Genomic DNA, 144,179 nt, shown 5'->3' with positions numbered 1-144,179 from the left:
GTGCTTCTGAAATGGCTCCCTCTGGGCCCTGGTCAAAAACATGCCTCTGGTCAAGGGTAGTGCACTATATAGGGAACAAGGTGCCATTTTGGATGCAAACAAGGTCTCCGTCCTCACCCTCTGCACCAAACCCTCTATCTGAATCATACACACATTACATTTATATGCAGACCACAACCTGCTGTTTTCATGATATTCATCTGACAATGTTAACAAAATACTTTCTCTTAAATGTAATCTAAAATGTAATCTATGTAATAAACTTTTTAAAAAGTAATAATTTATCATGAGAGGGCCATAAACAAACATTAGTAATGCTGCATGCTCCAAGAAAGGTTAAAATATCACCTTCCTGGTGAAAATAGCTATAAATTGCTTAGTCACTTATGAGGACAAAAGCTCAAGAAACAGTACAAATATGACAAAAATGTGAAAATATGAAATATTGCATGACATATTTTCTATTCAACAAAACTGTATGAGAAAGGCTTGAAAATACTTTCTTAATATAGTATAATTAAATTATAAAACCACTAACTATAGATTTAAACTTCCTTATAACTGTAAAATACATATTTGCATGTTTAATGAATTCCATCTCATACAAATCTTGTCCATCTATGACAAACTGAAAGTGTTTTTTGTTTAAAATCTATTCATTATTTTAGATGAATGGCTATAAATCGATCTCTTAATGTGCTATAGTGATGAAACCACTCTCTCCTGCTGCGCTGTGATGTAGGGTTCAGCCACGAGTTGATTGACAGTCGGATGAGCGAATTAAATGGTGGGAGGGACATCCCAGGTTTAAGTGGTTTCAGAATTCAGATCCTAAGTCACACAAAAATATACTACTGTGTCCGTGGGAACCAGGGCTATTGCTCAATGCAAGACATTTTGATCTACGATGTCTACAGGTCAATTTATAAGTGAAAATGTTGGTCGGTCAGAACCGGGACCAGAACCAAGCAAGTCCCCTAAACATGGACTTTTATCACATGATGTCTGACAAATATTAGAATGCTTTCAATAAAGTATTGAGAGGATACAATAATTAAGGAGATGTCTATATACAGTGCCTTCGGAAAGTATTCAAAACCCTTGACTTTACCCACATTTTGGGAAGGAGAAGCTGGGGAGGCTTGGGCAAGTTGCTGCAGGGCAAGTAGCTGCAGGGGATGCGGAGCTGTTGGCCGGGGTCGGGATAGCCAGGGGGAAAGCATGGCCAGCTGTCGAGAATTGCTTATTGAAATTCTCGATTTTCGTGGATTTATCTGTGGTGACAGTTTTTCATAGCCTCAGTGCAGTGGGCAGCTGGGAGGAGGTGCTCTTATTCTCAATGGACTTTACAGTGTCCCAAAAGTTTTGGGAGTTAAAGCTACGGGATGCAAATTTCTGTTTGATAAAGCTAGCCTTTGCTTTCCTAACTGACTGTGTGTATTGGTTTCTGACTTCCCCGAGCAGTTGCATATCGTGGGGACTATTCGATGCTAGTGCAGTCAGGATGTTTTTGTGCTGGTCGAGGGCATTCAGGTCTGGAGTGAACCAAGGGCTATCTCTGTTCTTAGTTCTACATTTTTTGAAAGGGGCATGCTTATTTAAGATAGTGAGGAAATTACTTTTAAAGAACGACCAGGCATCCTCTACTGACAGGATGAGTTCAATATCCTTCCAGGACACCCGAGCGAGGTCGATTAGAAAGGCCTGCTCGCAGAAGTGTTTTAGGTAGTGTTTGACAGTGGTGAGGGGTGGTCGTTTGACCGCGGATCCATGGCGGATGCAGGTATTGAGGCAGTGATCGCTTAGATCCTGATTGAAAACAGCAGAGGTGTATTTGGAGGGCAAGTTGGTCAGGATGATATCTATGAGGGTGCCCGTGTTTATGGATTTAGATTGGAGGACTTCCGTGGTGTTAAGCATATCCCAGTTTTGGTCACCTAACACAACGAACTCTGAAGATAGATGGGGGGCAATCAATTCACATATGGTGTCCAGGGCACCGCTGGGAGCTGAGGGGGGTCTATAACAGGCGGCGACAGTGAGCGACTTATTTCTGGAGAGATTCATATCTTTCTGGGTTAAATATATGTCCAAAAAACCTAAAGCTTTCTCATATCTCATAGATATAGGACAGACACCTCAAAACCTTATTCCTTGTGATTTTTTACTGTCTTTTTTTCTCCAATGAAAAATGTGTAATTCAATGCGCTTCAATGGACTATAGCAGTAAAGGCCACATTCAATATTTTATCAAATACTTTATTCGTTTTTGATACCTAAAGGGTTCTAAATTTCAAAACCAAATAGGTAACTGATCCATGGTTTGACCATCTTAAAACAATTCCATATGTTATCTTAGTAGAACCCCCCCCTCCACCACAACGACATAGTCTGAGATGTCAACTGCTTGGGAAGACATTCACAGGCATTTGTCATACTCATGAATAATGTTAATGATATGTTTTATTAAATTACACTTCTATGAGTGTGTAGATAGGAGCCTGCCAATCATAATCAAGCCATATTATCATAAACACTTACATTCAGGAACTGAAATGTGGGCAAGAATATACTGTATAAGCATTTGGTGTCCATATCTCTCAATCACCACTAAGGCGATAGCTATCTGAAGAAAACGGAAAGTGTACTCATGTATCATGAGGATAGAAAAAGATCAGAGGGGAGGGTTCAACTTTCCTGTTCCGTGTCTTTACTAATGTCACAGCAGCCAATCAGGCCTGTGGACCATCTCTCCAGTCATGTATAAAAAGACACCCATAACCTCTTGATTCTCACTCTTATCTGACACACAGGACGACAAAAGGATATGCAATCCACAGACACAAAACTGTGTCTCGTAATCTCTCTTTTATTTAGAGCAGGTAAGACATTGTGTTGACAAGATTTTTAAAAATTCTGGTGGAATAAGAGTACTTAATGTTACGGGACCTTGTAAACGCATGCATCTGATGTGTAGACTTTGACATAACACATGTATTTGTTTCAGTGTTGTCCATTGGTATCATTACTCAGTCTGATCTTTTGAAGACCTTCATCCCTGGAGACACTGTTGATTTGAAATGCTTCATCTCTGGGACTGGCGGAGACTACTACAACTGGTTCAAACTAACAGTAGGACAAGCTCCAGTGATGATAGTATCTCTTTACCTTGACTCAAAAGATCCAACGCTCTATGGGGAGTTTGACAACAACCCTCGGTTTTCTGCAGAGAAGAACGGAGACAGTTTTGTGCTGACCATTTCAAATGCCAAGCCATCGGATGTGGGGATGTATTACTGTGCTGCACGTGATTATGATGGCATGATCTTTGGAAATGGTATATTTCTGATGCATAAAGGTGAGTAACACAGACATTAATAAGGAATGTTACTGTTTCAGTGGCTTTGCATATGGAAATTGTGAATTTCATTTGTAATTAGAAGTTCATTAGGACCTTGGTTTTATTGTGTAAAAGGTGCAGGGTCCAGGAACCAGCATCTTACTCAGCAGTCTGTGTCTGAGTCAGTCCAGCCAGGAGACTCTGTGACTCTGAACTGTACAATACACACTGAGACCTGTGCAGGAGAACACAGCGTCTATTGGTTTAGACATGGCTCAGGAGAATCCCGTCCAGGAATCATTTACACCCATGGAGACAGGAGTGATCAGTGTGAGAAGAGTCCTGAGGCTGGGTCTCCTACACAGAGCTGTGTCTACAACCTCCCCAAGAGGAACCTCAGCGTCTCTGATGCTGGGACTTACTACTGTGCTGTGGCCTCATGTGGGGAGATACTGTTTGGGAACGGGACCAAGCTGGAAATGGACTGTTAGTGATATTTCTGACATTTCTAAAATATTTCTAACATTTTATGCCTGGTTGAACAAAATGTCCTGAATTTCCTCTATCACTGTCTGTATTTCTACAGGTGGTTGTAAGGAGTACCCTGTTCTTTTGGTGTACTGCCTGGGTGTAGCGTTGGCTCTTTGTGGCATCATCATCATTGTCCTTGGTTGTGTTACTTACAAAATGACCAAGAAAATCTCTTTGCTGTCCAGAGGTAAACGTTATCATTGCCCACAATATATGATTAAACTGTTGGTGCAGTGTATTTGGAAAGTATTCACACCCCTTGACTGTTTCGACATGTTTTATTAAAACAATCCCATAATGACAACGTGAAAAAAGGTTTTTAGAAATGTTTGCAAATTTATTTAATACAGAAATACATTATTTACATAAGTATTCAGACCCTTGGCTATTTGACTCGAAATTGAGCTCAGGTGCATCATGTTTCCATTGATCATCCTTGAGATGTTTGTACAACTTGATTGGAGTCCACCTCTGTTAAAGTAATTGTCCGTAGAGTTCCGAGATAGGATTGTTTGAAGGCACAGATCTGGAGAAGGGTACCAAAGCATTTCTGCAGCATTGAAGGTCCCAAAGAACACAGTGGCCTCCATAATTCTTAAATGGAAGAAGTTTGGAACCACCAATACCCTTCCTATAGTTTACCGCGCGGTCAAACTGAGCAATCGGGGGACAAGGGCCTTGGTCAGGGAGGTGAACAAGAACCTGATGGTCACTCTGACAGAGCTCCACAATTCCTCTGTGCAGATGGAAGAACCTTCCCGAACGACAACCATCTCTGCAGCACTCCACCAATCAGGCCTTTATGGTAGAGTGTGCAGATGGAAGCCACTCCTTAGTACAAGGCACATGAATGCCCGCTTGGAGTTTGCCAAAAGCCGCCAAAATACATTCAGACCACGAGAAACCAGATTCTCTGGTCTGATGAAACCAAGATTGAACTCTTTGGCCTGAATGTCAAATGTCACGTCTGGAGGAAACCTGGCACCATCCCTACTGTGAAGCATGGGGGTAGCAGCATCCTGCTGAGTGGATGTTTTTCGGCGGCAGGGACTGGGAGACTAGTCAGGATCGAGGGAAAGATCAACGGTCCAAAGTACAGAGAGTTCCTTTATGAAAACTTGCTCCAGAGCCCTCAGGACCTCATACTTGGGCAAAGGTTCACCTTCCAACAGGGCAACGACCCTAAGCACACAGCCGAGACAACGCAGGACTGGCTTCAGGAGAAGTCTCGGAATGTCCTTGAGTGGTCCAGCCAGAGCCCGGACATGAATCCGATCGAAAATCTCTGGAGAGACATGAAAATAGCTGTGCAGGAACGCTCCCCATCCGACCTGACATATTTTGAGAGGACCTGCAGAAATGAGTGGGAGAAACTCCCCAAATACAGGTTTGCCAAGCTTGAAGTGTCATACCCAAGAAGACTCGAGCCTCTAATCTTTGCCAAAGATACTTGAAAGTACTAAGTAAAGGGTCTGAATACTTATGTAAATGTTTTATTTCAGATTTTTATTTTTAATAACAATGCAAAAATAAAAAAATGAACTGTTTTTGCTTTGTCATTACAGCATGTGCTATTGTGTAGATTGATCAGGGAAAGAACAATGTAATCTGTTTTAGAATAAGGCTGTAACGTAACAAATTGTGTAAAATGTCAAGTGGTCTGAAGATATTCCAAGTGCACTGCACATTACGTTGTAGCCATGAAATTGGGTTAATTTATTGTGTGATGATGATGATGATGATGATTCCTTCATGTGTTTGTCTAAAAGGAACGCATCCTCAGCCAAGTGGTCCGGCAGTCCACAGTTCTTATAACCAGGTATTCAGACCTTATGACGTTGATGAACTGTAAACAAATGATCAGGTCATTTCCTGATGTCTTTGGAATTTGTTTTGCTATTCTTCTTAGGATCAAAAAGACAACGACACACCCACGTCAGTCCATTACGCTGCTCTGAATGTCATCCACAAGAAGCCAAAGACCCAGAGACAGAGGAGCACCATGGAGAGAGACACTGTGTACTCTGGGGTGAGGTGCCAAAACACGGACTGAAAAGACTTGCATTGCTTTTTTCTGTTACACATTGTGTTTTTATCATTATAATTGTGTTACAATTTCTTGTATTCTGTCAAACTCCTTTTTACATTACTGTTGTGCATTTTGTATCAAATAAAACTAATTCACTGCAATGTGGATGTTTTGTTTGATTTTCTCTTATATTCTTCGAGTTAAACTGGTAGGTTTGCAGGTACACTGCATTCTGATTACATGATGTTTATAATAGCATGCGTAGAGTACATTCTACTGACTAACACTTTCAGTTGTCTCAAACTCTCTTTTTAAACTGTGTCCTGCCTCACATCTCTGTGGTGTTCTGACGTCCCTAAATAGATTTTCCACTCAGTTTAACTAATCTCTGTCCCCCAGTAATGACCGTCAATCCTCACCACACACTGTCTTCACACACCTCAGTGCATCAAAACCACAAACATCCATGTCACTAAGAGCACAACTCACTCTCACTCTCAACTCAATACAAATAGACTTGTTGATAATTCAATCAAAATATGACAATGTATGCATTGGAACTGAGACGTTTTCACAAACAACACAGAATGTGAATATGCATATGTGAAGGTTGAAGTAAAGCAACTCAATAGGGTGCAGCAGTGTATGTGGAAGTCCCCATAACTGCCTGAGCAGTAGAGTGTGCAGCAACTTTATTAAGAGTTGTGAAAATGTTCAAATGGTTCACTAAGAATCGTTGAAAAAGTACTTTCCTGTGAGAGTTAATGTGTCTAGTCATAATATCTGTCAACAAATGCCCAACAAAGACACTGTGTGGCTGTTAAGAATCTATAACAAGGTACTATATACATGTAGGTAGTCGTCTAGGACTACCTATACGTCTAGGTAGTCATCATCACTGGATCATTACTACTAACATCAACTAAGTTATTATAAAGTGTAGATTAGTTACCAGGAGGAGCCACACAGACACTCAAAATAAAACTGGTTGTAGAGTGATCTGTATAACAAAGACACAGGTGTTTACGTGTAGTTTTGTATTTAGTTCCAGGGAGTAATTGAATAAGTATGTGAGACAAACTATTTATCAATTCATCTCTCCTCTGTAATGTTTTGTCCTGTTTTATTTGTGTTGATAGCATGCCACTCACACCCACCCCCACACAACAAGTTCACATGTACTTTGCAGTCCTCCGTAAACCCAAGAGGAGGCCATATCTAAGCATTGGTCATGGTGGGTCTGCTGGCTTTGCGCAGACAGGACCTTCCTACCTGCTCTCTGTGTCTCAAAGTGGTTTTCAGCAGGATATCTATGTGGTGTCGCTGTTGTTCTCACAATCTTTACATTTTGTTCATGTTGCCCTTTACATTTTGCAGCGACAGCCAAAAAAGTTATTTATTACAATGACTATTTAGTTATCTAAAATCAGTTACAAACCACAAAGAACTGCTGATTAACCTTATTTGAACTCTCTGAGTTAACTGTCTCATGTGTGATACCATCTATTCTAGATCTATGGACAAAGGGGAGGGGACAGTTTATGATGATGTCATCTGAGAACTTTTCAGTGCATTCTGAATTAGACAGGTCTTGTAAGACTACTGCAGGATTCTCTTTCAGAAGGAGACCAATAGAGGATGATTACTTCCTATGAGAACAACACTAACCAGAGAGTGAAACAGAATAGAAATAGCATGTCACATGTATTAGTTTGGCTGGTGTGTCCAATCAGTCATGGAACTCTCAGGTTTACACTTCAGTTAGTGGATGTTTCTGTGTATGATATACAGGGAACGAGACTGACATAAAATGCACTTGTTTCACTTTGTAGGATTTTCCCCTATATACACTGACGTTGCCCTACCCCTACACTTATGTAAATGTTTTATTTCAGATTTTTATTTTTAATAACAATGCAAAAATAAAAAAATGAACTGTTTTTGCTTTGTCATTACAGCATGTGCTATTGTGTAGATTGATCAGGGAAAGAACAATGTAATCTGTTTTAGAATAAGGCTGTAACGTAACAATGTTAACAATGTTAAATGCACAACATGCACAACATACCTCCTATATGCCATCAGGAGTATTGTGTTAGGTTCTAATTTCTGTTACAATAATCCAGATGGATACAAGCTAAATGTATTCACCAAACTAGGTGTGGCAGCTGCAAAAGCACACCTACATGTCACAGACGCATATATATTTATACCTTACGACTAGGCTCTGTTGCTGGGCAGGGACTGAGTCTGTTCCTCCCATTGATGTTATTGTGTCCCAGCCTGTCGAGTCCAGAACCTTCATACACCTCTGTGCCTTTCACATGTCTCCTTATCAGTCAGAAGAGACATTGAGTAATTGGGAGTACCGGTGGCGATTTTAGCATGTCTTGGTGGGGACCCCCCAAAAAATGTGGGATGCATATCAACAAAGCCTCTACACAACACAAAATTAAACAATACATGAATTGCACAATAGCGGTGACAAACGGTGCCCACAAACTGTTAGGGCCTACATAAAGCTGTCCCAACACCTTACCAATGCTACACCTGGCTATCAGTGTAGCCTTGTCTGGCAGTAAAACAGTTAATTCAGCCTCATTTACTGCCTTTAAAAAAAATAGCTGATATGGCTGACTTGCTTAAACAAATGTGGTTTCTACTGACAATTGATATGCACAAACTATGGCATAAGGGGACGACAAGCGGATAAGAGGCAATCCGTAATTTCGATTAAGAGATTAATGAGCGAGCTAGGACGGACGTAGTTAATATAACTATTTGTTCAGAACTTTTTAAATGTTCAGCAACAGAATTCAGAACATGGGCCACTCTTACAGTGTTCTCCCTGTTCACCAAGTCAAAACCGTAGGATAAATAAAAGAGGCATATAAAGAAACAATGAAAGCTCTTACAATATTCAATGATTACATTTCTCAAAAACAGATTATAGGCTACATGTGCACCACCAAGTCAGAACAGTAGGCAAAATTAAGAGGTAAAAATAGACCAAATTATTAGGCTGAGGCACATGGGCTACTAACAGTTTACTACACAACATACACTTTGTATTACTTTCTTAGCTACAGTATACATATCTCCCTGACATGTTACATAATTTATCCAGCAGCATACATGCCATTTTTGCATTCACCTGTTGTGCTGTGCTCACTTGAACAGGAAGGTTGCGAGACGGTCCTTCGTGGGCAAATTTTGTCGTTAAACTTTGTCATCAAAGTCAGGAATTCTCTGGATTTATGGTGCTTTCAAGACAACCAGGATCTCGGGGGAAAAAATGTTGAATCATGATGACATCAGTGAACTTCAGGTCGTATCTCAAGAAAAAGGCTCAAGTTGGATGAAAATTCAAAACATATTTTCCCAGTTGTAGCTAATTATACACAAGTTCCCAGTTGTCTTGAACTCACTAAAGTCAGACTTTGCAGTTTCGAGTTAACAGTTGTTTTGAGCGTGGCAGAAATCATGCTTCATTGACAGCATGGCCAATGTTGAATGTTTATCATTTTAAACTAGGAAAGGAGACACTTAAACTTAGACTTGGGACCACACAGCCACAACACTGAATAGAAGGCTAAAGACTGCTTTGCGATGCTTGCAGTTAGCCACTGATTCCTTCCAAACCACTCATTGTTGAATTTGCAATTTCCAACTTCTTTTGTAATGTTTATGTCCAATGGCCGATGATCACAAATATATTGTATCTATAATTTCTCTTCATTATTTATCTTCATAAGACAAGGATTAAAAACGATTTGCACCGATAAATGTATCTATAATTTCTCTTCATTATTTCTCTTCATATGACAAGGATTAACATTTTTTTTGTAGATTGTCGACTTGATTCATGATAATCACAGCTAGCTAAGATTTTGAAAGTCCAATCAAAGCCACTGTAGATATGAGATTTGACATCATTGTATCTGTGGCCGATAACCTTGAGCCTTCTTTGATAGGCACTTCTAATGTAACTCTATGGCAGCACCCAAGGGGCTTGAATTTTTCTAGCTCTACCCTTAGACTTGGCGGTGACGTAGTGCCCCGTGAGTGACAGAACACTGAGCCAATCATGGCGCAACGCTTCATATTTTCTGCTGGCTTTCCCCACCACTACAGAAAGCACTGAGCTAGGGTGAAACACCTGCATATTGGAGCTGCCTTACTCAAAACAAAAACAAAAGTATATATATATATATATATATATATATTGTTTGCAAATGGATTTGTGACACATGTGAATGCAAAATGAACATGAAAATCAGGAAAGGCCAAAAAAATACAAAATAAATATGGGGCTCAAATGTGGGGCTCAGCCACACCTGCCCTGAATGATGGGTCACCACTGGGGAGTACATATTCCTATAGTCTACTGCAGTCCACTAGATATTTACAGCTTAAACCTAACACTACTTTCAATCTCTAAGAATAAAAAACTGTATATTCACGAAAAGAGAGTATAATGATATCAAACAGTAACTATATAAGACAATGTTATAGAACAGAAATTACGATCCATCAGACACATGGCTCCTGCTCAACCCCTATGGAATCATTCTTGCAATCAGCCTTTATTATTTCCCTCTGCCCAAATACAATGCACAAAGATCATTCCAATTGACCCATCATACAATAATTACTACTACTATGCGAATTATACAATTATTAACAGATTTAAACTGGCTCAAATCAAATAGTCTCTAACAACTTTGTTTGTGTTAACTAGCTCTAACTTCATTAGCTTTGTATGAATGCTTCAGTAAAATGTGTTGAAATTAGTGGTCATGGTTGTAACAAGGTACAAAAAAATGTAATGCATTGCTTCTCAGTCAAACATTTGATTTGCAAGTAAAAGAAAGAATTTCCAACTCCAAAATGTATTTGAATAAGTTGAGCTCAATGCATTCTGTTCACACACCTCTGTGGTCATAGTGGAGGGTGTTACAGTGACATTCCACTATTGGAAACTAACCTTTCATAGACCTTTAACACAGGAATACTAACCTGCATCAATACACTGTACTCGACTTTGCCTCTCAGGGCCACCATACTGTTCAATGTCCAATCACATTACAGTATATTGGTCACATAAACTAAATGCTTGTGCTTCTAGCTCCTATAGTGCATTAATATCTAACAAATTACACAACATATACCCAATACACACAGATTTAAGTAGGAGTGAACTAAGACTATATACATATGGACGAGCGACGTGAGAGGGGAAAGGACTAAGATACAGTAGAATAGTATAGAATACAGCATATACATATTAAAGTGGCCAGTGATGTCTAGTCTATGCCTATAGAGAGCAGCCTCTAATGTGCTAGTGATGGCTGTTTAACAGTCTCTCTGTCACGGCTTTGATGCACCTGTACTGACCTCGCCTTCTGGATGATAGCGGGGTGAACAGGCAGTTGCTCGGGTGGTTGATGTCTTTGATGATCTTTTTGGCCTTCCTGTGACATTGGGTGCTGTAGGTGTCCTGGAGGGTGGGTAGATTGTCCCAGGTAATGCGTTGGGCAGAACACACCACCCTCTGGAGAGCCTTGCGGTTATGGGCGGTGCAGTTGCCGTAGCAGGCAGTGCTAGCTTAATGACAAGCCTCGAGGTTAATGACAAGCAACATTTAATTGGCCTCCTGAGGTTGTGCCTTCTTCACCACACTGCCATTTCAGTTTGTCAGTGATGTCTACGCCAAGGAACGTGAAGCTTTCCACCTTTTTCACTGCTGTCCCGTCGATGTGGATAGGCGGGTGCTCCCTCTGCTCTTTCCTGAAGTCCACCATCTGTGTTTTTTAAATATTTTTTTTAAGGGGTGGATCAGCTTAATATTGCGGAAAGAAGGTTGCTTCCTGTAACGGCAGATCTCCTCTTCATCTGAAGAGGAGTAAGGATCGGACCAAGATGCAGCGTGGTAAGTGTTCATGACGATTTTAATAAGAAAGGCACTGAACACTATGAAATACAAAAATAACGTGAAATAACCAAACCGAAACAGTACCGTGTGGCGACAAACACACACACGGAAACAGAGGACCAAGCGGCGTGATAATGGGCAGCAGCAACAGCGGTCGAAGACACTGGACTCATGGACTTGGGAGGAAATTCTAGACGGGAGAGGACCCTGGGCACAGCCAGGGGAATATCGCCGCCCCAGGGCAGAGCTGGAGACAGCGAAGGCAGAGAGGCGCTGGTATGAGGAGGCAGTGCGGTTGGAAGCCCGAGAGTCAGCCCCAAATATTTATTGGCGGAGGAACACAGGGAGTGTACACGGGGAGTGTGGCGAAGCCAGGTAGGAGACCTGCGCCAACTTGGAGTGCACGGTGTCCCATCTATCTCTCAACATCATCCATTTCGGATTTCTATTTGCCATATATTTTTCAACTGTGCTGTGATGCTTTACAAAAGTACTGAACCTTTCTATTCTCATAGCTTCTACAGATTGTAAATTAAAAATAAGCATTTTTGCTCAAATAATTATTATATTATTGATTGACTGACTATGGCTTTTCAAATCACCCAGTATTGCTATCTGTAGTGTTAGTTCTAGGCAAATGTTGCAATTCTTCAGCCATTCCTGGACCTGTGACCAAAAACAAGCTACATATGGACAATACCAAAATAAATGAAGATTATATCCCCCATATATATAACATTCTACTAGTTGCAAGAATTTTGTATAGTAATTTATATTTAAAAATTTGAAGTTTTGAATCCGGCGTTGTTTTGCATATCAATTCATAAACCATGTGCCATGGAATGGGTACATCGAAAATCTCTTCCCAACTATTTTGCAATTTATATGGCACAGTTGACAGTTTTTGTTCCTTAAATGAAATTGGTATATGTTTTTATTTATCACACTTTTCTTTAAACATTTATGTTCTTTAATACAGGGCCGACATACAAGTTCCTTACTTTTTCCCCTTCTACTGGCCTCTTCCATTTTTGTGGTAATGCTGCAATTAATTGGTTGTAATTTTGGGTGGAGCAGACATTTCCATCTCGTTTGTTTTGTTGATGTTGAATGGAGTTGTTTTCTAGGCACCACACTCCCAGAGCCCTCACCTCCTCCCTGTAGGCTGTCTTGTCATCATTAGTAATCAAGCCTACTAGTGTTGTGTTGTCTGCAAACTTGATTATTGAGTTGGAGGGGTGCTTGGCCACACAGTCATGAGTGAACAGGAAGTACAGGAGGGGGCTGAGCATGCACTCTTGTGGGGCCCCAGTGTTGAGGATCAGCGGAGTGAAGGTGATGTTTCCTACCTTCACCACCTGGGGGTGGCCTGTCGGGAAGTCCAGGTCCCAGTTGCACAGGGCGGGGTTCAGACCCAGGGCCTCGACCTTACTGATGAACTTGGAGGGTACCATGGTGTTGAATGCTGAGCTATAGTCAATAAACAACATTCTTACATAGGTATTCATCATGTCCAGATGGGATAGGACAGTGTGCAGTGTGATGGCGATTGCATCATCTGTGGATCTATTGAGGCGGTAAGCAAATTTAAGTGGGTCTAGGGTGGCAGGTAAGGTATAGGTGATATGAACCTTGACTAGTCTCTCAAAGCACTTCATAATGACAGAGGTGAGTGCTATGGGGTGATAGTCATTAAGTTCAGTTACCTTTGCCTTCTTGGGTACGGGAACAATGGTGGCCATCTTGAATCATGTGGGGACAGCAGACTGGGATAGGGAAAGATTGATTATGCCAGTTAACACACCAGCCAGCTGGTCTGCACATGCTCTGAGGACGAGGCTTGGGTTGCCGTTTGGGCTGGCAGTCTTGTGGGGGTTTGCATAAAGTCTAGTGAAGTTCTTTGAGGGCTGTCGAGGATTCGGCTTGAGGTGGGATGTAAACGGCCGTGGCGATGATAGAGGAGAATGCTCTTGGGAGATAATATGGTCGGCATTGAATTGTGAGTTATTCTAGGTCGGGTGAACAAAAGGACTTGAGTTCCTGTATGTTCCTAGAATTACACCATGAGTCGTTAATCATGATACACACCCTTCCGCCCGGAGAGATATTTATTCCTGTCTGCGCGATGTACTGAGAATCCTGCTGGCTTTACCGACTCCAACTGAGTATCCAGAGAGAGCCATGTTGCCACAAAAAAGTATGTTACAGGCCCCGATGTCTCTCTGGAAAGAAATCCTTGCTCTTAGCTCACCAACTTCTATGTCCAAAAACACAGAACATGACTCAAAACATTTCCTGAGCTAATAATGTAAAAGAATTGTTACATAAAAAAAAGAAATACTGCAAAGTTTCCAAAGAGCTAGTCGCAATACTGCCATCTCCGTCGGCGCCATTTTCACATGCATCATGTTACAGTAAATATCATGCAGCTGTAGTGTAGGAGTGTTTTTCATCTTTGTTTTCTCTTTAAGACATAGGCCTACTGATTGCATGCCACACACCCCCTCACATACACAGCAACCTATTTACATGTACTCTGATGTATGTTATGAACAATACACAAGGCTGTAGCTGTCTATACTTTGGTAAGGCCTGTTGGCCTTCTGCACAGGTCTTTCTCTCTCTCTGAGAGAGTTATTGGTCAGCCCACTTCTTCCCAGAAAGCAAAGCTGGGAGGCAATATAACTATTGAATGCCACATGACCAGTGAAGAACAGGTCTAGAAGACAGAGAAGCAACATGGAAGTTGTACTCTGAGATCAAATCAAATTTTATTTGTCACATGCGCCGAATACAATTGTAGACTTTACCGTGAAATGCTTACTTCCAAGCCCTTAACCAACAGTGCAGTTCAATAAGAAGAAAATACTTACCAATTAGACTTAAATGAAAAGTAATAATAAAAGTCTCATGATGTGGCCCTCTTCGGGTACAGCGAGCACCATCCTCCTCTCTCTCTCACCACCTCTCTCTCTTCCCCCTACACCCAGGCTCGTTCTCTCCTCATGGCCAGAGTATAGAGAGAGAGAGTGAGTTTTACAGGAGAACAAAGGAACCTCTTCCACATCTCAGAACTTGAGAACTGAACAATGTCCATGTTTTGGAGAATGTCTACACGGTCGGGGAAGAATCCAGCTACGACCGTTCCATTTCATTTAATGTTTGTGAAACTCATGAGAGACAATACAGCCACATTACAATAACTCTGTTTATACAGGAGTCTCAGTTGTGAGGCTTGCATCTACTTGTTGTATAAAATGAATGAGTAAAGATGAAAGTATTTGTGAAATTATGTAATGTGATTTAGACTGTTTAATGAAGGAAACTCCAATTCCCTTTGGAGTTTAACTAGGTCATAGGCCCTCCCCATGAGCACAGACATTGACCTGGCGTCATGGGACAGCCCTCTTCTGCCGTTATGAATATAATCCCCATCTGAAGGATTTCCCTTCAGACCAGCTTATCTCGATTACCACGAGAGGGCTAAGGTTTGAGTAGAGACCAGTACCTCATCACAGAGGGAGCTAAGGTTTGAGTAGATTGCTGAACCTTTTAACCATACCACGTGGTTAAACTCTGAGACTATCGATCTGACTGAATAAGAGCAAATCTGTGATACTATTTACTAGTCTGCAGCTAGGAATTCTATACCAATGAATGCGAAGGCCGACAACCGTCGAAACATCTATTCTATAACAACATTTCTGAATGTTACTCTGAACTAGCCTTTCTAACCAAAGACTCCAGGGGCGCAGAGAGAGGTGCGGATGAACTTCCAACCAAGATCACGACGACACACTGAGCTTAAATAAATATATTGATTGCAATTGTTACCGAATGAGGGAGCATTCATGTGCAAAGGATTACAATTTCAATGGTTATAATTATCAACTGTGTAGCTTCTTTTATCTTTCTCGCCCTTCTCAGTCCCTTTGTCTACCAAGCCGCCATGCCGGTTTAGCCCACTAGGGCACATCCCCTATCATTTTCTTGTAACCATATCTACTTGAAGGAAGGATAGCTCCTACCAGGTGGCGTGGCGAGAATCTGTCTCCTCACCATGCGCTCTCACCACTGGTGTCCCCCAGGGCTCTGTTCTAGACCCTCTCCTATTCTCGCTATACACCAAGTCACTTGGCTCTGTCATAACCTCACATGGTCTCTCCTATCATTGCTATGCAGACGACACACAATTAATCTTCTCCTTTCCCCCTTCTGATGACCAGGTGGCGAATCGCATCTCTGCATGTCTGGCAGACATATCAGTGTGGATGACGGATCACCACCTCAAGCTGAACCTCGGCAAGACGGAGCTGCTCTTCCTCCCAGGGAAGGACTGCCCGTTCCATGATCTCGCCATCACGGTTGACAACTCCATTGTGTCCTCCTCCCAGAGCGCTAAGAACCTTGGCATGATCCTGGACAACACCCTGTCGTTCTCAACTAACATCAAGGCGGTGGCCCGTTCCTGTAGGTTCATGCTCTACAACATCCGCAGAGTACGACCCTGCCTCACACAGGAAGCGGCGCAGGTCCTAATCCAGGCACTTGTCATCTCCTGTCTGGATTACTGCAACTCGCTGTTGGCTGGGCTCCCTGCCTGTGCCATTAAACCCCTACAACTCATCCAGAACGCCGCAGCCCGTCTGGTGTTCAACCTTCCCAAGTTCTCTCACGTCACCCCGCTCCTCCGCTCTCTCCACTGGCTTCCAGTTGAAGCTCGCATCCGCTACAAGACCATGGTGCTTGCCTACGGAGCTGTGAGGGAACGGCACCTCAGTACCTCCAGGCTCTGATCAGGCCCTACACCCAAACAAGGGCACTGCGTTCATCCACCTCTGGCCTGCTCGCCTCCCTACCACTGAGGAAGTACAGTTCCCGCTCAGCCCAGTCAAAACTGTTCGCTGCTCTGGCCCCCCAATGGTGGAACAAACTCCCACACGACGCCAGAACAGCGGAGTCAATCACCACCTTCCGGAGACACCTGAAACCCCACCTCTTTAAGGAATACCTAGGATAGGATAAAGTAATCCTACTCACCCCCCTTAAAAGATTTAGATGCACTATTGTAAAGTGGCTGTTCCACTGGATGTCATAAGGTGAATGCACCAATTTGTAAGTCGCTCTGGATAAGAGCGTCTGCTAAATGACTTAAATGTAATGTAATGTAAATGGTTATCAGACTGTAGAACTGGATGAATGACATAGCCATAGTTGTTCACTTTATTAGCTGTAACTGTAATGAATTAATGAATTTCTTCTCTGCCAAACTCATTTGACCATTACTTACTTGTGATAAGATAAATGAATCATTTAACAAGAATCAAGACAAAGGAAGTTGAATATATTTATTTAGGCAATACTCAGGCATCTTTATGTTGCAGTAATGAACATCTATTTATCTTCACATGCCATGAACACTCCCTCACACACACAGCAACCTATTTACAGATACTCTGTTTTAAATGTTTTAATGAAGAAGAGCACAATGCATACAGTACATGGTAGTACGCCTTTTTATGAGTAAACAAGAAGAGGTTTCACGTGTTTTAAATGTTTTTTTCTTTTTCTTTTAGCGGGGACCCTTTCTCAGCATAGCCAGTATGTGAAGCTTCATGTCAAGACATCAGACCAACAGGTTAGTAGAATGGGACTGGGAAAGAATATTACAGCAAAATATTACATCATTAGATTGGATCCAGAGTCTGAATTTAGTGAGTCTTTGTTTAATCCCCGAAGCTCCCCAGTGACAATTATGCCCTGAACTATTCTGCCCTGAAGTTCACTGACAAGAAGAGTACCAAGCCCAGGAGACAGAGGATAGAACAGAGAGAGGAAGAAACCATCTGCCCTGGTGTGAGTCAACAAGACAGGAAGTGACATGTGAGGGTCATCCAATAACCATCATTCTAGCTATACATTTCTCATTTGCTTTAGGGCACCATTACAGGGGCCAAGCTTCAGCTAATATTAATGTAAAATCACTCAGATGCAGAGCATAATTGTCCAGCAAGTGTGAAAGCTGATATTGGGATGGTTTCAGAAGTCTCAAAACCTCAGAAATAGTGCATGAGGTTGACTGGCTGCATACATTTGTTTTTGTAGAAGTGTACAACAAAATGTATACAATGCTTTAGCGAATGTCTTAATTCTTCCTTATGATGGTAATAGTTGTAACATGGAACTCTGTTACCTGCTTTTATGCTTGTGTGATATTTCAATAAACTTGTTGTTATTTCCTACGTTTAATGACTTGCCCAATTCTTACCAATTATTTGCACCAGGTATCAAACGATCACATATTTTTTTGTCAAAAAAGGTGCCAACCTCACCAGAGTTCACTTCCTCCTGAAAGCTTGAACTGCGTTCTACAGACATGAAGTGAGAAATACAATGTAAACCCCCTGTGTATGTCAAAGAGGACAAATGTACCAGTAGTCTCAGCCACCGACCCAAATGCTAGAAAATACAAACCAGTAACTCTGATTTTACATCATTTGAAGGGCTGCTCTAACTATGGTATGCCACAGGACAGATGTTAGATTGTAGTCTTAATCACATGTTTTATGCCTGTTCAGACAGCCAATAAAACCACTTAGTTCAGAGATACCACCTACTTCATAATGATTACCCGATGAGTGTCATCATATAAAAGGGGCCCACACACAAAACCCACACACTATACAGTTCAGAAAGGACAGTGAAATGATGATTATATATTGGACAATCATTTTGTTTTTCCGCAACTTTGGTAAGTAAGAAATATTGATACGGTTCCTTTTACTTTTTATGTCATGGTCTTTTTGAATCAATTTGAATGGCTATGTAGTCTGAATAATGATAATAATGTATAAATCTGTACTATGCCTTTCTCTGATTTATTTACTTTGTTTTCTTCACAGGTTGTGCGCTTAAAAATGATGTAATCCAACCAGACCCTTTGATAGTTACAAATCTGTGACAAAATGTCTCTCTCACTTGCTTTTGTCGATCTAATTTGATAGTCAGAGTCTCTTGGTTCAAGCAAACTGTTGGACAGAAGCCTCTTCTCATGGCATCATCATATTATCGCATTCAAAATACCTTTTATTTCAACAATTTTACCAAGGACTTCAAGGAGACTAAACGTTTGAGTGTGAAGATAGGAGTTGGCAGCTCGAACCTGACCATCTCCAAGACAGAGTCAGGTGACTCAGCGACATACTACTGTGGTGCTATGAAAGCGGGCCATGTCAAAATTGGAAAAGGAACTGTTTTAATTGTCAAAGGTAACTTAAATTCCTTCCCTAATTTTGGATTTTATATTTTGCACAATTAAAATAGAAATATACTTTAAAATTTGGCACTAAATGAACATACCAGGCTAATACAATATACACACTATGATCTTACTCCGTCACTCTCTTCAGGTTCAGAGTCCAACAGCATGTATGTACTCCAGCAACCTGTGTCTGAGTCAGTCCAGCCAGGAGACTCTGTGACTCTGAACTGTACAATACACACTGAGACCTGTGCAGGAGAACACAGTATCTATTGGTTCAGACATGGCTCAGGAGAATCCCGTCCAGGAATAATTTACACCCACGGAGACAGTAGTGAACAGTGTAAGGAGAGCCCTGAGGCTGGGTCTCCTACAAAGAGATTTGTCTATAATCTCCCCAAGAGGAACCTCAGCCTCTCTGATGCTGGGACTTACTATTGCGCTGTGGCATCATTTGGAGAGATACTGTTTGGGAATGGTACCAAGCTGGACGTTGACTGTTAGTGATATTTCTGACATTTTTGAAATGATCTAACATTTTATGCCTGCTTAAACAAAATGTCCTGAATCTCCTCTATCACTGTCTGTATTTCTACAGATGGTTGTAAGGAGGACCATGTTCTCTTGGTGTACTGCCTGGGTGCAGCGTTGGCTCTTTGTGTCATCCTCATCATTGTCCTTGGTTGTGTTTTGTATAAGATTACAAAGAAAACCTCTCTGTTGTGCAGCGGTAAGCATTATCATTGACCACAATATATGATTAATCTGTTGGTGCGGTATACATTACATGTTTTAGTAATGAAACTGGGTTGATTCAATGTATGATGATGATCATGATTAAGATGATTCCTTCATGTGTTTAAAAGGAAAGCATCCTCAGTCAGGTAGTCCGGCAGTCCCCAGTTGTCATAACCAGGTATGCAGAACGTATAGTGAATTATTCGGAGTATTACTCTGATGAACTGTAAACAGATCCCTCAATCAGTTTATTTCCTGATGTCTTTGAAATTTGTTTTGCTTTTCCTCTTAGGATCAAGAACACGATGACACACTCACATCGGTCCATTACGCTGCTCTGAATGTCATCCACAAGAAGCCAAAGACCCAGAGACAGAGGAGCACCATGGAGAGAGACACTGTGTACTCTGGGCTGAGGTGCCAAAACATGGTTTGAAATGTCAACTTTTATTCCGTAAAGACTTGCATCGCTTTTTCTCTTATACACTGGCTTTTTATCATTATAATTGTGTTACAATTGCTTATATTCTGTCAAACTCCTTTTTACATTACTGTTGTGCATTTTAGATGAAATAAAACATGAATTCACTGTAATTTAGATGTTTTGTTTGATTTTTTCTCATATTATTCAAGTTGACTCAAAACTCTATTTTTTAAGCTGTATACTGTATCACATATCTGTGGTTTTCTGACAGCCTTAAATATATGTTCCACTCATCTTAATTCATCTCTAACCCCCAGCAATAACAGGTAATCCTCACCACACACTGTCTTCTCACACCTCAGTGTATCAAAACCACAAAATAGTATGTCACTAAGATCACAACTCACTCTTTAATGATAAAAGCCTGAACTAGTAACGTACTTCTTAGCTGAGTATATTTTGAAGAGCGCTGATAATGTTGAAAATATAATTAAACACATTGTAACTGAGACGTTTTGACAAACAATACAAGTTGGCAGCAACTTTTGGAATTGTCAACATTTTCAAATTGTTCACTAAGAATTGTTGAAAACGTCCTTACCTGTGATATTTCACGTGTGTAACAGTGGTGGAAAAAGTACCCAATTGTCATACTTGAGTAAAAGTCAAGATACCTTAATAGATTATGACTTAAGTAAAAGTCACCCAGTAAAATACTACTTGAGTAAAAGTCTAAAAGTATTTGGTTTTAAATATATTTAAGTGTCAAAAGTAAATGTAATTGCTAAAATATGCTTAAGTATCAAAAGTGAATATATACAATTGTTCACATTCCTAATATTAAGCAAACCAGACAGCACCATTTTCTTGTATTTGTATTTATTTACAGATAGCCAGGGGCACACTTCAACACTCAGACATCATTTACGAATGAAGCATGTCTGTTTAGGGAGTCCACCAGATTAGAAGCAGTAGGGTTGACCAGGGATGTTCTCTTGATAAGTGCGTGAACTTTCCTGTCCTGCTAAGCATGCAAAATGCAAAGAGTACTTTTGGGTGTCAGGGAAAATGTATGGAGCAAAAAGTATATTATTTTATTTTTATGTAGTGAAGTAAAAGTAAAAGTTGTCAATAATATAAATAGTAAAGTAAAGTACAGATACACCCCCAAAAAACACAAGTAGTAATTTAAAGTAGTTTTACTTAAATCACCTTACACCACTGATGTGTAGTCATAATATCTGTTAACAAAGGCCCAACAAAGACACTGTGGTGCTGTTAAGAATCAATAACAAGGTACTATATAAATTTATTACTTACATATTACACATCTGTATCATGTTATAAATCCATTTCAGAATCATAGAGTCATATGCATCAAACAGGCTAGGTCGTCATCATCAATGGATGGATCATTACTACTAACATAAACTAAGATATTATAAAGTGTAGTTTAGTTACCAGGAGGAGCCACACAGGCACTCAAAATAAAATGGGTGGCAGAGAGATATTTAAATGAAGAAGACAATGACTCATGTGTTTGTGTCTAGTTTTGTATTGAGTTCCTGAGTAGTTGAATAAGTATGGGAGAAAACCTATTTATTCAAGTCATCCCTCCTCTGTAATGTGTTCTTAACACCTATTTTAGTAGTGTTGATAGCATGTCACTCACACTCACCCCCACACAACAAGTTCACAGGTACTCTGCGGTCTTCTGTAAGCACAAGATGAGGCCGTATATACATTTTGGTCAGGTGGGCCTGCTGGCTTTGTGCACATAGGACCCTCCTACCTGCTCTCTGTGTCTCTGCCTCTATGTGGTTTACAGCAGGATGTCTGTGTGGTGTCACTGTCACGTTCGTTGTAAGGATCGGACCAAGGCGCAACGTGAGTAGAGTTCCACATCATTTTAATAAATCGAAAATCACTGACCAAACAAACAAACAAAACAACAAACAACCAAACGAACCGTGAAGCTACTGATGTGCACTAAGGCAACTATACATAGACAAGATCCCACAACACAAATGAGGAAAATGGCTACCTAAATATGATCCCCAATCAGAGGCAACAATAAACAGCTGTCTCTGATTGGGAACCATATCAGGCCAACATAGACATACTGTCACGAACCTCGCTGAAGAGGGTGCCTCTTCCTGTTCGGGCGGGGCTCGGCGGTCATCGTCACCGGCCTATAAGCTGCCATCGATTCCTTTTCCGTTTGTGTTGGTTAGTGGTTAATTGGGTACACCTGTTTTGTATTAGGGTTTGTTTGTAGGGTATTTAAGGGCACTAGGCCCGCTGGGTATTTTGTGCGGGCTTGTTTTTTGTTACTCTGTGTTTGATGGTGTGATTTGTTTTCTTATCTTTATTCTCTGGTCTATTTTGTCCTGTTGTTTTGGACTGGCAACCTATATACGCCCTGTGTGTTGGCGTGATCATTTTCGGTTGCACCGGTGTAATAAATTTGATAAAAGACAGAACCCTGCTCTCTGCGCCTGATTCCATCCACCACTCATAGTTATTCGTAACAGAAGCCCGCACAGAAGAAATGGAGTCAGCAGGAGCAGCGACCACCCCTCTCCCCACTATGGAGCGCGTCCATCACCACACAGCTGTCCTCAATCGGATTGGTACGGCGATGGATCAGATGATGGAGAGGATGGAACGATGGGAGAGGAGTGGTCTACCGACGTCTATCTCAGCTCTCCCACTGCCGACACCACCTTCACCACCTACTCCACCTACGTCGTCCTCTGGGTCCAGCGCACTGCGTCTCTCCCCCCCGAGGGAGCTAGAGCTCTACCTGGCTACCGTGCGTCCGGCTCCCTCGGGTGAGGAGAGTGTGGGCCTCCTCGTCTCCTGTTTAACGGGGAAAGGCCCTGGACTGGGCTAACGCGGTCTGGAACAGTCCAGACTCGGCTCGGGACAACTACCTGGAGTTCACCCGCCGTTTCCGAGCTGTGTTCGATCATCCACCAGAGGGTAAAGCGGCGGGTGAGCGACTGTTCCACCTCAGACAGGAGATGAGGAGCGCGCAGGACTTCGCGTTGGAGTTTAGGACCCTAGCTGCTGGTGCTGGGTGGAATGACAGGGCCCTGATGGACCATTACCGGTCTAGTCTCCGGGAGGATGTCCGCCGGGAGCTAGCTTGCAGAGACACAACTCTCTCCCTGGATGAACTTATAGACATGTCTATTCGATTGGACAACCTGCTAGCTGCCCGCGGGCGTTCAGAAGGGGTCCTGTTAATTCCACCTTCCAGCTCTCCCACTCCCACTCAGATGGAGTTGGGAGGAGCTGCATCTAGGGGGACCAGAGGGGGCTCCTCCTGCTCCTATTGTGGACGGAGAGGACACACTTCGGACCGGTGTTGGAGGAGTCCCTCTGGGAGTCGAGATGGTTGGCGGAACACTCCTCGGCCACCCCAGGTGAGTAAGCACCAAACTCACTCAGAGCTCCCTGTTGGTCACATGTTTTTGTAAAAAAAATTCCCTGCGTTTTTCCCCTCTCTTCAGCATAAGGCGCTAGTCGATTCAGGCGCAGTTGGGAGTTTTATGGATTGTGGACTCGCCCGTAAATTGGGTATTCCGTTAGTGCAGATAGACCCACCTGTCCCCGTGCACTCCTTAGATAGCCGACCGTTAGGGTCAGGGCTGGTCAGGGAGGCCACGATTCCGCTGGACATGGTAACGCAGGGGAATCATAGGGAGAGGATCAGTTTCTACCTTATTGATTCACCTGGGTTCCCGGTGGTGTTGGGGGTTCCCTGGCTGGCTATTCACAATCCCGTTATTTCCTGGAAACAGGGGGCTCGTAAGGGGTGGTCAGACGAGTGTTCAGAGAGGTGTATAGGAGTTTCCATCGGTGCCACGACGGTGGAGAGTCCAGACCAGGTTTCCACCGTGTGCATTCCCCCAGAATATGCCGATTTGGCTATCGCTTTTAGTAAGAAGAAAGTGACCAAATTACCACCTCATCAACGGTGGGATTGCGTGATAAACCTCCAGGAGAATGCTGCACTTCCCTAGAGTCATGTGTACCCACTGTCACAGGAGGAGACGTTGGCTATGGAGACATATGTCACGGAAGCTCTGAGACAGGGGTAAATTCGGCCCTCCATGTCACCCGTCACCTCGAGTTTCTTTTTTGTGAGGAAAAAGGAGGGAGGTCTGCGTCCGTGCATTGATTATCGAGGTCTCAATTCGATCACCGTGGGTTTTAGTTATCTGCTACCTCTCATCGCTACGGCGGTGGAATCATTCCACGGAGCGCGTTTCTTCACAAAACTGGACCTCAGGAGCGCGTATAATCTGGTGCGTATTCGGGGAGGAGACGAGTGGAAAACAGCGTTTAGTACCACATCAGGCCACTATGAGTACCTCGTCATGCCATATGGGTTGAAGAATGCTCCAGCCGTCTTCCAATCCTTTGTAGATGAGACTCTTAGGGACTTGCACGGGCAGGGTGTGGTAGTCTATATTGATGACATCTTGATTTATTCTACCACACGCGCCGCGCATGTTTCCTTGGTGCGCAGGGTTCTTGGGCGACTGCTGGAGCATGACCTATACGTCAAGGCTGAGAAATGTGTGTGCTCCAAACCAGCCGTTTCCTTCCTGGGTTATCGCATTTCCAGCTCGGGGATGATGATGGAGTGTGACCGCGTTAACGCCGTGCGTAATTGGCCGACACCGACCACGGTAAAGGAGGTGCAGCGGTTTTTAGGGTTTGCCAATTACTACCGGAGGTTTATCCGGGGTTTTGGTCAAGTAGCGGCGCCCATTACGTCACTGCTGAAGGGGGGACCAGTGCGTCTGCGGTGGTCAGCAGAGGCTGATGGAGCCTTCAACCAGTTGAAGGTACTGTTCACCGGAGCTCCCGTGTTGGTGCATCCGGACCCTTCGATAGCATTCATAGTGGAGGTGGATGCGCCCGAGGCTGGAGTTGGAGCCGTGCTGTCTCAGCGCTCGGGCACTCCACCGAAGCTCCGTCCCTGCGCTTTCTTTTCGAAGAAGCTGGGTCCGGCGGAGCGGAACTATGATGTGGGGGATCGGGAGTTACTAGCTATGGTAAAGGCCCTGAAGGTGTGGAGACACTGGCTTGAGGGGGCTAAACACCCTTTTCTCATCTGGACTGACCACCGTAATCTGGAGTATATTCGAGAAGCGAGGAGACTGAATCCACGTCAGGCTAGGTGGGCCATGTTCTTTACACGTTTTAGATTTACGATCTCTTACAGACCAGGTTCCCTCAACACTAAGGCCGACGCGCTGTCCCGTCTCTATGACACCGAGGACCGGTCCATCGAACCCACTCCCATCCTTCCAGCCTCTCGGCTGGTGGCCCCAGTGGTATGGGAGGTGGACGTGGACATCGAGCGTTGAGGGTTGAACCTGCGCCTATACAGTGTCCAACTGGTCGAGGTTACGTACCGCTTGGTGTCCGTGATAAATTGATTCGGTGGGCTCACACACTACCGTCTGCGGGTCATCCGGGGATTGATAGGACAGTGCGGGGTCTTAGGGGGAAATACTGGTGGCCCACTTTAGCTAGGGATGTGAGGCTCTATGTCTCCTCCTGTTCGGTATGCGCCCAGAGTAAGGCTCCTAGGCGCCTTCCCAGAGGGAAGTTACAGCCCCTCCCGGTTCCACAACGGCCATGGTCCCATCTCTCGGTAGATTTCCTTACTGATCTTCCCCCATCTCAGGTGAACACTACCGTTCTGGTCGTTGTGGATCGGTTCTCTAAGTCCTGCCGTCTCCTCCCATTGCCTGGTCTTCCTACGGCCCTACAGACTGCAGAGGCTCTATTTACCCACGTCTTCCAGCACTATGGGGTTCCAGAGGATATAGTCTCCGATCGGGGTCCCCAGTTCACGTCCCGGGTTTGGAAGGCGTTTATGGAGCGTCTGGGGATCTCGGTCAGCCTTACCTCTGGTTATCACCCCGAAAGTAATGGGCAGGTGGAGAGAGTAAACCAGGAAGTGGGTAGGTTTCTGAGGTCGTATTGCCAGGACCGGCCAGGAGAATGGGCGAGGTACGTTCTGTGGGCAGAATTGGCCCAGAACTCTCTTCGGCATTCGTCTACGAATATGTCGCCATTCAAATGCGTACTGGGCTACCAGCCGGTCCTGGCTCCGTGGCATCAGAGTCAGACCGAGGCTCCTGCGGAGGAGGAGTGGGTACAGCGCTCTAGAGAGACCAGGTCACAGTTGTAAATGAGAACTTGTTCTCAACTGGCCTACCTGGTTAAAGAAAGGTGAACAAAAAAATAAAACAATTAAAATAAGAACACAAACTCTGTAACACCTGCAGTAGGCTACCCTCCCCCTCTGAAGCCTAGTAGACTAGGCTATGGGTCGTAAACTGGCCCCCACACCACTGGACATTGCCAAACCGATTGGTTGCTAGGGGTCATGGTTGCCAAGGGCCTTATTACACCGTGGGATCAAACAATCACAGGTAGTCATCTTGGATCCCAAATCCCAAATTCCTGCCTTCCCCTCTCAGATTCCTTCAAGCAGTCACAGAAAGAGCAGCAAGTGCATCTCTGTCCTTCACAACAACAGCTGGACTCATATTTCTTTGGACATGTGGGATTGTGTACGTGCACAAAGTGAGTTGTGGGACATGTTTATAATGTTCTTTAATAGTTAGCTATTGTTGCATTATGACTTCTGCCTCTGTACAGCTTGTTACCTGTAAACATGTTCAGGGATTATATGCCATTTATACATTCCTGTATTACTGTTATTACAGCTCTTGTGATATTGTATGTACAGTATATCCGTTACCTTTCATGTCCTTCTACAGAACCACAACCTTTCCCACTTTCCATCCCCATGTAGATCTCCGGTGTGTGTGAATAAAGTTTCTGTGTGTGTCAACTCTTGGGCTTCCTTATTCCCCTCTAACCGGGAGCAATGTCAGTTGGTCACAGACCAATAAACACATAAAGTTATGTTGCTCTTTTTCAGTAACTGTTGAATGTCCTGGTGAAAATTCTATTGGTTTTCTTTCAAAGATGTAGGGTACACTTGTATCAAAGAAGACACAGAGGGTTGTGTGTGGCTGTCCATGTGGGTGCTTGAGTGAGAAATACACATGGGAGAACCTATCAGTAAAAAAGCACAGCACCCTTCATTATCAACATATCGTTCTGACAACATGAAAACAGCCTCCAGACTCTGAAGTCAGGAGGTTTACTAGTTAGTTGTCAAAAGGAGGTAGCCGAACACGAGCCTTGGCTTTTACGAGCTGGAACAGTTCATTGGAGCAGCAGCCTATATCCTGTTTCTGTAGCGTGAAGCAGCTTGATGTACAAGTACGACCCCTGGACAGGACTCTAGTCTATCACAGGGCCTTATCCCCAATCTATCTTCATAATGCTGAGTGCATAATGCTGATGTTGATGTGGAATGTCATTGGAGGGAATAGCAGATATTATAAGGGCTCCTGACCAATTGTGCTATTTAGTGAATTTTTTTTAAGCTGACCTTTTTTTTGTACACAATGTTTCTGCCATCGTTTCCTACAGTTGAATGAAAAGAGCTTCTGGGCATTAGAACAGCTATCCCTAACCTCGATTTGGATGAGGACTTCTACTTCAATGAGTCGGAGGGGAAACCATATTGAATATCCAGGACCAGGCCCAAATCCCGACCCACTGACTCTGCCCAGTTAGAGGGGAATAAGGCAGTCTAAGAGTTAGCACACACAGTGGCTTTATGTACACACACTGCAGATTATGAATATGGAGATGCACATAGGAATGTGTGTGGGAATGAAAAGTGGGAAAGGTAGTGGTTCTGAAACAGGAGAAACAGAGGTAATGAATCCACTGTAGACAATACTATATGATAGCACAAATAGGGCAACACGGCTATTTACAAGGGAATGATTGCAGCAACATGTATATGCTACCTACAAATTACAATACAGCTATACACAAATGCAGTGTCATGACATTGCCCTGTTGGTGAGGTTTATGACGCCCATAAATACCTTTCCCCTTTCCTCTCTCTAATCTACAGATTTGACTCTTGGAAAGCCCGTTGTTAACATAGAGAGAGTCTGGTAACATCAAAAGGGTGGGGAACGGAACAATATTTTTGTATTCTGTATTTCTGTAATCCAACCAGCAGAAAATATCCGTTGGTACTTAAAGAATATGATGTCAGATCAGTTGTTGTCAGAGACATTATTACTGATGATAAGACGACATAAACTGTATCTTGAAAAGTCTACACATTCTATTTATCAGATTCACATGGAATTGTTGTGCAATTTAAATGTGTAAATATTAAACTATTTTTGAAAAGATTAAATGTATTTTTAGCTTCTAAATGAGATAATTGGTTTTCATAAGTGAACTATGGTCAACTCAGTGGCCCCACCCATGTGAACCGACATTTGTTGTGAACTATGAAACACGCCCTTCTCTCCACCACTACAAAAGCCCCTTTGACAAAATTCAACTTGTGTTCCCGAGGACGTGAGGACTGCTCTCCATACGTTAAAAGGGCTAATATCAACTACAGAACTAAGCCAACCTCAGCTTGAGCTCTGGTTGCGAATCGTTGTTGAGCGGCCTCTCAGGATATGTTGATAAAAGACTCGCTTTACTGTGGATATAGATACTTTTGTACCTGTTTCCTCCTGCATCTTCACAAGGTCCTTTGCTGTTGTTCTGGGATTGATTTGCACCAAAGTATGTTCATCTCTAGGAGACAGAATGCGTCTCCTTCCTGAGTGGTATGACCGCTGCTTGGTCCCATGGTGTTTATACTTGCATACTATTGTTTGTACAGATTAACATGGTTCCTTCAGGCATTTGAAAATTGCTCCCAAGGTTGAACCAGAGGTCTTGGCTGATTTCTTTTCATTTTCCCATGATGTCAAGCAAATAGGCACTGAGTTTGAAGTTAGGTCTTGAAATACATCCACAGGTACACCTCCAATTGACTCAAATGATGTCAATTAGCATATCAGAAGCTTCTAATGCCATGTCATAATTTTCCGGAATTTTCCAAGCTGTTTAGAGGCACAGTCATCTTAATGTATGTAAACTTCTGACCAACTGGAATTGTGATAGAGTGAAATAATCTGTCTGTAAACAATTGTTTGAGAAATTACTTGTGTCATGCACAAAGTAGATGTCCTAACTGACTTGCCAAAACTGTAGTTTGTTAACCTCTTGCTCCTACCTGGCACGCAGGCATCACATCTAGAGCTCTGGAAATGCAAATGCGCTACGCTAAATGCTAATAGTATTAGTTAAAACTCAAACGTTCATTAAAATACACATGCAGGGTATTGAATTAAAGCTACACTCGTTGTGAATCCAGGCAACAAGTCAGATTTTTAAAATGCTTTTCGGCGAAAGCATGAGAAGCTATTATCTGATATTATATAACACCCCAAAAGACCCGCAGGGCACGTAAACAAAATAATTAGCATAGTCGTCGCTACACAAACCGCACAAATAAAATATAATTACCTTTGACCATCTTCTTTGTTGGCACTCCTAGATGTCCCATAATCACTATTGGGTCTTTTTTTCGATTAAATCGGTCCATATATAGCCTAGATATCGATCTATGAAGACTGTGTGATAAACTGAAAAAAATTGCGTTTCATAACGTAACGTAATTTTTTTAAATTCAAAAAGTCGACGATAAACTTTCACAAAACACTTCGAAATACTTTTGTAATGCAACTTTACGTATTAGTACACGTTAATAAGCGATAAAATTCATCAGGAGGCGATGTCAATTCTATAGGTGTCCGTCTCAAAAAAATGTCTGGAGAGAGCTCGACCAAAACATCCGGTCGGAGACCGGAGGGAATCGGTTCCCTTGATTCGGTTAGAGCTAAATCAAATGACAAGACTCGAGACAACGTGTGGAAGCTGTAGGCACTGCAACCTCGGCCTCATTTAATTCGGTTCACTTTGAACAATTCCTGGAAGTAGCGCAAGGATATTTATTTCCATTTTCAGTGATCAGATTTTCCTGCACTTTTCGATGAAACGCACGTTCTGTTATAGTCACAGCCGTGATTTAACCAGTTTTATAAACGTCTGAGTGTTTTCTATCCACACATACTAATCATATGCATGGGGGGGTACTGTCACGCCCTGACTTTAGAGAGCTCTTTTATTTCTCTATTTGGTTAGGTCAGGTTTGGTGGGCATTCTCTATTTCTCTATTTGGTTAGGTGTGGTTAGGGTGGGCATTCTAGTTTGTCTATTTCTTTGTTGGCCGGGTATGGTTCCCAATCAGAGGCAGCTGTCTATCGTTGTCTCTAATTGGGGATCATTCTTAGGCAGCCTTTTCCCCACCTTAGTTTGCGGGATCTTGTTTTTGCTCAGTTACTGTGTAGCCTGCAGAACGTTCGTTTATCTTTTGTTGTTTTTTTGGTGTTCATCAAAATAAAGAAAGATGTACGCTTACCATGCTGCGCCTTGGTCTCATTCCAACAACGGACGTAACAACCATAAACAACCATGTCACTCTCTTCATGAGAAAAGCCTGAACTAAAAATAAAATCTTAGCTGAATATAATTTGAACAGTATATCGTTGAGAGACTGATTTCAAATATGACAATGTACACATTGGGATTTAGAAGTTTTCAGAAACTATTGACAAATGTGAACTTATAAGTACACCTTGCAGTACTGCAATTCATGTATATTTCAATAGGGAGCAGCAGTGTATATGGAAGTCCCTGTGAATGCTTCACCAGTAGAGTCGCATCAACTTTTAGAAGTTGTGAAAATGATCAAATTGTTCACTTTCCTGTGATAGTTGATGTGTGTACTCATAATGTCTGTCAGCAAAGGCCCAACAAAGACACTGTGTGGCTTTTAAGAATCTGTAACAAGGTAATATATAAATGTATTACATATGTATTGCACATCTGTACCATGTTATAAATCAATTTCAGAATCAGTCACTTGTATCAAACAGTCTAGGTAGTTATCATCACTTTATCATTACTACTAACATCAACTAAGTTATTATAAAGTGTATCTAAGTTACCAGGTGCCACACAATCACTAAAAATAAAACTGGTAGTAGAGTGATCTCTATATGATGAAGACAATGATGCGTGTGTTTTACGTGTAGTTTATTTAAATCGATTTCTAGGGAGTAGTTGAATAAGGATGGGAGAAAACGTATTTATTCAAGTTATCTCTCCTCTGTAATGTGTTGTTCTCTTTTAGTTGTGTTGATAGCATGTCACTGAAACCTACTCCCACATGTTGACAAGTTCCCAGGTACTCTGCAGTCTTCTGTAAGCTCAAGATGAGTCTGTGTCTATGCTTTGGTCAGGTGGGCCTGCTGAGTTTGTACCCACAGGACCCTCCTACCTGCTCTCTGTGTCTCTATGTGGTTTTCAGCAGGATGTCTATGTGGTGTCACTGTTGTTCTCACTATCTTTACTTGTTGTTCATGTTGCCTCTGGCAGTTTTACAGTCAGCAAAAAAGTTATTTATTAAACTGACTAATATATATTTAGTTATCTGAAATCTGTTACAAACCACAATTAACTGCTGATGAACCATATTTGAACCCTCTTAGTTAAGCATCTCATGTGTGGTACAGCACCATCTATTCTAACTTGTGGTCCAGGGCGGAGGGGACATTTCGTGATGATGTCATGGAAGAACTTTCAGTAAATTCCCAAAAAGACATGTCTTATGAAGCACACAAACTACTGCAGGTTCCTCTGTCAGAATGAGACCAATAGAGGAGGATCCTCCTTCTGATAGATTGCTTCCTTTTAGAACCACACTAACCACAGAGTTAAAAAGACTAGATAAAGTGTGTCACTAGCTGTTTGGCTGGGGTTGTCCAATCAGAATAGGCACTCTCAAATGTTACACTTAGTGAATGTTTCTTTGAATGATATACAAGCAATGGCGGACTGACATGAAATGTATTTGGTTCATTGTGTAGGTGTTTACCCCGCTCATGTTCACACTTGTACATACAAGGGCTCCCGTGCGGCGCAGCGTTCTAAGGCATTGCACCTCAGTGCAAGAGGCGTCACTGTAGTCCCTGGTTTGAATCCAGGCTTCATCACAACCGGCCGTGATTGGGAGTCCCGTAGGGCGGCGCACAATTGGCCCTGCATTGTAAAGATTTGGCCAGAGTAGGCCATCATTGTAAATCAGTATTTGTTTTTAACCTACTTGCCTCGTGAAATAAAGGTTAAATATAAAAAATTAAAAAATACACTATATTTTTCCAAAGTATGTGGACACCCCTTCAAATTTGTGGATTCGGCTATTTCAGCAACACCCATTGCTGACAGGTGTATAAAATCGAGCACACAACAATTCAATCTCCATAGACAAACATTGGCAGTGGAATGGCCTTACTGAAGAGCTCACTGACTTTCAATGTGGCACTCATAGTATGCCACCTTTACAACAAATCAGTTCGTCAAATTTATGCCCTCCAAGAGCTGTCCAGGTCAATTCTAAGTGCTGTTATTGTGTAGTGGAAATGTCTAGGAGCAACAAAGGCTCAGCCACGAAGTGGTAGGCCACACAAGCTCAGAAAACACGACCGCCGAGTGTTGAATCGCCAATCGCGTTAAAATTATCTGTCCTCGGTTGCAACACTCACTACCGAACAATAACTGGGAGCTTCATGAAATGGGTTTCCATGGCCGAGCAGTCGCACCCAAGCGCTGGTGTGGTGTAAAGCTCGCCGCCATTGGAATCTGGAGCAGTGGAAACACGTTCTCTGGAGTTATTAATTACTTTTCACTATCTGGCAGTCCGACGGACGAATCTTGTTTTGGTGGATGCCAGGAGAACGATGCCTGGAAACAGTTTGGGGAAGGCTGTTTCCTGTTGTTGCATGACAAGGCCCATGTGCACAAAGCAAGGTCCATACAGAAATGGTTAGTCGAGATCGGTGTGGAAGAACTTGACTGACTTGCACAGACCCCTGAACTCAACCCCATCGGTCACCTTTGGGATTCATTGGAACGCCAACTGTGAGCCAGGCCTAATCCCCCAACATCAGTGAACAACCTCATGAATGCTCTTGTGGCACGTTCCTCATATTGGCTGGATGTAAGAATCCTTCTTTAACCTGTCTCCTTCCCTTCATCTACTCTGATTGAAGTGGATTTAACAAGTGACATCAATAAGGAATCATAGCTTTCACCTGGTCAGTCTATGTTATGGAAAGAGCAATGTTATGGTTTCAGATGGTGATGTTGATCCACAGATGAGAATCCTGGTCCTTCTCTCCATCATAGGAACTGGAATTCTCCCCTTCTGTCCTACCATCTTCATCATCATCAGTAAACAGTAACATCACCAACAGTAAATAGATAAAGCTAAGACCAGTGTCAATAGACTAGAGATGGGTTTTAGTAAAGTAAAGTCAGAGATACTGTATCATCGCTATGCATTACAAATGATGATTTATTGAGATTGCTTTTTTGCTCGTATTGCATTTGAAAAATATTAGCCTGCGACTTTTAATTCAATTGAGAATCATCATCCTTGCTTATGCTGTATGTGTTAATTGATTGAACCGAAATCCCTGTGTACTGAATGTGCCTTCTTTTTGCATCAATAAATATATATTTAAACAACAGATACAGACTAAAATAGACTTCTTCCATCACTTAGTTTCTGTACATAAAGTATGTCTGTATGTTTGTTTGTGCAGAGGGCTGCTGCAGAGACAACCTACTGTTACCATGTTGAACCCACCCACACATCATGCACTCAGTGAGCTGTTCACAGGTACCTGCACACTTTGGTCTGCTGTGAGCTCTTTGCTTTCGTTAGGCCTGGTTGGCCTTTCACTCACTATGTGGTTTCAGCAGAATGTCTATGTGGTGTCTGTGCGTTTTCTCTCATGCTTGCATTGTTGATCATGACCATGCCAATTAGAAACACGGTCCCCTGATATACTGCATGCTATTATTTTAAACCCATTTCACTGATGGACATTTATATTTCTCTTTCCACAGTGAAACCTCAGGATTGGACATCTTTGTCCAGACAGTGCTTTCAAACAACACCATGTTTACAAAACAAATGACATCATCATCAAGACACCAATACATGTGATTCACCAAACATTATATAAAGTAAGCATTGGTCCACTTTAAACATTGATTACATGAGTGATTTTCAGATATGCAAACCATGGTGGGCTGAATAAGGCATTTACAAAAATGACGCACACGTCCAGTCCGACCAATCACCAATAAGCCCATTGTAGAAGTGTTCTGTACATACAGTATGTCTGTATGAATGTTTGTCCAGAGGGCTTCTGCAGAGACAACCTACTGTTCCCATGTTGAACCCACCCACACATCATGCACTCAGTGAGCTGTTCACAGGTACCTGAACACTTTGGTCTGCTGTGAGCTCAAGACGAGGCCATCTCTATACTTTGGACAGGCCTGCTGAACTGCTACACACCCTGTGGTTTTCAGCAGGATGTCTATGTGGTGTCAGTCAGTTACTTTCTTTAGTCATTGTTCACCCCCATCACTATTAGAAACACAGACCCACTGACATACTGCATGACATGTAGACTAACACAGTATCTTATCACTTACAAGATCATAGGTTTTATCAAATCTTGAACTGTAATCATTCGTTTACAGAGTGTAGAGTAGAAGGTGTATCCAGGCTACAGCCAAGAGCCCTTCCCACCCAGGTACACCTCTGACCCCTACTAAACTCTAAGGTGTTACACTTAATGTTACTGTGAAATAGTGTAATTAAGACTGACATAAAATAGACTTGCTTCATCCTGTAGGTGTTACCCCCTTATACACTCATGATGCTCCACCCCTATTCATCCTGAACATAGAGTATCAAGTCATGTTCTATGAATAACAGTCCTCCTGTAGGTCATCAGAAGAACTGTAACTGCTGCAAGTGATGGAACCAAAGATATCTAAAGCACACAACTGATATTGATACCGGGAGCATACAGGTACATGTAATGTATCCTTAAAAAGTACAAAAGTGCAAACTACTATTTAAAAAACAACAACCTGTGATGGTAAATCAGGTGTTAAATCAATTAATCAAATGTACATCAGCCGATGTCACAAAGTGCTGTACAGAAAACGATGATTGCCAAAAAAAGAAAAATGGTTTTTGGATCATATTTGAATTGTTCAGACTATCCAGATAAGAGTATTAGACAGCTTTCATCCAGCCAGTTGTTGCAAATGACTAGAATTGGTCCACTTTTAGCATTGATTATATACAGTCAGTGATTCTCAGTTAACCTGTGAAGACCATGGTGGGCTGGATAAGGCATCAACAAAAATGATGTGTACAGTTCAACCAATCACCAAAATGCCCACTGTTGAAATGTTGTTTACATGGGTAGACTGCTTCCACTCAAGACACAGTTATTAAAGAGGGTGACAACCTAATAGACGATCAATTCAATGTCAATTCAATTTTCATTTCAAATTCAATTCAATTTAAAAGGCTTTATTGGCGAAGCAAGTGCCAACGTAAGTGCCAAAGCAAGTGAAATAGATAATAAACAAAAGTGAAATAAACAATAAAAACATCCCTTTTTTTGTGGCAACAGGTCACAAATATTACTGCTGTGATGGCACACTGTGGTGTTTTGCCCAAAATATATGGGAGTTTATCAAAATTGGATTTGTTTTCAAAATCATCGTGGGTGTGTATTCTGAGGGAAATATGTTTATCTAATATGGTAATACATTTGTCAGGAGGATAGGAAGTGCAGCTCAGTGTCAACCTCATTTTGTGGGCAGTGTGAAGTCTGTCTTCATTTCTCAATAGCAAGGCTATGCTCACCGATTCTGTACATAGTCAAAGATTTACTTCATTTTGGGTCAGTCAAGGTGTTCAGGTATTCCACTGTGTAGAGCCAAATAGCATTCTAGTTTGCTCTGATTTTTTGTAAATTCTTTCCCATGTGTCAAGTAATTATCTTTTAGTTTTCTCATGATTTGTTTTGGTCTAATTGTTTTGCTGTCCTGGGGCTCTGTGGGATCTGTTTGTGTTAGAGACCAGGACCAGCTTGCTTAGAGGGCTCTTCTCTCTAGGGGATGGCTTTGTTATGGAAGGTTTGGGAATTCCTTCCTTTTTGGTGGTTGTAGAATTTAACGTCTCATGTCTGGATTTTGATAGTTAGCGGGTATCGGCCTAATTCTGCTCTGTATGCATTATTTGGTGTTTTACATTGTACACAGAGGATATTTTTGCAGAATTCTGTGTGCAGAGTCTCAATTTGGTGTTTTTCCCATTTTGTGTATTCTAGGTTGGTGAGCAGACCCCAGACCTCACAACCATAAAGGGAAATGGGTTCTATAACTGATTCAAGTGTTTTTAGCCAGATCCTAAATGGTATGTCAAATGTTATGCTCCTATTGATGGCATAGAAGGCCCTTCTTGCTGTGTGTCTCAGTTCGTTCACAGCTTTGTGGAAGTTACCTGTGGTGCTGATGTTTAGGCCGAGGTATGTATAGTTTTTTGTGTGCTCTAGGGGAACGGGGTCTAGATAGATCATCACACTCTGCCTGATATTTCCACTTCTCAGGGAGATGGGTAGGTCCAACTTGTATTTTTAAGTGCTTATAGGGGAGTGGGTACACCCTAAATTTGTAGACACCCAGGAACTTTATTGATGCAATTCATATTTGTCTTTGTGTGTATTCTAGCTGCGGTACAATCCTCAGCCATGCACCTTGTGTCAGCCAACATAAGAGACACAGTGACTTTGCACTGCTTCCATGAAGGCAACTTAGCACTGCACTTATGATTCAAGAAAACGTTGGGTGACAATCCTCAAGTATGACATTAATGCTAAATTCCACAATGAATTTAAAGGCAACCTTCACTTCTCAGTGCAAAGCGGCAAAGGAATATAACACCTAAGGATCTCAGACATGCAGCTCTCAGATTCAACATATTACTGTGGGAGTTCTTATTCCAACAAGGTGGATTTTGGAGAAGGATCCATTCTTACTGTTAAAGGTACAACATCTGAATTTAGAGAGAAAATAACTTGAAATTAATCTTCCGCATTTTTGCACTTTTTGTTGTTGTAGGTGTTAGTTTGTATGTATTTTCCTATTTGGAATCTTGCTTGACTTTTGTGAGTAAACTCTGTTGTGTTGCTCAAACCTGTGTCCTGTGCCTGACTCCGCTACATCCCTGCACCCAATCGCTGACACCTTCATAGAAGTTGCTCTTCTTTGATATCACCAGATGTATCAGTTATGGAAGATGGAGTTGTATCTTTTTTTATCTATGTTTCTTTTCAGGACCCTTCTCTCAGACAAGAGGTCCAGAGGTCTCTTCTTCAGATCCAGGGGTAAGCAGAATTCCTGGTGTTGTATTACCATAAAAAGAAGTGTGAAAGGGGTTACAATAAAATAATTTTATAATTGTTCTTCACAGGCCCAAGATGCAGACCGTTTCCCATGATGTATTCTGAAACTGAGCAACAAGAAGAACAGGTCTTATAGGACAGAGAAGCAACATGTAGGAAGAGACGGTGTACTCTGGGAATAGACAGTAGAACTGGATGAATGAAACAGCCTTAATTGTTAACTTTATTCACTGTAACTGGAATGAATAAGGAGCATTGTTTCTCCGCAAAACTCATTTGACAATGACTACCTTGTGATAAGATAAATGAAACATTTAACAATAATCAAGATGAAGGAAGTTGAAGGTATTTATTTGGGCCATACTCAGCCATACTCAGCCATACTCAGCCATACTCAGCCATACTCAGCCATACTCAGAAAATAAGACATGGTAGTACGGCTTTAAATTAGTAAACAAGAAGAGGTTTGAAATCTTTTGTATTTTGTCTTTTAGATTGGAATGCTTCTCAGCAAAGCCAGTATGGGAATCCTTATGCCAACACGTCAGACCAACAGGTTAGCAGAATTGCTGTATCAAGAGTGAGACTGGATAAGAGTATTAAAGCTAAATAGTACAGCATTAGATTTGACCCAGAGTCTGAATTGAGTGAGTCTGTGTTTCATCTCCATAGGTCCACAGTGATGATGATGCCCTGAACTATACTACCCTGATGTTCACTGAAATGAAGAGTACCAAGCCCAGGAGACAGAGGAGAGAACAGAGAGAGGAAGAAACCATCTACTCTGGTTGACTGATCAAGACAGGATGTGACATGTAAGGGTCATCCAATCAGCATCATTCAAAGTTATGTTCCACTATTCCTCTGAACTCAAATTTGATCTTGACTGTTCCAGTGTGAACTGGCTATTATATACATTTCTAATTTGCTGTAGGATGCCTTTGCATGGGCCTAGTTTTGCCTAATATAAATGTAAAATAACTCATTTCCAGAACATAATTGTCCTCCAAGTGTGAAAGCTGATACTTGGATGGTTTCATAAGTCTCAAATCCTCAGCAGTAGTGGCTGAGGTTGACTTGTTTTTGTAGAAGTGTGCAACAAAAATGTATAGATTTTTCAAATCTTTATTTTGTCAAAAAGGTGCCAAAAACACCAGAGTTCACTTCCTCCTGAAAGCTTTGAATTGCCTTCTGCAGACATGAAGTGAGAAATACAATGTATTTCAAAGAGTGTATGTCAAAGAGGACATATGTACCAGTAGTCTCAGCCACCGAACCAACTGATGAAAAAAATACAGACAAGTAACTCTGACTGTACATCATTTGAAGGGCTGCTCTAACTATGGTATGCCACAGGACACATGTTAGATTGTAGTTTTAATCACATGTTTTATTCCTGTTCAGACAGCCAATAATATCACTCAGTTCAGAGTTTCCTCCTACTTCATAATGATTACCCAATGAGTGTCATCATATAAATGGTGCCCAGTTGTCAGACCCACACACTGTATAGTGCAGAAAGGACATTCAAATTATGATTATATATTGGACAATCGTTTTGTTTTATGGCAATTTTGGTAAGCAAGAAATATAAATGTGGATCCTTTTACTTTTTTACATTAGTATTTTTGAATCCATTTGAATGACTATGTAGTCTGAATAATGATAATAATGTATAATTCTCTACTATAACTTTGTCTGATTTATTTTGTTTGTTTGCTTCACAGGTTGTGCACTTAACAAGGATGTAATCCAACCAGACCCGTTGATAGTTACACAACTGGGACAAAGTGTATCTCTCACTTGCTTTTGTCAAATTGATTTGATGATCAGAGTCTCTTGGTTCAAGCAATCTGTTGGACAGAAGCCTCTTCTCATGGCATCATCATATTATCGCTCTAAAAATAGTTTGCATTTTACCAAGGACTTTAATGAGACTAAACGTTTAAGTGTGAAGAGAGGAATTGACAGCTTTAACCTGACCATCTCAAAGACAGAGTCAGGGGACTCAGCTATATACTACTGTGGAGCTATGGAAGTGGGCCAAGTCACATTTGGAGAAGGAACATTTTTAATTGTCAAAGGTAACTTAAATTTCTTCCTAATGTGTGTTCATATAATGCTAAATTAATGAATCTAGCAAAAAAATGGAATGTACACACCATGATCTTACTCACTCTCTTCAGATTCAGGGTCCAACAGCATGTCTGTGCTTCAGCAGCCTTTGTCTGAGTCAGTTCAGCTAGGAGAATCTGTGACTCTGAACTGTACAATACACACTGAGACCTGTGCAGGAGAATACAGTGTCTATTGGTTTAGACATGGCTCAGGAGAATCCCACCCAGGAATCATTTACACCCTTAGAGACAAGAGTGATTGGTGTGAGAAAAGTCCAGAGATTTGTCCTCCTGAGGCTGGGTCTCCTACACAGAGCTGTGTCTACAACCTCCCCAAGAGGAACCTCAGCCTCTCTGATGCTGGGACTTACTACTGTGCTGTGGCCTCCTGTGGGGAGATACTGTTTGGGAACGGGACCAAGCTGGATGTTGAAGGTAAGTTGTGCATAACCAAAATACGGCACTACTACATCAATATCGATATGTAAATCTTTCACCTTTAGTTGATAGTAGATTTCAAATTATTTAACTTTAATAGCTAACGTTTATGCCAAATGCATTGAGAAAAAAAAGAATAGAAAATAATAAAGCCTTGCTTTTTAAGTTTCAGACCTGTTGGATGATAAGAGTAATCTTATTTTCTTCGTATTTATATCTGGCCTGACAACTGCTGTGATTCTGAGTGTGATTGTCAACATTATCCTCTGTGTGATAATGAAGAGGTCACGATGTGAACACTGTGCAGGTACAGTAAAAGTCTTCATAATAATAGTAACATTAATAATAGTCACAGATCAAAAGAATGGTGAAGGCTCGCCCTTCTTTTACCACATCCCTCTCTGGCCTACTTCATTTTGAAGCAGAAAATATGACATTCACAGTAGTATGTATTTTTATTGGTAAACAAGAAAAGGTTTAGAATATATTGAATGTTTTGACATTTGTCTTACAGCGGGGACCCCTTTTCAGCAAAGCCTCTATGGGAATCCTCATTCCAACACCTCAGACCAACAGGTTAGCAGGATCAGTTCCACTGTATCAAGAGTGCGTCTGGATAAGCATAAGAGTACAGCATTAGATTTGACCCAGAGTCTGAACTGAGTGAGTCTGTTTCATCCCCACAGCTCCACGGTGACGATGATGGCCTGAACTATGCTGGCCTAAAGTTCACTGACAAGAAGCCCAGGAGACAGAGGAGAGAACAGAGAGAGGAAGAAACCATCTATTCTGGTGTGAGTTATCAAGTCAGGATGTGACAGTCCTCCAATCAACATAATTTTAAGTTGAGCCCTACTGACCTCCACTTGAGCTTGACTGTGTCTGTGTGACTTGGCTGTTTTGAGCATTCCTCATTTGCTGTCAAATGTAATAGTCGGGTCTAGCTGAAGAGACAGTCACTGCATTGGAAAATTCTCCTAATAACGACATAGAATCCCTCAGATGAAGAGCATAAGTGTCCGGCAAGTGTGAAAGATGATTCTAGGATGGTTTCAGAAGTCTCAAATCCTCACCAATAGTGGCTGAGGTTGACTGACTGGATCCATTTGTTTTTGTAGAAGTGTACAACAAAATGTTTAGAATGATTTACAAATGTCTGAACTCTTCCCTTTGATGATATTAGTTGTAACATGGAACTCTGTAACCTGCCTATATGTGTGTGTGACAGTTCAATAAACACTTTCTTTTGTTTCCTATGTTTATTCACTTGCCCAATTCTTACCACTTATCTTGTCTTTGATTTCCTTCCAATTTGACATGAGTGTTTTGTGTAGATCGTTGACAAAAAATGATGAAAAAATACAAACCAGTAACTCTGACTTCATACCACTCCTCCCTTTGTGATAGCACTCCTTTGTGATAGCGTAAACATTTTAGAGAGAATCTATCTATGAATACATACTGTATCTGTATGTAAGGTGGGGCATTATTTTGACCTCACTTCCTCTTCAAACAACCAATGGAGCCAACCTAAAAGTTGTGCCTCCTGTGGTGCATGTAGATACATATTTCCGCTGATGCTGTCACCTCACTTTGTCTCTTGACCCTCATCTCAGTTGTTCTGCTACACCAGACCAGAGAGAAGAAGTTGAAAGATGTTCAGGTTGTGTCTAGTCCTGGTTATCATTCCAGTATAACAACTTAAAATACTATTTGTAAACCAAGGATTCTAATATTTCTTACTCCTGAATTAATGTTTAACAATGTTTCGTTCACACACTCAAGGAAACCAAACACTGTACATCACACCCAACCAGGATTTAGTGTTAATGTAATTAAAGTAAGTAAATGTTCGTGTTGTCTGAGTTATCTTCTCTGCATTTCATTTATTGTGGACACGGTGGACATTGGCAATCCAAGTCCTCTTCTGCACGTTCATCTTTGAGACAATGTGACTCTGCACTGCTTCTATCTGAACAGAACATCTTATCTGATGGTACAAGATAACTGTAGGAAAGAATCCTCAACTTGTATTTCCAATTCACAAGTATGATGGTGGTGCAACATTTTACGATGAGTTTAAGGATTCAGGTTCACAGTGCAAAGTGGAAATGGATTTGATCATCTACATACCATTTGATTCCACCACATTTTCTATAGGGGAATGGATGTTAATATGATGGAATTTAAAAAAAAATGTCATTCTGAAAGGTGGGGTATTGTTTTATTAAGAGTAATGTTGTAAAATATGACTAATTATGTTAATTGTTGTACAGCAGCCTGTGTCTGAGTCAGTCCAGCCAGGAGACACTGTCCCCAGTGGAAGTTGTGCCCCTGAAATTACATATTGCTTTCCTTACCCTATAAGCAGTCTATGGACAAGATATGACAGCAATCCTTGCTTTGGTTTAGTTTACATAGCACTGTTTCTAAATGCTAATATTTTAGCATTTGTGGCACATATCCCATTCAAGTCCTGGGTCCAATATTAGCGTTTTTCACACATAAAGTCCAAATCATTTGAAGGTATCTCAAATTAGTTCTGAAGCTCAACAGAGTCACGTATAGATGATAGAACATGATGCACAAAAAAAATGCTCAAATCAGTACCTTCTGCAACTTTTTGCACTTGTTTGGATACTATGTCTTGAACATGAGGTAATTATTCACATAATCAGATCACCATAGGAAACATATTTACTGACATGTAGACTTTCTTGTCAGGTTGGTAACGGGACCAAGCTTGACATCAAAGGTAAGTGATACATTTTGTTAATATACAGTGGGGCAAAAAAGTATTTAGTCAGCCACCAATTGTGCAAGTTCTCCCACTTAAAAAGATGAGAGAGGCCTGTAATTTTCAACATAGGTACACTTCAAATATGACAGACAAAATGATTAAAAAAAATCCAGAAAATCACATTGTAGGATTTTTAATGACCACCTACAAACAAGCAAGATTTCTGGCTCTCATAGACTTGTAACTTCTTCTTTAAGAGGCTCCTCTGTCCTCCACTCGTTACCTGTATTAATGGCACCTGTTTGAACTTGTTATCAGTATAAAAGACACCTGTCCACAACCTCAAATAGTCAAACTCCAAACTCCACTATGGCCAAGACCAAAGAGCTGTCAAAGGACACCAGAAACAAAATTGTAGACCAGCACCAACCAGGCTGGGAAGACTGAATCTGCAATAGGTAAGCAGCTTGGTTTGAAGAAATCAACTGTGGGAGCAATTATTAGAAAATGGAAGACATACAAGACCACTGATAATCTCCCTCGATCTGTGGCTCCACGCAAGATCTCACCCCGTGGGGTCAAAATTATCACAAGAACGGTGAGCAAAAATCCCAGAACCACACGGGTCGACCTAGTGAATGACCTGCAGAGAGCTGGGACCAAAGTAACAAAGCCTACCATCAGTAACACACTACGCCATGTCCAGGCCCGTCTGAAGTTTGCTAGAGAGCATTTGGATGATCCAGAAGAAGATTGGGAGAGAATGTCATATGGTCAGATGAAACCAAAATATAACTTTTTGGTAAAAACTCAACTCGTCGTGTTTGGAGGACGAAGAATGCTGAGTTGCATCCAAAGAACACCATACCTACTGTGAAGCATGCGGGTGGAAACATCATGCTTTGGGGCTGTTTTTCTGCAAAGGGACCAGGACGACTGATCCGTGTAAAGGAAAGAATGAATGGGGCCATGTATCGTGAGATTTTGAGTGAAAACCTCCTTCCATCAGCAAGGGCATTGAAGATGAAACGTGGCTGGGTCTTTCAGCATGACAATGATCCCAAACACAACGCCTGGGCAACGAAGGAGTGGCTTCGTAAGAAGCATTTCAAGGTCCTGGAGTGGCCTAGCCAGTCTCCAGATCTCAACCCCATAGAAAATCTTTGGAGGGAGTTGAAAGTCCGTGTTGCCCAGCAACAGCCCCAAAACATCACTGCTCTTGATGAGATCTGCATGGAGGAATTGGCCAAAATACCAGCAACAGTGTATGTAAACCTTGTGAAGACTTATAGAAAGTGTTTGACCTCTGTCATTGCCAACAAAGGGTATATAACAAAGTATTGAGATACATTTTTGTTATTGACCAAATACTTGTTTTCCACCATAATTTGCAAACAAATTCATTAAAATACAAATGTCTGAATGTGATTTTCTGGATTTTTTTTCTCATTTTGTCTGTCATAAGTGTACCTATGATGACAATTACAGGCCTCTCTCATCTTTTTAAGTGGGAGAACTTGCAAAATTGGTGACTGACTAAATACTTTCTGCCCCACTGTATATTCAAATCAAATCAGACCACATTTGTCTCTCTGATCTTGATCATTGTCCTCGATTGCATAATTTACAAGATGAACAAGAGAACATGTCTGCAGTACAGGCAAGTGACTTATTCTTAGAAGATGCTCTTCTTTGGTATCACCACCTACAGATGTATCAGTAGTGAGGTGTTGTATCTTTATCTCAAACAGGAGGTCCAGCCAGTCTCGTCTTTGGTTACAAAGGTAAGCAGAATTATTGTATTTTGTATTACTATAAAAACACGTGTACATTTAAAAAAATATATATTTAATAATAACGTGCAGTAATATTCTCCTTCCATTTAATAATTGTTCTTCACATGCCTAAGATGCTGACAGTCTCCATTTTGTAGCTTTGGATCTTGGATCGGAGCACCAAGAAGAACAGGTCTGGAAGACAGAGAAGCAACATGGAGGAAGAGACAGTGTACTCTGGGGTCAGACAGTTAAACAATGCAACAGAATACCATTAACATGAATTAGCTCTTTATTGACTCTAGCTTTATTACCTGTATTACTGTAACTGTAGCTACTAATGAATAAACTAAATTGCTTATGATTGACATGGACTGGCTTGTGATAAGATGAATAAAACATTTAACAATAATAAAGACAAAGGAAGTTGAATGTATTTATTTAGTTCATACTCAGGCCTCTTAAAAGAGGACCTGACAGATTTTTCACTGTCAAACTTATTAAAATACCCTACATATATACAAAAGTATGTGGACACCCCTTCAAATAGTGGTTTCAGCAATTTCAGCCACACTCACTGCTGACAGGTGTATACAATTGAGCACACAGGCATGCAATAAACATAGACAAACTTTGGCAGTAGAATGGCCTTACCGAAGAACTCAATGACTTTAAACATGCACCGTCATAGGATGCCACCTTTCCAACAAGTCAGTTTATAACATTTCTGCCCTACTAGAGATGCCCCGGTCAACTGGCAGTGCTGTTATTGTGAAGTGTGAACAATGGCTCACCCACAAAGTGGTAGGCCACACAAACTCACAGAACGGGACCTCAGAGTGATGACCGTGTAGAGCGTAAAAATCATCTGTCCTCGGTTGCAACACTCACTACCGAGTTCCAAACGGCCTCTGGAAGCAAATTCAGCAGAAGAACTGTTCGTTGGGAGATTCATGAAAAGGGTTTCCATGGCCGAGCAGCTGCACACAAGCCTAAGAACACCATGCTCAATGTAAAGCTTGTTTAGCACCATCAAATGTATTAACATATGTATTTATACACTGTAAGAATATAAGTTTTTTTTTTCATTTTGTGAAAAGCGACAGGGGCAGACTGGCCATCTAGCATTTTGGTCAAATGCGTAATGGGCTGGTTCGGAGGGCATGCTGTCCGGTCCTCTGGCAGTCTCTATGGGGGTGCCATAGGGTTCAATTCTCGGGCCGACTCTTCTCTGTATATATCAATGATGTTGCTCTTGCTGCGGGCGATTCCCTGATCCACCTCTACAGAGACGACACCATTCTGTATACTTCCGGCCCGTCCTTGGACACTGTGCTATCTAACCTCCAAACGAGCTTCAATGCCATACAACACTCCTTCCGTGGCCTCCAACTGCTCTTAAACGCTAGTAAAACCAAATGCATGCTTTTCAACCGTTCGCTGCCTGCACCCGCACGCCCGACTAGCATCACCACCCTGGATGGTTCCGACCTAGAATATGTGGACATCTATAAGTACCTAGGTGTCTGGCTAGACTGTAAACTCTCCTTCCAGACTCATATCAAACATCTCCAATCTAAAATCAAATCTAGAGTCGGCTTTCTATTCTGCAACAAAGCCTCCTTCACTCACGCCGCCAAACTTACCCTAGTAAAACTGACTATCCTACCGATTCTCGACTTCGGCGATGTCATCTACAAAATAGCTTCCAACACTCTACTCAGCAAACTGGATGCAGTTTATCACAGTGCCATCCGTTTTGTTACTAAAGCACCTTATACCACCCACCACTGCGACCTGTATGCTCTAGTCGGCTGGCCCTCGCTACATATTCGTCGCCAAATCCACTGGCTCCAGGTCATCTACAAATCCATGCTAGGTAAAGCTCCGCCTTATCTCTGTTCACTGGTCACAATGGCAACACCCACCCGTAGCACGTGCTCCAGCAGGTGTATCTCACTGATCATCCCTAAAGCCAACACCTCATTTGGCCGCCTTTCGTTCCAGTTCTCTGCTGCCTGTGACTGGAACGAATTGCAAAAATCGCAGAAGTTGGAGACTTATATCTCCCTAACCAACTTCAAACTTCAATCTGCTATCTGAGCAGCTAACCGATCGCTGCAGCTGTACATAGTCTGTCGGTAAATAGCCCACCCAAGTTTACCTACCTCTTCCCCATACTGTTTATATTTATTTACTTTTCTGCTCTTTTGCACACCAATATCTCTACCTGTACATGACCATCTGATCATTTATCACTCCAGTGTTAATCTGCAAAATTGTAATTATTCGCCTACCTCCTCATGCCTTTTGCACACAATGTATATAGACTCTCTTTTTTTGTCTTTTTTGCTACTGTGTTATTGACTTGTTAATTGTTTACTTCCATGTGTAACTCTGTGTTGTTGTCTGTTCACACTGCTATGCTTTATCTTGGCCAGGTCGCAGTTGCAAATGAGAACTTGTTCTCAACTAGCCTACCTGGTTAAATAAAGGTGAAATAAAAAATAAGTAAATTAAAAAAATTAAGCTCATTGAGCCAGTCAAAATTTATTCATTATTAAAATTCATTATTTTTTACTTTTTTTGCAGAACACAAGTAGTCATTTTTTGTATTGAGTTCCAGAGTAAGGCACACAACCTTTTAATTCAAGTTATTGCTCCTCTGTAATGAGTTGTTTTCATTTAGTTGTGTTGATAGCATGCCACTCACACCCACCCCTATACAGTGAACAAGTTCCCACGTACTCTGCAGTCTTCTGTAATCCCAAGATGAGTCTGTGTCTATGCTTTGGTCAGGTGGGCCTGCTGACTTTGTACCCACATGACCCTCCTACCTGCTCTCTGTGTCTCTGTGTCTCTATGTTGTTTTCAGCAGGATGTCTATGTGGTGTCACTGTTGTTCTCACTATCTTTACTTGTTGTTCATGTTGCCCCAGACAGCTTACAGCCACAGCAAAACAGTTATTTATTAAACTGACTGAAATATATATTTAGTTATCTGAAATCTATTACAAACCACAAAGAACTGCTGATGAACCCTATTTGAACTCTGAGTTAAGCATCTCATGTGTGATACAGCACCATCTATTCTTGATCTATGGGCTTAGGGGGAGGGGACAATGTATGATGATGTCATGGGAGAACTTTCAGTACATTCTCAATCAGACATGTACAGCACAAAAACTACTGCAGGTTCCTCTGTCAGAATTAAACCAATAGAAGAGGATTACTTCCTATGAGAACAACACTAATAAGAGAGTGAAAGATAAAGCATGTCACATGTATTAGTTAAGCCAGTGTGTACAATCAGTCATGGCACTCTCGGCTTTTACACTTCAGTTAGTGGATGATTCTGTAAATGACACACAGGGAATGAGACTGATATAAAATTGAGTTGTTTCACTCTATAGCCCCCATACACGCACATTGCTCTACCCCTACATGTCAATGCATATTAAATGCACAACAGACCTCCTATGGAACATCAGGAGTACTGTGTTAGGTTCTAATTTCTGGTACAATAATCCAGACAGATTCAAGCTAAATGTATTCACCAAACTATGTGTTGCAGATGCAAAAGCACACATACAGGTCACACAAGCATATCAATGTATACCTTCCGACTAGGTCCCCTTTCGATGACTAGCATGAATCAGTCTCTGTTGCTTGGCAGGAACTGAGTCTGTTCATCCTATTGATGTTACTGTGTTCCAGCCTGTCGATTCCAGAACCTTCGTACTCCCCAGTGCCTTTCACATGTCTTCTTATCAGTCAGGAGAGGCCTTGAGTTATTGGAAGTACACATTCCTATAGTCTAATGCAGTCCACTAGATAATTACACTTTTCATACACAAAGAGCTTAAACCTAACACTACTTTCAATCTGTAAGAATATAAAACTGTATATTCATACAAGGAGAATATAATGATATAAAACAGTAGATATAAGATCATGTTATAGAACAGAAATGAGGATCTATGAGTACCCACCCCAGACACATGGCTCTTGTTCAACTCCTATGGAATCATTCTTGCAATCAGCTTTCATTCTTTACCTCTGCTCAAATATAATGCACATAGATCATTCCAACTGACCCATAACATGATAATTAATACTGCTAAGCTTATTATACAATTATAATCAGATAAAACGGGCTCAAGTCAAATAGTTTTTAACAACTGTATCTGCTGAAAATATTATTTGTTTTCTTTCAAATAATTTAATACAATTGGCTTACCTCGACCGGCGTAATGGATGAAAGATAAATCAAGTGCACCTAAAGTAAGTGTGAGAAAACAAATAGTCTACTAACATTAAATGGCAAGGACATTTCAACATTATTCACAGTTAGAGACAATTTGAAAATATCAACACACAACACTTAAGGTCCAGAGTTGAATTTGAGGGTCTAGAATCAAAAGTGTTATTGACATGATGCCTCTTTTCAGGTTAAGAATCCAACAGCAAGACAGTTGTACAGCAGCCTGCGTCTGAGTCAGTCAAGCCAGGAGACTCTAACACTGAACTATACAATACACACGGAGACCTGTCCAGAAGAACACAGTGTCTATTGGAGAATTCCATCTAGGAATAATTTACACCCATGGAGACAGGAGTGACCAGTGTGAGAAGAGCCCTGAGGCTGGGTCTACAACCTCCCCAAGAGGAACCTCATTCTCTCTGATGCTGGGACTTACTACTGTGCTGTGGCCTCATGTGGGGAGATACTGTTCCGGAACATGACTAGGCTGGAGAGTAAGGGTACGTGATACATCTTACAGTTTTGTTCATAACTATTGCATAATAAAACTGTATACAGTTTTTTAGATCACATAAGAAAACGTGCAATCATCTATATAGTTACCATACTTCAATCATCATCTTTATTTTCCCAGACAATGGAGTAGACCCTCTTCTCTTGGTGTATTGCCTGGGCGCAGCATTGGATCTCTTGTTTATCCTGATAATTTTTTTATGATGATTACCTGCCTACGTACCATAGATCGCAAGCCCATTATAAGTCAATAGGGCAAACTGGCTAGCTACTACTGTTAGCTAACCAGATAGCCATGAGGAACTTTTAGAAAGCTACCCACATATAATTTAAATATATCTTGAATAATATTCATTTTAGGTCATTTTTGCCTGCTAAACTATCTGGTTAGCTACATTATTATCATGTACATATAGCTAACTGATAGTTTTTAAGTAAAATGTTTGCTTTGTGAATATCTTGTTTTTTCTGTATTGCCATTGTCCTGGCTGGAAGATGACTTAGTGAATGGGTAAGTCCCAAGTCCATACTAATTCAATAGGGCTAACTGGATAGCTAGCTAGCCACAAAGAATTGGTCGCTACCCACAAACAATTTACCTTGCATAACAGTAGTCTTAGGTCATTTTTGCCTGTTTAACTATCTGGCAAGATAGATTATTACGATTCACACGTAGCTGATAATCATGAAGTAAAACGTTTGCTTTGTGTATATGTTGTTTTATTCTATTGTTGTCATGGCTGGAAGAAGGTTCAATGAAGGGGGTGGGGGTGCAGCGTGTGGTAATACAGTAGGTGGAGTGCGAGTGCTTCTCAAATGTAATGTTTAATGCATTCTCCCCACTCTCTTCCTCAGAAGAACATACTCAAGAGAACGTCGTCGGAGAATGCACTCGGAGCATGAGAGCGTGGAGCACGGTTTTATGCATATTGAGAAACCCTATGCCTACCAGTTGAACCAATCACCTTACACCCTAACGTTGAAGTGTTGCACAAACGGGTAAACTTCTTCCACACATGATAATCTCTTCAAAGATGATGTCACTGTGTATGATATTTCTATTTCTCAAACAAACGGGTGTTAAACCTTCATATTTCTGTTTATTTGCTTCCTAAACAATATACAATAAGTGTTTTTGTATTATTCACAGACAATTTGAGGCATCTATATAAATGCTTTTTGAATCTATATCTCTGATCTATTTAAAAAATATTTATTTGACAGTTTGTTCATTTACTATGGACAACCAGATCTGATGATAGTAACTCATCTGTGATGTCGTGTGACTCACTTGCTATTGTCCATCTAGGTTGATGACCTATGTTGATTGGTTCAATCAGGCTGTTGGACAAATGCCTTTACTCATGGCATAATCACTTCACACCAATCAAGATAGTTTTTATACAACAACTTTATCTTCCCTGGAAACTAAACATCTGAGTGTGAAGAGAGGAGTTGACAGCTGTGACCTGACCATCTCCAAGACAGAGTCAGGGGACTCAGCTACATACTGTTGTGATGTGCTTTGTTCTTGAACGACATTGAATTTGGAGAAGGAACTATTTTAGCTGTCAAAGGAAACTTAAATTGCTTCTTTCATTTCAGATTGTTCATAAAATGTTAATCTAGCAGGGAAAGAGAATGTTCTCCATGATCTTACTCATTCTCTTGTCAGTGGCTATTGGGTCACACATGGCTCAGGAGAATTCCTTCCAGGAATCAATTAGACCAATCATTGTGATCAGTGTGAGAAGAGCCCTGAGGCTGGGTCGCCTACACAGAGCTGTGTCTACAACCTCCCCAAGAGGAGACTCAGCCTCTCTGATGCTGGGACATACTACTGTGCTGTGGCCTCATGTGGGAGATACTGTTTGAAAACGGGACCAAGCTAGACATTGACACATCTTACATTTTTTGTTTTTATCTATTGGATACTCTACTGTGTAAAACTGTACACAGTACTAGTTATTTAGATCATATAAGAAAATGTGAAATCCTTCATATAGTTACTATACTTCTATCCCCGTAATTATTTTCACAGACAATGGAGCAGACGCTCTTCTCTTCGTGTACTGCCTGGGAGTAGCAGTTGCTCTCTCTCTAATCCTGTTTCTTCTCCTGACTTGCATCCTTTACAAGATGAACAAGAGAGCATGTCTGCAGTACAGGTAAGTGACTTATTCTTAGAAGTTGCTCTTCTTTGATATCACCATTTACAGTTGTATCAGTAGTGAGGGGTTGTATCTCTCAAACAAGAGGTCCAGCCAGTCTTGTAGGTAGAATTTCTTTAAAATGGTTCCAGTTAATAAAACATATAGTTAGTAATATTCTCCTCCATTTTATCATTGTTCTTCACAGGCCCACGATGCAGACAGTCTCCATTATGTAGATCTGAGCAACAAGAAGAACAGGTCTAGAAGACAGAGAAGCAACATGGAGGAAGAGACGGTCTACTCTGGGATCAGACAGTAGAACAATAAAACAGACGTCCATTAAAGTTCACGAGCTCTTAGTTAACTGTATTAGCTTTGTTATTGTATTGTAGCTACTAATAAATGAAATTCATTGCTTCACTACCATTTCATATCGACTTGCTTGTGATAAGATGCATAAAGCTTTCAATAATAATGAAGACAATGGAAGTGTAATGTATTTATTTGGTACATATTTGGCTTCTTGAAGTTGTAGTGTTGAAAATAGTTTTCTCTTCTCATGCCACATATACCCCCTCACACACAAAGCAACTGATTTACAGTTACTCTGTGGTCTGTGATCAACACAAGATGAGGATATCTCTATGCTTTGTTAGGGCCTGCTGGCCTCAGGCACACAATACCTTTGTCTCTCTGCTCCTTTCACTCTCTCCCTCTCTCTTTCTCACTAAGTGTCTCTCTATGTCTCTCTCTCACTCTCTCTCTCCCTCTGTTTCTCTATTTCTGTGGCTTTCAGCCAGATTTCTCAGAACTCTTAGTTCTCTCATACTGTAGGTCATACTACTTCCAATTCAAATTGACAATTTTTGCAACAATAAACCATATATTTTGACGAGGCAGTTTATCTATACCAAGTCAACTGAAATCTGTGAGCTATGTATTATGTAATTTTATGTAGAGAGCCGTACAGTATTCTCAATCAAACACAATCCCTGATTTTAAGTGTGATGTTAGGCCACTAGAACCATTATCCTACTCAATAACAATATAATGGGAGTGCATTCTATCCATCTATTCTACTGAGTGTAAATCCTGAATGAGAGATCACTAAAAGAAGACTACTGTACTGTATTTGCTATGCTTGTTATGTGTTTTTCGTAGATGTTTTTGGTGAGGTGAAGTGACTGTGTGGTGATAGAAGCCCTAGTGGATGACAGTGTCATAGAGGCATGCGCCAAAAAGGTCACACATTTGAGTCTCTTAGACAACAGCAGCTGCAGTGATAAAGAATAAGGGAAACCATACTTTAATAAACATTTGTGCTCAATTTGTACAAATCTAAACTATGAGATTCTACCATTAAGACAATTATGTGACTCTGAACTGTACAAGATACATGTAAAGACAACAATTGTGCTTGAATGAGTCGTCAACAAATATGATGCGGTCCAGTTCGACCAATCACCTGTAACTTCATTGTTGAAGTGTTGTCTACATGGGTGGACTCTTTCCACACAAGAACCAAGTTGTGAAGAGCTGACAACTTTAAAGATGATCGCACTGTGTCTGATATTTCCACTTCTTGTAGAGATGGGTAAGTCAATATTTTACATTTCTCTACTTATGTGATGTCCACACTTGATTTGGAGACACAAGGTATACCATTATCGCTTTAAAGACATTTTGACAATCCAAAGTTGTATTTAAGGTATATAACAGCTAATATATTTTTATGTTCTCTAGTTCATGGAGTAGCTGGGACTGAATCCTCATCCATCAGTCAGGAGATTGGTCTCATGTCAGGCAACGTTGGAGACGCAGTGGTTTTGGTCTGCTTCAACAAAGGCGAGGTGGGAGTAATGTTCTCCTGGTACAAGCAAACTTTTGGAAATATTCCTCAGCTCATCTCAACCATCTATAAGTGGAACAAGAATGCAACATTTTACCATGAGTTTAAGAATAACCCTCGCTTCTCAGTGGAAGGTGGCCAAGGGAAAAATAATCTAATGATCGCAGACGTGGAACTCTCTGATTCAGGCACATACTACTGTGGAAGTGCTTATGGATACAAGGTGGAGTTTGGACAAGGATTCATTCTCATCGTAAAAGGTAAAGAGAAAGTCATTATCATTATTTTTTTTTTTGTAAATCTGAATTTACACATATGATGTATTATCTTAATCAAACCAAATCTTGATATTTTGATTTACAACATTTGCTACAGTGATAATCCAGAGATATTACATTCGTTTATTGGCTGTCTTGTCAGATTCAGGTTCCAAAAAAATGCCTGTTATACATCAGCCTGTGTCTGAGTCTGTCCAGCCAGGAGACTCTGTGACTCTGAACTGTACAATCCACATTGAGACCAGTGCAGGAGAACACAGTGTCTATTGGTTCAGACATGGCTCAGGAGAATCCCATCCAGGAATCATTTATACCCATGGAGAAAGGAGTGATCAGTGTGAAAAGAGCCTTGAAGGTGTGTCTCCTACACAGAGCTGTGTCTACAACCTCCCCAAGAGGAACCTCAGCCTCTCTGATGCTGGGACTTACTACTGTGCTGTGGCCTCATGTGGGGAGATACTGTTTGGGAATGGTACCAAGCTGGATATTGAGGGTAGGTTAAACAGCTTTCATTGTTGTTCATATCTCCTATACATATGGTTGCTATTCTGAGTTTCTTCTATTTTTTCTAAAATTTCAGCAGGCGGGAGTGTAGACCCTCTTCTCTTTGTATACTGCCTGGCCGTAGCATTGGCCTTTGCGTTTATCTTGATCATTCTCCTTGCCTGCATGATTTACAAGATGAAGAAGACAACATGTCTGCAGTGCAGTGGTAAGTGATTAAAAGTTGCTTTTCGTTGATGTCACCATCTCTATATGTAGAAAAACTGGAAGACGTGGCAGTATCTATAGTGTTTTGTGTATTTTTTCTCAGAACTGGTCTCTCAGACAAGAGGTCCTTCAGTTTCCCGGTCAGATGCAAGTGTAAGCAGAAAAACTTTTATGTTGCATGTCTTGTACAAATACAAACTTTCACACTTGGCTTGCAAAACTAAATTGTGCAAAAAGTAATACATTTAATGTCAAAAAAATATTTTGTTCTTCACAGAGCCAAGATGCAGACAGTCTCCATTACGTTTCTCTGCCTCTGAGCAACAAGAAGAACAGGTCTAGAAGACAGAGAGGAAACATGGAGGAAGAGACAGTGGTCATGTACTCTGGAATTAGACAGTAGACACTCTTTAACTAGCTCTAGCTTCGTTAGCTATTTCTTTGAATGGATATGCTGAAGAAATGTGATGAAAACAGTTGTTAAATATTTTTTTAATGTAATTAAAAGTATAAATCATTTCATGTTTAACTTCTCTGTCAAACTTTTGTTACGGTTGATTTGCATTTGTCAAGAAAAAGAAAGCATTTCCAGCAGTTAAACCTAATTAATTTGAACAAGTTGAACTCAATGAATTTTGTTCACACACCTCTGTGGTCATAGTGGAGGGTGTTACAGTGACCTTACACTTTTGGAAATGTACCTGTAACACAGGAAGACTGACCTGCAGCAACACACTGCACTCTACTTTTCCTCTCAGGGCCACCGTACTATTCCCTTTAGTGCAACAATGGTCTTAGTGCTTACAGTGTAAAGGTCAATGTCTTCACATTTATGTGTAGTCAGGTAGTCCCTTGCACCATGTTACAGTAAATAACGTAGGCCCCTTTAAACATAATTACTCATAGTGAAAGTGGCATAACAGCCACCACCACAGAAGGAGGACAGGCCAGTTAGTGTAGGTTTTCTTCCTTGTTTTCTCTTTAAGACATAGGCCTACAGATTGCATGTCACACACCCCCTTACATACACAGCATCATATGTACAGGTTTTCTGTGGTCTGCTATGAAGAATACACAAGGCTGTAGCTATCTACACTTTGTTAAGGCCTGTTGGCCTTCTGCACAGGACCCTCTATGTCTTTCTCTCTCTGTCTCTCTCTATGTGGTTTCAGCAGGATGTCTCCGCGGTGTCAGTCAGGTGTTGCTGTTGTGTTGTTGTGTCTCTGTTGCTGTTGTGTCCCTTACTTTGGGTGGACAAGCCCTCTGTTGGCCAGCTGCAGTACATAGTATTGTAGACAGTGTGAGCATAGTTTTGCCTAACAAAGGATAAATCCACAGTAGTGACATTTAAAAAATCAACAAAAAAACTGAACATCGACATATTCAAACTTGCTATGTGAATCAAGCTGTAGAACAACATGAAAGGATAGTGTTTGTTCTATTCATGGTCTACTAGGCGGCCTATCGAGTGTTCAGCTAATCAAATTTGACCATCAAAATCAGACGTTACCTGAAATCAACCAATGAACGCAAACACAAGTTTCCATTCTTTTCTGTAGAGAGACTGTATTTTACACAGGTCAGTCTCGTCCAGTGAAGGAGCAACCAAAATGATTAAACTCCTCACCTTTCTTTGATCTGGAAAGCATGTCAGTAACATCTAGCTCAATTGACTAATGTTATACATGTTCTTTATACATTTAAAGTGCTTACTACAGGCATTTGGTAAATGTAATAAAATGCAGAAAATATAGTGGTTTTTTCATGTGCATCTCAAACACCAGTTATTGGCGGAGGGGTGTCGTGGGGGGAGAGCATCAGACAAGGGACCAGGAAACACTGGCCTGAAAAAGGAAGACATGAAACGAAGGTGAGATACGGTAGTCACTGGGAAGCTGTAACCTATATGTCACCTTGTTGAACTTCCGGAGATCCTTGAACGGCCCCACAAACCAGGGGCTCTGCATCTTGCAGGGCATGTGGAGTGGGAAGGTCCTGGTGGAAACCCAGACGCAATCACCAGGATGGAACATGGGCACCTTACTGCGGTGGCGATCCGCCTGCTCCTTCTGGCGACGACGGCAAGCTGGACCATCACATGAGCATCACTCCAAACATCCTCCGCACCGGAACCAGATGTCCACCACTGGAGCATTGGTCTGCCTCGGAGTCCACGGAGCCAGGGCCGGTTGATAACACAGGACACATTGGAAGTGACTAAGCCCAGGGAAGGAATCTAGCCCACTCCCCCTTTTGGCATGATATTGAAAATCTGTCTACAACCACCAGAATGGTGGTGAAACCATCAGAGGAGGGGAGATAACAAAGTAACAACGTCAATGGACAGATGAGACCAGGGACGCTGAGGCACGTGAAGGGGAAGGAGCTTCCCTGCTGGAGTGTGCCGGGGGGACTTAGTTTGAGCACACACAGAACAGGAGTTGATGTAACAAATAACATCCTGTGCCAAGTTGGACCACCAATACTTATCGGAGATAGATTGAATAGTACGGGTGATCCCAGGATATCCAGCGATGACAGCTGTGTGTGCCCAAGTCAACAGCCACTCCCTTATCCCGTATCGTATATGCGCAAAGGAGGACAATTAGTGGGTGTGGGTTCCCGCTCCAGAGCCTGGCGAAAATCTACATCTATGTCCCAGACCACAGGGAATACGATGCGAGATGGAACGGGAAAGCAGGTCCTCTGGCATTCGGCTGACCAGTCCGTGATTTTCATCCTCGACCATGAGATGGTGGGGTTATGGCGTTGGATCCATGGGAGGCTGAGGATGATCTTGTGATCTGGTGCACTCTTGATGAGGAAGGGAGTATTCTGCTGATGAATGGACTCCAAGGTGAGGGTGGGTGGTGTGGCGATGTGATCCTAGTGGTCGAGTTTCAAGGGATTGGACCCGAAATGGAGAAGAGAATGTGTATGAGGTGATATTAGAGAGGTGGCAAAGGTCTGGTCAATAAAGCTCCCCGTGGCACCGGAATCCGCTAGCGCTGTAGAAACGATTCCTGAGGGACAGCCAGCTAGTGTGATCGACTCTAAAAAAGGGTCTAGCATAAAATTACGAGGTTGGGGTAATCACACCTCCATCTTGTGGAGGACGTACCAGACACTGCTGAAGCTGGATCCTTCCTTGACCACAATAGGGACAGAGCCCCAGCTGTTTCCGTCTACGTCGTTCAGCCACGGGGAAGTGTGTGACCACTACCTCCATGGGCTCAGACTCTGATACAGAATGGTCACCGAGCGAGGGAGAAAAGCGATGAGGGTACTGATGCTCTCGAAGTAGGTTATCCAGACGGATGGCCATCACGATGGGTGTGTCCAAGGAGAGGTTGTCATCGCGACATGCCAGTTCCGTCTGGACCTCCTCGCGCATTCCTCTTTTGAATAGCATACGAACCGCTGGCTCATTCCATCAGCTGGATGCTGCTACAGTCCGGAAGGTGAGCGGGTACTCAGCAGCGGTCTGGTCATCCTGCCCCAGTTGGATTAGGCGCTCACCCCCCTCTCTGCACTCCCTCCGGTGGATGAGCGAAGATACCTCTGAATAGAGCCATGAACCCCTCATATGAATCCATCTCCTCCTCTCCTCTCTCCCAGGCGGCCGTAGCCCACTCCAACACTCTCCCAGTCAGCAGAGACTGGGAGAGTGGACCTCTCAGTGGTGGGACAAAATAGAGGGAGCACTGGAGTAGGAAGCCACGGCACTGAGATGGGGTTCCATCATATTAATCCGGGAAGGACAGACGGTCATTATTGACCTGGGTGGACTGCTGATTGGACTGGTGTGCTGTCTCACTGGGTCAACTGGTGGCAGAGCATCGTCTGCTAGATGAAGGCAACGCTTCTCGGGAAGACTGCGAAGAACCTCTTCCATAGTCTTCCCCAGTTTCACCAGCTGGTTGTGGTGTTGAATAAGTAGGTATCCCTGTTCTTCAACCATTTGGGAGATGTCCTGATTACCTGATGCTTCCATTTGTTGAGGCCGTATTCTGTAATGTATACGCTGGGAGTCGGAAAACAAGTGCAGCTGGTGAGTTTAATAATAAATGGAACATAGAACAATATAACAAACACAAGTAGCGTATAGACATGAAACACAGTCAAAACCTTTATTTTATTTAACCTTTATTTAACTATGCAAGTCAGTTTAAGAACTGCCTGGGGACAGGAACTAGGGGACTGACAGATATAGGGGAGGTAATCAGTGAAGTGATGGAGTCCAGGTGTGCATAATGTTGAATGCCAGGACTGGTGGTTACTAAACCAGCGACGTCGAACAACGGAGGTGAGGAGCGGAAGTAGACATGAAAAAGCAAAGGTATTTATTTAGGCCATACTCAGGCATCTTTATGTTCCAGTGATGAACAGTATTTTTCTCTTCTCATGCCACTAACACCCGCTCAAACACACAGCAACCTATTTACAGGTACTCTGATGTTATTTCTTAATAAATAAGAACTTAAGACATGGTAGTATGCCTTTTAATTTGTAAAAAAAAAAAGAGGTTTCAAATGTTTAAAACATTTTGTCTTTTTTTTTAGCGGGGACCCCTTCTCAGCAAAGCCAGTATGGGAAGCTTCATGCCAACACGTCAGACCAACAGGTTAGCAGGATGAGACAGGGAAATAGTATTAAAGCAATATACTACAGCATTAGATTTCACCCATACTGAGACCTTGTTTTATCCACATAGCTAAACGGTGATTATGATGCCTTGAAGATCAGTGACAAGAAGAGGAACAAGCCCAGGAGACGGAGGAGAGAGCAGCGAGAGGAAGAAACCATCTACTCTGGTGTAAGTAATCAAGACAGGATGTGACATATGAGGGTCATTGAATCAGCATTATTCTATGTTAAGCCCCACCCCCCCTCTGAACTCCCTTTGATCCTGACAGAGCCAGTGTGAACTGACTATTACATACATTTTTCATTTATTGTAGGATGCTATTGCAGGGTCCTAGCTTCACCTAATATTAATGTAAAAACTCTCAGGTGCAGAGCATAAATGTCCAGCAAGTGTGAAAGCTGATACTAGGATGGTTTAAGAAGTCTCACATCTTTAGCAATAGCGGCTGAGGTTGACTGTCAGCATACATTTATTTTTGTAGAATTGTACAACAAAATGTATAAAATGATTTTGCAAATGTCTGAATTCTTCCTTTTGATGATACTAGTTGTAACATGGAACTCTGTAACATGCCTGTATGATTGTGTGATATTTCAGTAAATATGTTTTTTTTTCTTAGTTTAATGACTTCTTACTTCTTATCACTTATTTGCACCAGGTATCAAAGGATCACATCTTTATTTTGTCAAAAATGTGCCAACCTCACCAGAGTTCAATTCCTCCTGAAAGCTTTGAATTACCTTCTACAGACATGAAGTAAGAAATACAATGTAAACCCCCTGTGGACGTCAGAGGATATATGTACCAGTAGTCTCAGCCACCGACCCAAATGATGAAAAAATACAAACCAGTAACTCTGACTTTGCATCATTGAAGGGCTGCTCTAGATTGTAGTTTTTATCAGATGTTTTACGCCTGTTCAGACAGCCAATAACAAGGAGGTAATCCAACCAGACCTTGTGATAGTTACACAACTGGGACAAAGTGTATCTCTCACTTCCTTTTGTCGATCTCAATTGTTCAGAGTCTCTTGGTACAAGCAAACTGTTGGACAGAAGCCTCTTCTCATGGCATCATCATATTATGGTAATGAAAAAAGTTTTTATTTCAACAAGTTTACAGAGGACTTTACTGAGACTAAACATTTGAATGTGAACAGAGGATTTGGGTCTGCAACCTCCCTAAGAGGCACTTCAGCCTCTCTGATGCTGGGACTTACTACTGTGCTATGGCCTCATGTGGGGAAATACTATTTGGGAACGGGACCAAGCTGGAAATGGACTAGTGATATTTCTGACATTTCTAAAATGTTTCTAACATTGTACGCCTGGTGGAGCAAAATGTCCTGAATCTCCTCTATCACTACCTATATTTCCACAGATGTTTGTAAGGAGGATCCTGTTCTCATGGTGTACTGGCTGGGTGTAGCGTTGGCTCTTTGTGTCATCATCATCATTGTCCTGGCTTGTGTTATGTATAATATGACCAAGAAAACCTCTCTGCTGTCCAGAGGTGAGCGGTATCATTGCCCACAGTATAGGAATAAACTGTTGGTGCAGTATAAAGTGCATTTGGAAAGTTTTCACACCCCTTGACTTTTTCAACATTTTGTTATGTTACATCCTTATTCTAAAAATCCCATAATGACAACATATACAGTGGGGAGAACAAGTATTTGATACACTGCCGATTTAGCAGGTTTTCCTACTTCCTACTTAACAGTAGAGTTGGCAGTACACTAAATGCAAAGGTATAAATGATTTAAAACATAAATACCTTACTTACATAAGTATTCAGACCCTTTGCTATTTGACTCGAAATTGAGATCAGGTGCATCCTCTTTCCATTGATCATCCTTGAGATGTTTGTTCAATTTGATTGGAGTCCATCTGCGTTAAAGGTATTGTCCGCAGCGTTCCGGGACAGAATTGGAGAAGGGTACAAAAACATTTCTGCAGCATTGAAGGTCCCAAAGAACACCGTGGCCTCCATCATTCTTAAATGGAATAAGTTTGGAACCACCAAGAACCATCGTTCCTAGAGCTCGCCACCTGGCCAAACTGAGCAATCGGGGGAGAAGGGCGGTGACCAAGAACCCAATGGTAACTCTGACAGAGCTCCAGAGTTTCTCTGTGGAGATGGGAGAAGCCTCCAGAAGGACAAACATCTCTGCAGCACTCCACAAATCAGGCCTTTATGGTAGAGTGGCCAGATGGAAGTCACACTTTAGTAAAAGGCACATGAATGCCCGCCTGGAGTTTGCCAAAAACCACCTAAAGACTCTCAGACCATGAGATACAAGATTCTGTGCTCTTATGAAACCAAGATTGAACTCCTTTGCCTGAATGTCAAGTGTCACATCTGGAGGAAACCTGGCACCATCCCTATGGTGAATCATGGTGGTAGCACCATCATGGGTATGTTCCTTTTACTAAGGGATGGGGATGGTTTTCAGCGGCAGGGACAGGGAAACTTGTCAGGATCGAGGGAAAGATGAACGGAGCAAAGTACAGAGAGATCCTTGATGAGAACCTGCTCCAGAACGCTCAGGAACTCAGACTTGGGCGAAGATTCAACTTCCAACAGGGCAACGACCCTAAGCACATATCCGAGACAACGCAGGAGTGGCTTCAGGGCAAGTCTCGGAATGTCCTTGAGTGGCCCAGCCAGAACCCAGACTTAAATCTGATCGAAAACCTCTGGAGAGACATGAAAATATCTGGGCAGCAATGCACCCCATCTAACCTGACAGATTTTGAGAGGACTTGCAGAGAAGAGTGGGAGAAACTCCCCAAATACAGGTGTGGCAAGCTTGTAGTGTCATACCCAAGAAGACTCGAGGTTGTAATCATAGCCAAAGATGCTTCAAAGTACTGAGTAAAGGGTCTGAAAATGTATGTAAACGTGACATTCCAGATTTTGTACGTTGCTTTTTTGTTACACAACGTGTTTTTATCATTATAATTGTGTTACAATTTCTTGTATTCTGTCAAACTCCTTTCTACGTTACTGTTGTGCATTTTAGATCAAATAAAACTTTAAATCGGTGAAATGTAGATTTTCTCTTATATTCTTCGAGTTAAACTGGTAGGTTTGCAGGGACATTGCATCCTGATGACATGATGTTTATAATAGCATGCGTAGAGTACATTCTACTGAATAACACTTTCAGTTGTCTCAAAACTCTATTTTCAAGGCTGTATCCTACATCACATCTCTGTGGTGTTCTGACGGCCCTAAATAGATTGAACACTCAGTTTAACTAATCTCAAACTCCCAGCAATGACCATCAGTCCTCATCATCCAGTCTTCATACACCTCAGTGCATCAAAACCACAAACATCCATGTCACTAAGATCACAACTCACTCTCTTCATGAGAAAAGCCTGTACTAATAAAAAGTCTTCTTAGCTAAATAGATTTTGAAGAGAGCTGATATTGTTGAAAATATAATCAAAATATGACAATGTACATTGTAACTGAGACGTTTTCACAAACAATACAAAATGTGAAAATGCATACGTGCAGATCGAAGTACTGCACTTAATTTATTTTTCAATAGGATGCAGCAGTGTACATGGAAATCACTATTACCGCCTTAACAGTAGAGTTGGCAGTACACTAAATTCATTATTCTGCGCGCTGGTACACTCAGACAAGAGTGCTCTGAAATCGGTGTAGATAGCCGGAGCTTACGAAAGCACCCGAATGTCCATTGAGAACTCACAATGACTATACCATTTAGCTAAACTAAGAATGACGGGAATAATCAAGTCAATAAACGTTGCGTAGTTAGATTTTGTTAATATACTGGCAAGTTTGATGTATAACCACTAACGTTAGATAGCTAGCTAACATCCTGGTACATACTGCTGTAATGATATGCTATGTGGTCCGTAAGGACGGCGTAGCTAACAAATTGTCAGCCAACATAACGTGTAAGATAACTTATTTGAAAGGTAAGTACTTTATTACATTGAGCAGCAAGCTACCCCTTGGTCGTTAGGGAAAATCTGGTCTGTTATAGGAGGGGGTTAGTCTGTTGTTCAGCTATTAGCCCCACTCCCCAACTTGCAACAAATTATTACTCCCATCTCGTTCATCTCCCTCTTCCAAGTGTCATTTTTCTGCCCCTGAGTGGCTCGCTCGTGGAGGTGCTGTCAGGATATGGCAGCATCTTCGGTTGTGCGTCAAGAATTCTGCATGTTTGTATGAAGGTGTGGTTGTTCACAGGCAAATTGTTAAATGTAATGGAGGTACATTTATGTATTTTTGTCGAGAGCAAAACTTTTTTATTTTCTATCAAAAGTAATTGTTCTGAAAGCAACTTTTTTCTGACAAAAAGGAGGTCATAGCAGACACCTTCGAAGAAGGACTGTGTGATGATGCCATCTCAGGTAAGCAGCACTGGGCATTCTTCTGTTCAACTTTTACATAGCTAGTAGTTTGCTCCTATGATTCAGTGTCGGTTTATAACATTCTACTATATTACATACCATAGAATGATAAATCACTCAATTATTATTCTCAAGCTAACCAAAAGCATTTAGCTACGAACACCTGTTCTTGCCATTTTCAGTTTAATTAATCTAGCTTTCTTTCATGGCAACTCATAAGCAGGCCATGTCCTATTTGTTTCATAGTCGATATACAGTTGAAGTCGGAAGTTTACATACACTTAGGTTGGAGTTATTAAAACTTGTTTTTCAACCACTCCACTAATTTCTTGTTAGCAAGCTATAGTTTTGGCAAGTCGGTTATCTACTTTGTGGATGAAATGAACAAAGCAGTTCAGGAAATAGAAAGTATTTTTTTTTAATTAAAAAACACAAGAAAATGACATAACAGTAACGAGGCTATATTCATGGGGTACAGGTACCGAGTCAATGTGCAGGGGTACAGGTTAGTCAAGGTCATTTATAAAGTCACTATGCTCATTGAATTTTTTCTCTAGTGATTGCACGTTGGCCAATAGAATGTATGGTAGAGGCGGGTTGCCCACTCGCTGATAAATTCACACAAGGCACCCTGATCTGCTCCCCCTGTATTTCCTTATTTTCTTCATGTGAATGATGGGGATTTGGGCCTTGTCCGGGAGCAACACTATATCCTAAGTGTCAGACTCATTAAATAAAAAATCTATGTCCAGTTCGAGGTGAGTAATCGCTGTTCTGATATCCAGAAGCTCTTTTCGGGCATAAGAGAAGGTGGCAGCAACATTTTGTACAAAATAAGTTACAAACAATTTAAAATAACACAATTGGTTAGGAGCCCGTAAAACAGCAGCCATCCCCTCTGGCGCCATTCACTTGATTTGATTTGATTCACAGGGACCTTCATATACACTGCTCCTCCCTATTGAAAGATACACGAATTGCAATCCTGCAAGGTGCACTTATACGGTCACGTTTTGTCAATAGTTTGTGGAAACTGCTCAGTCACAATGTGTACATTGTCATATCTGAAATCAGTCTCAACAATATAAATTCTGCTCAAAGTATATTCACCTAACATGTTTATTTTTACTTCAAGACTATTCTCATGAAGAGAGTGAGTTGTGCTCTTAGTGACATGGTTGTTTGTGGTTTAGATGCACTGAGGTGTGTGTAGAGAGCACGTGGTGAGGACTGAAGGTCATTGCTGGGGCTTAGAGATGAATTTAGCAGAGTGGAAAATCTATTTAGGGCCGTCAGAACACCACAGAGATGTTTTCAGGATACAGTTAAAAAACACCATTCAATAGATGCATATTCACAGTGCGTTATGCAACCAAAAATAGCTTTGTTACATTGAGCATAAGCCCAATATGGTTCTTGCATTTTAAATTGGTGGGTGAAATTTAAAGACAGAGAAAAATATGAATGCAAACCAAACAATGCATCTGTATGATTTTTTTATTTGATCTAAATTGCACAACAGTATCAATGTTAAAAGGAGCTTGACAGAATACAAGTAATTGTAACACCCAATGAAAAGCCGTAGTAATACATATAGTGTAGAAAACACAATCCTAATGCAAGTTATTAAAGAGCAAAAGTTGACATTTCAGTCCATGTTTTGGTGTCTCACCCCAGAGTACACAGTGTCTCTCTCCATGGCGCTCCCCTGTCTTCCGGCGTTTACTTACTTGTGGACAACGTTCAGAGCGGCGTATAGGGCTGCTCATTCTTTAACATTCATTTCATAAAGCTTCCAATGAACAGTTCTTGTGCTGACAACTTCCAGAGGCAGTTTGGAACTCGGAGTGAGTATTGCAACCGAGGACAGACGATTTTTACACGCTTTATGCATCAGCACCTGGCGATCCCGTTCTGTGAGCTTCTGTGGCCTACCACTTCGCGGTGGAGCATTGTTGCTCCTAGACATTTCCACTTCACAACAGCACTTACAGTTGACCAGGGGCATCTCTAACAGGAGAGAAATTTGACTAACTGACTTGTTGGTTAGGTGGTATCCAATGACGGTGCCACGTTGGAAGTCACTTAGCTCTTCAATATGGCTCAGTGATTGAATTAGCCAAATCCATTAATTTGAAGGGCTGTCCACATACTTTTGTATATATGTACAAGAGTGAATATGAGTAGTGTAAACACCTACCCAATGAAACAAGTGCACGTCATTCCTCCATTCCTAGTATATCATTCACGGAAACATTCACTAAGTGTAGCACCTGAGTGTGCATGGATACCCCAGCCACTCAGCTAATGTGACACACTGTATCTAGTCTGTTTTACTCTGTGGTTAGTGTGGTTCTGAAAGGAAGCAATCTATCAGAAGGAGGATCCTCCTTTTTCAAGTTTCATTCTGGAAGAGGAACCTGCAGTTGACTTTGTGCTTCACAAGACATGCCTGTTTGAGAATGTACTGAAAGTTCTCCCATGACATCATCACAAAATGGCCCCTCCCCCCATGGACCACAAGTGAGAATAGATGGTGCTGTACCACACATGAGGTGCTTAACTCGGATGGTTAAAAAAGGGTTATTTAGTAGTTGTTTGTGGTTTATAACTGATTTTGGATAATTAAATATATATTACGATTAGTTTAATAAATAACTGTTTTATGTTGGATGTAAGCTGTCAGGGGAAACATGAACAACAAGTAAAGATGGTGAGAACAACAGTGACACCACATAGACATCCTGCTGAAAACCACATAGAGACATAGAGACACAGAGAGCAGGTAGGAGGGTCCTGTGTGCACAAAGCCAGCAGGCCCACCTGACCAAAGAGTAGATATGGCCTCATCTGGGGCTTACAGAAGACTGCAGAGTACCTGGGAACTTGTTCACTGTGTGGGGGTGGGGGTGATTGAAATGCTATCAACACAACTAAAAGAGGACAACACATTACAGAGGAGAGATGACTTGAATAAATTGGTTGACTCCCTGGCAGTCAATACACACTACACATCAACAAGAGTCATTGTCATCGTCATATAGAGATCACTTTGTTGCCCATTACATTTTGAGTGATTGTGTTGCTCCTTGTGGTAACTAAGCTACACTTTATAGTAACTTAGTTGATGTTAGTAGTAATGATTCAGTGATGATGACTACCTAGACTGTTTGATACAAGTGACTATGATTCTGAAATGGATTTATAACATGATACAGATGTGTAATATGTATGTAATAAATGTATATATTACCTTGTTATAGATCCTTAACAGCCACACAGTGTCTTTGTTGTGCCTTTGTTGACAGATATTATGACTACACACATCAACTATCACAGGATAGTATGTTTTCAACGATTCTTCATAAAATTTGTGAACAATTTGAACAATTTCTAAAAGTTGCTGCCAACTCTACTGGTTAAGCAGTCACAGGGACTTCTGTAAATACTGCTGCCCCCTATTGAAAGATAAATCAATTGCAATCCTGAAATTTGGAATTATACGTTAAGATTTTGTCAATCGTTTCTCAAAACGGCCAAATCACAATGTGTACATCATATTTAAAACCAGTCTCTCAACAATGCACTGTTCAAATTATAGTATTTGTATTTTCAGTTCAGGCTTTTCTCATGAAGAGAGTGAGTTGTACACTTGGTGACATTGTGTGTGGTTTAGAGCCGCAGATGTGTGTGTAGAGAGCACATGGTGTGGACTGAAAGTCATTGCTGGGGGTTAGAGATGAGTTTAGCTGAGTGTTAAATCTGTTTAGGGTATTCAGAACACCACAGAGATGTTTTTAGGATACAGCTAAAACAAGAGTTTGAGACAAACTAAAACACCAGTCAATAGATGCATATTCACAGTGCATTATGCAACCTAAGATAGCTTTGTTACATTGAGCATCAGCCTAATATGGTTCTTGCAAACTGAATCTGTGGATGAAATTTAAGGACAGCGAAAAATATCAAATCAAACAATATCTCTATATGAAAGCATTTGAATGCTTTATTTGAATTATAATGCACAACAGTATCAATTTTAAAAGGAGATTGACAGAAAGTAATTGTAACACACAATGAAAAAGCCATGGTTATACATATAGTGTAGAAAAGATAATCAATGAAAGTTATTGAAGAGCAAAGGTCTACATTTCTGTCCATATTTTGTCATCTCACCCGGAGTAAACAGTGTCTTTCTCCATGGTGCTCCTCTGTCTCCCGGCGTTTACTTTCTTGTGGATGACGTTCAGAGCAGCGTCATGGAGTTTTCAGCATCTTCATCCTGAGAGGAATAACAAACACTGAAATGCTTACTTACAAGGAATGTAACCAACAATGCAGTTTAAATAATAATTAAAAAAAGACCTATAAGAACAGTAACAACTTAATAAAGAGCAGCAGTAAAATAACTAACGAGGCAATATACAAGGGGTACCGACCAGCACAGAGTCAACGGTTAGTCGAGGTAATTGAGGTAATATGTACCTGTAGGTCGAGTTATTAAAGTGACTATGTATTGATAATAACAGAGAGTATCATTGTCTGGGTAGCCATTTGATTAGATGTTCAGGAGACTTATGGCTTGGGCGTAGAAACAGTTTAGAAACCTCATGGATCTTGACTTGGAGCTCCGGTACCAGTTGACATACGATAGCAGAGAGAGCAGTCTATGACTAGGGTGGCTGGAGTCTTTGACCATTTTTAGGGCCTTCCTCTGACACCGCCTGGTATAGAGGTCCTTGATTGCAGGAAGCTTGGCAGTTGCCATACCAGGCAGTGCCATACCAGGCAGTGATGCAACCAGTCAAGATGCTCTCGATGGTGCAGCTGTAGAACATTTTGAAGATCTGAGGACCAATGTCAAATCTTTTCAATCTCCTGAGGGGGACTGGTAATGTCGTACCCTCTCCAGGACTGTCTTGGTGTGCTTGGACAATGTTAGTTTGTTGGTGATGTGGACATCAAGGAACTTGAAGCTCTCAACCTACTCCACTACAGCCCCGTCGATGAGAATGGGGGCATGCTCGGTTCTCCTTTTCCTGTAGTCCACAATCATCTCCTTTGTCTTGATCACATTGATGGAAATGTTGTTTTCCTGGCACCACATGGCCAGGACTCTGACCTCCTACCTATAGGCTGTCTCGTCGTTGTCGGTAATCAAGCTTACCACTGTGTCATCGGCAAACTTAATGATGGTGTTGGAGTAGTGCCTGGCCGTGCGGTCATGAGTTAACAGGGAGTACAGGAGGGGACTGACAAGGCACTTATGTTGAGGATCAGCATGGCGGATGTGTTGTTACATAACCTTAACACCTGCGGGCGGTCCGTCAGGAAGTCCAGGATCCTGTTGTAGAGGGAGGTGTTTAGTCCCAGGGTCCTTAGCTTAGTGATGAGCTTTGACGGCACTATGGTGTTGAACGCTGAGCTGTAGTCAATGAATAGCATTCTCACATTGGGGTTCCTTTAGTCCAGGAGGGAAAGTGCAGTGTGGAGTTTAATAGAGATTGCATCATCTGCGGATCTGTTAGGGTGATATGCAAATTGGAGTGGGTCTAGAGCAGGGCTGCTCAGCCATCTTCCTGGAGATCTGCTGTCCTGTAGGTTTTCAGTACAACCCTAATTTAGCATATCTGATTCAGCTAGCTAAGGTCTTGTTGAGCAGCTAATAAGTAGAATCAGGTGTGTTAAAATAGGGTTGGACGGAAAACCCACAGGACTGTAGATCTCCAGGAAGAGGGTTGGGCAGCCCTGGTTTTTGGTTTCTGGGATACTGGTGTTGATGTTAGCCATGACGAGCCTTTCAAAGCACTTCATGGCAACAGACGTGGGCACTACGGGTCGGTAGTAATTTAGGCAGGTTACCTTAGTGTTCTTGGGCACAGGGACTTTGGTGGTCTGCTTGAAATATGTTGGTACTACAGACTCAGACAGGGAGAGGTTGAAAATGTCAATGAAGACACTTGCCAGTTGAACCGTGCATGCTTGGAGTACATTTCCTGGTAATCTGTCTGGCCCTGCTGCCTTGTCAATGTTGACCTGTTTAAAAGTCTTGCTCACTTAGTCTGCGGAGAACATAATCACACAGTCATCCGGATCATCTGATGCTCTCATGCATGGTTCAGTGTTACTTGACTCGAAGTGAGCATAGAAGTAATATGGTAGGCTCATGTCACTGGGCCACTCTCGGCTGTGCTTCCCTTTGTAGTCTGTAATAGTTTGCGAGCCTGTGTAGTATGATTCGATCTTAGTCCTGAGCTGACGCTTTGTTTGTTTGATGGTTCATCGGAGGGCATAGCAGGATTTCTTATGAGCTTCCTGTCAGGGATCAAGGTTAGACCCAGATGCAGACATGTCGAATGGACAATGGTTTGATATTCCAACAGGGGCAGGCAATAGACAGGTCAAGGCAGGCATGGATCAGTAAACCAGAGTTGGTGGCAAAGGTACAGGTCGGCAGGCAGACTCAGGGTCAGGGGCAGACAGAGTGGTCAGGCAGGTATGCTCAGAGTCAGGAGAAGCAAGGGTCAAAACCAGGAGGATGAGAAAAGAGAGATAGGAGCTGATACAAAAAACGCTGGCTGACTTGACAAAGAAGATGAACTGGCAACAGACAAACAGAGAACACAGGTATAAATACACAGGGGATAAGGGGGAAGATGGGCGACACCTGGAGGGGGTGGAGACAAGCACACAGACAGGTGAAACAGATCAGGGTGTGACAGTACCCTAGGGGCACCACCTGGCGCCCTACCTGTATGAATACCTGGTTGACCGTGGTGTCGGTGTTGAGAATCCACGATAAGGCCTGGGTTCAGGATGTCCCTGGCGGGGACCCATCACCTCTCGTCCAGGCCATAACGCTCCCAGTCAAGCAGGTACTGGAACCTCTGCCCCGAGGTCGAAACTTCAGGAGATGTCTCACCGTGCAGGCCGGTTGACTGTCGATGATACGAGGAAGAGGAGAGGAGTGGGTCTGGAAAAAGGAGGAAAAGGGCCTGAGACACAGGTTTGACTCTGGACACATGAAAAGTGGGATGTATACGAAGGGTACGTGGTAACAGAAGACGAACAGTGGTGTGTCTAATAATCTTGGAGATGGGAAATGGGCCGATGAACTAGGGGGAGAGTTTGCGGGATTCCACCCAGAGGGGCAGATCCCGGGTGGATAGCAATACCTTCTGCCCGAGACGATATCGCGCAGCCCGTGTCCGATGGCGATCCGCTTGTCGTCAATAACTGGAGGTGGTCTTGAGGAGAGCCGACCGTGCTCTCCAGGTGTGACAACAGTGGCGGACAAGCATCTGGGCAGAAGGTACCCCGACATCTTCCTCCTGCTCGGGGAAGAGCAAGGGCTAAGACCCCAGGGAACTCTCAAATGGAGAAAGGCCTGTGGCAGAGCACGGAAGGTTGTTGCAGGCGTACTGGACCCACACCATGTGCTGGCTCCAGGAGGAGGGGTTGGCAAAGACACGGAAGCGCAGAGTAGTCTCAAGATCCTGGTTGGCTCGCTCAAACTGGTCATTGAGATGGGGGTGGAACCCAGAAGACAGGCTGGCCGACGAACCAATGAGGGCGCATAACGCTTTCCAGGACTAGGGCTATAGGGTTATCTTTAGGGTTAGGACTAGGGTTAGCTTTATGGTTAGGACTAGGTTTAGCTTTAGGGTTAGGACTAGGGCTATAGGGTTAGCTTTATGGTTAGGACTAGGGCTATAGGGTTAGGGCTAGGGCTATAGGGCTATCTTTAGGGTTAGGACTAGGGTTAGCTTTAGGGTTAGGACTAGGGCTATAGGGTTAGCTTTAGGGTTAGGACTAGGGCTATAGGGTTAGGGCTAGGGCTATAGGGCTATCTTTAGGGTTAGGACTAGGGCTATAGGGTTATCTTTATCATTAGCACTAGGGCTATAGGGTTACCTTTAGGGTTAGGACTAGGGCTATAGGACTAGGGTTATGGCTTGGGCTAGATTTAGGCTAGGGGTAGGGCTAGGGTTATGGATCGGGCTGGGGTTAGCGCATAATTAGTTGAACATCTATAAACCACTTCTCCAAATAAAGCATCACCAGCAGCAGTAACCCTGAGAATGGCCTTGTGGTCACCTATGAAGTCAACCGAACCCAAACGCTTCCCCAAACATGTCAAATGCTATGGGCTTTTTTACTGTAAGACACCGATGTCTATTTTGATACACGCATTCCACATAAAACCTCTGTAGGTGTGTATATTCTGCTTTCTGTAAATTGACATTGTGGTCCAAAACCAACAACAGCTCCCCCTGCCAATGAAATGCCCTTTGACCCTGTCTGATCTCAGAGTGAATTAAGAGATATTCTCTGATTCACAGCTAGACGAGGGAGATCAGATCTACACACATAATGGTGAGAACCAGCTCTACTTTATACCAGCTCTACTGGTCTATGTATTGAGTAAGTAGGCTACTGTTAAACCTAACATAGAAAATAAGATTGACTGCATCATCCATCCTATAATCTAATGTGAGGACAGAGTATATGCCAACAGAATGGTAAGCACAGTATCTTAGCTAATTTGCTAAATATAAATTTAATTTAGCAAATTTATCAGCAGTAGAAACAAGACCAACAGAAAAAGCTGAGGGATTGGGCTGGATAATTGTAAACACTCTCAAATTAATCGACATAACTACGGCTAACTTCTAGGGACTGACGATCAAAATGATATCAAAATGATAGTTTTAACCATGTTTTGAGCCTGTAAAGTGTTTGTTTACACTTTCTTTGTTTACAAATGTTGGAGTAAAACAAACGTATATTTTCGGTGGAGTACGACAGTTGAAGAATCAATGGGTACATATCATGAATTTATAAGTCCGAAAATGGATGTAGCGACTGCTGATTCCCCCTTTAATGTATATTATCAGGTTTGGTCTCTCTCTCTCTTCACTCCACTCTCTCTTTCTCTCGCTCTCTCTTTCTCTCGCTCTCTCTTTCTCTCTCTCGCTCTCTCTCTTCACACCACTCTCTCTCACTCTCAATTCAATTAAATTCAAGGGCATTACTGACATGGGAAACATATGTTAACGTTGCCAAAGCAAGTGAAGAAGGTAATAAACAAAAGTGAAATAAACAATAAAAATGAACAGTAAATATTACACTCACAGAGGTTCTCTCTCTCTCTCTATCTCTCTCTCTCTCTCTCTCTCTCTCTCTTCACTCTCTCACTCAGTCTCTTCCTCTTGCTCTCTACTCAGTCTCTCTCTCTCACACTCAGTCTCTCTCTCTCTCACTCAGTCTCTCGCTCTCTCTCACTCACTCTCTCACTCAGTCTCTTGCTCTCTCTCTCTGCACATGTTAACCACACACTCTCTTCTCACCAATCAGGCCCTACATCTCTTTCCATCCATACTGCCAGACTATAAATACCTGACCAAAACCAAAACCGAACTACCCCAGGCTCTAGACTAGATGTGTGCACAACGTGGGTGGAGTACAAATAAAGACAAAGACTTATCTACTGTTGTTATCATCATACAGTTGAGTTTAATTGAATGCATGATATACAATGATACTGTATGTTGGACACCTGGGGTTTGGGACACCTGCACACCGCCATCTGCTTTTTAGTACAATAACCATACTTTAGTGGGCTATGTTCAAAAGAATGTGTTGTATGCAACATCTTGAACACTTTGAGCACTTGTAGGACTGCTTCAGTCATAGTGCATCCCTGATGTATTTGCATGCAGAGTGAATTCATCCATAAACAATAGACCTACTGCTCTAATGTTGAGTGTACAGAGGCAGGTGTCAACTCTCTCTGCAGACTCTCATCTGATGCATTCACTGCAGATGCAACATCCTCGGCCTGTAGTCAGTGTCACCTCGCTGGCGTGAACACGGATGGAAAAAACACACCTCATACAAAGATCTCTGTGGTCGAACGTTTCCACTCAACAACTAAACACACTGACATCATGCCGTCGCACATTTGGCTTGAACTTTTTTTTAGTTAGGTACTTTTGAGTTCTCACCTCCTCTGTTACTGTGACATTAAGGGTTTGTTATGGTTTGCTACCAATGCAGTTTGATTTGCATGCAGATACTTTCTCACTGTGTTTCTAAGGCCTGTGATAAGCCTTGTTTCTTTTTCAATGTCACTATTTCTGCTGGACAGAGTGATTCTGAGATGGTTGATGACCAACCCTCAGGTCCAACACTTTCAGACCATAGTTTTCACACTTTTCAGGGACGTAAGGCCATGCAGTCTGTTTCCTTATAGATAACAAAACAGTTATCAACCAAATGACATGTGTGCTTCTGAAATGGCACCCTATGGTCCCACTATATAGGGAACAAGGTGCCATTTTGGATGCAACCAAGGTCTCCGTCCTCACCCTCTGCACCAAACCCTCTGTCTGAATCATACACACATTACATTTATATGCAGACCACAACCTGTTGTTGTCATGATATTCATCTGACAATGTTAACAAAATACTTTAAACTCTTCAATGTAACTTAAAATGTAATCTAAAATATAAAATCCCCAAAAGTAATAATTTATCATGAGACGGACATAAAGAATAAGTAGTAATGCTGCATACTCAAATTGCACCTTTCTGGTAAATTTTTTTTACAAATTGCTTAGTCACTTCTGAGGACAAAGCTCAAGTACACAGTACAAATGTGAAAATGCATTTTCTATTCAACAAAACTGCATGAGTGAGGCTTGAAAACACTTTTTAAATATAGTAAAATTAAATGATAAAACCCCTAACTACAGATTTAAACCTCCTTATAACTGTAAAATGCATATTTGTATGTTTAGTGAACTTTTTAGGAACTTGTCTTTCATCTCGTACTAATCTTGTCCATCTATGACAAACAGAAAGTGTTTTTTGTTTAAAATCTATTAATTATTTTAGATGAACGACCATAAATCGATCTCTTAATGTGCTATAGTGATGAAACCACTCTCTCCTGCTGCGCTGTGATGTAGGGTTCAGCCACGAGTTGATTGACAGTCGGATGAGCGAATTAAATGGTGGGAGGGACATCCCATCTTTAAGTCGTTTCAGATTACACATCCTATGTCACACAAAAATATACTACTGTGTCCGTGGGAACCAGCGCTATTGTTCAATGCAAGAAATGTTGATCTACGGTGTCCACAGATCAATTTTTAAGCAAAAATGTTGGTCGGAACCGGGAACAGACTAAATATCACAATTACATAAGTATTCGAACCCTTTACTCAGTACTTTGTTCAATCACCTTTGGCAGTGATTACAGCAACAAGTCTTCTTGGGTGTGACACTACAAGCTTGACACACAAGGTTTTGGGGAGTTTCTCCCATTCTTCTTTGCAGATCCTCTCAAGCTCTATCAGGTTCAATAGGGAGTGTTGCTGCGAGGCTATTTTCAGGTCTCTCGAGAGGTGTTCGATCGGGTTCAAATCCGGGCTCCGGTTGGGACACTCAAGGAGATTCGGAGACTTGTGCCGAAGCCACTCCTTCGTTTTCTTGGCCGTGTACTTAAGGTCGTTGTTCTGTTAGAAGGTGAACCTTCAACCAAGTCTGCGGTCCTGAGCACCCTGGAGCAGGTTTTCATCAAGGATCTCCCTGTACTTTGCACTGTTTGTCTTTGCCTCGATCTTGACTAGTCTCCCAGTCCCTGAAGCTGAAAAACATCCTCAAAGCATGATGCTGCCACCACCATGCTTCACAGTAGGGATGGTGACATGTTTCCTCCAGATATAACGCTTGACATTCAGGCCAAATATTTAAATCTGGCTTTCATCAGACCAGAGAATCTTGTTTTTCATGGTCTGAGAGTCTTTTGGTGCCTTTTGGCAAACTCCAAGGGAGCTGTCATGTGCCTTTTACTGAGGAGTGGCTTCCGTCAGGAATGTATATCCCCCCCCAAGCAGACACTGAAAGAACTGGAAACCACATATCCTAAGGCTGCATTTATTGTAGCTGGGGATTTTAACAAGGCTAATTTGAAAACAAGGCTCCCTAAGTTTTATCAGCATATTGAATGCGCGCCCCAGGCTGGCAAAATTCTGGATCATTGTTACTCTAACTTCCACAATGAATACAAAGCCCTCCCTCGCCTTCCTTTTGGCAAATCTTACCACGACTCCATTTTGTTGGTCCCAGCCTTTTGACAGAAACTAAAACAGGAAACGCCCGTGCTCAGGTCTGTTCAACGCTGGTCCGACCAATCTGATTCCAAGCTTCAAGATTGCTTCAATCACGTGGACTGGGATATGTTCTGGACAGCGTCGAACAACAACATTGATGTATACGCTGATTCGGTGAGCGAGTTTATTAGTAAGTGCATCAGTGATTTTGTAGAAATGGCAACTATTAAAACCTTCCCCAACCAGAAACCATGGATTGATGGCAGCAATAGCACAAAACTGAAAGTGGGAACCATTGCTTTTAATCAGGGCAAGGTGACCGGCAACATGACCAAATACAAAAAGTGTAGCTATTCCGTCCGCAAGGCAATCAAACAAGCTAAGCATCAGTATAGAGACAAAGTAGAGTCACAATTCAACGGCTCAGACACGAGAGGTATGTGGCAGGGTCTACAGTCAATCACGGACTACAAAAAGAAAACCAGCCCCGTCGTGGACCCCGATGTCTTGCTCCCAGACAAACAAGATAAACAACTTCTTTGCTCGCTTTGAGGACAATACAGTGCCACCGGCACAGCCCACTACCAAAGTCTGCAGCCTCTCCTTCACCGCAGCCAAAGCGAGTAAATCATTTTAACGTGTTAACCCTTGCAAGGTTGCCGGCTCAGACGGCATCCCTAGCAGCATCGTCAGAGCATGCGCAGACCAGCTGTGTTTACAGACATATTCAATCAATCGCTATCCCAGTCTGCTGTTCCCACATGCTTGAAGAGGGCCACCATTGTTCCTGTTCCCAAGAAAGTTAAGGTAACTGAGCTAAACGACCATTGCCCTGTAGCACTCACTTCTGTCATCATGATGTGTTTTGAGAGACTTGTCAAGGATCATATCACCACCTCCCTACCTGACATCCTAGACCCACTCCAATTTGCTTACCGCCCCAATAGGTCAACAGACGACGCAATTGCAATCACACTGCCATAAACCATCTGGACAGGAGGAATACCTATGTAAGATAGCTTTTCATCGACTACAGCTCAGCATTTAACACCACAGTAGCCTCCAAACTCGTCATTAAGTTCGAGACCCTGGGTCTCGACCCCGCCCTGTGCAACTAGGTCCAGGACTTTCTGACGGGACTCCCCCAGGTGGTGAGGGTAGGAAACTACATCTCCACTCCGCTGATCCTCAACACTGGGGCCCCACAAGGGTGCGTTCTCAGCCCTCTCCTGTACTCCCTGTTCACCCATGACTACATGGCCATGCACGCCTCCAACTCAATCATCAAGTTTGCAGACGATACTACAGTGGTAGGCTTGATTACCAACAACAACAAGATGGCCTACAAGGAGGAGGTGAGGGCCCTCAGAGTGTGGTGTCAGGAAAATAACCTCACACTCAACATCAACAAAACAAAGGAGCATGTCGTGGACTTCAGGCTACAGCAGAGGGAGCAGCCCCCTATCCACATCGACGGGACAGTACTGGAGATGGTGGAAAGTTTAAGTTCCTCAGCATACACATGACGGACAAACTGAAATGGCCCACCCACACAGACAGCGTGGTGAATAAGGCTTAACAGCGCCTCTTCAACCTCAGGAGGCTGAAGAAAGTCGACTTGTAACCAAAAACACACAAACTTTTACAGGTGCACAATCAAGAGCATCCTATCGGGCTGTATCGCCGCCTGGTACGGCTACTGCTCCGCCCACAACCGTAAGGCTCTCCAGAGGGTAGTGAGGTCTGCACAACACATCACCGGGGGCAAACTACCTGCCCTCCAGGACACCTACACCACCCGATGTCACAGGAAGGCCATAAAGATCATCAAGGACAACATTAGCACCTTCGTTATATTGAGTAATAGGTGCAGAGTCCAGAAACCAGCATCTTACTTAGCAGTCTGTGTCTGAGTCAGTCCAGCCAGGAGATTCTGTGACTCTGAACTGTACAATACACAATGAGACCTGTGCAGGAGAACACAGCGTGTATTGGGTTAGACATGGCTCAGGAGAATCCCATCCAGGAATCATTTACACCCATGGAGACAGGAGTGATCAGTGTGAGAAGAGCCCTGAGGCTGGGTCTCCTACACAGAGCTGTGTCTACAACCTCCCCAAGAGGAACCTCAGCCTCTCTGATGCTGGGACTTACTACTGTGCTGTGGCCTCATGTGGGGAGATACTGTTTGGAAACGGGACCAAACTGGAGATCAAAGGTAAGTTATAAATCTTTACAGTTTTTGTTTATATCTATTGTTTAATCTACTGTGTCCAACCGTGCACAGTTGTAGTTATTTATATCATGTAAGAAAATGTCCAATTATTTTCCCAGACACTGGCGGAGACCCTCTTCTCTTATTGTACTGCCTGAGCTGAGCATTGGGTGTCTCGTTTATCCTGATCATTTTCCTTGGTTACATTATGTACAAGATGAACAAGAGAAAGTGTCTGCAGTGTTGAGGTAAGAAACATCCAAATTCAATAAATGAATGATGTATGTAGCCGGTAAAGTCCTTCATAGAAGTTGTTCTTCTTGGTTTCACCGGATGTATCTGTAATGGAAGAAGGAGTTTATCTTTATCTTTTCTGTCTTTCTTTTCAGGACCCGTCTCTCAGACAGGAAGTCCAACAGTCTCTTCTTTAGATACAGGGGTAAGTAAAATTCATTATATTTTCTATTACTATGTAAAAATATATATATATTTAACAATAACGTGTAGTCATATTCTCCCTCCATTTTATAATTGTTCTTCACAGGCCCAAGATGCAGACAGTCTTCATTATGTAGCTCTGAATCTGAGCAACAAGAAGAACAGGTTTAGAAGACAGAGAAGCAACATGGAGGAAGAGGCGGTGTACTCTGGAATCAGACAGTAGAACTGGATGAATTAAAAAGTTGTCCTTTTAGACCAGATACAGTAGCTCTTTAACTTGCCCTAACTTCATTAGCTTTATATGAATGCTTCAGTAGAATGTGTTGTAATAAGTGGTCATAGTTTTTCAAATGTAATATAAAGTGCAAATAGAAAAATAAAGCATTTCCATCTGTTAAACCAAATTAATTTGAATAAGTTGAACTCAATGCATTCTGTTCACACACCTCTGTGGTCATAGTGGAGGATGTTACAGTGACTTTCCACCATTGGAGACTAACCTTTCATAGCCATTTAACACAGGAAGACTGACCTGCAGCAACACACTGCACTCTACTTTCCCTCTCAGGGCCACCGTACTGTTCATACCCCTGAGTGCACAAATGGTCTCTAAACACAGTGCTTACAATGTAAAGGTCAATGTCTTCTTATTTATATAATATATAATATATATAATAATATATGTGTAGTCAGGTAGTCCCTTGCATCACGTTACAGTATATAACGTAGGCCCCTTTAAGCATAATTACTCACAGTGAAAGTGGCACAACAGCCCCCACCACAGAAGGAGGAAAGGCCAGTTGTAGTTGTTTTCTCTTTAAGACATACAGTATGCCTACTGATTGCATGCCACACACCCCCTCACAAACACAGCAACATATATACATGTACTCTGCGGTCTGCTATCAACAAAACATGAGGCTGTACCTATCTACACTTTGGTAAGGCCTGTTGGCCTTTTGCACAGGATCCTCTCTGTCTCTGTCTCTAAATGTCTCTCTTCATGTGGTTTCAGCAGGATCTCAGTGGTGTCAGTCAGTTAGATGTATGACATACTCTTTTACTCTTCATGTTGCCCTTTTTGTCAACAATAGAACACAATTTTTACGAGGCATCTAGTAAACTATACATAGTAGACTGAAATCTGTGTAAAAACCCAACTATTTATTAAGTCATTTGACCTTGATATCTGAAGTCCGTAGTTAAACAAAACCATGGTTTGAAGAGTGATGCAAAGTATCAAAATCATCTGGGCCAAGAAGAAAGAGCTTCCTTCAAACTAAATAACGGGAGGGCTTTATTCCATCAATACATGAAAGAATTATCACACCCTGATCTGTTTCACCTGTCCTTGTGATTGTTTCCACACCCTGCAGGTATTTTATTATCCCTGGTGTATTTATCACTGTGTTTCCTGTCTCTCTGTGCCAGTTCATCTTGTATGTTCAAGTCAACCAGCGTATATTCCCTGTGCTCCTACTTTCTATTCTCTTCTTCTAGTCCTCCCAGTTTTGACCTTTTCCAGTTTTCTGGACTCCATTCCCGCCTGCCTGACCATTCTGCCTGCCCTGACCTCGAGCCTGCCTGCCATTCTTAACTTCTGGATCTCTGAACTGGTTTTGACCTTTTGCCTGTCCACGACCACTCTCTTGCCTACCCCTTTTGGATTGTTAATAAACATCTTGGACTTTAACCATCTGCATCCTGTGTCTGCATCTGGGTCTCGCCTTGTGCCCTTATAAGAATAAATAGTATATGAGATATTGTTGGTTAAGCAAAGACTATGTTTTCTGTTTCTCCTTATTATAAAGTAACTGTATGGAAGTCATAGAGTATGACAGTGTTATAACATGTGGCCAACCAGGTCCCAACTACTGTATGACTCCCATGGACCACAATGGAAGAAAAACAAAGTAAAGGGATTAATTACTTTAAAATCATACAATGAGATTTTATGGATTTTTGTTTTAGATTCTGTCTCTCACAGTTCTGTATGGAGGAGTGGGCCAAAATTCCATCTCTCACAGTTGAAGTGTACCTGTGATAAAAATTACAGACCTCTAAAACCTTTTGGACCTTTTATGAAGTCCATAAAAAAACAAATGAATATTGCATGTAGCAAGTAAATGCCTTTTTAGAAGTTGCTCTTCCTTGATATCACCAGATGTATCTGTCATGGAATAAGCAGTTATCTTTTTTTCAGGACCCGTCTCTCAGACAAGAGGCCCAGCAGTCTCTTCTTCAGATGCAGGGGTAAGCAGAATACCTGAGATGCAGTTTCCATTATGTAGCTCTGAATCTAAGCAACAAGAAGAACAGGTCTAGAAGACAGAGAAGCAACATGGATGAAGAGACGGTGTACTCTGGGAACAGACAGTAGAACTGGAGGAATGACACAGCCTTAATTGTTAACTTTATTGGCTGTAACTGTAATGAATTAAGTGCATTGTTTCTCTGCCAAACTCATTTGAAAATGACTTTCTTGTAAGAAGATAAATGAAGCATTTAACAATAATCAAGACAAAGGTGTATGTACATGCTGGGAGTCGGAAAGCTAGTGCAGTCGGTGAGTTTAATAAAGAAATGGAACATAGAACAAACAGAAATAGCAAACAGACAGGAAACACACAGTCAATATTGCGTTAGGAATGGAACTGTTACATGTCTCCTTGAAGGAGGGAGGTGCAGGAATCAGGAGCAGAGGAGAGCAAGGGAGTCCCAGTGGCACAAAAGTTTATTCAGAAGTCCCAACTCAACAACAACATGGGGGGGGAATATGCCCAAACGAGGTCGCCACACACAGGGAAAGAAACGCAACACGGAGGAGAAACCTCTACTCCTAAACACATACCAAAACGGTACATTTGTGAAAAAAAACCCTGTGGTGCAGACACGCACCCCTAACAAAATAACCACAGCAAACAATCCCGCACAAAGACTAGCAGGCAGCGGAGGTAAATAAAGCCACCGAAATCAACTAATAGGACACAAGTGTAAATAACACAGACAGACACAAACGAAAAGGAAAAGTTGATCGATGGCAGCTAGTAGGCCGGCTACAACAACTGCCGAGCACCGCCCGAACAGGGAGAGGAGCCACCTTCGGTGGAAGTCGTGACAGGAACTAAGGAGGTGACAGATATAAGGGATGTAACCAGTGAAATTATGGACTCCAGGTTAGCCTAACGATGAATTGCAGGTGCATGTGATGATGAATGCCAGGCGAGAGTAATGATGAATGCCATGACCGGTGATTGGTAAACCGGCAATGTCGAACGCTGGAGGGGAGGAGCGGGAGTACCCCCCCATCCCCCAAAGCGTGGCTCCAACCGCAGGACGACGCCGGCCAGAGAGGTGGCCTGGAGGATGAGGAGCGGGCCGGTTGGCGAAGTTGGAAGTCACGGACAATGTTGGGGTCCAGAATGTCCTCCAACAGTGGACGGCACACTTGAGCCTCACATGACCATCACTCCACACATCCTCTGCTCGTCGGAACCGTTCATACACCACAGGGGCCTCGGTCTGGCTCGGAGTCCATGCAGCCAGGGCCGGCTGATAACTCAGGACACACTGGAAGGGACAAAGCCATTGGAGGAGTGACGTAATGAATTCTGGTTGTATTCTGCCCAGGGAAGGAATCGGGCCCACTCCCCCTGTCACTCCTGGCAGTGACTCCTCAGGAACCTCCCCAGCTCCTGGTTCATCCTCTCCACCTGACCATGACTCCTAGCTTCTCCATGAAAGCCCTCCATACCCGTGATGTGAATTGGGGGCCACGGTCGGAAAAGATGTCCTCCGGAAGGCTATAGTGCCAGAAGACCTGCTTTAACAGTGCCTCAGCGACCTGGATAGCTGTGGGGAGACGAGAGAGAGGAATAAACTGGCATAATTTTGAAAATGTGTCCACAACCACAAGAATGGTGGTGAAACTGTCAGAGGAGGGGAGATAACAAAGCAACAAAGTCAATGGAGAGATGATACCAAGGCTGCTGAGGCACAGGAAGCGGAAGGAGCTTCCCTGCTGGAGCGTGTCGGGGGGACTTAGTTTGAGCACACACCGAACAGGAGTTGATGTACCGAATAACATCCTGTGACAAGTTGGGCCACCAATACTTTTCGGAAAGATTGAATAGTACAGGAGATCCCAGGATGTCCAGCGACAACAGCTGTGTGTGCCCAAGTCAACAGCCGCTCCCTTACCTCTATGGGATCATAGATGCGCTCAGGAGGACAGTTAGTGGGTGTGGGGTCCCTCTCCAGAGCCTAGCGAATGTCCACATCTACGTCCCAGACCACAGGGGATACGATATGAGAATTGAACAGGAAAGCAGGTTTTATGGCATTCAGGCATTCAGGTTCTATGGCATTTTCATCCTTAACCGTAAGAAGGTGGTGTTGGAGCCATGGGAGGCTGAGGATGATCTTGTGAGCTGGTGCACTCGTGATGAGGAAAGGAATATTCTCCTGATGAATGGACTCCTCGGTGAGGGTGAGTGGTGTGGTGATGTGTTCCGGATCCTAGTGGTCAATTATCAAGGGCTTGGACCGGAAACGGAGAGGAGATAGGGTATGAGGTGATATTAAGAGAGAAGGCAAGGGTCTGGTCAATAATGTTCCCCGCGGCACCCGGAATCCACTAGCGCTGTAGAAACAGCACCTGAGGAACAGCCAGCTAGTGTGATAGACACTAAAAAGGGTCTGGCAGAAAAGGATGAGGTACTCACACCTGCCCCAGTGGGTGGAAGATCACATGACTGTCCCTCTGCTCCTTTGGATCCCGAGTGAGGCCGTACCGGACACTGCTGAAGCACTCCTTGACCACAATAGGGACAGAGCCCCAGCTGTTTCCGTCTACATTGTTCAGCCACGGGGAGGCATGTGACCCCTACCTCCATGGGCTCAGACTCTGATACAGAGCGGTCACAGAGGGAGGGAGAGAAGCGATGAGCGTACCGACGCTCCCGAAGTAGGTTATCCAGACGAATGGCCATCGCGATGAGTACATCCAAGGAGAGGTTGTCATCTCGACATGCCGGATCATTCCATCAGCTGGATGCTGCTACTGTCCGGGAAGGTGAGCGCCTATTCAGCAGTGGTTTGGTCATCCAGCCATAGTTGGAATAGGAGCTCACCCCCCTCCAGTGGATGATCGAAAATACCTCTGAATAGAGCCATATGAATTAAATGAATCATCTCCTCCTCTCCTCTCTCCCAGACGGCTGTAGCCCACACCAACACTCTCCCAGTTAGCAGAGAAATAACCGTGGCAACCTTGGACCTCTCCGTGGTGGGAGCTCCCATCTGGGGCGCAAAATAGAGGGAGCACTGGAGTAGGATTCCACAGAATTTAGATGGGGTTCCATCATATTTATCGGGGAGGGACAGATGGTCATCGTTAACTTGGGTTTACTGCTGAGTGGACTGGTGTGCTGGCTCACTTGGTGCTGGTTCACTCTCTTCAACCGTCTGGGAGATGTCTTAATTACCTGCTGCTTCCATTTCTTTAGGCAGTATTCTCTAAAGTATACGCTGGGAGTGGGAAAACAAGTGCAGCTGGTGAGTTTAATAATAAGCGGAACATAGAACAATATAACAAACACAAGCGTTTAGACATGAAACACAAGCGTACAGACATGAAATACATAGTCAACACTTTTATTTTATTTAACCTTTATTTAATTAGAAGCCAGAAAATAAAATTGTATGATTTTTAAGTACTTAATTAGCATTTTATTGCATGACATAAGTATTTGATACATCAGAAAAGCAGAACTTAATATTTGGTACAGAAACCTCTGTTTGCAATTACAGAGATCATACGTTTCCTGTAGTTCTTGACCAGGTTTGCACACACTGCAGCAGGGATTTTGGCCCCCACCTCCATACAGACCTTCTCCAGATCCTTCACTTTCAGCTCCCTCCAAAGATTTTCTATTGGGGCCACTCCAGGACCTTGAGATGCTTCTTACGGAGCCACTCCTTAGTTGCCCTGGCTGTGTGTTTCGGGTCGTTGTCATGCTGGAAGACCCAGCCACGACCCATCTTCAATGCTCTTACTGAGGGAAGGAGGTTGTTGGCCAAGATCTCACGATACATGGCCCCATCCATCCTCCCCTCAATACGGTGCAGTCGTCCTGTCCCCTTTGCAGAAAAGCATCCCCAAAGAATGATGTTTCCATCTCCATGCTTCACAGTTGGGATGTTGTTCTTGGGGTTGTACTCATCCTTCTTCTTCCTCCAAACACGGTGAGTGGGGTTTAGACCAAAAAGCTATATTTTTGTCTCATCAGACCACATGACCATCTCCCATTCCTCCTCTGGATCATCCAGATGGTCATTGGCAAACTTCAGACGGGCCTGGACATGCGCTGGCTTGAGCAGGGGGACCTTGCAGGATTATAATACATGACGGCCTAGAGTGTTACTAATGGTTTTCTTTGAGACTGTGGTCCCAGCTCTCTTCAGGTCATTGACCAGGTTCTGCCATGTAGTTTTGGGCTGATCCCTCACCTTCCTCGTGATCATTGATACCCCACAAGGTGAGATCTTGCATGGAGCCCCAGACCGAGGGTGATTGACCATCATCTTGAACTTCTTCCATTTTCTAATAATTGTTTTTGCCTTCTCACCAAGCTGCTTGCCTATTGTCCTGTAGCCCATCCCAGCCTTCTGCAGGTTTACAATTTTACCCCTGATGTCCTTACACAGCTCTCTGGTCTTGGCCATTGTGGAGAGGTTGGAGTCTGTTTGATTGAGTGTGTGGACAGGTGTCTTTTATACAGGTAACGAGTTAAAACAGGTGCAGTTAATACAGGCAATGAGTGGAGAACAGGAAGGATTCTCAAAGAAAAACTAACAGGTCTGTGAGAGCCAGAATTCTTACTGGTTGGTAGGTGATCAAATACTTATGTCATGTAATAAAAAGCAAATTAATTACTTAAAAATGATACAATGTGATGATTTTTTTTTTTTTAAAGATTCTGTCTCTCACAGTTAAGGTGTACCTATGATAAAAATTACAGACCTCTACATGCTTTGTAAGTAGGAAAACCTGCAAAATCAGCAGTGCTTCAAATACTTGTTCTCCCCACTGTATGTACCAGTAGTCTCAGCCACCGACTCAAATGATGAAAAAATACAGACCAGTAACTCTGACATTACATAATTTGAACAGCTGTTCTAACTATGGTATGACACAGGTCACATGTTACATTGTAGATTTTATTACATGTTTAATGCCTGTTCAGACAGCCAATAAAATCACTTAGTTCAGTGTTTCCTCCTACTTCATAATGATTACCCAATGAGTATCATCATATAAAAGGTGCCCTGTTGTCAGACCCCTCACACTATACAGTTCAGAAAGGAAATTATGATTATATATTGGACAATCTTTTTGTTTTACGCCAATTTGGGTAAGTAAGCCTTTTTAATACGGTTTCTTTAGATATTTTTGGATCCTTTTACTTATGTCAGTCTTTTTTCATCCATTTGAATGACTATGTAGTCTGAATAATGATAATAATGTATAATTCTGTACTATACCTTTGTCTGATTTATTTTGTTTGTTTGCTTCACAGGTTGTGTACTTAACAAGGATGTAATCCAACCAGACCCGTTGATAGTTACACAACTGGGACAAAGTGTATCACTCAATTGCTTTTGTCAATCTCATTTGATCAAAGTCTCTTGGTTCAAGCAAACTGTTGGACAGAAGCCTCTTCTCATGGCATCATCATTTTATCACACTCAAATTAGTTTTTATTCCAACAACTTTAACAAAGACTTTACTGAGACTAAACATTTGAGTGTGAAGAGAGGAGTCGACAGCTGTAACCTGACCATCTCCAAGACAGAGTCAGGGGACTCAGCTACATACTACTGTGTTAATTTGTTAGCGAGGGAAGCCACATTTGGAGAAGGAACTGTTTTAATTGTCAAAGGTAACTTGTGTTTTTTTAAATTTTGGTACTGAAGTGCATTCATATAATGCTAAAATAATTAATCTAGCAGGAAAGAATGTACAAACTATGATCTTACTCACTCTCTTTAGACACATGGTCCAACCACATGTCTGTGCTCCAGCAGCCTGTGTCTGAGTCAGTTCAGCCAGGAGACTCTGTGACTCTGAACTGTACAATACACACTGAGACCTGTGCAGGAGAGCACAGTGTATTTTGGTTCAGACATGGCTCAGGAAAATCCCATCCAGGAATCATTTACAACAATGGAGACAGGAGTGATCAGTGTGAGAGGAGCCCTGAGGCTGGGTCTCCTACACAGAGCTGTGTCTACAACCTCCCCAAGAGGAACCTCAGCCTCTCTGATGCTGGGACTTACTACTGTGCTGTGGCCTCATGTGGGGAGATACTGTTTGGGAATGGTACCAAGCTGGATGTTGAAGGTAAGTTGTGCATAACCAAAATACAGCACTACTTTTCTCTCAAATGATTTGAAATATAATAGATTTCAAATGATATAACTTTAATAACTAACTTTTATGTCAAATGCATTGAGGAATAAATGAATATAGAAAATAATCAAGCCTTGTTTTTTAAGTTTCAGACCTGTTGAGCGATCAGAGTAATCTTCTTTTCCTCAACATTATATCTTGCCTGACAACTACTGTGATTGTGAGTGTGATTGTCAACATTATCCTCTGTGTGAGAATGAAGAGGTCACAATGTGAACACTGTGCAGGTACAGTAAATGTCTTCATACTAACAGTAATAGTAATAATAGTTATAGATCATAAAGTAGGGGGAATGCTCGCCCTTCTTTTACCACTTACCTCTCTGGCCTACTTCATTTTGAAGCAGACAATATGACTTTCACAGTAGTATGTATTTTTATTAGTAAACAAGAAAAGGTTTAGAATATTTTGAATATTTTGACCTTTGCCTTTTAGCGGGGACCCCTTTTCAGCAAAGCCTCTATGGGAATCCTCATTCCAACACCACAGACCAACAGGTTAGCAGGATCAGTTCCACTGTATCAAGAGTGCGTCTGGATAAGCATAAGAGTACAGCATTAGATTTGACCCAGAGTCTGAACTGAGTGAGTCTGTTTCATCCCCACAGCTCCACGGTGACGATGATGGCCTGAACTACACTGCCGTGAAGTTCACTGACAAGAAGCCCAGGAGACAGAGGAGAGAACAGAAAGAGGAAGAAACCATCTATTCTGGTGTTAGTCATCAAGTCAGGATGTGACAGTCCTCCAATCAGCATCATTATTTAAGTTGAGCCCTACTGACCTCCACTTTGAGCTTGACTGTGTCTGTGTGACTTTGCTGTTTTGTACATTCCTCATTTGCTATAAAATGTAATAGCTGTAGAGACAGTCACTGCATTGGAATATTCTCATAATAATGACATAGAATCGCTCAGATGCAGAGCATAAGTGTCCAGCAAGTGTGAAAGCTGATACTAGGATGGTTTCAGAAGTCTCAAATCCTCACCAACAGAGGCTGAGGTTGACTGACTGGACACATTTGTTTTTGTAGAAGTGTACAACAAAATGTATATAATGATTTTGTAAATGTCTGAACTCCTCCCTTTGATGATAATAGTTGTAACATGGAACACTGTAACCTGCCTATATGTGTGTGATGGTTCAATAAACATGATTTTATTTCATATGTTTAATGACTTGCCCAATTCTTACCATTAATCTTATGTTTGAATTTCTTCCAATTTGACATGAGTGTTTTGTGTAAATCGTTGACAAAAAAATGGCAATTAAATCCATTTGAATCCCACTTTGTATCACAGTGAAATGTGAAGAAACCCAATGTTAGTGTGGACTTTCTATAGGCACTGTATGTGCTACTAGTCTCAGAAACCAACTCAAATGTTGAAAAAATACATACCAGTAACTCTGACTTCATACCATTTGAAGATACACCTTCTTGATAGAGTATGCATTTTTAGAGAGAGGCATCAGTGATTCATCGATGAATACACGGGTGATTATGCAACTTCGGGCACTTTGGCCGTGCAAACTTTGAGAAATTAAAACTTATTCAAACACCATTTTACCTGTATTGTACTTGTCTTTGTTTGTCTAGAAACTATATCTGATAATGGCTGCGATTGTACTATTCAGGAATTTATATATTTTTGTCAATTTTCCCAGACAGCCATACTGTCACGCCCTGACCATAGAGAGCCCTTGTTTCTCTATGGTGTAGTAAGTCAGGGCGTGACAAAGGGGTGTTCTAGTGCAAATTTTCTATGTTGGTGTTTTTTTATGGTACCCAATTAGAGGCAGCTGGTAATCGTTGCCTCTAATTGGGAATCATATATAGGTAGCCATTTTTCCCACCTGTGTTTGTGGGATATTGTTTTGTGTTTGAGGATGTGCACCACTTCTTCACGTTTCGTTGTTGGTTTATTGTTTATGTTTAAAGTTCCACCGAAATAAAGATGTGGAACTTCAATCACGCTGCGCCACGATTGCCACTCATTACGGCGATCGTGACACATACACAAATGTCATTTCCATCAAGTCATTAAACATACATTTTAGTTGAAAATGAAATATCATACAATTTATTTATAATGGATTTCAATTATATTTGTACGTGAACTTGTATTGAATATTATTTAAAGTGATTTAAGGTTTTCCTACTATTAATAATTCCACATGACGCCTGAATGTATAAACTTTCCTTGGTGAAAGCTGAAAACATTTATTTATCATGAAAAATAATATATTTCCATACAACCTTTTTATGAGATTAACAACCATATGATTTCCATATATAAAACATATAAATGTATGTAAATTATACATAATATACTCATTTACCTCAAAATATGGATTGTGATGGAAATGACAAGGTGTGGTGGAATTGACATCTATGCATAACATTTTTTGTATGAAAACGATATTTTATTGCAAACATTTTGAACAACAACCATTGCTAATTAAACATTTCAGACCTATACTGGGTTGTAGGCCCATCACTCACAAAGTGTACAGCAGTAGCTGATGGGCAGAGCTGAAGGAAGTAGGCCAGTGTTTTTGAGAGATGGTCCCAGATAACAGAGGGGTCAAGCCGCATAGAGCTCAGTGAGCAAAGAGAAACTGTTTCATTTGTGGTATATCCAACACAGGTGTGGAGGGTCACCTGCTTGTGAGAATCACCAAAGTGAACTGCCTGAATTTCACTGGTGTATTTACACAGGTAGTTCTCTGCAAAGTCAACATGCACAATGTTCTCCTTTTTCCCCAGATTCTCTTAATTCTCTCAGTTGAGTATTGGTGTCGAATATTGTACACGTGTTTCCCCAACTTCTCTTTCAAACCTTTGGGGAAGTCCTCCAACAGAATTTGCAATGTGCCACATACATTTTCTTTTACTGTCAAATGTACAGGGAACTTCTCCATGTTTCCCTCTTTGTTTTTCTTCTCTCTCTCTTCAGCTTTGTTTTTCCACTCAAACCACCATGTCTGCTCACCAGCATCAAAGTCAGATGTTTTAAGCTATTTTGCATGGCAATTGGAGCACTCTCTATACATGCACTCTTTCTTCAGGTTCTCACAGCACAAATACATAAGAAAGGTTCTCACAGCACAAAGACTCATTATTAAGGTTCTCAACGTTGCTGCAGTTGATCACTTTGATGCTGAAGTTTGTCTGACATGAACTGGAGGTTGGCGTGGGTTTTGCAGAGACATGTGTCCCTATCCTGGACTGTTGGCTTGACAACCCAAAAAGGACATATTTTGCAGAATTCACAGTAGGAAACTTAAACTTCTGATAAAGGTTCTGAATTGTGCCGTTCAAGAAGTACTTCTGCTTTTTCTTCTTGTTCCTCGTTAGTGTGTCCCTTTCCCCTGTTGTTGCTCTGCTTTTGTCATCACGTTCATAGAATCTAGTGATGTTCTTTTCTGTGGCTGTGCTAATTCTGTTATACTGATTCTTCCTGGAGTATTGAAGACTTGATGGCCTGTTTTCATTTGCCCTCATGCTTTTGCTGAAAATCCGAATTCTCTGTTTGCGCTTTGACCAGGCCATACTTTCTCAGGATGTTGCCTCTGAGAATTTTTGATGCCATTTGTTTATCTTTGGCACTGCACATTTTTTAATACTTTTGTTTCAACTCTGCAATGATGGCATTCCGAAACAAGAAAGTCCTTCTCAAGTTCTTTGGAGTTCCCTTCATTTGATTTTCTGTCTTTGTCTTTGGGGAATCTTGTCTCTTCATTTTGTTCATCAGTCGATCATACCTTTTTTTGTGTTTTTCACTTTCCTTAAAGCATTATCAAGTTTGACATTTGTCATACTAAGATCTCTGTATGCTTTTGAGCGGCCTCTACCAACCTTTTTCCTTCCAGTAAGTATTCAACATCTCATTCATGTTGCAGATGATGAGGAAGGGGTACCAGGGTGTGCATCAGGGGTAGTAGGTAAGTTAGGGGCAGGCATGTTAGCCTCATGTTCTGGCTGCAAGTCATCTGGTGACTGAGGTGGTGTGTTGGCTGATAGGTCTCCATTGCAACTGTTTTCTTTAAAGTCTATCTTCTATTCCGTTGGTTACATTACAATTTCTTGTTTCTTTGTTCTTTCACTTCTCCCTTCTATTTTTTTCTTCCAGTATCTCTCCCTGTCTTTTTGCAGATGTTCCTGGTATCATATATGATTTTTAAAAATGTTGTTTCTATGTGTTTGTGACCTCTGTGTTGTTTTATGTGGCATCTTCTAAAAATAAAGACATACTACTTAGTTTTTAATTTGTGCACACCTTGGAGCATTTTCTAGATTCAATTAATTTTAAACATGATTAAATAAGCCTAAAGTAAAAAGAATATTTAAAAAAGTTAAGTAAAAACGAATAAGATAATGGATTTGTGTCATTTCCACCACTTTGTAATTTCCTCCACACATTTGATTTGATTTGATTTGAAAGTTTGTGATGGAAATGACTGTGATGGAAATGACATTGCTACAGTTTCTGGAGAAAATTGACAGACAGCTTAGCATGCTTTGATTAGTATTACAGCTAGCAAATTGTTTACCTTAAATACATAAAATAAAAAAAAGTCAAAAGTTCTACCACAAATTAAAGAAATTATAGCCTGTTTGGAAATGTCTGACAATTAGAAAGTTCTCTACACAAGCAATATTTACCTTGACTTTTCTTAAACTTCAGGACATCACATCTGGAACAACTGTCCACTGCAGCCATGTGCTTCAGTGTCACAATATGTGGCCATGGTAACTAGATTAACATTCTCTTGAAAAAACTGTATTAATGAGGAATTTGTCCTCAGTGGTGGAAATGACACCAGGACAGGTATATTTTGTGTAAAAAACAATATAAAGGGCATACGCACAATAAATATTGAAATATATTTAATTTATTCTTTCTGTAGTACCTAACATTATATAATGCGTAATTATTAATATTTTCTCATAGAAAAACATAGAAGAAGCTTAAAAGTCTGGGTCAGGGACAAGGGCAAAATAGTGAAATTGAGGTATAAAATGCATTTAAAATAGCTAAAATACTTGATAGAGAGGTGTTTAAAAAAGTATCGGGTGATTCCAGTGTGAACTTAAAATACAAATATTTGTATTTGTTTTATTTGTATAAAATCCCCAAAATTGACCTGAGGACATGGAAGTGCCTTAGTGGCATAATCAGCCACATACTGTATCTGTATGTAAGGTGGGACATTTTTTCAAAATCACTTCCTCTTCAAACAACCAACCTAAATTTTGTAACTCCTGTGGTGCATGTAGAAACACATTTCTGCTGATGTTGTCACTTCACTTTGACCCTTGACCCTCATCTCTGTTACACCAGACCAGAGAGAAGAAGTTGAAGGATGTTCATGTTGTGTCTAGTCCTTGTTAACATTCCAGTTTAACAATTTAAAGTACTATTGGTAAACCAATGATTCTAATATTTCATACTCCTGAATCAATGCTTAACTATGTTTGATTCACACACTCAGGGAAACCAAACAATGTACACAACACCCAACCAGGACTTAGGGTTAATGTAATCAAAGTAAGTAAATGTTCATGTTGTCTGAGTTATCCTCTTCTGCACGTTCATCTTGGAGACAATGTGACTCTGCAACACATCTATCCGGACAGAAAGTCTTATCTGATGGTACAAGATAACTGTAGGAAAGAATCCTCAACTTGTATTTATAACAATTAACAGATATGATGGTGGATCAACATTTCACAATGAGTTTATGGATAACCCTCAGTTCACAGTGCAAAGTGGAAATGGATTTTATCATCTACATATCTCCAACACTCAGCGATCTGTCTCCACTACATATTTCTATGGGGCAATGAATGTTAATGTGATGAAATTCAAAAATGGGATATTTCTCATTCTGGCTATTGTTTTATTAACAGTAATATTGTAAAATATGGCTAATTATGTTAATTGTTTAAATGTGCTAATCCATCATCTAAAGTTCTAATCTAACTTTTTATTTCAGGATCAAGCAAAACTGTTGGACAAACATTCTGTGTCTGAGTCAGTCCAGCCAGGAGAATCTTTCCTCTGTGAAAGTTGCGCCCCTGAAATTACAAATGTGTTTCCTTACCCTATAAGCAGTCTATGGAGAAGGTATGACAGCAATCTATGCTTTGGTTTAACTTACTTGGCACTGTTTCCAAATGCTAAGGTTTTAGTATTCGTGGCACAAATCATATTCAAGTCATGGGACCGATATTACACTACACCAAGATGGCGTAGCAGTGCAGACGTTGTTTGTCGTTCTCCCGTGCAAATGTTGTATTTTTTGTCTAAATATACCTTTCGGCAACCCGTATCACAAAATGTGAACAGATCTGCTATTTTTGGACATTTTTGCCAGAACCTCAATCAGAAACTAAACAGCTAATCAGCTACTAGCTATTTAGTAACTGTTAGCCATTGCTAACGGCCTTTACCTTTAGCACAGACACCAGATGCTTTTAGCATGGATAATACTTGACAGCATGCCAGTCTGCACAGCGCGTTATCAACCCTGTGCATATCAAACTGTTTTTCTCCACTGCAACACCGGATTCCTGCCGTAAGCCCTGGACAATTACTCCTGATTGTCACAGCTAGCGAGCTACCACCGAGTGGCCCAACCCTGAAGCTAGCCTTGAGCCAAACCCATCTCCCGGCCTGCTCAGTGGACCCTACGATCACTCGGCTACACAGCTGATGCCTCCTGCACTCTTCACTAACACGACTAGAATCCACTACACCACCGGATTCTTGCCATAAGCTCTGGAACGCCCTTGTCCCGAAGCTAGCACCAGTTAGCCGAGAGCCAGCGCATCTCCCGGCTAGCAAACACAATTACTCCAGGTACAATACCGCTTTTGCCAACTGGCTTGGACCCTTTGTCGACACGGTGCCCCGCCATTACATCACGACTGATCTGCCGACATAATTCCGTCCGTTGTGCCATCAAACGGCCTTTGCCGGACGTCAGAGCAGACACTTCTACTAGCCCCGGCCTGCTAACTTTTTTTGAACGCCATGTTTCCCGCTTGCTATTGTATTATTAACGACTACCTAGCGGCTTCCCTGTTTCATCTATTGCTGTTCACTGGAACCTATGATCACTTGACTACATAGCTGATGCCTGCTGGACTGTTCATTAACCTCTTCAACCTATGGGGGCGCTATTTCATTATTGGATAAAAAAAACGTGCCCGTTTTAAGCGCAATATTTTGTCACAAAAAGATGCTCGACTATGCATATAATTGACAGCTTTGGAAAGAAAACACTCTGACGTTTCCAAAACTGCAAAGATATTATCTGTGAGTGCCCCAGAACTGATGCTACAGGCGAAACCAAGATGAAACTTCAAACAGGAAATTAGCAGGATTTTTGAGGCTCTGTTTGCCAATGTCTCCTTATATGGCTGTGAATGCGCCAGGAATGATCCTGCCCTTTCTATCGTTTCTCCAAGGTGTCTGCAGCATTGTGACGTATTTGTAGGCATATCATTGGAAGATTGGCCATAAGAGACTACATTTACCAGGTGTCCGCCCGGTGTCCTTTGTTGAAATTGCTGCATAATCTACAAGCTGCACGCAGTCATCCAGTGATTGAGAGGAGAGAGGAGACTTCCACGAACGATATATCATGAAGAGATATGTGAAAAACACCTTGAGGATTGATTCTAAACAACGTTTACCATGTTTCAGTCGATATTATGGAGTTAATTTGGAAAAAGGTTTTGGCGTTATGATGACTGAATTTTCGTTTTTTTTTGGTAACCAAACATGACGCAGAAAACGGAGCGATTTCTCCTGCACAAAAAACTGGCAAAAAAACGGAACATTTGCTATCTAACTGAGAGTCTCCTCATTGAAAACATCCGAAGTTCTTCAAAGGTAAATTATTTTATTTGAATGCTTTTCTGGTTTTTGTGAAAATGTTGCCTGCTGAATGCTAACGCTAAATGCTACGCTAGCCTGCGACTGCTATCAATACTGTTACACAAATGCTTGTTTTGCTATGGTTGAGAAGCATATTTTTGAAAATCTGAGATGACAGTGTTGTTAACAAAAGGCTAAGCTTGAGAGCTAGCATATTGATTTCATTTCATTTGCGATTTTCATAAATAGTTAACGTTGTGTTATGGTAATGGACTTGAGGCTGTAGTCACGATCCCGGATCCGGGATGGCTCGACGCAAGAAGTTAATCATGGTACTCCATTTTTGTTTATTTTGTTTATCTGTCGGCCCCAGCCTCAAACTCAGGCCCTTTGTGTAGTTAACTGACCCACTCTGCACATTCACCGCCATTTTACCTGCTGCTGTTAGCTGATTAGCTGTTGTTGTCTTAACCGTTGTTGTCTTAGGTAGCTCTCCCAATCAACACCTGTGATTGTTTTATGGCTCGCTTTATGTCTCTCTCTAATGTCAATTTGCCTTGTATACTGTTGTTTAAAACCAGTTAGAGATAGGGGGCAGTATTTCCACTTTTGATGAATTGCGTGCCCATAGCGAACTGCATCAAAATCTGTCCTAAATTGCTAATATATGCATATTATTATTAATATTGGATAAAAAACACTCTGACATTTCTAAAACTGTTTGAATTATGTCTGTGAGTATAACTCACAGGGCAGGCAATCTTCCAAACAAGTTTTGAAATCCTGAAAGTTGGGGCAACTTTGACGTCATCACACCCTCCCTTCCCAACAAGTTATGGATCTGGAAACACTTCCTACGTCTTCCACTAGATGTCCTCATTCAGTAGAAAGTGTAATGGAGCATTTGCTGTGAAGTTTGACCTAATGGGAAGGAAAGTATTTGGTGTCGCAAAAGGATGCCATTTTGTTGAGGCGCGTTTGCCTTTGAGTGCTTCGGCTGTTCCAATCAGCCCCAGATGAAAACGAATGATCCGGTTGGAATGCTATTGGATATATATGATTATTACATCCTGAAGATTGATTCTGCACTTAGTTTGACCAGTTTCTTCGACCTGTAATATGTCATTTGGAAGTTTTGATGCAAAGTTATCCTGGACCAGAAGTCATTTTTTGGGCACTTGAGCTGAAAGTGGTAGCAAATGCTGCTACTTGGACACTAGAATTGAACATTATGAAACAAAACAATTTATTGTTGAACTAGGACTCCTTGCACTACATTCTGATGAAAGATCATCAAAGTTAAGGGAATATTTATGTTGTAATTTTGTATTTCTGTTGACTCCAACATGGTGGAGAAATATTTTTACGTCTAAGCGCCGTCTCAGATTATTGCAATGTTAGGCTTTTTCCGTAACGTTAAAAAAATGTGACACAGCGGTTGCATTAAGAACCAGTGTATCTTTAATTATACGTAGAACATGTATCTTTAGTCAAAGTTTATGATGAGGATTTTCTGAACATGGCGTCAATGTAAACCGAGATTTATGGATATAAAATGCATATAATCGAACAAAACATAAACGTACTGTGTAACATGTCATATGACTGTCATCTGATGAAGATTTTCAAGAGGTTAGTGATTGATTTTTTTTTAAATCCTGCTTTTGGGATTTTTATCTTTTGCTGGAAAAAATGGCTACGTTTTTTCTTTGGTTTGGTGGTGGTCTAAAATAAATATATGTTGTGTTTTCGCCGTAAAACATTTAAAAAATCTGACACGCTGGGTAGATGAACAAGGTGTTTATCTTTCATTTGAGGTATTGGGCTTGTTAATATGTGGAGGTTAAATATTTCTAAATAATATTGTTGCATTCCCTGCGCCACCTTTTCAGCTGAACGGGGGGGTGGAGTTCCTGTAGCGGAACCCATCGGCTTAACAAGTTTTTAAGGTAATTTTTGCCTGTTAAAATATCTGGTTAGCTACATTATTATGATTTACAAATAGGTACAGTAACTGATAGTTATAAAGTAAAATGTTTGCTTTGTGTATATCTTGTTTCCTCTCTACTGCCATTGTCCTGGCTGGAAGATGGTTTAGTGAATGGGTAAGTCCCAAGTCCATACTAATTCAATAGGGCTAACTGGATAGCTAGCTAGCCACAAAGAATTGGTAGCTACCCATGAAAAATGTACATCTACCTTGTATAATATTAGTTTTAGGTGATTTTTGCCTGTTTAACTATGTGGCAAGATAGATTATTACGATTCACACATGGAGCTTATAATCATTAAGGAAAACGTTTGCTTTGTGTAGGTCTTGTTTCGTCTATTGTTGCTGTTATCATGGCTGGAAGAAGGTTCAGTGAAGTGAATGGGGAGGTGCAGTGTGTGGTAATACAGTAGGTGGAGTGCGAGTGCTTCTCAAATGTAATGTTTTATGCATTCTCCCCACTCTCGTCCTCACAAGAACATACTCAAGAGAACGTCCTAGGAGAATCCACTTGGAGCATGAGAGTGTGGAGCACGGAGTATGCATATTGAGAAACACCCCATGCCTACCAGTAGATCAAATCACCTTTTACTCCATTGTCGAAGTGTTGTTCAAATGGGTAGACCCTTTCCACACGCAATAATCTCTTCAAAGATGATGTCACTGTGTATGATATTTCTATTTCTCAAACAAATGGGTGAGTTAAACCTTAATATTTCTGTTAATGTGCTTCCTAAAAAAATACAAGAGGTATTTTTGTATTATTCACAGACACTTTGGGGTATCTATATCCAACACTGGAATGGTTGTATTTTGTATAATGGCAAATATATTTGAATAAGTAATGTTTTTTTTTGTGTCTAGATCAAGTTTATATCTGTGACACAGTCCCAGTCAGCCCGTTGTCTATAGTATATGTTAAAGTTGGAAGCATAACAACTTTACATTGTGTCAACTTCAACTGCCTGTGATGGGTATATATGTTTTTGAATCTATATCTCTGATCCATTTTCTTTTTTTGTATTTTACAGTTTGTGCATTTACTATGGACAACCAGATATGATGATAGTAACTCATCTGGGAGGTAGTGTGACTCTCCCTTTCTTTTGTCCATCTAGGTTGATGACCTATGTTGATTGGTTCAATCAGGCTGTTGGACAAATGCCTTTACTCATGGCATCATCACTTCAAACCAATCAAGATAGTTTTTATACAACAACTTTATCTTCCCTGGAAACTAAACATCTGAGTGTGAAGAGAGGAGTTGACAGCTGTGACCTGACCATCTCCAAGACAGAGTCAGGGGACTCAGCTACATACTATTGATGCTGGGACTTACTACTGTGCTGTGGCCTCATGTGGAGATGCTGTCTGGAAACTGGAACAAGCTGGAGATCAAGGGTAGGTATTACATCTTACAGTTTTGTTTATATCTATTGAATAATCAACTATGTAAAACTGTACACAGTACTACTTATTTAAATCACATAAGAAAACATGCAATCATCTATATAGTTACTATACTTATACCCCCATATTTATTTTCACAGACAATGGAGCAGACTCTCTACTGTTGGTGTACTGCATAGGAGTAGCATTGGCTCTCTCTCTAATCCTGATCATTTTCCTGACCTGCTTCATTTACAATATGAACAAGAGAGCATGTCTGCAGTGCAGAGGTATGTGACTTATTCTTAGAAGTTGCTCTTCTTTGATATCACCATCTACAGATGTATCAGTAGTGAGGGGTTATATCTCTCAAACAAGAGGTGCAGCCAGTCTCGTCTTTGGATACTCGGGTAAGTAGAATTGCTTAAAAATGGTTTCAGTTAAAATTAATAATAACATATAGTTAGTAATATTCTCCTCCATTTTATCATTGTTATTCACAGGCCCACGATGCAGACAGTCTCCATTATGTAGCTCTGAATCTGAGCAACAAGAAGAACAGGTCTAGAAGACAGAGAAGCAACATGGAGGAAGAGACGGTCTACTCTGGGATCAGACTGTAGAACAATAAAACAGACGTCAATTAAAATTCATGAGCTCTTATTTAACTGTATTAGTTTTGTTATTTTAACTGTAACAACTAATACAAGAAATGCTTTGCTTCTCTGCCATTTCATATCGACTTGCTTGTGATCAGATGAATAAAGCTTTCAACAATAATCAAGACAAAGGAAGTTGAATGTATTTATTTAGTTCATACTCAGGCATCTTGATGTTGTCGTGTTGAAAATTGTTTTCTCTTCTCATGCCACTTATACACCCTCACACACCAAGCAACTGATTTACAGTTACTCTGTGGTCTGTGATGAACACAAGATGAGGATGTCTCTATGCTTTGTTAGGGCCTGCTGGCCTCAGGCACACAATACCTTTGTCTCTCTACTCCTTTCACTCTCTCTCCCTCTCTCTTTCTCACTATGTGTCTCTCTATGTCTCTCTACTCCTTTCACTCTCTCTCCCTTTCTCTTTATCACTAAGTGTCTCTCTATGTCTCTCTACACCTTTCACTCTCTCTCCCTCTCTCTTTCTCACTATGTGTCTCTCTATGTCTCTCTACTCCTTTCACTCTCTCTCCCTCTGTTTCTCACTAAGTGTCTCTCTATGTCTCTCTACTCCTTTCACTCTCTCTCCCTCTCTCTTTCTCACTAAGTGTCTCTCTATGTCTCTCTCTCAGTCTCTCTCTCCCTCTGTTTCTCTATTTATGTGGTTTTCAGCCAGATTTCTCAGAACTCTTAGTTCTCTCATACTATAGGTCATACTACTTCCAATTCAAATTGACAATTTTTGCAACAATAAACCAACTATTTTGACGAGGCAGTTTATCTATACCAAGTCAACTGTGAGCTATGTATTATGTAATTTGATGTAGTGATCAGTACAGTATTCTCAATCAAACACAATCCCTGATTTTAAGTGTGATGTTAGGCCACTAGAACCATGGACTTACTCAATAACAATATCATGGGAGGGCATACTATCCATCTATTCTACTGAGTGTACATCCTGAATGAGAGATCACTAAAAGAATACTGTATCGTATTTGCTATGTTATGCTTTTCGTAGATGTTTTTGGTGAGGTGAAGTGAAGTGACTGTGTGGTGATAGAAGCCCTAGTGGATGACAGTGTCATAGCATGCATGGTCCAAAAAGGTCACATTTGAGTCTCATAGACAGCAGTAGATGTAGTGATAAAGAATATGGCAAACCATACTTTAAAAATGTGTGCTCAATTTGTATAAAAATTTGAGATTCTACCTGTAGGACAATTCTGTGACTCTGAACTGTACAATATACATGTAAAGACAACAATCGTGCCTGAATGAGTCGTTAACAAATATGATGCGGTCCAATTCGACCAATCACCTGTAACTCTATTGTTGAAGTGTTGTCTACATGGGTGGACTCTTTCCACACAAGACCCAAGTTGTGATGAGCTGACAACTTTAAAGATGATCGCACTGTGTCTGATATTTCCACTTCTTGTAGAGATGGGTAAGTCAATATTTTATATTTCTTGATTTGAAGACACAAGGTATCCCATTATTTTTTACAGACACTTTGACCATCCAAAGTTGTATTTAAGGTATGTAACAGCTAATATATTTTTATGTTCTCTAGTTCATGGAGTAGCTGGGACTGAATCCTCATCCATCAGTCAGGAGATTGGTCTCATTTCAAGCAACGTTGGAGACACAGTGGTTTTGCATTGCTTCAATGCAGGCTACATGGGAATAATGTTCTCCTGGTACAAGCAAACATTTGGAAATATTCCTCAGCTCATCTCAACCATCTATAAGTATGACAGGAATGCAACATTTTACCATGAGTTTAAGAATAACCCTCGCTTCTCAATGGAAGGTGGCCAAGGGAAATATAATCTAATGATCGCAGACGTGGAACTCTCTGATTCAGGCACATACTACTGTGGAAGTGCTTATGGATACAAGGTGGAGTTTGGACACGGATTCATTCTCATCATAAAAGGTAAAGAGAAAGTTATTATTACGATACATTGTTTTGTACATTTGAATTTACAGATATATAGTGTAAATATTATGTATTCTCTTAATTAAACTAAATCTAGATTTAATACTTTTTAATTTACAACACTTGCTACAGAGATGTTCCAGAGAGATTAAATTGGTTTATTGGCCTTCTTGTCGGATTCAGGTTCCAGAAATATGCCTTTTATACATCAGCCTGTGTCTGAGTCAGTCCAGCCAGGAAACTCTGTGACTCTGAACTGTACAATACACACTGAGACCTGTGCAGGAGAACACAGTGTCTATTGGTTCAGACATGGCTCAGGAGAATCCCATCCAGGAATCATTTACACCCATGGAGAAAGGAGTGATCAGTGTGAAAAGAGCCTTGAAGCTGTGTCTCCTACACAGAGCTGTGTCTACAACCTCCCCAAGAGGAACCTCAGCCTCTCTGATTCTGGGACTTACTATTGTGCTGTGGCCTCATGTGGGGAGATACTGTTTGGGAACGGGACCAAGCTGGATATTGAGGGTAGGTTAAACAGCTTTCATTGTTGTTCATATCTCCTATACATATGGTTGCTATTCTGAGTTTCTTCTATTTTTTCTCAAATTTCAGCAGGCGGGAGTGTAGACCCTCTTCTCTTTGTATACTGCCTGGCTGTAGCATTGGCCTTTGCGTTTATCTTGATCATTCTCCTTGCCTGCATGATTTACAAGATGAAGAAGACAACATGTCTGCAGTGCAGTGGTAAGTGATTAAAAGTGGCTTTTCGTTGATGTCACCATCTCTATATGTAGAAAAACATGAAGACGTGGCAGTATCTATAGTGTTTTGTGTATTTTTTCTCAGAACTGGTCTCTCAGACAAGAGGTCCTACAATTTCCCGGTCAGATGCAGGGGTAAGAGGAAAAATGTTTTTACGTTGCATGTCTTATACAAATACACATTATTAGACTTGGCTTGCTTTACCAAATTGTGCAAAATGTAATACACTTAATATCAACAAAACAATTTTGTTCTTCACAGAGCCAAGATGTAGACAGTCTCCATTACGTAGCTCTGCCTCTGAGCAACAAGAAGAACAGGTCTAGAAGACAGAGAGGAAACATGGAGGAAGAGACAGTGGTCATGTATTCTGGAATTAGACAGTAGTATCATGTTTCAGGTATGACCCAGATGCAGACAGTGTCGAAGAAACAAAAGTTTATTTCTAATAGAGGGGCAGGCAAAACGACAGGTCAAAGGCAGACAGGGGTCAGTAATCCAGAAAAGGTGCAACAGGTTCAGAATGGCAGGGGTCAATATAGTCTCAGGGTCAGGGCAGGCAGGGGTCAATAATCCAGTGAGGTAGGGCAAGGTATAGAATGGCAGGCAGGCTCAGGGTCAGGGTCAGGGCAGGCAGAAAGGTCAAAACCGGGAAGGACTAGGACACAGGAGCAATAAATAGACAGGAGCAGGGAAACAAATGCTGGTAGGTTTCATGAACAAAACGAACTGGCAATAGATAAACAGAGAACACAGGTATAAATACACAGGGGATAACGGGGAAGATGGGCGACATCTGGAGGGGGGTGGCGACAAGCACAAATACAGGTAAAACAGATCAGGGTAGTACTGGATGAATGAAATACTTTCCCCTTCATACTAGTTAGCTCTTTAACTAGCTCTAGCTTCATTAGCTATTTCTATGAATGGATATGCGGAAAAAGGTTGTTGTTAATGCTTTTGTTAATTAATGTAATACAAAGTATGCATCATTTCATGCATCGTTTCTCTGTCAAACTTATTTTACATTTGATTTGCATTTGTCAAGAAAAATAAATAAATCATTTTCAACTGTTAAACCAAATATATTTTAATAATTTGAACTCATGCATTCTGTTCACACACCTCTGTGGTCATAGTGGAGGGTGTTCCAGTGACTTTCCAATATTGGAAACTAACCTTTCATAGACCTTTAACACCGGAAGACTGACCTGCAGCAACACACTGCACTCTACTTTCCCTCTCAGGGCCAGAGTACTGTTCATGCCCCTTAGTGCACCAATGGTCTCTTCACACAGTGCTCACAATGTAAAGGTCAATGTTTTCTCATTTATGTGGAGTCAGGTAGTCCCTTGCATCATGTTACAGTATATAACGTAGGCCTCTTTCAACATAATTACTCATAGTGAAAGTTTAGGAGGTTTTCTTCTTTGTTTTCTCTTTAAGACATAGGCCTACAGATTGCATGCCACACAAACTTTCACATACACAGCAACATATTTACAGGTTTTCTGTGGTCTGCTGTTAAAAATACCCAAGGCTGAGGCCATTTACACTGTTGGCCTTCTGCACAGGACCCTCTATGTCTCTCTCTCTCTCTCTGTATTTCTCTGTCTCTCTGTGTGGTTTCAGCAGGATGTCTCGGTGGGGTCAGTCAGTTGTATCACATACTCTTTTGCTCTTCATGTTGTCCTTTTTTATCAACAATATAATATTATTTTTATGAGGTAACTAGTTCTCTATATATAGTCAACTGACATCTGTGAAAAAACTAAATTAACTATTTATTAGGTAATTAGACATGGAGATCTGAAGTCCGTAGTTAAACACAAACCGTGGTTTGAAGTGTGATGTAAAGTATCATCATCATCGGGGCCAAGAAGAAAGAGCCTCCTAATTATATAACCCAAGGGATTTTATCCTTCAATACATTAGAAAATAAATTGTTTCTCTGTGTTACTAAGTGGCTGTGTGGAAGTCATAGAGGCCCTAGAGGATGACAGTGTCATAACATTTGGCCAACCAGGTCTCAACTACTGCATGACTCCCATGGACCACAATTGCAAGAAAAACATTAAGTAAAAGGATCCATTGATGCTTGCTGTTGTGTTTTTTACTTTGTGTGGACAAGCCCTCTGTTGGCCAGCTGCAGTACATAGTATTGCAGACAGTGTGAGCTGTAGTTAGACCTAATAAAGGACATATCAACAGTAGTGACATTGTTGAAAAAATAAACCTGAACATCGACATATTCAAATTTGCTATGTGATAAAGTTGTGCAACACAGAATCAAGCTGTACAACAAAATAAGAGGACAGTGTTTGTTCCATTCGTGGCCTACTGGATCGTTCTATCGGGTGTTCAGCCAATCAAATTTGACCATCAAAAACAGACGGTACCTGAGATGAACCAATGATCGCAAACGCAAGTTTCCATTATTTTCTGTAGAGAGACTGCATTTTACACAGGTCAGTCTCATCCCTTGAAGGAGCATAAAAGATTAATAAGCTCCTCACCTTTCTGGAAAGCATGGAAGTAACATCTAGCACAATTGACTAATGTTATACATGTTTACTATACAATTAAAGTGTTTACCATAGGCGTTTGGTAAATGTTTTAAATGCAGTAAATATAGTTGTTTTTTCAGTAGCATCTCAAACACCAGTTATTGTCTATCCCACGTCTTCTCAGAAAGCCAAGCTGGGCGACAATGTGACTATTGAACAACACATGACAAGTGAGAACATAAACTACATGGTATGGTACAACATCAGTGCTTCAGTACATTGCTAAATCTTCTAAGTACCTGAGGGATGTGCTAGTCTACAATACATTTGATGATGGGTGATTCACTGTGATGGCTGGCAAAAATAAATTTCACCTCAATATTTCTGCCACAAAGCAAGAAGACATTGGGACCTACTGTAACATGGACACAGGGAGTCAGGAAGCAGGTGCAGTTAGTGAGTTTAATGATAACGAACATGCCACTGCCTGTCACCAAGGGAGTACTCCAAGGCTCGATCCAAGGCCCCACACTCTTCTCAATTTACATCAACAACATAGCTCATGCAGTAGGAAGCTCTCTCATCCATGTATATGCAGATGATACAGTATTATACTCAGCTGGACCCTCTCCGGATATTGTGCTAAATGCTCAACAAAAAGATTTATTAGTGTTCAACAAGCTTTCTCTGTCCTTAACCTTGTCTGAACACCTCCAAAACAAAGGTCATGTGGTTTGGTAAGGTCTGATTACTACCTCTCAGGGTTGAGGTAGTCACCTCATACAAGTACTTGGGAGTATGGCTAGACGGTACACTATTCTTCTCTCAGGCAGGCTAAAGTTAAATCTAGACTTGGTTTCCTCTATAGTAATCATTCCTTTTTCACCCCTGCTGCCAAACTAACCCTGATTCAGATGACCATTTTACACATGCTAGATTACGAAGACATTTATAGATCGGCAGGTAAGGGTGCTCTCGAACCGCTAGATGTTCTTTACCATTCAGCCATCAGATTTGCCACCAATGCTCCTTATAGGACACATCACTGCACTCTATACTCCTCTGTAAACTGGTAATCTCTGTATATCCGACTAAAGACCCACTGGTTGATGCTAATTTATAAAACCCTCTTAGGGCTCAATCCCCCCTATCTGAGATATCTACCGCAGCCCTCACCCTCCACATACAACACCCTTTTCTGCCAGTCACATTCTGTTAAAGGACCCAAAGCACACACATACCTGGGTCGCTCGTCTTTTCAGCTCGCTGCAGCTAGCGACTGGAACGAGCTGCAACAAACACTCAAACTGGACTGTTTTATCTCAATCTCTTCATTCAAAGACTCAATCAGGGACACTCTTACTGACAGTTGTGGCTGATTCGCGTGATGTATTGTTATCTCCACCTTCTTGCCCTTTGTGTTGTTGTCTGTGCCCAATAATGTTTGTACCATGTTTGTGCTGCTACCATGTTGTGATCCTACCATGTTGTTATGTTGTGTTGCTACCATGCTGTGTTGTCATGTGTTGCTGCATTGCTATATTGTTGTGTTAGGTCTCTCTTTATGTCTCTCTTGTCGTGATGTGTGTTTTGTCCTATATTTACGTTTGATTTATTTTTCCTTTTTAATCCTAGCCCCTTTTTAATCGCAGGGGGTCTTTTGCTTTTTGGTAGGCTGTCATTGTAAATAAGAATGTGTTCTTAACTGACTTGCCCAGGTAAATAAACGTTAAATAAAAATAAAAAATAAATAAAATCAGCTGTATAAGTTGCAAATCCCCCAAAATATTGTAACCCCTTTATGGTGGTTGGGACTGGCTATGACCTGACAGTATCCCATCTTCTTTTAATCCATCATGACTCCTTGTGGGCCGATCTGGTAACCCAAAAAGAAGACATCCTCCTGATGGAATTGGCACTTCTCCGCTCTGACGTACAGGTGGTTGGCCAGGAGGCATTCCAGGACTACTTGTTCATGAGTGATGTGATTCTCCAAGGTAGATGTGTAGGGAAGGATGTCGTCAATATACACGATCACCTGGAGTCCAAGCATGTCCCAGAAAACCTCATTGACGAATGCCTGGAACACTGACGGAGCATTGGCTAATCCAAAAGGCATCACCAAGTACCCGTAGTGACCAGACATCGTACTGAAAGCAGATCAAATTGTAGACACTCCGCAGGTCCAACTTGGCAACAAAAAAACTGGGCCCCGCAACCCTCCATCTTTCTTGGTCACGAAGAAGGAGAGTGCCAGGGCACTCAACAGTATTATCCCAGAAACCTTAGACCCACTCCAATTTGCATACTGCCCCAACAGATCCACAGATTATGCAATCTCTATTGCACTCCACACTGCCCTTTCACATCGGGACAAAAAGGAACATCTATGTGAGAATGCTATTCATTGATGACATCTCAGTGTTCAACACCATAGTGCCCTCAAAGCTCATCACTAAGCTAAGAACCATGGGACTGAAAACCGCCCTCTGCAACTGGATCCTGGACTTCCTGACGGGCCGCCCCCAGGTGGTAAAGGTAGGTAACAACACATCCACCATGCTGATCCTCAACACAGGGGCCCCTCAGGGGTGTGTGCTCAGTCCCCTCCTGTACTCCCTGTTCAATCATGACTGCATGACCAGGCACGACACCAACAGCATCATTAAGTATGCTGATGACACAACAGTGTCTGATCACCGACAATGATGAGACAGCCTACAGGGAGGAGGTCAGAGAACAGACCGTGTGGTGCAAGGACACAAACCTCTCCCTCAACGTGATCAAGACAAAGGAGATGATTGTGGACTACAGGAAAAGGAGGAACGAGCACGCCCCCATTCTCATTGATGGGGTGTAGTGGAGCAGGTTGAGCGCTTCATGTTCCTTGGCATCCACATCACCAACAAACTAACATGGTCCAAGCACACCAAGACAGTCGTGATGAGGGCACGACAAACCTATTTCCCCTCAAGAGACTGAACAGATTTGGCATGGGTCCTCAGATCCTCAAAAGTCTCTACAGCTGCACCATCGAGAGCATCCTGATGGGTTGCATTACTGCCTGGTATGGCAAGGCCCTACATGGGGTAGTGCATACAGCCCAGTACATCACTGGGGCCAAGCTTCCTGCCATCCAGGACCTCTATACCAGGCGGTGTCAGAGGAAGGCCCTAAAAATGGTCAAAGTCTCCAGCCTCCCTAGACATAGACTGTTCTCTTCGCTAGCGTGTGGCAAGCATTACTGGAGCACCAAGTCTATGTCCAAAATGCTTCTAAACAGCTTATACCCCCAAGCCAAAAGACTCCTGAACATCTAATCAAATGGCTACCCAGACTGTTTGCATTGCCTCCCCCTTTTTTACGCTGCTGCTACTCTGTTGTTATCTATGGGGCGGCAGGTAGCCTAGTGGTTAGTGTTGGGCTTGTTACCGAAGAGTTCCTAGATCGAATCCTCGAGCTGACAAGGTAAAAATCTGTTGTTCTCCCCTGAACAAGGCAGTTAACCCACTGTTCCTAGACCTTAATTGTGAATAAGAATTTGTTCTTAACTGCTTTGCCTAGTAAATCTATGAATTTTAACTTTAATAACTCAATACCTACATGTACATATTACCTCGACTAACCGGTGCCCCTGCACATTGACTCTGTACCGGTACCCCCTGTACACAGCCTCACTACTGTTATTTTACTGCTGCTCTTTAATTATTTGTTACTTTTATTTCTTTTTTAAAATAATTTTCTTAAAATTTTCTTTAAACTGAGGGCTTGTAAGTAAGCATTTTACCGTAAGGTTGTATTCGGTGCATGTGATTTTGAAGTTTGCAGGGACATTGCATCCTGATTACATAATGCACATAGTATCATGCATAGAGTACATTCTATAGACTAACACATTAGTTGTCTTAAACTATTTTTTAAGCTGTTTCCTGCATCACATCTCTCCGGCCCTAATTAGATGTTCCACTCAGTTTAACTCATCTCTAACCCCCAGTAATGACCATCAGTCCTCACCACACACGGTCTTCACACACCTCAGTGAATCAAAACCACAAACATCCATGTCACTAAGAGCACAACTCCCTCTCTTCTTAAGAAAAGCCTGAACTAAAAATTAGACTTCTTACCTGAGTATATTTTGAAGAGAGCTGATATTGTTGAAAAGATCATCTAAATGTCAAATCATATCAAATCAAATTGTATTGGTCACATGCACATATTTAGCATATGTTATTGTGGGTGTAGCGATATGCTTGTGTTCCTAGCTCCAACAGTGCATTAGTATCTAACAATTCATAACAATACACACATTTAAAAGTAAAATAATTAATTAATTAATTTTAGGATGAGCAATGTCGGAGTGGCATTGACTAAAATACAGAAGGATAGAATACAGTAAATACATATGAGATGAGTAAAGCAGTATGTAAACATTATTTAAGTGACTAGTGATTCCATGTCTATGTATATAGGGAAGCAGCCTCTAAGGTGCAGCGTTGAGTAACCGGGTGGCAGCTGGCTAGTGATGGCTATTTAAAAATCTGATGACCTTGAGATAGAAGCTGTTTTTCAGTCTCTCGGTCCCAGCTTTGATGCACCTGTACTGACCTCGCCGTCTGGAAGATAGCGGGGTGAAAAGGCCGTGGCTCGGGTGGTTGATGTCCTTGATGATCTTTTTGCCCTTCCTGTGACATCGGGTGCTGTAGGTGTCCTGGAGGGCAGGCAGTGTGCCCCCGGTGATGGGTTGGGAAGACCGCACCACCCTAAGGAGAACCCTGTGGTTGTGTGCGGTGCAGTTGCCATACTAGTCACTGATACAGCCCGACAGGATGCTCTCAGTTGATTGAGTTGGGGGTGTGTGTGGCCACGCAGTCATAGGTGAACAGGGAGTACAGGGGGCTGAGCATGCACCCTTGTGAGGCACCTGTGTTGAGGATCAGCACGGTGGAGGTCTTTTTTCCTACCTTCACCACCTGGGGTCAGCCTGTCAGGAAGTCCAGGACCCAATTGCACAGGGCGGGGTTCAGACCCAGGGCCCCGAGCTTAATGATGAGCTTAAAGGGTACTATGGTGTTGAAGGCTGAGATATAGTCAATGAACAGCATTCTGACGAAGGCATTCCTCTTGTCTAGATGGGATAGGGCAGTATGCAGTGCGATGGTGATTGCATTGTCTGTGGATCTATTGGGGCGGTAAGCAAATTGCTGTGGGTCTAGGGTGTCAGGTAAGGTAGGGGTGATCTGATCCTTAACTAGACACTCAAAGCACTTAATGATGACAGAAGTGGGTGCTACGGGGTGAAATTAATTTAGTTCAGTTACCTTTGCTTTGCGATGTAAACATTGTAACTGAGACGTTTTCACAAACAATACAAAATGTGAATATGCATATGTGCAGCTTGAAGTACTGCACTTCAATTATCTTTCAATAGGGTGCAGCAGTGTACAAGGAAGTCTCCATAACTGCCTGAACAGTAGAGTTGTCAGCAACTTTTAGAATTGTCAAAATGTTCAAATTGTTCATTAAGAATCATTGAAAATGTACTTTCCTGTGATAGATCATCTGTATAGTCATAATATCTGTCAACAAAGGCCCAACAAATACATTGTGTTGCTGTTAACAATCTAGAAAAATGTAATATACACCTTTAGTACATGGGAAAAACACACCTATATTTCAGCATCATAGAGTTACTTGCATCCATCAGGCTAGGTAGTCATCATCACTGGATCATTGCTACTAACATCAACTAAGTTATTATAAAGTGTAGCTTAGTTACCAGGAGGAGCCACACAATCATTCAAAATAAAAATGGGTAGTAGAGTGCTCTCTATATGACAAAGACAATGACTCATGTGTTTGTGTGTAATTTTGTATCGAGTTCCAGAGTATTTGAATAAGGATGGGAGAAAACCTATTTATTCACGTCATCTCTCCTCTGTAATGTGTTGTCCTCTTTTAGTTGTGTTGATAGCATGTCATTCACACCCACCCCCACACAGTGAACAAGTTAACAGGTACTCTGCAGTGTACTGTAAGCCCAAGACAAGGTCGTATCTATGCTTTGGTCAGGTGGGCCTGCTGACTTTGTGCACACAGGACCCTCCTACCTGCTCTCTGTTTCTCTGTCTCTATGTGGTTTTCAGCAGGATGTCTTTGTGGTGTCACTGTTGTTCTCCCTATCTTTACTTGTGATTCATGTTGCCCCTGACAGTTTACAGCCACAGCAAAACAGTTATTTATTAAACTGACTCTAAAATATATTTAGTTACCTGAAATCAGTTACACGCCACAGAGAACTGCTGATGAACCGTATTTGAACTCTCTGAGTGAACCGACTCATGTGTGATACATTTATTCTAGATTAATCGGCTCAGGGGGAGGGGCCAGTTTATGATGATGTCATGGGCGAACTTTCAGTACATTCTCAATCAGACAAGTCTTATAAGACTACTGCAGGATGCTCTGTCAGAAGGAGAGCAATAGAGGAGGATCCTCCCTCTGATATATTGCTTCCTATGAGAACAGCACAAACCAGAGAATGAAACAGACTACATAAAATGTGTCACATGCATTAGTTAATAAACTGGGGTGTCATGTCAGCCATGTACTCTCGGGTGTTACACATCAGTTAGTGCATGTTTCTGTAAATTATATACAGGGAATGTATGACTGACTAAAATGTACGTGTTTCATTCTTTAAGTGTTTCCCCCACATATTTTTTTAAACCTTTATTTAACCAGGTAGGCTAGTTGAGAACAAGTTCTCATTTACAACTGCGACCTGGCCAAGATAGAGCAAAGCAGTTCGACACATAGAACAACTTTCTCTCGCCTATGGAAGTTACACATGAAATAGGCAATGGTGGCGAAGCAATTACAATATAGGAATTAAACACTGGAATGGTAGATGTGCAGAAGCTGAATGTGCAAGTAGAGATACTGGTCTGCAAAGGAGCAAGATAAATAAATAAATACAGTATGGGGATGTGGTAGTTGAATGGGCTATTTACAGATGGGCTATTTACAGATGGGCTATGTACAGGTGCAGTGATCTGTGAGCTGCTCTGACAGCTGGTGCTTAAATTAGTGAGGGAGATGAGTCTCCAGCTTCAGTGATTTTTGCAGTTCGTTCCAGTCATTGGCAGCAGAGAAATGGAAGGAAAGGCAGCCAAAGGAAGAATTGGCTTTGGGGGTGACCAGTGAGATATACCTGCTGGAGCATGTGCTACGGGTGGGTGCTGATATGGTGACCAGTCAGCTGAAATAAGGCGGGGCTTTACCTAGCAGAGACTTGTAGATGACCTGGAGCTAGTGGGTTTGGCGGCAAGTATGAAGCGAGGGCCAGCCAACGAGAGCGTACTGGTCCCAGTGGTGGGTAGTATATGGGGCTTTGGTGACAAACTGGTGATAGACTGCATCCAATTTTTTGAGTAGAGTGTTGGAGGCTATTTTGTTTAAAGGGATATCAACCAGATTCCTTTTCCTATGGCTTCCTCAAGCTGTGAACAGTCTTTAGACATAGTTTCAGGCTTTTATTTTGAAAAATGAGCGAGAAAGAACCCATCGCGTCAGTGGATGGCTGGGTGCCAGCAGAGTTTTTCATGCGCAACAGCCATTTTCTTTCTCTCGCCTATGGAAGAAGCTACATTCCGTTTGACATATTATCGATTATATATTGTAAATACAACCTGAGGATTGATTATAAAAAAACATTTGACATCTTTCTACGCACTTTAAGGATACTATTTGGAATTTTCGTCTGCGATGTCGTGACCGCTCGAGCTTGTGAATTTCTGAACATAACGCGCCAAACAAATGGAGGTATTTTGGATATAAAAATCATCTCTATGGAACAAAAGGAACATTTATTATGTAACTGGGAGTCTTGTGAGTCCAAACATCCGAAGATTATGAAAGGTAAGCGATTTAATTTATTGCTTTTCTGACTTTCGTGACCAATCTACTTGGTTGCTAGCTGTTTGTGATATTTTGTCTACTGAGAGAGATGTTCTTACATAAACGCTTGTTATGCTTTCGCCAAAATCTTTATTGAAATCTGACACACCAGGTGGATTAACAACAAGCTAAGTTGTGTTTTGCTATATTGCACTTATGATTTCGTGAAAATGAAATAGTTTTAGTAATTTAATTTGAATTTGGTGGTCTGCAATTCAGCGGAAGTTGATGACAATTATCCCGCTAAAGGTATAGGTGCACCAAGAGGTGCTCCTAATTTAACAATTTGGCATACAAGTTTTTTAATAAGGCATATGAACGTTCACATATTCCAGGAGGAATTTCTGCCCCCCCCAAAATGTTTGATTATAAAAAAAAGTGTACGTTAAAATGGCTCTCCTGTGAAGTAGTGACGCGCAACATAGCCCTAGTTTCCTGAAACGAGTAACATATACTCATGATGCTCCACCCCTGTTCACCCTTATACTGTGGCATTCTGCAATAGCATCGAGTATCTCCTACGATATGCAGCTTTTTCTTTTTTCACGGCTGGTCATGCTTACCACCTGGCTACTCCTACCCTAGCCAACATCTCAGCACCCCTTGCAGCAACTTGCCCCCCCCACCCCGTCTTCAAAGACACTCTAGACAATCTAGACCACTCTAGACCTATCTCGACCTACATCTGTCCTGCCCTGACATTTATGGAATCTTCAATGCCGAGTTAATAAACAGATCACCAACCATTTCGAATCCCACCGTACCTTCTCCACTATACAATCTGGTTTCAGAGCTGGTCATGGGTGCACCTCAGCCACGCTCAAGGTCCTAAACGATATCATAACTACCATCGACAAAAGACAGTACTGTGCAGCCGTCTTCATCGACCTGGCCAAGGCTTTCGACTCTGTCAATCACCGCATTCTTATTGGCAGACTCAATGGCCTTGGTTTCTCAAATGATTGCCTCGCCTGGTTCACCAACTACTTCTCTGATGGAGTTTAGTGTGTCAAATCAGAGGGCCTATTGTCTGGACCTCTGGCAGTCTCTATGGGGGTGCCGCAGGGTTCAATTCTTTGTCTGACTCTTTTATCTGCATATAACAAAGATGTTGCTCTTGCTGCTGGTGATTCTCTGATCTACCTCTCCACAGACAACACCATTCTGTATACATCTGGCCCTTCTATAGACCTCAAAACAACCTTCAACGCCATACAACTCTCCTTCCGTGGCCTCCAACTGCTTTTAAATGCTAGTAAAACTAAGTGCATGTTCTTCAACCGATTGCTGCCCGCACCCTCCCGCACGACTAGCATTACTACGCCGGATAGTTCTGATCTAGAATATGTGGACAACTACAAATACCTAGGTGTCTGGTTAGACTGTAAACTCTCCTTCTAGAATCGGCTTCCTATTTCGCAACAAAACCTCCTTCACTCATGCCGCCAAACATACCCTCGTAAAACTGACTATCCTACCGATCCTTGACTTCGGCGAAGTCATTTATAAAATAGCCCCCAACACTCTACTCAGCAAACTGGATGTAGTCTATCACAGTGCTATCCGTTTTATCACCAAGCCCCATATACTACCCACCACTGCGACCTGTATGCTCTCGTTGGCTGGCCTTCACTACATATCCATCACCAAACCCACTGACTCCAGGTCATCTATGTCTTTGCTAGGTAAAGCCCTGCCTTATCTCACCTCACTGGTCACCAAAGCAACACCCACCTGTAGTATGCACTCCAGCAGGTATATTGCACTGGTCATTCCCAAAGCCAACACTTCCTTTGGCCGCCTTTCCTTCCAGGTCTCTGCTGCAAATGACTGGAACGAATTGTAAAAATCCATGAAGCTGGAGTCTTGTATCTCCCTCTCTAACTTTAAGCATCAGCTGTCTGAGCAGCTCACTGATCACTGTACCTGTACACAGCCGATCTGTAAATAGCACACCCAACTACCTCATCCCCATATTATTACTTACCCTCTTGCTCTTTTGCTCCACAGTATCTCTACTTGCAGGCCCCTATGGTAGACCCAGGGTCAGGGCCAGATCAGGAGGCAGTGATGGTGTGTCCAGGGTAGATGGAGGAACAGCTTGGACCACAGGAGCAGGAATAGGTAGTATGTCCCCCATAATCAGGTTGGGAGGTTGAGCTCAGTGGTAGCAGGACCAGGGCTGTGGCTGGGTCAGTTGAGGCTGTACTGTCTACAGCTGGTGACAGTGGTGTGGCTGGGGCCCCCAATGGGCCCAGGTTAGGGCTGGACTAGTCATCAGAGTTAGCAGCAGGTGGGTTCAGTGCTGCTCAAGGGTCTCCTAATGCAGGGACAGGCAGAGAGTCAGAGGACGGCAGGGCCTCTGCCGCTGTCAGTGTGACCTGTATAGTTAAGAGGGTGGACAAGTCTCCGGCCCAATAGTAACCTCCCTAGAAACCTATCAGGGCGAGTTTGAGAGGAAGGAACAGGAGTGGAGTGTGCAGCTCAGGGTTGCGAGGTGCTGATAACAGTCACCGGCATTGAATTTGTAATAAGTGATTTTGGGGAAACTGAGGAGAGGGGGTGTCTCTGTGTTAATGTCAGCTGGTGCACAATATCTAATATTAAGGAATTCTCAAGGCTTTGCTCGCCTAAGTTAGAATACCCCATGATAAGGTGTAGACCATACTATTTACCAATACAAACCAAATGCTCACCCAGAGGCGGAGCTCCTAATGGCCAGAGCCTTTAATGCAGGAAAAGTCAAATCTGTTTTAGCCCCCATATCTGTTAGCACGTCACCTGCGTAACTAGATGCAAAAACACTCTAGATCACCTTTACTCCACACACAGAGACGCATACATAGCACTCCCTGGCACACCATTTAAATATGACCATAACTGTATCAATTAAATGTATTTATAAAGCCCTTTTTACATCAGCCGCTGTCACATAGGGCTGTACAGAAACCCAGCCTAAAACCCCAAACAGCAAGCAATGCAGATGTAGAAGCACAGTGGCTAGGAAAAACTTCCTAGAAATGCCAGACCCTAGGAAGAAACCAAGAGAGGAATCAGGCTCTGAGGGGTGGCCAGTCCTCTTCTGGCTGTGCTGGGTGAAGGTTATAACAGAACATGGCCAAGATGTTCAAACGTTGATAGATGACAAGCAGGGTCAGATAATAATAATCACAGTGGTTGTAGAGGGTGCAACATGACAGCACCTCAGGTGTAAATGTCAGTTGGCTTTTCATAGCTGATCATTCAGAGTTAGAGATAGCGGGTGCGGAAGAGAGAGAGTCCAAAACAGCAGGTCCGGGACAAGGTAGCACATCCAGTGAACAGGTCAGGGTTCCATAGCCGCAGGCAGAACAGTAGAAACTGAAGCAGCAGCATGACCAGGTGGAATGGGGACAGCAAAGATGCATCAGGCCAGGTAGTCTTGAGGTATGGTCCTAGGGCTCATGTCCTCCGAGAGAGAGAGAGAGAGAGAGAGAGAGAGAGAGAGAGAGAGAGAGAGAGAGAGAGAGAGAGAGAGAGAGAGAGAGAGAGAGAGAGAGAGAGAGAGAGAGAAAGAAAGAAAGAATTAGAGAGAGCTTACTTAAATTCACACAGGACACTGGGTGAGACAGGAGAAATACTCCAGATATAGCAGACTGACCCTAGCCCCCCGAAACTATTGCAGCATAAATACTGGAGGCTGAGACAGGAGCAGTATCATCCTGATTCCTCCTTACAAGCAAAAACTCAAACAGGAAGTACCAGCTACACCCTCAATGCGGAGGTGTTCCAATGAAGCGGATGTTAAGCTACACGACTGTTTCACTAGCACCGACTGGACCAAGATAGAATCCTACTACACCGGTTCTGATGCTCGTCGAATGTGGCAGGACTTGCAAACTATCACAGATTACAAAGGGAAACCCAGCTGTTAGCTGTCCGGTGACTCAAGCCTACCAGACGATCTAAATACCTTCTATGCTCGAGTGTGATGTTAGGCCTCTAGAACAATGCACCACCTCAATAACACTATCATGGGAGGGCATTCTATCCATCTTTTCATTTGAGTGAAAATAATTAATGAGAGATCACTAAAAAAAGACTACGTTGATGTGTTTGTTGTATGTTTTTCATAGATGTTTTTAGTGAGGTTAAGATACTGTGTTGTGATATAAGCCCAAATGGTTGACACCTGCATTGCTTGCTGTTTGGGGTTTTAGGCTGGGTTTCTGTACAGCACTTTGAGATATCAGCTGATGTACGAAGGGCTATATAAATGCATTTGATTTGATTTGATTTGACAATGTCATAGCATGCAAATTCCAAAATGGTCACAAATTTGAGTCTCTTACACAACTGTAGCTGAAGTGATAAATAATAAGTGAAACCGTGCTTCAAAAATGTGTCCTCAATTTGTACAAATCTAAACGATGAGATTCTACCTGTAGGACAATTCTGAAACTCTGAACTGTACAAGATACACGTAAAGACCATTGTCATGCCTGAGTGAGGCGTAAACAAATATGATGCGGTCCAGTTCGACCAATCACCTGTAACTCCATTGTTGAAGTGTTGTCTACATGGGTGGACTCTTTCCACTTAAGACCCAAGTAGTGAAGAGCTGACAACTTTAAAGATGATCGCACTGTGTCTGATATTTCCACTTCTGTAGAGATGGGTAAGTCAATATTTTACATTTCTCTGCTTATGTGATGTCCACACTTGATTTGGAGACACAAGGAATCCAATTATTGTTCTACAGACATTTTGACAATCCAAAGTTGTAATTGAGATATGTAACAGCTAATATATAATAATGTTCTCTAGTTCATGGACTAGCTGAATCCTCATCCATCAGTAAGAAGAATGGTCTCATGTCAGCCAACGTTGGAGACACAGTGGTTTTGCTCTGCTTCAACAAAGGCGACGTGGGAGTAATGTTTTCCTGGTACAAGCAAAGTTTTGGAAATATTCCTCAGCTCATCTCAACCATCTATAAGTATGACAGAAATGCAACATTTTACCATGAGTTTAAGAATAACCCTCGCTTCTCAGTAGAAGGTGGCCAAGGAAAAAATCACCTAATGATAGCAGATGTGGAACTCTCTGATTCAGGCACATACTACTGTGGAAGTGCTTTTGGAAACAATGTGGAGTTTGGACAAGGAGTCATTCTCATCATAAAAGGTAAAGAGAAAGTTATTATTATGATTATTTTTTTGTAAATCTGAATTTACTGGTGTAAATATGATGCATTCACTGAATAAGATGCGATCTTCATTGAATCAATTTTGATTTATAACACTTGCCATAGGGATACGCTAGAGACATTAAATGTGTTTATTGACCTTCTTGTCAGGTTCCGGGTCCAGAAATATGCCTGTTATACATCAGTCTGTGTCTGAGTCAGTCCAGCCAGGAGATTCTGTGACTCTGAACTGTACAATACACACGGAGACCTGTGCAGGAGAACACAGTGTCTATTGGTTCAGACATGGCTCAGGAAAATCCCATCCAGGAATCATTTACACCCATGGAGACAGGAGTGATCAGTGTGAGAAGAGCCCTGAGGCTGGGTCTCCTACACAGAGTTGTGTCTACAACCTCCCCAAGAGGAACCTCAGCCTCTCTGATGCTGGGACTTACTACTGTGCTGTGGCCTCATGTGGGGAGATACTGTTTGGGAACGGGACCAAGCTGGATGTTGTCCGTAAGTGTTACTTCTGATATTCTTTCATGGTGCTGTGAAGAAACTCAATGTCTGGTGGAGCAAAATGTCCTGAATCTCCTCTATCACTGTCTGAATTTCTACAGATGGTTGTAAGGAGGACCGTGTTCTCTTGGTGTACTGTCTGGGTGCAGCGTTGGGTCTGTGTTTCATCATCATCATTGTCCTTGGTTGTGTTTTGTATAAGATAAGCAGGGGAGAATGTGAACAGTGCAGAGGTAAGTCTTATCAATGTGCACAATATGCTGAAACTGTTGGTACAGGGAACATGACATGTTTTGATCATAAAACTTGACTAATTAATTGTTTGATTATAATTATGATGTTGATGATGTTGTTGTTGTTGATAATGATGTTGTTGTTGTTGTTGTTATTGTTGTTGTTGATGATGATGATATTGTTATTGATGATGATGATGTTGTTGATGATGATGTTGTTGATGATGATGATATTGTTATTGATTATGATGATGATGATGATGATGATGATGATGATGATGATGATGATGATGATGATGTTGTTATTGTTGTTGTTAATGAGGATGATAATGTTTCATTAAAAGGGGCGCCCCCTCAGCCAAGTACTCCGGAGGTCCCCAGTCATAACCAGGTACACAGACCTTGCATTTGTTTAGCTGTCGATGAATACATTTTTTTTCATTCAATCAAAATATGAAAATTTACACTTTCAATTTTTGCTTCGCCATTAATGTTTTAGTCTAATACCAAATATTTGGATTTTATTGTTGTTATTCCTCTCAGGATCAAGATGTTGACACACTCCATTACGCCGCTCTGAAAGTCGTCCACAAGAAAGTGAAGGCCGGGAGAGAGAGGAGCGCCATGGAGAGAGACACTGTTTACTCTGGAGTGAGACGCCAAAACATGGACTGAAATGTAGACTTTTGCTCTTTAATAACTTGCATTGATGTTTTGTGTTTCCCACCTTATATAGCTTTATATATCAGGGAAGTTTTCATTTTCATTTCATTGTCTTAAAAGAAAACATGGACTGAAATGTAGACTTTTGCTCTTTAATAACTTGAATTAGTTGTATGTGTTGCCCACTGCATAAAGCTTAATATATCAGGGAAGTTTTCATTGTGTCTTACAAGAAAACATGGACTGAAACGTCAGCGTTGCCTCTTTATCAACTTGAATTGCTTGTATGTGTTTCTCACTGTATAAAGCTTTATATATTAGTGAAGTGTCTTTCAATGCCTTGTATTCTGTCAAATTCCTTTTTACATTGGTAATGTTGTGCAGATTAAATACAATACTAAACTGCTGTCATACAGAGGTATTGTGTGATTTGCCGGTTTCACTGGTGGGTTTGCAGGGAAGAACAATAACACCACAACTGATTTTGGGCAACAACATCAGAGTCGATTGAGGTTTATGCTCAATGTAACATTATCTCATCCTGATGACAAGATGTGCATATATGCATGCATGGAGTCCATTCTATTGACTAACTCTTTCAGTCATCTCTCCTTTGTAAGCTGTATCCTGTATCACATCTCTCTGTGGTGTTCTGAATGCCCCTAAATAGATTTTCCACTCATGTAAACTCATCTCTAACCCCCAGCAATGACCGTCAGTCCTTACCACATGCTCTCTACACACACCTCAGTGCATCAAAACCACAACACACCCATGTCACTATGGGCCCATTTCAGGAAATACACACCTCTTTTACACACTCCTTTCTTACGCACTTCCCAGTAGTTAGTATTCAGACTTACCTATGCAGGATGTAACAGGCTTTGCAGATCGCTTGTGTTTGTTGAATAAATTAAATTTAACCGCTGAAAACCCTCCCACTTACTGGCCAAGTGAATTTCTCATGGAGTTTTCATTCAATCAGGTATTAAGTACGTTTGTTTACAACTATCCCTACATTTGGTGTACCTTTAATTTGAATTTCTCGCCAGACTCACTAGAATATAGAGAGGGAACGGTTCCTAATATTAGGGATTTAAGAAAGCCATGTAAATATACACATATTTGTCTCCTTTTCAGCACCACTTGGTAGATAAAACATTTTATCTGATCTTGAATATTATTTAGGGTTAGGAAAGTATTCATGAATAAACTCAAACTGGTTTGGAGACCCTTTACACACTAAATGTATTGGTGAATCAAAATACAGGTAGTTTGATTCATACTGAAAGTTGCCATGTTCAATTGTTCAATCCATGAAATATTGGAAGGTGAGAGAAGTGTACAATAGGGGTTGACCAGTAGTTCTATAAGTCTACCCTAATAATCCTTACTGATCATGGAACTGTGATGAAAGTGGTCAGGTCGTCGTCAGGCTCCAGGTCTAAACTTCCACGTGTAGTCAGTGTTCCATAATGATTCAAATAGGTTAAATGTTCCAGACTATTTCAAAACTTGTCATACATTAGCCTAATATGATCCACCATTTCTTGTGATCCTCAGGAACAAGGGCCGAGAACAGGTCACGTCACGTTAAGGGAGAAATAACTTAGTGTCCTGCCTAGCAGTAAAATATACAATGTTTGTACAGATGCTTTTAACCAGGGAAAGGTGACCGGAAACATGACCGAATACAAACAGTGTAGCTATTCCCTCCGCAAGGCAATCAAACAAGCTAAGAGTCAGTATAAAGACAAAGTAGAGTCACAATTCAACGGGTATGTGGCAGGGTCTACAGGCAATCATGGATTACAAAAAGAACCAACCAAAACCTGCTGACTCTCCTTCACTGCAGCCAACATTTAAACGTGTTAAACCTCGCAAGGCTGCAGGCCCAGACGGCATCCCCAGCCGCGCCCTCAGAGATTGCGCAGACCAGCTGGCTGGTGTGTTTATGAACATATTCAATCAATCCTTATCCCAGTCTGCTGTTCCCACATGCTTCAAGAGGGCCACCATTGTCCCTGTTCCCAAGAAAGCTAAGGTAACTGAGCTAAACGACTACCGCCCCGTAGCACTCACTTCCGTCATCATGAAGTGCTTTGAGAGACTAGTCAAGGACCATATCACCTCCAGCCTACCTGACACCCTAGACCCACTCCGATTTTCTTACCGCCCAAATAGGTCCACAGACGATGCAATCTCAACCACACTGCACACTGCCCTAACCCACCTGGACAAGAGGAATACCTATGTGAGAATACTGTTCATCGACGACAACTCAGCATTTAACACCATAGTACCCTCCAAACTCGTCATCAACCTCGAGACCTTGGGTCTCGACCCCGCCCTGTGTTGCTGGGTACTGGACATCCTGACGGGCCGCCCCCAGGTGGTGAGGGTAGGTAACAACATCTCCACCCCGCTGATCCTCAACACTGGGGCCCCACAAGGGTGCGTTCTGAGCCCTCTCCTGTACTCCCTGTTCACCCACAACTACGTGGCCATGCACACCTCCAACTCAATCATCAAGTTTGCGGATGACACTACAGTGGTAGGCTTGATTACCAACAACGACGAGACGGCCTACAGGGAGGAGGTGAGGGCCCTCGGAGTGTGGTGTCAGGAAAATAACCTCACACTCAACGTCAACAAAACAAAGGAGACGATTGTGGACTTCAGGAAACAGCAGAGGGAGCACCCCCCTATCCACATCGATGGGACAGTAGTGGAGAGGGTAGTAAGTTTTAAGTTCCTCGGCATACACATCACGGACAAACTGAATTGGTCCACCCACACAGACAGCGTCGTCAAGAAGGCGCAGCAGCGCCTCTTCAACCTCAGGAGGCTGAAGATATTTGGCTTGTCACCAAAAGCACTTCTACAGATGCACAATCAAGAGCATCCTGTCGGGCTGTATCACCGCCTGGTACGGCAAATGTCACAGGAAGGCCAAAAAGATCATCAAGGACAACAACCACCCAAGCCACGGCCTGTTCACCCCGCTATCATCTAGAAGGTGAGGTCAGTACAGGTGCATTAAAGCAGGGACCGAGAGGCTGAAAAACAGCTTCTATCTCAAGGCCATCAGACTGTTAAACAGCCACCACTAACATTGAGTGGCTGCTGCCAACACACTGACACTGACTCAACTCCAGCCACTTTAATAATGGGAATTGATGGAAATTGATGGAAAATATATCACTAGCCACTTCAAACAATGCTACTTAATATAATGTTTACATACCCTACATTACTCATCTCATATGTATATGTATACTGTACTCTATATCATCTACTGCATCTTTATGTAATACATGTATCACTAGCCACTTTAAACTATGCCACTTTTGTTTACATACCCTACATTACTCATCTCATACGTATATACTGTACTCGATACCATCTACTGCATCTTGCCTATGCCGTTCTGTCTCATCACTCATTCATAGATCTTTATGTACATATTCTTTATCCCTTTACACTTGTGTGGTAGTTTTGGAATTGTTAGGTTAGATTACTCATTAGTTATTACTGCATTGTCGGAACTAGAAGCACAAGCATTTCGCTACACTCGCATTAACATCTGCTAACCATGTGTATGTGACAAATAAATGTGATTTGATTTGATTTTTTATATTTTTTTTTTTTATATCAGTGCTTGTGTGAAAATGTGCAGCTATATTGATCCTCTGGGAAGAATAAAATTGGTTAAGCTTTCATACTGTCCGCTGAGTTTTTTACTCTGAGAATTAGAACCTAACCCTACTAACATCAGCTAGTTAATTATAAGTTTAGTAACAAGGAGTCACAATTACTCAGAATAAAATGGGTCGCGGAATGATCTTTATAATGACTCATGCTTGTGTGTAGTTTTGTATTGAGTTCCAGGGAGTAGTTGAATAAGTATGGGAAACAACCTATTAATTCAAGTCATCTCTCTGTCATGTGTTGTCCTCTTTTAGTAGTGTTGATAGCATGTCACTTACAACCACCCCAACACAATGAACAAGTTCAGAGGCACTCTGCGGTCTTCTTTTAGCACAAAACAAGGTCGTCTCTACGCTTTGGTCAGGTGGGCCTGCTGACTTTATGCACACAGGACCCTCCTACCTGCTCTCTGTGTCTCTGTGGTTTTCAGGAGGATGTCTATGTGGTGTCACTGTTGTTCTCACAATCTTTACTTCTCACAATTTTTACACAATCTTTGCCCCAGACCACTTGCAGCCACAGCAAATTTGTTCTTTATAAAGTGACCCTGATATATATACAGTATTAGTTATCTTATATCAGTTACAAACCACAAAGAACTGCTGATTAACCCTATTTGAACTCTCTGAGTTAACAGTCTCATGTGTGATACCATCTATTCTAGATCTATGGGCAAAGGGGAGGGGACAGTTTATGATGACGTCATCTGAGAACTTTCAGTATATTCTCAATCAGACAATCCTTATAAGACTACTGCAGGATGCTCTGTCAGAAGGAGACCAATAGAGGAGGATCCTCATTCTGATAGATGTATGAGAATCAAATCAAATTTTAAAACACTAAACAGAGAGTGAAACAGACTAGATGAAGTGTGTCATGTAAGGGTTGGCTGTTTGACTTGTTGACTGGTGTCCAATCAGACATGCACTCTCGGGTGTTACACATTAGTCAGTGTGAAGGATATAGAGGGAATGAGACTGACATTCAATAGACTTGTTTCATTCTGTGGGTGTTTTCCCATATGTACTCTGCTACCCCCCTTCACCTTTATACTGTAAATGACAAGACATGTTCTAGTGTCACGGTTCTCTTGACTTGAAGGAGAGTCAGACCAAAATGAGGCGTGGCTATTGAGATTCATGTTTAATGAAACAAAGTAAACACGAATCAAGTACAAAAACAATAAATGTAACACGAAAACCGAAACAGCCTAATACTGGTGCAAAGTAACACAGACAGGAACAATCACCCACAAACACACAGTGAAACCCAGGCTATCTAAGTATGATTCTCAATCAGAGACAACTAATGACACCTGCCTCTGATTGAGAACCATACAAGGCCCAAACATAGAAATACCCAAAACCTAGAAAAACAAACATAGACTGCCCACCCAACTCACGCCCTGACCATACTAAATAAATACAAAACAAAGGAAATAAAGGTCAGAACGTGACATCTAGACACAACAGACCTTCTATGGAGTATTGTAACTGTTGAATTACCCTCTGGACAAAATAATATTTATTTTCTTTAGAATACTTAATGTACACTTGTATCAAAGAAAGACATGTATTACAAAGACAAAGTATTACAGAGATGTAATACACTTATAAAAGAGACATGCACAGTGCAGTGGCACTACTGAAGTTAATTAGAGGATCTGGGCTGACATAAAAAAACGAGCAAAAATGTAGCCATGCCATATTTAAAAGGGCATTGGTAACCAACAAAGATCTGAAATTAATAGACCATATTATTGCCACAACTAATAATAACATTTCATGTTGGAGGCCTAAGATGAAAACCAGGAGCCAAAAATGCAGGGTGTACAGTATATGCTGTGATGGAGAAACATACTGTGTTATGGAATCAATTAACCTCTGAGCTGGGCTGGGCTGGGCTGGGATGGGCTCAGGATCAGAGGCACTAGATAGGGGAGTAGGATCCTTTACTGTTTGTCCAAACATCAAAAGAAAAATGGTCTGAATAAGTTTATTTTCCCTGACTTGATTGTCTTCTTTAAAAGTCTGTCTGGGCTTCTCAAACTAGGGTAAACACACTTGCTAAACTGTAGCTTTTATTCCTGTTCAGGCAGCCAATAAAGTCTCTCAGTTCAGTGTTCCCTCCTACTGTATGACGGCTACATGTAAAGTGTCATCATAAAAGAGGTTTCCTGTTGTCAGACCTTCACACTATACAATGCATAAAGGATTGACATTACAATGAAGATCAGACATTGGTCAATGTTTTTGTTTTACACCAACTTTGGTAAGAACTCATTTTAAATGTAGATGCTTTCTCAAATAATTTAATGTAATAGTCTTTTGAATCCATTTAAATGACTTGTGAAAAGTATAATGAGATGTACTGTCTCCATAATGGGTATAAATTATTTTTGATCAGATCTTTTACAGTTTGTGCATTGTCTAAGGACATTATTCAACCAGACCCTGGGATTTGTGCTGGGATGGGAGGTAATGTGTTTCTCCCTTGCTTTTGTTCATCTGATATGGTGACCTACCGTACATGGCCAAAAGTTTCTGGACACATGCTCGTCGAATATCTCATTCCTAAATCATGGGCATTCATATATTAATATGGAGTTGGTCCCCCCTTTCCTGCTATAACAGCCTCCAATCTTCTGGGAAGGGTTTCTGCTAGATTAGACCTGGCTCCCAATCAGAGTTCCAATTCAACCCAAAGGTGTTTGATGGGATTGAGGTCAGAGCTCTGAGCAAGCCAGTCAAGTTCTTCTACAACAAAATTGACAAACCATTCCTGTATGTGTACGGGGACATTGTTATGCTGAAACAGGAAAGGGCCTTCCCAAACTGTTTCCACAAAGTTGGAAGCCCAGAATCGTCTAGAATGTGCAATACCATTAAGATTACCCTTCACTGGAACTTCACTGGAACTAAGGGGCCTAGCCGACACCTTGAAAGATAGCCCCAGATGGCACAATGCATTGGGGCAAGTAGCATTCTCCTGGCATCCGCCAAAAACCCAGATTTGTCCGTCGGACTGTCAGATGTCGAGATTCAACACTCTGCTCCAGAGTCCAATGGCGTGGAGCTTTACACCACTCCATATAAAGCTTGGCAATACACATGGTGATCTTAGGCTTGTGTGCAGCAGTACCAGCCATGGAAACCCATTTCATGAAGCTCCAGAAGAACAGTTCTTGTGCTGATATTGCTTCCAGAGGCAGTTTGGAACTCGGTAGTTGCAACCGAGGACATACATTTTTTACGTGCTAAGCGCGTCAGCACTCAGTGGTCCTGTTCTGTGAGCTTGTGTGGTCTATCACTTCGTGGCTGAGCCGTTATTGCTCCTAGACGTTTCCAATTCACAATAACAACACTTACAGTTGACCAGTGCAGCTCCAGCAGGGCAGACATTGGACTTTAAGAAGAAAATATGACACACATGGTAAGTTTAAAGTGTTTTCAATGTTTTATAATTCATCTTTTAGCTGGGACCCCTTCTCAGCAGAACCATTATGGTAATCCTCATGCCAACACGTCAGGATGGGAGTATTAAAGCAACAAAAATACTGTACCTACACGATGGGAATAATGCCCTGAAATATGCTGCCCTGAAGTTCACTGACAGGAATAGTACCAAGCCAAGAGACAGAGGAGAACACAGAGAGAACAGAGAGAGAGAAAAAAACATCTACTCTGATGTGATCCAGACAGGATGAGACAGTCCTCCAATCAGCATCATTCTAAGTTAAGCCCCACCCCTCCTCTGAACTCCATTTTGATCTTAGCTGTGTCCTTGTGGCCTGGTTAACACTTCTGATTTACTGTAGGATGCCATTGCAGGGGCCTAGATTTGCCTAATATATACAGTACCAGTCAAAAGTATGGACACACCTACTTATTCAAGGGTTTTTCTTTATTTTTACTATGTTATACATTGTAGAATAATAGTGATGACATCAAAACTATAAAATAAAACATATGGGATCATGTAGTAACCAACAAAGTGTTAAACAAATCAAAATATATTTTATATTTGAGATTCTACAAAGTAGCTACTCTTTGCCTTGATGACAGCTTTGCACACGCTTGGCATTCTCTCAACCTGCTTCATGAGGTAGTCACCTGGAATGCGTTTCAATTAACAGGTGTGCCTTTTTAAAAGTGAATTTGTGGAATTTCTTTCCTTAGTAATGCATTTGAGCCAATCAGTTGGGTTGTGACAAGGTAGGCCTATTTGGTAAAAGACCAAGTCCATATTATGACAAGAACAGCTCAAATAAGCAAAGAGAAACGACAGTCCATTATTACTTTAAGACATGAAGATCAGTCAATCCGGAAAATGTTAAGAACTTTGAAAGTTTCTTCAAGTGCAGTCGCAAAAACCACCAAGCGCTATGATGAAACTGGCTCTCATGAGGACCGCCACAGGAAAATTAGACCCAGAGTTACCTCTGCTTCAGAGGATAAGTTCATTAAGTTCAGAGTTACAAGCCTCAAAAATTGCAGCCCAAATAAATGCTTCATTAGAGTTCAAGTAACAGACACATCTCAACATGGGGCGGCAGCGTAGCCTAGTGGTTAGAGCGTTGGACTAGTAACCGGAAGGTTGCGAGTTCAAACCCCCGAGCTGCCCCTGAACAGGCATTTAACCCACTGTTCCCAGGCCGTCATTGAAAATAAGAATATGTTCTTAACTGACTTGCCTGGTTAAATAAAGGTTAAAAAAAAAATATAAAAAAAAAAAAAAAAAACATAAACTGTTCAGAGGAGACTGTGTGAATCAGGCAATCATGGTCGAATTTCTGCAAAGTAACCACTACTAAAGGACACCAGTGAGAAGAAGAGACTTGCTTGGGCCAAGAAACATAAACAATGGACATTAGACCGGTGGAAATCTGTCCTTTGGTCTGATGAGTCCAAATTTGAGATTTTTGGTTCCAACCGTCGTTGTTAGACGCAGTGTAGGTGAACGGATGATCTCTGCATGTGTACCCACTGTGAAACATGGAGGAGGTATGAGGTGAATTCAAGGCTTACTTAACTAGCATGGCTACCACATTCTGAAGTGATACGCCATCCCATCTGGTTTGCGCTTAGTGGGTCTATCATTTGTTTATCAACAGGATAATGACCCAACACACCTCCAGGCTGTGTAAGGGCTATTTGACCAAGAAGGAAAGTGATGGAGTGCTGCATCAGATGACCTGGCCTCCACAATCACCCCACCTCAACCCAATTGAGATGGTTGGGGATGAGGTTGACCGCAGAGTGAAGGAAAAGCAGCCAACAAGTCCTCAACATACATTGGATCCCAGCGTTACAGCTTCATTGCTCCAGACCGCCGCAATGGGGAGTTAGAGCACTCATTATGCATTTGGGTCCCAATCATATTGAGTGGTTTCAATGATGAATTAGACGCGAGCCATTGTTTGCTGGTGACTTTCTTCAGCAAAGATGGCTGACAAAATGTTACTGTGGAAGCAAATGTAAATAAGTATAAGTATTACGAGTCAAGCAAAAAATGTACATTTGAGGGGAATATGTGAGTTAATGTAGAGACAAACGAATGTGCATATTTTTGTCATAAAGTTAATTTACCAAAATCGCTATTTGGCAAATTAGCTGATTAGCTAACATTAGCCAGCTAGCTAGCTAGTGTTATGTGTCACGATCGTCGTAATGAGTAGACCAAGGCGCAACGTGCTTAGAGTTCCACATATTTTTAATAAACTGAAACTCACTGAACAAAACAACAAACAACCAACCAAACGAAACGTGGCGCAAAACAAAATAGTGCTGACAGGCAACTACACATAGTCAAGATCCCACAAACACAAATGAGGGAATGGCTACCTAAATATGATCCCCAATCAGAGACAACGATCAACAGCTGCCTCTGATTGGGAACCATATCAGGTCACCATAGAATTATAAAAACACCTAAATGACCCACCCAAGTCACTATCACGCCCTAACCAACACAGAGAAAAAACAGCTTACTATGGTCAGGGCGTGACATTATGACATGAGTATGAATTTGTAATTTGTGTTGTTTAATGTTTTAAGGACTCATGAGAAAACCAGCAAACCAGGCTGTCATCTTGTGAAACAATGGATGTAAAGAACCTTGTTTATATTTGCCATGCAATGCAGCTGATGTAACATAGCTAGCTAACTATTTATTTTCTTAATGTGAAGTGGGGGATAAAAATATCTGTATGCCTATGGTTGTGGAGCTAGCTACAGTATGTAGACGATCTGTGTATGGACCCTAAAACGTTTGGTATGAATATTAGCTCAGAACCTAGTGCACCTCAGATATCATAGTTGTTGTATATGATTAATGAATTACAGTGCTACCCTAATAGTCTCTCAGTTCATCACAATTACATAGTGTCTTTAGCGGTGTCTCCTAACCAGCCGTGGGCTCCCAATCGGCCCAAAGGTTATCTTAAGAGCGGGTGAGGTGGCGATGACGGGACTGGCTTCCTCTCTCACATCAAAACATACCTGCAGACGAGAGACAAATGGATAGAGAGAGAGCATGATTACTTCCGGGTTGGAGCGAGCGGTTCGCATTCGCACTTCGCTCTGCAGGTTGTATAACTTTTTCATTACATTTCATTATAGTACAACGGTTTGATTTGTCTAATCTTAGCAATTCTTCTTAGCTAGCTACATAGCCGTCCTTGTATCAGAGATAATTGCATAATTATCGTATTTCGTCGCCCTAACGTAGCCTTCACTGAAAGGAGCTAGCAAACGCTAGCTAACGCCCACAGATTAGCATCACTGTAGTGCTATTCACTCAACTGAACGACTTGATTAGTTTAGTGTTAGCTAGCTACACAGCTGTCTTTGTTTCCAAGATAATTGTGTAGTTTAGAGTGTGTAGTCTTGGAGTGATTATCTTAATTCACTGAGGTTCGCTAGCCAGCTATTTGTCGTCCTTAACGTAGGAGACTCTGCTAGCTAGCCAACAGCTAACAGCTAGCCAACGTCACCACACACACGTTACTGAATCGAATTCAACAACCCGGTCAGGTAGTATCACATTTTCATTTCATTTCATTACAGTACAACGGTTTGATTTGTTTGATCGTAGCTAGCTACATAGCTAGTTACATAGCCATCTTTGTTTCAAAGATAATTGTGTAGTCTAGAGCGATTTCCTAGGTTAGCTAGCCAGCTATTGTCGTTCTTTTAACGCAACGTAACGTAAACAACACTGCTAGCTAGCCCCCGAATAGTAGCACTGTAGAAACTATTACACTCAACGGAACGACTTGATTAGTGTAGTGTCAACAACGCAGCTACTGCCAGCTAGCCTACTTCAGCAGTACTGTATCATTTTAATCATTTTAGTCAATAAGATTCTTGCTATGTAAGCTTAACTTTCTGAACATTCGAGACGTGTAGTCCACTTGTCATTCCAATCTCCTTGCATTAGCGTAGCCTTTTCTGTAGCCTGTCAACTATGTGTCTGTCTATCCCTGTTCTCTCCTCTCTGCACAGATCATACAAACGCTCCACACCGCGTGGCCGCGGCCACCCTAATCTGGTGGTCCCAGCGCGTACGACCCACGTGGAGTTCCAGGTCTCCGGTAGCCTCTGGAACTGCCGATCTGCGGCCAACAAGGCAGAGTTCATCTCAGCCTATGCCTCCCTCCAGTCCCTCGACTTCTTGGCACTGACGGAAACATGGATCACCACAGATAACACTGCTACTCCTACTGCTCTCTCCTCGTCCGCCCACGTGTCCTCGCACACCCCGAGAGCTTCTGGTCAGCAGGGTGGTGGCACCGGGATCCTCATCTCTCCCAAGTGGTCTTTCTCTCTTTCTCCCCTTACCCATCTGTCTATCGCCTCCTTTGAATTCCATGCTGTCACAGTTACCAGCCCTTTCAAGCTTAACATCCTTATCATTTATCGCCCTCCAGGTTCCCTTGGAGAGTTCATCAATGAGCTTGATGCCTTGATAAGCTCCTTTCCTGAGGACGGCTCACCTCTCACAGTTCTGGGCGACTTTAACCTCCCCACGTCTACCTTTGACTCATTCCTCTCTGCCTCCTTCTTTCCACTCCTCTCCTCTTTTGACCTCACCCTCTCACCTTCCCCCTACTCACAAGGCAGGCAATACGCTTTACCTCATCTTTACTAGATGCTGCTCTTCTACTAACCTCATTGCAACTCCCCTCCAAGTCTCCGACCACTACCTTGTATCCTTTTCCCTCTCGCTCTCATCCAACACTTCCCACACTGCCCCTACTCGGATGGTATAACCTTCGCTCTCTCTCCCCCGCTACTCTCTCCTCTTCCATCCTGTCATCTCTTCCCTCTGCTCAAACTTTCTCCAACCTATCTCCTGATTCTGCCTCCTCAACCCTCCTCTCCTCCCTTTCTGCATCCTTTGACTCTCTATGTCCCCTATCCTCCAGGCCGGCTCGGTCCTCCCCTCCCGCTCCGTGGCTCGACGACTCATTGAGAGCTCACAGAATAGGGCTCCGGGCAGCCGAGCGGAAATGGAGGAAAACTCGCCTCCCTGGGAACCTGGCATCCTTTCACTCCCTCCTCTCTACATTTTCCTCCTCTGTCTCTGCTGCTATAAAGCCACTTTCTACCATTCTAAATTCCAAGCATCTGCCTCTAACCCTAGGAAGCTCTTTGCCACCTTCTCCTCCCTCCTGAATCCCCCCCCCCTCCTCCCTCTCTGCAGATGACTTCGTCAACCATTTTGAAAATGACGACATCCGATCCTCGTTTGCTAAGTCAAACGACACCGCTGGTTCTGCTCACACTGCCCTACCCTATGCTCTGACCTCTTTCTCCCCTCTCTCTCCAGATGAAATCTCGCGTCTTGTGACGGCCGGCCGCCCAACAACCTGCCCGCTTGACCCTATCCCCTCCTCTCTTCTCCAGACCATTTCCGGAGACCTTCTCCCGTACCTCACCTCGCTCATCAACTCATCCCTGACCGCTGGCTACGTCCCTCCCGTCTTCAAGAGAGCGAGAGTTGCACCCCTTCTGAAAAAACCTACACTCGATCCCTCCGATGTCAACAACTACAGACCAGTATCCCTTCTCTCTTTTCTCTCCAAAACTCTTGAGCGTGCCGTCCTTGGCCAGCTCTACCGCTATCTCTCTCAGAATGACCTTCTTGATCCAAATCAGTCAGGTTTCAAGACTAGTCATTCAACTGAGACTGCTCTTCTCTGTATCACGGAGGCGCTCCGCACTGCTAAAGCTAACTGCTCTCATCCTTCTAGACCTATCGGCTGCCTTCGATACTGTGAACCATCAGATCCTCCTCTCCACCCTCTCCGAGTTGGGCATCTCCGGCGCGGCCCACGCTTTGCGTCCTACCTGACAGGTCGCTCCTACCAGGTGGCGTGGCGAGAATCTGTCTCCTCACCACGCGCTCTCACCACTGGTGTCCCCCAGGGCTCTGTTCTAGGCCCTCTCTTATTCTCGCTATACACCAAGTCACTTGGCTCTGTCATAACCTCACATGGTCTCTCCTATCATTGCTATGCAGACGACACACAATTAATCTTCTCCTTTCCCCCTTCTGATGACCAGGTGGCGAATCGCATCTCTGCATGTCTGGCAGACATATCAGTGTGGATGAGGGATCACCACCTCAAGCTGAACCTCAGCAAGACGGAGCTCCTCTTCCTCCCGGGAAGGATTGCCCGTTCCATGATCTCGCCATCACGGTTGACAACTCCATTGTGTCCTCCTCCCAGAGCGCTAAGAACCTTGGCGTGATCCTGGACAACACCCTGTCGTTCTCAACTAACATCAAGGCGGTGTCCCGTTCCTGTAGGTTCATGCTCTACAACATCCGCAGAGTACGACCCTGCCTCACACAGGAAGCGGCGCAGGTCCTAATCCAGGCACTTGTCATCTCCCCGTCTTGATTACTGCAACTCGCTGTTGGCTGGGCTCCCTGCCTGTGCCATTAAACCCTACAACTCATCCAGAACGCCGCAGCCCGTCTGGTGTTCAACCTTCCCAAGTTCTCTCACGTCACCCCGCTCCTCCGCTCTCTCCACTGGCTTCCAGTTGAAGCTCGCATCCGCTACAAGACCATGGTGCTTGCCTACGGAGCTGTGAGGGGAACGGCACCTCAGTACCTCCAGGCTCTGATCAGGCCCTACACCCAAACAAGGGCACTGCGTTCATCCACCTCTGGCCTGCTCGCCTCCCTACCACTGAGGAAGTACAGTTCCCGCTCAGCCCAGTCAAAACTGTTCGCTGCTCTGGCCCCCAATGGTGGAACAAACTCCCTCACGACGCCAGGACAGCGAAGTCAATCACCACCTTTCGGAGACACCTGAAACCCCACCTCTTCAAGGAATACCTAGGATAGGGTAAGTAATCCTTCTCACCCCCCTAAAAAGATTTAGATGCACTATTGTAAGTGGCTGTTCCACTGGATGTCATAAGGTGTATGCACCAATTTGTAAGTCGCTCTGGATAAGAGCGTCTGCTAAATGACTTAAATGTAATGTAAAATGTAATTAAGCCTTGTTTTTTTATTCTAACACGGTCAGTCATCATAATCATCAAGAGGTGAAATGCAAAACTGACCTTGGATCATTTACTCTGGGACTACTACATCTCTATTCCAACTCTCTGTGAAATGCTGCAGATCAGATGAGGTAGGACCACATAACCCACACAGAAGAGGTGGATAGAATTTGACAGGTCAAGGTAGCATTCTTCCTCCAAACTGTGCAGCAAGTACTGACATGTCACGGCACTCCAAACATCTCTCCATAAACGTTCCACTCTAACAGGGGGAAAGATAAGGTTTTGTGGGTTGGGAGGAACCTAATCTCTGTGATCCTGTGGTCTTCCTCCATGAATAGTGAACACTGAGGTGGGTCCGAGGTTATAGAAATGCAAGTTGTGTGTGCCTCTGTGAGTGGTTACTGACTGTATGTGACGCAGACACCTATCTGAGTGTACCTGAACCATTTAAATATAGAGGGCTATGTGTCTCACCGCTTGGTGATTGCAAGGCTAACCCCCAGGGAAATCATTGCAGCAACAGGGGCCTGATAGTCCACTGAAAATGGGTGTTTATAAACTGAGTGTTTATGTGGTGTAAATCTGAAAATTAGCAGATGACATCTTAAGGGTTTTTTCATTAATGCATGTGAGACAAGTTCCCATGTACAACAAGGCAGGCAGAGAGGAAGAGAGAAAAAGAACACAGAACAGTTTAATTACCTCTGGTTATGGACACTTTACCCAGCAATAAAGCTTCCACGGCCTGTTCCTCGGACAGTGAACATACATCTGGCAATATCTACATTTTCGACCCCTTGATGAGCTCGCACTCTGAAAGTAAAGAAAATGGCTTATTTTTTGTAGATATGAAAACAATATCTGAGATATATGACCGTTCAATTTAAAGCAGCAGATGTCATTTTCAGGATACGTCAATACAACACAGAAAGACGTCTTACGAGGTTTGATGAGGAAGATGTCAAGGGTTTCTATACAGAAAGTAACTCCTCACAAGATGTTACAATATGCATAATACAAGGATGTGTACGAATAAGTAAGTTAAAATAACTTCTGAGATTTGATTTAGACATTAGTACTTTATCAATTTATGATTTGTATCAATGTGAACGAGAGACAGGGGACCAGGAACAGAGTATTTCTGCCGAGCAATGCAACGAAGCTGGATCATTCTGACAATTATACCTGCACCATCTACACTCTGCAGATACTCCCTAACTCTTCACCATTGTACCTGATGGCCTACTGCTTGGAGACTTCCTTTGACCATTCGAAAGCTTGCATGGGGCATCCTTGCCTTAATGGCCCTGACTTTCCGGTCTAACTCTTCATCTGACATATCAGAATAGCATTCCCTGACAGACATATTTCGTTCTTTCATCCTTCTGTAAAAAAGTTAACCGTTACACTGTCGTGACACATGATTATATATTGACTATGAAACAAATATGACATGGCCTGCTTATGAGTTGCCATGAAAGAAAGTTAGATTAATTCAACTGAAAATGACGAGAACCGGCGTTCGTAGCTAAATGCTTTTGGTCAGCTTGAGAATAATAATTGCATGATTTATCATTTTATGGTATGTATGTATGTAATATATACTATGAACCGACACTGAACATAGCTACATGTATGTAAAAGTTGGACAGAAGAATGCCCAGTGCTGCTTACCTGAGATGCCATCATCACACAGTCCTTCTTCGTAGGTGTCCGCTATGACTTCCTTTGTGTCGGAAAAAAGCTGCTTTCAGAACAAATATTTTTGATTGAAAATAAAACCTTTTTGCTCTCGACAAAAATATACACATGTCCCTCCAAAGCATATAACAATTTGCCTGTGAATAACCACACCTTCATACAAACTTGCTACTTTATGCAGAATTATTGACGCACAACTGAAGATGCTGCCATATCCTGCCAGCACGCCCACAATCGAGCCACTCAGGAGCAGAAAAAAACATAATTAAATTGTTAAATTGTTTCCAGCAGCACAGTTACAGTCACCAATGCTCTGGCTAACGCGAAAACTGCCTTACCAGCTCTGCTAGGGCGAGTAAAATGGTCAGAGTGGTCTCATTTGTGGCTAGAAGTAGCTAGCAAGCTAGCCAACGTTAACTTGGGTGCTTGACTGCCGTTGTAAGCACAGAACACTCAAATCAACCCTACTCCTCACCCCAAACATCCAGTGGGTGCTCCGAGAGCGAAACGGTCTGAATTTACAAACTGACAATCTGACAACGCTCTGAATTTATGAATGTCACGTTGTACAGCGCCACATTTTCTGTTCCATCCTAACGGAAACCCAGAGGGTTTTTCATTTTTCATGGAATAGAAACAACATAATATTAATCAAATTAATTAAGTAGGTACCAGTCAAAGGATTGGACACACCTACTCATTCCAGGAGTTTTCTTTATTTTTTCTATTTTCTACATTGTAGAATAACTGTATTGGCTTTGTTATTGTAAATGTAGCTACTAATACATTTAAATTATTGCTTCTCTGCCATTTGATATTGACTTGCTTCTAATAAGATGGAAAAAAGCATTGAACAATAATCAAGACAAAGGATGTTAAATGTATTTATTTGGGCCATACTCAGGCATCTATGTGAGAATGTATTCATTGACTACAGCTCAGCGTTCAACACCATACTGCGCTCAAAGCTCATCACTAAGCTAAGGACCCTGGGACTAAACACCTCCCTCTGCAACTGGATCCTGGACTTCCTGACGGGCCGCCCCCAGGTAGTAAGGGTAGGTAACAACACATCTCCCACGCTCATCCTCAACACAGAGGCCGCTCAGGGGTGCGTGCTCACATAGAAATCAGTACAGTTGTCACGACTTCCACCGAAGGTGGTTCCACTCCCTGTTCGGGCGGTGCTCGGCAGTCGGGTCACCGGCCTACTAGCCATCACCGATCCAATTTTTGTTTTGTCTTTGGTTCTTTCACACCTGGTTTCATTTGCTTTAATTTCTGTGTGTATAATTACCCCTGTTGCCTGCTTAGGTTTGTGAGGGATTATTTGTTTCATGTTGCTCGTTGAGGTTGTGCCTCAGTTATTTTCACGTATATACCAATTGTGTATAAGTTTAGGAGCATTGTTTTTCCTCCTTCCGTGAGTAACTGTGTTCTCTTTTGTTGTGGGCGTTTATTTGGTATTGTACCTGACCCTATTGTTGTGGACTTGTCTATTAAAAAACGCTACTTGGACATCTCTGCTCTCCTGCGCTTGACTCCTTCACCTACCTCTAAATTCAATAGCGCAACAACAGTATTCTCAATCAGTGCTATGTTTGGACACTAGAACCATGGAAATACTCAATAACTATACATTTAAAAATATATATATTTCACCTTTATTTTACCAGGTAGGCCAGTTGAGAACAAGTTCTCATTTACAACTGCGACCTGGCCAAGATACAGCAAAGCAGTGCGACAAAAACAACACAGTTACACATGGGATAAACAAATGCACAGTCAATAACACAATAGAAAAATATGTATACAGTGTGTGCAAATGAAGGAGGTAAGGCAATAAATAGGCCAATAGTGGCAAAGTAATTACAATTTAGCAATTTACACTGGAGTGATGTGCAGATGAGGATGTGCAAGTAGAAATACTGGTGTGCAAAAGAGCAGAAAAACAAATATGGGGATGAGGTAGGTAGTTGGTTGGATGGATGGGCTATTTATAATAATATAATAATAATAATAATATATGCCATTTATCAGACGCTTTTATCCAAAGCGACTTACAGTCATGTGTGCATACATTCTACGTATGGGTGGTCCCGGGGATCGAACCCACTACCCTGGCGTTACAAGCGCCATGCTCTACCAACTGAGCTACAGAAGGACGGGCTGTGTACAGCTATAGCGATCGGTAAGCTGCTTTGACAGCTGATGCTTAAAGTTATTGAGGGAGATATAAGTCTCCATCTTCAGTGATTTTTGCTATTCGTTCCAGTCATTGGCAGCAGATAACTGAAAGGAAAGGCGGCCAAAGGAGGTGTTGGCTTTGGGGAGGACCAGTGAAATATACCTGCTGGAGCGAGTGCTACGGGTGGGTGTTGCTATGGTGACCAGTGAGGCAGAGCTTTACCTAGCAAAGACTTATAGATGACCTGGAGCCAGTGGGTCTGGTGACGAATATGTAGCGAGGACCAGCCAACGAGAGCATACAGGTCGCAGGTATCATGGGAGGGCATTCTATCTATCTATTTTACTAAAGAAATCACAAAAAGAAACTACTGTATTGTGTTTGCTGTGTATTTCCATAGATGTTTTTGGTGAAGTGAAGTGACTGTGTGGAGATAGAAGCCCTAGTGGATGACAGTGTCATAGCATGCATGTCCAAATAGGTCACAACTATGTCTCTTAGACAACAGTAGCTGCAATAATACAAATTGATGAGAAACCGTGCTTAGAACATTTGGGTGGATTCTTTCCACTCAAGACCCAAGTTGTGAAGAGCTGACAACTCTAAAGATGATTGCACTGTGTCTGATATGGCTACTTCTCGCAGAGATGGGCAAGTAATTATTTTATATTTCTCTGCTTATGTGATGTCCACATTTGATTTGGTGACACAAGGTATCCATTATTGTTCTATAGACACTTTGACAATCCAAAGTTGTAATTGAGGGCCAGGATGCTTCAGTGTGTTTAGATATTTTTGTCAGATGTTACTATGGAATTCTGAAGTATAATTACAAGCATTTCATAAGTGTCATAGGCTTTTATTGACAATTACATGAGGTTGATGCAAAGAGTCAATATTTGCAGTGTTGACCCTTCTTTTTCAAGACCTCTGCAATCTGTCAATGCTGTCAATTAACTTCCGGGCCACATCCTGAATGATGGTAGCCCATTCTTGCATAATCAATGCTTGGAGTTTGTCATAATTTGTGGGGTTTTGTTTGTCCACCCCCCTCTTGAGGATTGACCACAAGTTCTCAATGGGATTAAGGTCTGGGGAGATTCCTGGCCATGGACCCAAAATATCGATGTATGTTCCCCGAGCCACTTAGTTATCACTTTTGCCTCATGGCAAGGTGCTCCATCATGCTGGAAAAGGCATTGTACGTCACCAAACTGTTCCTGGATGGTTGGGAGAAGTTGCTCTCTGAGGATGTGTTGGTAGATTCTTTATTAATGGCTGTGTTCTTAGGCAAAATTGTGAATGAGCCCCACTCCCTTGGCTGAGAAGCAACCCCACACATGAATGGTCTCAGGATGCTTTACAGTTGGCATGACAAAGGACTGATGGTAGCACTCACCTTGTCTTCTCCGGACAAGCTTTTTTCCGGATGCCCCAAACAATCGGAAAGGGGATTCATCATTGAAAATGACTTTATCCCAGTCCTCAGCAGTCCAATCCCTGTACCTTTTTCAGAAAATCAGTCTGTCCCTGATGTTTTTACTGGAGAGAAGTGGCTTCTTTGCTGCCCTTCTTGACACCAGGCCATCCTCCAAAAGTCTTCGCCTCACTATGCGTGCAGGTGCACTCACACCTACCTGCTGCCATTCCTGAGCAAACTCTGTACTGGTGGTGCCCCGATCCCGCAGCTGAATCAACCTTAGGAGACGGTCCTGGCTCTTGCTGGACTTTCTTGGGAACCCTGAAGCCTTCTTCACAACAATTGAACCGATCTCCTTGAAGTTCTTGATGATCAGATAAATGGTTGATTTAGGTGCAATCTTACTTTGCAGCTTTCGGAAAGCCTACCAGGGTAAACCACCAGAGGGGGACCGCAACTATGATCCACAACCAGGACATCCCGTGGTCATTTTTATGGTGGTGTGCAACTTGCAGGATAATTTTAAGATTGTAACCACCAGAGGGGGACTGTCATGACTCTTCTTCTTCAGTGAGGATCATAGGCGCCAGATCACCTCGGCACAGGGCTGACAGATAGCCAGACCTCCCACCTTTCTCTCCCACCAGAGAGGAAGGTGGGAAGTTGGGCTGGTTTTATGACTTAATAACCAGTCGTAAACGTTCTCTCTCTTGCCTTTGCAGTATTGAGAATGGCATGTCTGAGTGTTACAACAGATAGAGAGATGTTGCCAAAACTTTAACATAAAACGATTGGACATTGAAATAATATTTTTAACATAAAGAATGTGGGAAATGGTTGGTGGGGATTGAAACAATAATCATGTCATATCATTTAGCATTTTGTGATGTCATTATTGTCACTAATCCCGTTTCCTGAGTCTGTTTTTTGCCTGTGTTCTGTCCTGGAGTGTTTTTTCCGGCGTCCTGGAACGCACCCTGTCTGGTTGCCGTGCAATGTAGCCAGTTGGGAGTTCTGATTACCCGCACCTGTATCCCATCAGCTATCTGCACACCTGGTCCTGATCATCATCTCTCCTCTTCATAAGCCCGGACCTGACATCTATTCCCTGCCGGATCGTTAGCCATGAACAGTATGTTGTGCCATAGTATCAGCCTCAAGTTGGATAGAATTTGTTTTGTTGTTTTTTTAACGTATTGCTTGCCTTAAACTTACCTCCGTTTGTTCTGTCTTCAGTTACTCACCCGGATCATTTACCCCATTCCCACCTGGTCGTCGGAGGATTCCGTTACCCCATTGGATCCACCTATTTACTCCCATCAACTCACCACCGCTGCCCGCTATGCCACCTGGATATATCTACCCATTCGCATTCACTTGTAAATAAATACTCACCTTCTTCTTACTCTCCTTGTCCTGGTCTGCTTCTGGGTTCGATTTTGAAAGAACGTGACAATTATGGATGGTTTAACAAGATAGCTGGAACTCTAAAAGTAGACATGTCCGAGTTTAAAACATATGATTAAATGTGAAACTATTTGTGATTAGATAGCAATGTGAATTTAACTTTATAAATGTGAATGGTTTTTCATAAACTTTTGCCAAGTCAGTAACCACGCCCACAGACATTGTGGCAATGTGATGGAACCGCCCTCCAAGGCAAGTGCTTAAAAGGACCCGCTGAAGAATTAACATGTTAGACCAAAACATGCTGGGTCGCTGCCGGTGTGTAAAGTGGTCCTAGCTGTACCATGAATAATCAACCATTGAAACCAGAGAACGTGAGGATCATCCACACATTGAAATGGTTAGAATCTCTACAGACCAGTATACGTGCAGAGCGAGCTGAATACGTTGAAATGGTTGCAATTTAAATATAGACTAGACAGCGTGGAGCGGTGGCTACATGGCTGACAAATGGTTTAAAACTACCAGACCAGAATTGTATTTAAATGTAACCTTGATTTAACTAGGCATGTCAGTTAAGAGCAAATTCTTATTTACAATGACAGCCTACCAGGAACTGCATTGTTCAGGGGCAGAATGACAGATTTTTACCTTGTCAGCTCAGGGATTTGATCCATCAACCTTTTGGTTACTGGCCCAATACTCTAGTCACTAGGCTACATGCCGCGCCAGAAGAGGGTAAGACTGAAACTCTCGAGTGAAGAAGATAAAGATGACATCGGAACATTCAGTCTGCAGCTGTTTAAGTAATCTAGTCTAGTAAACTCGATCAAAGACTACCGCGTGGGTAACATTTGAAGGATTCAGTCTAACGAAGGCGAGAGGAGAAGTGCATTTCCCTCTCACCCCCATGTGGTACATCTGAAAGGATTCAATCAAACAAACACTCTGAGACAAAGAAGCCTACCACCACTACAAATGACATTGTGACCTCTGGTGGACTTACCAGAGACTTCTGTCGAACTACCGCCCATAGACGGACCGGGTGATTTCAACAGAGAGACGACAAAGACACACACATGTAAATATTTGTGTTGCAATGATTTTCTGAATGAGTGGTTGTTCATGTGCAAAGTATTCATTCTCGTGAGCATAGCTTCCACATGCATGTACCAGCACTCTCTGTCTCTCCCGCTCTTTCTTTCCCCAACCCTTTCATTGTGTAACAAGCCGTCATATCGGGTTAGTCCACTAGGGACTTTTCATTGCATCATGTTAGTAATATAACCTGTACTGTGTGTGTGTTTATGTAATTCTGTATGATTGTTTAGTTAGTTAGTAAATAAATAATTAAGCCAAATTGTGTATCACTGAATCATCATTTAGGCTTTGCTTTGTGCAGTTTTATGAAGTCAACAACATTCAGAATGAGACTGATATGAGGTAATAATAATTCATAATTGACTGTTATTGATGTGAGATATTTATATCTTTAGAGTTTAAGTCGGGAGATAGTAACTAGTTAAATAGCTTTTCCCATGGTGCCCCAAGTTAGATAATGAGTTAATTGTTACATGATTCATTTAATCACATAATAATTAAACATAGTTAATTGATTTGATAAAATAACAGTCATCACATCAATGATAGTCACGTCACGACAGTAGTTGTGTCCAAACTTTTGACTGGTACTGTATAAATATATATATTGGAAGACACTAAAAAAATTGAGTATAAAAACGTGTTTCCAATTTTGTTTCTTCTCACTAAGAATGTCTACATGTGGTTGTGTGGTTCTCTTTAGCCAATGTATCTACTCAAGTGAAAGTAACCAAGCCTGACATTGAAGGTAAGACATTAGAAAATATGGTCTCTAAAAAAAAATGTACATAAAATGTTACAAATATTCTAAATGTTTTATCTTATCCTCACACGGGACTCCACGTGGAGGTACAGTATTGTAAATGATATGTCTCGAGAATCAAACTCAATTTCAGAACTACATAACATTTGTTCTGGTTATTATCATTATTATCCTGATAGTAACAAATATTTTCCTAACAATCTTGCGGAGGAGAGCACTGCAAGAATGTACGTAGTGTGCTAAAGTTTATCTTAAAAAAAAATGTATTTAAGCTTTATTTAACCAGAAAGGGTACATTGAGATTTGAAATCTCTTATTTTCAAGAGCGTCCTGGCCAAGATAGACAGCACAGTCATTACACTATTACAGACAGACAACATGAAAAGCTACAATAATCTAGTAAAAACCATAGAATTCACAAGAGTATAACAAAATCATAAAACAGCCAATTTAAAACATTGACAGGTCAGGGAATCAGTCTCAAAATCCTTCATTGGTGACTTAAAAACACCAATTGGGACAAGTTCTTCCAGTTTAAAAGGTGTTTCAAGACGATGGCGCAGAGTACATAAAAGCCCTTTTACCAAATTCAGTTCGAACATTTGGAACAGTTAGCAGGATAAAGTCCTGCGGACGAAGAGATTATCCACCACATTTCTGAACAATAAAAATGCCCAAATAAAATGGTAGTAAACCCAAAATGGCTTTGTAAATAAAAGTATACCAGTGACTGAGCCTACGAGTGACTAGAGAAGGCCAGCCAACCCTGGTATACAAAGTGCAGTGGTGAGTAAGGGTTTTGCAGTTTAAAATAAATCTCAAAGCGCCATGGTAAAGGGTGTCAATTGATCTCAAACACTGAGCGGAAGCATTCATATATAAAAGTAGCTGATACTAGCCTTCTGGCTTCAGAAGAAAAACCGGCCTTATTCCTAAAATAAAGTCCCAACTTCAGCTTCAATTTTTTTGTAAGTTGAATATGCAATTTAAAAGAGGCCGTCATCAACTAAAATTCCAAGATATTTAAATGAGGTTACAGTCTCAATCTCATTGCCCTGACAGGTAGTAATAGGTGAAATGTTCGGAGGTCTATTTCTTTCTTTAGAAAATACCATTATTTTAGTTTTGTCAGTATTGAGGATAAGCTTAAATTGACACAAGGTATGTTGAACAATATAAAAAGCAGTTTGCAAGACTTTGTCATGCCTTATACAAAATATATGATATATGAATGCAATATATTAATAGCATAAATTAATATTATATCATGTATGAATGGTAAACAATCATTTACAAAAAGTATATGTTTTGTTTTTTAATTAAGGTTGACCAAGCACACCCACAGTCCCGGTGAGTCATTTAGTAATTGTGGATAAAGCATGTATCTCTCTGTCTTTTTTTGAGAATCTGAACATGGACACAGAAAATTACACTGCACTGAGCATCTCAATGAACAGATGTAAGCATGGAAGAGGGAGAGGGCAGGGTGGAGACGTTTCTGAGAAGCACATTGTGTATGCTCCCTTAAAGCAACAGCTGTGAAATAGTCTTGTTTGAATATATTAACCCATCATACTTGATCCACTGTAGAATTGTCATTATTGAATAAAAATGTGCATATTATTTCAATAAAGATTATTTAATTTATTGAAAATCTGAACAGCAATATCTGCATCTTCAACGTGTCGAAAGGCTGACGAGCACTGAAACATTTGAAAAGACAGTAAATCCCATTTGCATTTGTGACAGCTAAAGGACTGAGAAGCTGAATCATTGAATTAATCTATTTCCTGTTGAGGTAGATGATGAAGAAGATGGTCAGACAGCAGAGGAGAACTCCAGTTCTTATGATGGAGAAGATGACAAGTATCATCATATCCGCTTCAGTCGCCACTTGAATATCACCACCTGAAAGAATGTCATGTTTTCTATTATACAGTAGAGGTTATTACAGTGTAATAATTTGTATTTTATTTTGCCTTTATTTGATCAGGTAAGTCATTGGGAACACATTGTGTTTTACAATAACTACCTGTATAAGTACAGTAAATGTAATGTTTATGTCATTTTAACAAAGAAGCATAAGCGGTTTACCTTGAATGTCCAGCTTGGTCCCTTCCCCAAAGAGTATCTCCCCACATAAGGCCACAGCACAGTAGTAAGTCCCAGCATCAGAAAGGTGTAGGTTCCTCTTGAGGAGGTTGTAGACACAGCTCTGTGTAGGAGACCCAGCCTCAGGGCTCTTCTCACACTGATCACTCCTGTCTCCATGGGTGTAAATGATTCCTGGATGGGATTCTCCTGAGCCATGTCTGAACCAATAGACACTGTGTTCTCCTGCACAGGTCTCCATGTGTATTGTACAGTTCAGAGTCACAGAGTCTCCTGGCTGGACTGACTCAGACACAGACTGCTCTACAACTGTCTTGCTGTTGGAGCCTGAATCTGAAAATAGGGTTTAAATATGTCAGCAAATCTGTGTTAACTATCTATAACTTCCCGTAGCAAAGTGTTCTTACTCATTGAGAGAATCATCTGAATGAGAGAACACCTGATATTAACTGTTTCCTTTTTTTTAATTCTCAGGATTTCTAATTACTACTCTTTATCTACAAATTCAGACTTTGTCTGAAAATATTTAAGGATTACTGAAATATTTTTTCCTCAGTACTGTACCTTTTATATTGAGGAAGGTTCCTTTTCCAAATTCCAACACATTTGAGTGTGCGCTCCCACAGTAGTACGAGGCTGAATCCAAGCTATTTATGTCTGAGATGCTGAGGTGATTTATTCCTTGGCCGCTTTGCACTGAATATCGAGGGTTACCCTTGAATTCATGGTAAAATGTAGGAGCCTCGTCATACCTATAGACTGTTGAGATGACCTGAGGTTTTTCT

At 42.0% G+C, this 144,179-nt stretch overlaps 7 protein-coding genes, 1 long non-coding RNA gene and 2 pseudogenes across 9 annotated transcripts in view; 9 read left to right on the top strand and 1 right to left on the bottom strand.

The window, feature by feature from the left end:
• The first annotated feature begins 2,812 nt into the window (after positions 1-2,812).
• LOC118368813 (uncharacterized) lies at positions 2,813-5,997 on the top strand. Its single transcript, XM_035753240.2, has 6 exons — positions 2,813-2,882; positions 3,008-3,358; positions 3,476-3,826; positions 3,927-4,058; positions 5,641-5,690; positions 5,781-5,997. The coding sequence occupies exons 1-6, from the start codon at positions 2,828-2,830 to the stop codon at positions 5,922-5,924; spliced, it is 1,083 nt and encodes a 360-aa protein (XP_035609133.1). The 5' UTR covers positions 2,813-2,827; the 3' UTR covers positions 5,925-5,997.
• A 12,546-nt stretch (positions 5,998-18,543) lies between these two features.
• Positions 18,544-20,389, top strand: LOC118369161 (uncharacterized; annotated as a pseudogene).
• An 18,738-nt stretch (positions 20,390-39,127) lies between these two features.
• Positions 39,128-41,450, top strand: LOC118368811 (uncharacterized). Its single transcript, XM_035753238.1, has 6 exons — positions 39,128-39,216; positions 39,367-39,723; positions 39,826-40,191; positions 40,361-40,501; positions 40,709-40,770; positions 40,881-41,450. Exons 1-6 carry the CDS (start codon positions 39,174-39,176, stop codon positions 41,010-41,012), a joined length of 1,101 nt encoding a protein of 366 aa, XP_035609131.1. The 5' UTR covers positions 39,128-39,173; the 3' UTR covers positions 41,013-41,450.
• Positions 41,451-53,157: 11,707 nt separating this feature from the next.
• Positions 53,158-54,989, top strand: LOC118368815 (uncharacterized). The gene is made up of 6 exons (XM_035753242.1): positions 53,158-53,233; positions 53,383-53,748; positions 53,909-54,259; positions 54,347-54,478; positions 54,581-54,630; positions 54,755-54,989. The coding sequence occupies exons 1-6, from the start codon at positions 53,191-53,193 to the stop codon at positions 54,878-54,880; spliced, it is 1,068 nt and encodes a 355-aa protein (XP_035609135.1). The 5' UTR covers positions 53,158-53,190; the 3' UTR covers positions 54,881-54,989.
• Positions 54,990-57,806: 2,817 nt separating this feature from the next.
• Positions 57,807-78,522, top strand: LOC118369160 (uncharacterized; annotated as a pseudogene).
• A 7,125-nt stretch (positions 78,523-85,647) lies between these two features.
• LOC118368812 (uncharacterized) lies at positions 85,648-87,905 on the top strand. The gene is made up of 6 exons (XM_035753239.1): positions 85,648-85,714; positions 85,880-86,242; positions 86,353-86,703; positions 86,859-86,999; positions 87,208-87,269; positions 87,380-87,905. The coding sequence occupies exons 1-6, from the start codon at positions 85,672-85,674 to the stop codon at positions 87,509-87,511; spliced, it is 1,092 nt and encodes a 363-aa protein (XP_035609132.1). The 5' UTR covers positions 85,648-85,671; the 3' UTR covers positions 87,512-87,905.
• A 3,877-nt stretch (positions 87,906-91,782) lies between these two features.
• LOC118368821 (uncharacterized) lies at positions 91,783-98,781 on the top strand. Its single transcript, XR_008093240.1, has 6 exons — positions 91,783-96,609; positions 96,750-96,765; positions 97,128-97,624; positions 97,769-98,051; positions 98,201-98,329; positions 98,543-98,781. It is a non-coding gene; the product is annotated as an uncharacterized LOC118368821 (long non-coding RNA).
• A 1,048-nt stretch (positions 98,782-99,829) lies between these two features.
• Positions 99,830-102,482, top strand: LOC118368818 (uncharacterized). 2 transcript variants are annotated; one of them, XM_035753246.2, is made up of 6 exons: positions 99,830-100,151; positions 100,278-100,643; positions 100,830-101,174; positions 101,265-101,393; positions 101,496-101,545; positions 101,673-102,482. In XM_035753246.2, exons 1-6 carry the CDS (start codon positions 100,109-100,111, stop codon positions 101,796-101,798), a joined length of 1,059 nt encoding a protein of 352 aa, XP_035609139.1. In that variant the 5' UTR covers positions 99,830-100,108; the 3' UTR covers positions 101,799-102,482. The 2 variants fall into 2 exon arrangements, with proteins under 2 accessions (XP_035609139.1, XP_035609138.1); XM_035753245.2 differs by having other exon boundaries at positions 101,262-101,393.
• A 14,219-nt stretch (positions 102,483-116,701) lies between these two features.
• LOC118368817 (uncharacterized) lies at positions 116,702-118,815 on the top strand. The gene is made up of 5 exons (XM_052497255.1): positions 116,702-117,043; positions 117,216-117,566; positions 117,671-117,802; positions 118,147-118,193; positions 118,346-118,815. Exons 1-5 carry the CDS (start codon positions 116,731-116,733, stop codon positions 118,475-118,477), a joined length of 975 nt encoding a protein of 324 aa, XP_052353215.1. The 5' UTR covers positions 116,702-116,730; the 3' UTR covers positions 118,478-118,815.
• A 23,545-nt stretch (positions 118,816-142,360) lies between these two features.
• Positions 142,361-144,179, bottom strand: part of LOC118368819 (immunoglobulin alpha-2 heavy chain-like) — a 2,283-nt gene continuing 464 nt past the window's right edge. The window contains exons 2-4 of the mRNA XM_035753248.2: positions 143,959-144,179; positions 143,377-143,727; positions 142,361-143,190 (exon numbers count right to left, since the gene is read on the bottom strand). The exon at positions 143,959-144,179 is cut by the window's right edge and continues 145 nt beyond it. Coding sequence (XP_035609141.1) covers positions 143,066-143,190; positions 143,377-143,727; positions 143,959-144,179 — 697 coding nt within the window. The 3' untranslated portion in view covers positions 142,361-143,065. The remainder of the gene's footprint in view (positions 143,191-143,376; positions 143,728-143,958) is intronic.

This window comes from Oncorhynchus keta, chromosome 35, assembly GCF_023373465.1.
Source record: "Oncorhynchus keta strain PuntledgeMale-10-30-2019 chromosome 35, Oket_V2, whole genome shotgun sequence".
Classification (NCBI taxonomy): domain Eukaryota; kingdom Metazoa; phylum Chordata; class Actinopteri; order Salmoniformes; family Salmonidae; genus Oncorhynchus; species Oncorhynchus keta.
This window is presented reverse-complemented; position numbering and strand designations above follow the sequence as displayed.

What these genes read in the sequence shown, in the direction of transcription:
- LOC118368811 (XM_035753238.1), top strand. Translation starts at nt 39,174, where the DNA reads ATGATTATATATTGGACAATCGTTTTGTTTTATGGCAATTTTG. An exon ending in TTTGTTTTATGGCAATTTTG is followed by an intron (nt 39,217 to 39,366) that starts GTAAGCAAGAAA and finishes TTTGCTTCACAG; the next exon opens with GTTGTGCACTTAACAAGGAT. An exon ending in GACCAAGCTGGATGTTGAAG is followed by an intron (nt 40,192 to 40,360) that starts GTAAGTTGTGCA and finishes TTGCTTTTTAAG; the next exon opens with TTTCAGACCTGTTGGATGAT.
- LOC118368813 (XM_035753240.2), top strand. Translation starts at nt 2,828, where the DNA reads ATGCAATCCACAGACACAAAACTGTGTCTCGTAATCTCTCTTTTATTT. An exon ending in TATATTTCTGATGCATAAAG is followed by an intron (nt 3,359 to 3,475) that starts GTGAGTAACACA and finishes ATTGTGTAAAAG; the next exon opens with GTGCAGGGTCCAGGAACCAG. An exon ending in AATCTCTTTGCTGTCCAGAG is followed by an intron (nt 4,059 to 5,640) that starts GTAAACGTTATC and finishes TTTGTCTAAAAG; the next exon opens with GAACGCATCCTCAGCCAAGT.
- LOC118368817 (XM_052497255.1), top strand. Translation starts at nt 116,731, where the DNA reads ATGTCAGCCAACGTTGGAGACACAGTGGTTTTGCTCTGCTTCAACAAA. An exon ending in AGTCATTCTCATCATAAAAG is followed by an intron (nt 117,044 to 117,215) that starts GTAAAGAGAAAG and finishes CCTTCTTGTCAG; the next exon opens with GTTCCGGGTCCAGAAATATG. An exon ending in GACCAAGCTGGATGTTGTCC is followed by an intron (nt 117,567 to 117,670) that starts GTAAGTGTTACT and finishes GAATTTCTACAG; the next exon opens with ATGGTTGTAAGGAGGACCGT.
- LOC118368818 (XM_035753245.2), top strand. Translation starts at nt 100,109, where the DNA reads ATGATCGCACTGTGTCTGATATTTCCACTTCTTGTAGAGATGG. An exon ending in AACATGTCTGCAGTGCAGTG is followed by an intron (nt 101,394 to 101,495) that starts GTAAGTGATTAA and finishes ATTTTTTCTCAG; the next exon opens with AACTGGTCTCTCAGACAAGA. An exon ending in TTTCCCGGTCAGATGCAGGG is followed by an intron (nt 101,546 to 101,672) that starts GTAAGAGGAAAA and finishes TGTTCTTCACAG; the next exon opens with AGCCAAGATGTAGACAGTCT.
- LOC118368815 (XM_035753242.1), top strand. Translation starts at nt 53,191, where the DNA reads ATGATCGCACTGTGTCTGATATTTCCACTTCTTGTAGAGATGG. An exon ending in ATTCATTCTCATCGTAAAAG is followed by an intron (nt 53,749 to 53,908) that starts GTAAAGAGAAAG and finishes CTGTCTTGTCAG; the next exon opens with ATTCAGGTTCCAAAAAAATG. An exon ending in AACATGTCTGCAGTGCAGTG is followed by an intron (nt 54,479 to 54,580) that starts GTAAGTGATTAA and finishes ATTTTTTCTCAG; the next exon opens with AACTGGTCTCTCAGACAAGA.
- LOC118368812 (XM_035753239.1), top strand. Translation starts at nt 85,672, where the DNA reads ATGATTATATATTGGACAATCTTTTTGTTTTACGCCAATTTGG. An exon ending in AACTGTTTTAATTGTCAAAG is followed by an intron (nt 86,243 to 86,352) that starts GTAACTTGTGTT and finishes CACTCTCTTTAG; the next exon opens with ACACATGGTCCAACCACATG. An exon ending in ACAATGTGAACACTGTGCAG is followed by an intron (nt 87,000 to 87,207) that starts GTACAGTAAATG and finishes TTTGCCTTTTAG; the next exon opens with CGGGGACCCCTTTTCAGCAA.